Source organism: Oncorhynchus mykiss, chromosome 10, assembly GCF_057628025.1.
Source record: "Oncorhynchus mykiss isolate SJ-2025 chromosome 10, ASM5762802v1, whole genome shotgun sequence".
NCBI classification, from domain to species: Eukaryota; Metazoa; Chordata; class Actinopteri; order Salmoniformes; family Salmonidae; genus Oncorhynchus; species Oncorhynchus mykiss.
Window position 1 is genome coordinate 26,777,926 of NC_143031.1, and position 144,179 is coordinate 26,922,104.

The 144,179-nt window shown below is 43.0% G+C and overlaps 3 protein-coding genes across 16 annotated transcripts; 2 read left to right on the plus strand and 1 right to left on the minus strand.

Annotated features, from left to right (window-relative positions):
• Positions 1-351: 351 nt before the first annotated feature.
• On the plus strand, positions 352-4,310 carry LOC110533561 (ATP-sensitive inward rectifier potassium channel 15). 2 transcript variants are annotated; one of them, XM_021617898.3, is made up of 2 exons: positions 352-717; positions 1,340-4,310. In XM_021617898.3, the coding sequence occupies exon 2, from the start codon at positions 1,406-1,408 to the stop codon at positions 2,426-2,428; it is 1,023 nt and encodes a 340-aa protein (XP_021473573.1). In that variant the 5' UTR covers positions 352-717; positions 1,340-1,405; the 3' UTR covers positions 2,429-4,310. The 2 variants fall into 2 exon arrangements, with proteins under 2 accessions (XP_021473573.1, XP_021473574.1); XM_021617899.3 differs by lacking the exon at positions 352-717 and adding an exon at positions 887-1,117.
• A 279-nt stretch (positions 4,311-4,589) lies between these two features.
• Positions 4,590-81,876, minus strand: LOC110533560 (ETS transcription factor ERG). 12 transcript variants are annotated; one of them, XM_021617894.3, is made up of 12 exons: positions 81,568-81,714; positions 59,622-59,708; positions 20,117-20,334; positions 15,872-16,026; positions 10,996-11,199; positions 8,825-8,905; positions 8,296-8,370; positions 7,726-7,788; positions 7,385-7,441; positions 7,242-7,289; positions 6,860-6,922; positions 4,590-6,693 (listed from the first exon to the last, which is right to left on the minus strand). In XM_021617894.3, the coding sequence occupies exons 2-12, from the start codon at positions 59,658-59,660 to the stop codon at positions 6,173-6,175; spliced, it is 1,524 nt and encodes a 507-aa protein (XP_021473569.3). In that variant the 5' UTR covers positions 59,661-59,708; positions 81,568-81,714; the 3' UTR covers positions 4,590-6,172. The 12 variants fall into 12 exon arrangements, with proteins under 12 accessions (XP_021473569.3, XP_021473572.3, XP_021473571.3 ...); XM_021617897.3 differs by lacking the exon at positions 8,825-8,905 and having other exon boundaries at positions 81,568-81,876; XM_021617896.3 differs by lacking the exon at positions 6,860-6,922 and having other exon boundaries at positions 81,568-81,738.
• Positions 81,877-90,719: 8,843 nt separating this feature from the next.
• On the plus strand, positions 90,720-100,302 carry LOC110533562 (protein C-ets-2). 2 transcript variants are annotated; one of them, XM_021617900.3, is made up of 10 exons: positions 90,720-91,159; positions 92,026-92,095; positions 93,486-93,606; positions 94,843-94,962; positions 96,002-96,202; positions 96,412-96,486; positions 96,927-97,130; positions 97,309-97,578; positions 97,758-97,876; positions 98,568-100,302. In XM_021617900.3, the coding sequence occupies exons 2-10, from the start codon at positions 92,033-92,035 to the stop codon at positions 98,781-98,783; spliced, it is 1,389 nt and encodes a 462-aa protein (XP_021473575.3). In that variant the 5' UTR covers positions 90,720-91,159; positions 92,026-92,032; the 3' UTR covers positions 98,784-100,302. The 2 variants fall into 2 exon arrangements, with proteins under 2 accessions (XP_021473575.3, XP_090042378.1); XM_090186252.1 differs by lacking the exon at positions 92,026-92,095 and having other exon boundaries at positions 90,944-91,159.
• The last annotated feature ends 43,877 nt before the right edge of the window (positions 100,303-144,179 follow it).

Genomic DNA, 144,179 nt, shown 5'->3' on the forward strand with positions numbered 1-144,179 from the left:
CACTTCTTGTGTTTTCCAATTACACAGATTCCTCATTGGCTAGACATGGGTTATGGGTCCCCACTCCCTATTTCCCTACATACATGCGCTTTGCAAAACAATTGCTGTATTTTTTATGTGATGATTTTAGACATGGTGTGATTGTGACTTGACTTGCCATTTTATTAATTAAATAAATGTCATTATATTTAACACAATTCCGTTGACAATTTTCCATTTGTCTTTAGCAACAACATCATACAGTATCTTCCCTTTCATTTTCTGGTCAATGATTTAGAATGTCTGACAGTACATAATTAGTCATTGGAGATAGTAAATCAGGGTGTGTGTATAAAGCAACAACAATCATATATGGAACTACAAAACAAACCATGAGGTCAGAGAAGGAAAAAAATGTGACAAGGAGCACTTGTTGCCATACCTACCCCTGGTTTGGTGGGGTAGATAGGTGGAGTTTGTCCTACACCTGAAATATAAGCTGACCTACAGGTAGCCAAGAACTCATTGAAGGAGTTTTCTTCCTTCTCTCTCCTTTTTGTTCTCACAAACTGTCCTAAATATAATTATGCCAAAGTTCAATGTGCATAAGCAAGGGCAATAGAGGAGTGGGGACATTGTGGAACTCTCCAGGAAGGGTATTACAGCAGGTTCATGTTGCAGATTATAACTACTGAGAACAAGTGAAGCCACACACCTGAGAAGGCAATAACACTAAATGTGAGTATACACCTTCCTTGTATTTTTAAGATCTAGAGGGGTAAAAGTAATTTAATGACATAAGACATTCTACAACAAGTGTTGTTGCCTGCTGAGTTAATTTACAACTTCACATAATTGCTTATTAACCCTGGAAAACAATAAGGAAAATAATATTCCTAAACTTTCCGTCACAAGGAGCTCTATTTTTGTACTTGCGGTGTCATGCCAACTGGCAAATAAAGAATCTTAGATTTACAACAATGTAATAGTTTTGCATATAATATTAAAGAGACCCTGTTTGAATGTACAGTGGGGAATACATACAGTATTACACAATATTTAGACATTTGAGGAAATGTTTTTGGCTCAGTGATGTACTATACATATGTCAACATCAGATGGAGGACATATCTAAAAGGTTAGTCACATATGCTCGTTGTGAAATTAGGTGTGTGGAGATATTTTATCAATCTCCTAATTCCTGGATTAAACCAACTAACTACCGTAGCTCCAGTGAGAATGTTCTTGTTACTGACATTTGTCCAAATGCCAGTTAATGCTTGAACTATTCCTGAACTGTGTTACCTACTGTGTCCTAGTTTGTTGCCATTGACTAACATTGTTACTTCTTCTTTTTCAGCCTCACTCCTTGCTATGCAAATAGGGTGACAAACTACCAACCAAAGAGAACACACTTAAGACCAAGATGACCACCAAGAAGGCAGATTTCCAGCGGAGGATTGTCTCCAAGGATGGACACAACCAAGTGCGCATTGACAATGTGGAGGGCATGGTAAAGCTCTATCTCCACGACATCTGGACCACGGTGGTGGACATGAAGTGGCGCTACAAGCTCACACTGTTCTCCTCCACCTTCGTCATGACCTGGTTCCTCTTTGGCGTAATCTTCTACTTCATCGGCATGGGCAACGGTGACTTCAAGGGTGAGCTGCTGTCCAACCACACACCGTGCATCATGAATGTTGAGACCCTTACCGGCGCCTTCCTCTTCTCCCTGGAGTCGCAGACCACCATTGGCTACGGTTTCCGCTACATTACCGACGAGTGTCCGCTGGCCATCTTCGTCCTGGTGGTCCAGCTTGTCACCACGGGCCTGGCTGAGATCTTTGTGACCGGGGCCTTCCTGGCCAAGCTGGCACGACCCAAGAAGCGGGCCGAGACTATCAAGTTCAGCCAGTCGGCGGTGATCTGCCGGCACGATGGCAAGCTATGTCTGATGGTGCGTGTGGCCAACATGAGGAAAAGCCTGCTGATCCAGTGCCAGCTGATTGGCAAGCTGCTTTCGCCCAACGTGACCGAGGAGGGCGAGAAGACTCTGATCCACCAGACAGCTGTGGACTTCTACATGGACTCATGCGGGGAGTGCCCCTTCCTAATCCTGCCCCTCACATTCTATCACGTGTTGGATGAGAGCAGCCCGCTGGTGGGGCTGACCGCTGAGAGGTTGCGGACGCGCGACTTTGAGCTGCTGGTCACCCTCAACGCCACCATGGAGTCCACGGCAGCCACGTGTCAGAGCCGCACATCGTTCGTTCCCCAGGAGATCCTGTGGGGCTACGAGTTCAAGCCCGTGCTCTTCAGCACCCCCAGTGGCCGGTATGTGGCCGACTTTAACTTCTTTGACAAGGTGCAGTTAAGCAGCGACCCGACACTCCTCAGCAACAACACAGAGAAGCTGAAACTGGAGGAGGTGTACAAGAAGGAATAATGGAGGACACTAAAACATGTTGGACACACTGGTAAAGAACATGATACACTTTAATGGTTGTTTTACCATAGTTACTGTCTAGAAACAATTTGGAAATACACCCAGCTAGCAAATTTGGTTCCTTGGAAGTTGTGGGAACGTATGTTTTTGGTTTCACATTGGTTATGGGAACGAAGCCATATGTTTCCATAAGTTTAAAGTTTTACCTGTTTTGGGAACATTTATTTTTAGGTTGCAGGAGGTTTTATTAAACCTAAAACCTAGCTTATTTTGTGTTAATGTTTTTGAACTCCAAGCATTTCCTAAAGCATTAATCATGTGAACACATGCATTTTTCATTATGGCACAGCATCAGTGGGATTTGAACCTTCGATCTTCTGTTCTCTATCTATGGAATTAGTCCACTGCGCCATCAAGAAGGAGCTAACATGGCATATGGCATTTTACACATACAAAGCTGTTAATTCTAGTATGCTCATACAGACCTAATTTCAAAGGAAACGAGAACTCATTAAGATCAGACGTGGCCAATTAGTGGCCGCAGCCAACACACCTGAACACACTTAACAAGATACAGGCTAGAGAGAGTTTTGTAGATGCTGAGAACAGAATGTATATGTTTTTAAATATCAATCTTAGAACATTCTCTAAACGTTACAAAAGTTTACTTGAGGATTTGGATAGAATGTATTCTTAACATTCTCTGGACATTTTAAGAACATGACTTTAAATATAACCATGAGGAAGCCTGTAGGAAACATTATACTGAAGTCCTGAAATTCTCACAGAATAACATTGTTTCTTAATGTTCCTGGAACAATTCGATAATGTGACTTTGAACATGACCATGACCACACATTGACTCTGTACCGGTACCCCTGTATATAGTCTCGCTATTGTTATTTTACTGCTGCTCTTTAATTACTTGTTCCTTTTATTTCTTATTGTTATTAATATTTTTTTTAACTGCATTGTTGTTTAGGGGTTTGTAAGTAAGCATTTCACTTTAAGGTCTACACCTGTTGTATTCGGTGCATCTGACTAATACAATTTGATTTGATTTGAGGAACTGTAATGCTGAAATACTGAAATTCCCACAGAAGAACGTTGTTTCTTAACATTCTCTGAACTATTTGAGAACATTCCCAATGTCAAACCAGTTGGAGAACATTTCTAGAACATTACCACCATTAAAATGAAATGTAACCATGTTTGAACTTTTAGGAAACGTTCTGTTAAAGTAATGAAATACCAAGAAAATAAGTTCCTTAAATGTGCTGAGAATGTTCCAAAGAAACTATCTTGCATCAATCCCAGAAAGTTGTGGGAAGGTTGTTTCTAAAATAACCATAGGACAACCACACTCTCAACAAGCTCTAATAACCATATGGTTCTCTGAACGTTATGTGCTAGCTGGGCATAGTACAGAAATATATATGTTTGTATAACTCATAAACCTAATGAGTGAATGCTGACAAATGTACGCAAACATAAATAATGTACCTGATCAGTGTGCATCTGGTCAGAGTACATTCATGTGCTGTGTACCGTATATTTGGCATATTGTTTGTATTTACAAGCTTTATAATAGGAGTATGTGGACATGCATTCAGAATAAGGACTGCGTCTCAGGTGCTGGTGTTTGTGTAATTGAATTTGTGGCAGTAACTGTTGCTGTATTAGAAACAAATTATGGAGGATTCCAGGAAAACAGAACAAGATGTTGTTACTTTTTATCACGCAAGTTGTATATTTTAATGAATTATACATATTTCACTCAAAAGGTAGATGGGGATATAACAAAACTAGTTTGAGATAATGGCTGTGTAATGCTTAAAAGCTGTGTTCCATCTGTATCTCTGAATAAACCATTGGCTTTCAAGAATATATGATCCATACACCATAATGAGATTGAAGGGATGTTTTATCTATAAACAAGCTCTATAAGATTCCATTACCCCCTATCCCACACTGCTCTACTCCTCATCTCTGTTGTTGTGGCAACACTCAGGGTAGCGCCAAAGGAGGTTTGTCGTTTGGTTGTTGGAACACATCGAATGTGTTGGGTCAAAATAATGGGGGCAATTCCTCTTTATACTGTATGCAGACAGGGCACAATAACACACAATCTGTCACCTTCTGAGACAAGAGAGGACAGCACTTTGGTTGAAGATACTTTATTAGAAATGACACAGTAGAAAATCTATCAAAGTATATCATTTTTATGGTCCCTTTAGTAAACAATCTCAGTATCTCAGTCCTGTTTCTCAGCTTACAAGGCTGGCAGCTTATAAGTGTTCTACCCAAGCCTGCATCCCATAAAATAATACTGAACAGGTCTGAAATGACTTGCCTGGCCGACACAATCAGTTTTATATTAGTATATATAGTTTATGTTGTAAACTGTTTACAGAGCATAAAGTTCAAAGGCCACAACTGCCTTCTTTAGTCTATTTCAATGACTTTTTTGTCACTATATCTATTATAAAAACATTGTCTGTGTCTTTGGCTGGCTGAGATCAACTCGTAGTGTATATATTGCATAAGTTATAAATGTATCATATAAAAAGAAATATAACACTGACTTGTATACTTCAATCTAACAAACGCACAGCGTTCGCGACTCAGAAAAACAATAATACAAAATTGGAACTTTGTAAAATCTCTTCAGCTGAACTGGGAGTTTCTGTGGTAAGTCACTGTGGTCAAGAAAACTCCTCATCCCTTATAAAAAGATTTGAGGTCACACACAACATTTTACGAATCGTGCTTAATTCCAGTTTTTCAAAATTTCCAAAACACAGATGAATTGATTTCAAGGCACTCTCTTTAAGAATAACAGTCAAGTAAAACAATCTTCCCTTTACGTTCAATAATGCCATATGCACTACTATGTAGTATAATAATACTGATAAGACATAAGGCAGTTTATATCCAAAGGAATAATACTTCATTTTTCACATGTTTCAGTGTCTTTCATGATCCGCCGTCCTCTCTGATGTTGCCCCACCTTTGTTCACAAACAGTCTGTGAGTACATGCATGGTCATGTGACATGACCATCTAGCACACATCTACCCAAGGTGTTTCCTGCTGGTGCTTGTTTCACAGTTTACTAAAGCCAAGTTTAGTACTTCTCCCTACTTCCTCTGAAGTACACACTCATCTGCCACACCACACCCCTCTCCACACTTACATCTTACTTATCTTGCCTCATCTTTACAGTCTTTGATATGTTTACTTCATTAAATAAGGTAGTTTAATAGTTTTAAAACATATATAATAAGTAACTGTTCATGCAGCTATTGTATTTTTTGGGGTATATTTAGCGACCTTTATAAAAAGGACATGATCATGTTATATAGTCCACTGATAACTCCCTTTTAATTCTACTCAAAGACTTATCTTTCACTGTTCTCAGAAGCTACATGTCACACAATGCCCTTGCTCATAGTAACGTCCACTATTGCCCTTTTTACATTTACAGTTTTCCCTCCTATATCATCTTATAGCGACATGTCTGTAGCCCTCCTCTTAATCCTTTACAGAACCTTGAGTTCCCTCACCTGCTCATGCCCTAGACTTACACCAGTTACCCTACCTCTACCAAATTTCTTCATTATTGACCCTGCCCCTGTTTTTGTTTGGTTCTGACACTATCCAAACAGAAACCCTTTGTGTTTTCCCGTTTTTCCCGTTTCGTCCTCCAGTTTTAGCATAGCAAGATGCCCTTCCCTTGGCAGGTCTAATAGTACGTGCCCAGGTGGGAGGGCATGTGAGCGCCTGGGTGCCGGGTGTTGGGGTAGATACCTCCAGTGGGAGAGTTCCAGTAGGGGTTGGGGCCAGCAAAGAAGCTGGAGGAGTTGACGGGTAGCGCTTGGGGGTGGGGCGTGACGAAGTTGACCTTCTGCTGGTGTGTATGGTAGGTGCTCATGTAGGACAGATCGGAAGGGTACTTGTACATGGAGGACTCTGGCGGGTGGGGCTGCAGGGCCTGGGCGATGCCGTGGAAGTCAAACTTGTAGGCGTAGCGCTTGCCGTGCACCTTGGTCATGATGTTCTTGTCGTAGTAGTAGCGCAAGGCACGGCTCAGCTTGTCGTAGTTCATGTTGGGCTTGCTCTTCCTCTCGCCCCAGCGCCTCGCCACCTCGTCAGGGTCGGTCATCTTGAACTCGCCATTGGTGCCCTCCCAGGTGATGCAGCCAGAGTTGGTGCTGTCTGACAGGAGCTCCAGCAGGAACTGCCACAACTGTATCTGTCCCGAGCCTGCAGGCAGAAAAGGTGTCAACACAGTTAAAATGACTAATACAGGCCGGGATTCAAACCGCACTACGTCGACGTCGCACTGCACTTCACTTTCAAAGGCAATTCCTTGATGTTCACGATCGCATTCAGGGTAAACGCTGCGGATGTCAGCTCAAGCGTAAATTACCTTTAAAGCTCAAGAGTAGTGCGATGTCGGCGGATTGCGGTTTGTTTGAGTCCCGGCCAACGTCTGGACAGAGACAGGAAGTCAACAGGTGTAACAGTTACTTATACAGTCGGGACAGAGTCAGGGAGTCAATATTGTAACAATTATAATACAGTCTGGACAGAGAAAAGGAATCAGCACGTAATTATGTATAATACAGTCTGGAGAGAGACAGGTGGTCATCACCATAACAACTACATACAGACATGTTACAGTCAAGACCACAACAACAACTTATTGCAACAGTCACCATCATATAAATGGTTCCTTTGTTAATGTATTTCTAAAATCGTACATTTTATCTAATGAAGTGATAATCACTCACACCATCCATAAAACTCACCGGGGTTTGCCAGCCTGCTGCTCGTGGGCCCCAGGATCTGGTAAGGATCTAAGAAAGGAAAAACATTCACATTAGTAGGAGAAAATATTTTATTCAGCTCAATCACCATCTATTTCAGAGTACTGTTCAAGCTAATATCTTACCTAGCTGAGGCCTCTGCTCCTCTGTTTTGGTGACAATGACTGGGGAGGGCTGGGAACCTTGAGGGATAAAGTTCCCAAAATATTAACAGAGGGTTGGTTTCCTTGAGGGCAATGTTCCAAGTGTATACAGTGGAGAAATATATTATTATCTTGAGGTATACAATTTCCTGTTCTCTGATTCTGCCCAGCCTGTTTTGTTTGCGTCTAGTCCACAGGCTTGTAAAGATGTACCCTCTTAAATTAATTGTGATGTACGTTGACACATTTCCCAATAGATTAAAAGCAAAGAGAGTGCCATCTTTTGACAAACGACTGATGTACAGGACATTGTGACTCCTTACCTTTGGAGGAAGACACAGCTTGTGTAGGCCATCCAGCTCTTCTGGCTGCTTCATATGCCAGGTCTGTAAAATAACAGTAATGACAAGTCAACCTGCTGCCTGCAGTTATGAACCTTACCCCTAGATGGCCCTATGATAAAAACAAAAACATGATGTGGAAAAGGTGTGTTGACACCTTTTCTGCCTGCAGGCTTGGGACAGATACAGTGCATTTCAGTGGGTCACCTCATCAGTCGGAGGTGAGAGTGGTTGATTGCCAGAAACGTTCCACAATACAAGGGGCCTAAACACATAGGCACAACTACTGCAGCCTGGAGGATTATTTTAAAGGCAGAGGATGCTTGTGTTCAATATAAACAAAATATTATTTTGACGAATGTCTTCTAAACATACCTTTGTATATGAGTATTTTTGTACAATAATCAAAATGTAGTACTTTGTCTGCAAGGTATGTGGTTCCTTGTTTCTCCTTTACCCATGCACCTTGCTCCTCTAAGTGTAATTGGATGTGCTCACAGTAAGCTCTTATGCCTCATCTACATAAACTTGTAGGAGTGATGAATCACCCACCTGGCCTAGTGGAGACTCTGGGGGAGTTGTCAGTGGGATAAACGGGAGTGTTGGGGAAAATAAAACTTGCACCTCCTGTGGAGAGTGAAAGAGAGGATAATTAATGAATTACGTAAATTATTATGTACCCGTAATGTCACAACTTTTCATGACACATTGACTGAACGTTCCATATCCATGTGGGGAGGGATTTCGTGCAGCACATGGGTAATTACAGCACTATGCATCAACGTTAGACTTTAGCACATGCCTTCATCTACGCTCTACAGCCACAATGCATTACTGCACCAGCATACAGTAACTTCTGCACCACATAACAAAAACACATTAGAAATAATAACAACCAGTATCAGATTAGATGACTTGATGCATAATCTGATAATCATAAGAATACAAAAAAAGCAGTGTGCATGTACAGTATATAAAAAGTGCACTGTATATACATAGGTGGGCACTGTGTGAGTGTGAGGATACTGTGGTGGCGGGAGCAAAGCCAGAGGTAGAGAAGGGGGGGCAGGGGTCTCCTTACCTGTGTTGCGAGCATGCATTAACCGCGGGGAGTTTTGTAAGGCTTTGTCAACATCATCGGAAGTCAAGTGAGGAAGTGGAGCTGAGAAATAAAACATTCTTTTGAAAAAGAGATGAACCAAAAAAAGAAAACAGCTCAAAACAACCTATGATGTGCAGGGAGTGATGCGTTGGGGGGCGTCAGCCATGATAAACACAGACCTTTAGCGATGCACTAAGGTAAGGGCTGCTCTCAGAACTGCCATAGAGGCAACATTCAACAGGCAAGGAGCAGTACAGGGAGATAGTGGGTAAGGAGAGGGGAAATGGAGTGGGAAAGAGAGAGCGAGAAAGAGAGAGAGCATGTAAGTGTGGAACACATCGCCATAGCGAGAGGGGAGACAGGGAGGGAGGACCAACCCAAATAAACAGTTAATCACTCGTGCCCACATTCGTCTGTGAGAATCCATCGCTTTTCCCAATTTTCCCTCCTCCAGAGTAAATTCGGCGAGCGTGTGTACACACAAGGGGGAAAGAGGAGCAGAAACCATTACCAAAAACAAAAGGAGGAGAGGGCATTCTTCCTTTCCCTCCCATCACTAGTGTTTTTTCCAGTCGAAGAGACCTCAAATTCAAAGCCAGCCACCGTCAGGGTCTGTGAATAGTGTAGGTGTGCCTACCCACTCCCTTCAGACCATTTTACATCTAAAGCCAAACGAAAATAAGTAGGCCTATTGGCAAATCTCTCATCTCAATTTCAAACTGCCCACAGTATTTAAATGAGGGGGTGGGAACTGTTGATTGCACTAAAAGGAATGTATAAGAAAAGGTCATTCAAAAGATTTTGATGAGATGTGTTTCAAGAGAGTTTCAAGCACAGGATTGTGGAATAACACAAACAACAGCCCAGTTCAGAACGTGGTGGTACGCAAATCTAAACTCTGGACTCCTCCAGCTATCTGTCTGTCTGTGTGGTCTGTGTGTCTGGCTATCTTTCTGTTTTGTTCCTCTCTTTCTCCCATCACTTACCTCATCTGTACATCTGTGGCTAAACCCTACCAAAACCAACACTGATATCAAACAAACAAAACCATTAGCAGTCATCATGAGAAGAGTAATGGTTCATTGGAAAGTTGTCTGCACGATCAAATGGAACTTGGACTACCCTATTCTTAGAGAGCAGAGAGAGACAGACTATCAAAGATACACATAATCTCAAGAGTCTGACAAACCTTCTCCAATGACTATAAACAGATACTTATCTTAAGATGGGTGTCAATTAGGACTTTGATGTAGTATATCTACTCCTCTTCAAAAACATCTTAATGATTTTATTATTGTTACACTACTGCCACCATTAATCCTACTACTACTACCCAACTACTACTACTGTCACATCTACTGTTAACAATTTAAAAACGGTGTGTGTGTGTGTGTGTGTGTGTGTGTGTGTGTGTGTGTGTGTGTGTGTGTGTGTGTGTGTGTGTGTGTGTGTGTGTGTGTGTGTGTGTGTGTGCGCAAGTGAACGAGCATGTGGATGACATGCACAAAAAACGTGTGTGTGTAGAGGGGAGGTGAGGTGCAGTGGACAGGAAAGCAGGCCTTGGAGCAGTGAGTCATTCAGCCAAAGCAGCAGAAGCAACAGCAACAGGGACTCCTTCACCAGGTTGCATTCTAATCTGTAGTCAAGCAAAATAGCTAAGGCCCTCTGGAGTACGTCAGTGAGAGCTAAGTTTGATTCACACAACACACAGACAGGACTACTGAGGCTCGCTACTGGAAGGCTGCAGGATCTGCCCTTTCCCCTAACTTTAACAAGCAGACACTTTGTTAATGGAACAAGTGTATCATGTATCTCACATTCCCTTTCTCCTTAATAATCTAGGCAAGTCTGGTTTTAGAGAGCCAGAGTGTGTACAGGCTTTGGTTTCAGGTCAAAATTTAAAGCACCTTATGCCTGCTTACCTTATAACCCCCCAGGACAAGTTTCCTACCTTACCCCTGGTATAGAGGTAAAGAATGGACCACCAGACTACAGCAGCCCTTCAGTAGTAGCCCTTTGTAGCATTTCTCTTTACCACCTGCCAACGCATTGTGTTGGTCAGCTGGGGAAAAAGGACAGAAGGCGGGAGCACGGAGAGGGAGGAGAGGAGAGAGGGATCATGAGGAGGAGAAGGAAGATACTAGACTCACTCTCTCTGAGGTAGTGCAGGTGGGAGAGCAGGATGTCTGCGTTGTAGCTGAGCGTGAGCCTCTGAAAGTCCTCCTTGCTCATCTTGCACAGGTCCTTGCCGTCCATGTTGTGGAAGAGAGCCACGTCCACGTCCAGCAAGCCATACTCCTTAACTGCCCACTCCAGCCACTGGCGCACATGCTCCGTGGACCAGAGTGTGGGATCTGCAAGGCCATGGACACAACATAGGAAGCGGGATGTGTTAACACTATAGAAGGGGTAAGATGCAGTGAGTAGCAATATTTAACTGGAGCAACTTATCCCACCACAGAGAAAAGAGAATGGAAACTCTCATAGTAAACTCTCACGTTTATACTTACTTATTTTCTTACAGTTCATACTTACTCTCATTCTTTATATGATAATAGTTGAGAATACATTTGCAATGAAACTGGTTTTAACAACCAACATTTTATAAATAAATGTTAATTTGTGCAAATACAGTCCAATTACATGAGTACTGTATTTAGAACGATGACATTCTCTTTTCCAGAGATAAGACCACTGTTACCAAACACACACACACCTAACAAACTTAACAGGATCCAAAAAACAGCTGACAGGTACAGAAACAAACCACACTGTCGTCTGGTCCTCCGTTCCAGCAATATTTAACAGTACCTGTAACTCTGTGTCTGTGTCCCAAATGGCACCCTATTCCCTACATAGTGCACTACTTATGAGCAGAGCCTTATGTGCTCTGGTCAAAAGTAGTGCATCGTATATGGGATAGAGTGCTATTTAGAACGCAGATGTAACCCTAGCTCTCTGAGAACGAGACTACGAGCCTCTAAATATTTTTTTTGGGGGGGCCTGGAAGCCAGAGTACTTACACAGGCTCAGAGAGCAAGGGGCAACGGTAACTCATCCCGCGCTACAGAGACACGAGGCAATGATCAGTTGGGCGAAGGGGAGGCTGGCCAGCACTCGCTCTCCTCAGCCCTCAGGTCTGTCTCAGTGCAATATTGGAGGACTTAACCATCCAAACAATATAGTGGATGTGGCATTAGGCAGTGAATGCACTGTAATGCAGATGGAATTCAGATGGGACAGAAACTATAGAGGGGTGGACCCAAGTACTACATATTATAAACCGGGTGGTTAGAGCCCTGAATGCTGATTGGCTGACATCCGTGGTATATCAGACCATATACCACGGGTATGACAAAATATTTATTTTTACTGCTCTAATTACGTTGATAACCAGTTTATAATAGCAATAAGGCACCTCAGAGGTTTGTGGTATATGGCCAATATACCACGGCTAAGGGCTGTGTCCAGGCACTCCGCGATGCATTGTGCCTAAGAACAGCCCTTAGCTGTGGTATATTGGTCATACAGTATACCACACCCCCCAATCAGCATTCAGGGCTCTAACCACCCGTGCCTCATTGCTTAATTATATCATAGGCAATACACTTTTGCATAACGTTTCTGTATTCTCTCCAACAATATATTATCCTATATGGCAGAGATGTTGGGTGGGGCTCTAGGGCCTCTTAAAATGCACTAAGGGGTGCATTGCGCATCATATAGGAACAGATCTGTATGTATTTGAAGTTGAAATGCCCTCCCCAAGTCCCTATACCAAAACATCAGGAATGTGTTTCCTATACGTAGAGCAGAGAAGCCAGTTTAATATTGACCTCCCATTACATTCCGTGGAGCAGTGTGTGGCTATTGTCTCTAAATTAACAGCAAAAACAGGATGTTCTTAACATGTCGCGTCATTGTCCTTGTCAGCTTCAGTTGGAGAGGAAGTTGCACTATGCCAGAAAAACTGTGTTGCACAACCTCCAGATAGAGAGTACAGTGCCCCGGGCAGTCAATGGACAGGTTTGTCTTTGGGAAAATGACTCTAAACTAAGTTTCTCTATGGTTATTTTCCATTGGATACATTACTGTGGGGTGGCATGAATCCTAGTGGTTAGAGAGTTGGGCCAGTAATCGAAAGGTTTCTGGATCAAATCCCAAAGCTGACAAGGAAAAAAATCTGTTGTTCTGCCACTGAACAAGGCAGTTAACCCACTGTTCCCCGGTTCGCCGTCATTGTAAATAAGAATTTGTTCTTAACTGACTTGCCTAGTTAAATAAAGGTTACACTGTGACAAAGGCTAAGATAGTATCAAGTGTGACCTTTGGTTTGAGCTTCATGTACACTATGGGTCAAATGTTTAAGAATATTCAAGGGTTTTTCTTTATTTTTACTATTTTCTATTTTCATCAAAACTATGAAATAACACATATGGAATCATGTAATGAACAGAAAGATTTGAGATTCTTCAAATAGCCACCCTTTGCCTTGATGACAGCCTTGCATACTCTTGCATTTTCTCAACCAGCTTCATGAGGTAGTCAGTCACCTGGAATGCATTTCAATTAACAGGTGTTAATCTTAAAAGTTAATTTGTGGAATTGATTTACTTCTAATGCGTTTGAGCCAATCAGTAGTGGTGTGACAAGGTAGGGGGGTATATAGAAGATAGCCCTATTTGGTAAAAGACCAAGTCCATATTATGGCAAGAACAGCTAAAATAAGCAAAGATAAAAGACAGTCCATCATTACTTTAAGACATGAAGATCAGTCAAACGGAAGATTTCAAGAACTTTGAAAGTTTCTACAAGTGCAGTTGCAAAAACCATCAAGCGCTATGATGAAACTGGCTCTAATGAGGACCGCCACAGGAATGGAAGACTCAGAGTTACCTGTGCTGGAGAGGATAAGTTCATTATAGTTACCAGCTTCAGAAATTGCAGCCCAAATAAATGCTTCACAGAGTTCAAGTAACAGACACATCTCAACATCAACTGTTCAGAAGAGACTGTGTGAATCAGGCCTTCATGGTCGAATTGCTGCAAAGTAACAACTACTTAAGGATACCAATAAGAAGAAGAGACTTGCTTGGGCCAAGCAACACAAGCAATGGACATTAGACAGGTGGAAATGTGTCCTTTGGTCTGGAGTTCAAATTGGACATTTTTGGTTCCAACCGCTGTGTCTTTGTGAGACGTGGAGTAGGTGAACGGATGATCTCTGCATGTGTATTTCCCACCGTAAAGCATGGATGAGGAGATGTTATGGTGTGGGGGGTCTTTGCTGGTGACACTCTCTGAGATTTATTTAGAATTCAAGGCACACTTAACCAACATGGCTACCACAGCATTCTGCAGCGATACGCCATCCTATCTGGTTTGGGCTTAGTGGGACTATCATTTGTTTTTCAACAGGACAACGACCCAACACACCTCCAGGCTGTGTAAGGGATATTTTACCAAGAAGGAGAGCGATAGAGTGCTGCATCAGATGACCTGGCCTCCACAATCCCCCGACCTCAACCAAATTTAAATGGTTTGGGATGAATCGGACCGGAGAGTGAAGGAAAAGCAGCTAACATACGCTCAGCATATGTGGGAACTCCTTCAACACTGTTAGAAAAGCATTCCAGGTGAAGTTGGTTAATAGAATGCCAAGAGTGTGCAAAGCTGTCATCAAGGAAAAGGGTGGCTATTTGAAGAATCTCAAATATAAAATATATTTTGATTTGTTTAACACTTTTTTGGTTACTACATGATTCCATATCTGTTATTTCATAGTTTTGATGTCTTCACTATTATTCTACAATGTAGAAAATAGTAAAAATAAAGAAAAACCCTTGGATGAGTTGGTGTTCTAAAACTTTTGACCGGTAGTGTAGTTCACAAAAAGTGTAGTCATTAAAACCCCTATGCACGGCCTCTTGGGATACGCAGTGGTTAAGGGCGCTATACTTCAGCTGCACCACCAGAGACTCTGGGTTTGCGCCCAGGCTCTGTCGTAACCGGCCGCGACCAGGAAGTCCGTGGGGCGACGCATAATTGGCCTAACGTCGTCCGGGTTAGGGAGGGTTTGGCCGGTAGGGAATCCTTGTCCTTGCATGACTTTCAACCTTCGTCTCTCCCGAGCCCGTACGGGAGTTGTAGCGATGAGACAAGATAGTAGCTACTAAACAATTGGATACCATGAAATTGGGGAGAAAAAGGGGTAAAATTCACACAAAAAAAGAAAGAAAACCTATGCACATAGGCCAGGATTTTATTTATTTTTGATGCATCAAGAAGTGACTATATAATGCAGATCTATGACTTTATATCAAAGAAAAATATGAAATATTTACTGAAATATTTATGAAGTTAGCACCTAATTTCAAAGGTGCTTTATTTTGGCTATTCTGATACCTCTTTTTACCCAAAAGACACAGCACAGCCTCATGGATGTTCTAGTCAGGATTCAGTGCTGTATTCTAGGTGTGTGTCTTTGAATGGGGAACTGATAAGAATACTTTTCTCCCATTTGGCAGGGACTCACATCCCCCCTCTACCCTGCTCCTTACTCCACCCAGTTGGACCGACACCATAGGAAACCGTCTAGACAAGGAAAAGCACACTCTGCCACAAAACGCTGGGGCTTCTGTGCTGCAGATAACAGGAAGTCTCCCCTTGTGACAGATGAATGTATGTGAGAGACATGAGGTCCCCTAATCGAAAGCAGTGAGTGACTCACATGACTGATTGGGACTGGTATTGAAGGCTCCTTTAACCGCAGAGGACCACGCCCTGCTTCTCATTCTAAAGCAGGTCCTCTTTAGCTATGTTTACATGTGTACATAGGACACATGAGCTCGTGAGCTAGTTCACATCAGACGAGATATCCATTTTTATTATCATCTCAAATGAAGACAGGTGAGTCGACCCAAGGTAATTGAGAAGATCTAACTAAGAGCTTCAGCTGTCTAAAGAAAAGTGTTCTGGTGTTCAAATCACTGTGGTGTCATTTGATGTGTTAAGGTGCTCTGTTACCTGCGGGAACAATGACGCGGCGCTCATTGGTGGTCATGTTGGGGGGAGCGATGTGCTTGTCCTCCAGGTAACTGCTGTAAGTGACAGGGGTGCTGCCCTCTCCTCCACTGGACAGCTTCCCGTTCTTCCCCACGCTGCATTCGTCAGGAGAGTTTCTGTCAGGACAAAACACAGAGGGGAGGAGTTGGGTCAGTCACAGGGAGGCGCAGTCATCCACATATGGGCGGAGTCAACCACACCTACAATGCTCATCAAGACTATTGGTTTACCTAACTGGTAACACTACACTGGAACATCTGTTAAAATACTGTTTATAAACCATTAGTAATTTGTTTGTAAACCGTTAGTAAAATGTTGGTTGATGATTATCTATCTGAATCTATGTATTATCCCATGCATTCATGTTGACCCAAAAATCTCCCCATAACATTGCTAGTGTGTGCCTTGATGCTCAAACAGAGGAGACCGTGTAATTGTGATGTCAACTCTCCTCCCACCATAGATTGCGAAACAAAGTATTCTCAGATTTTTCATATCTACCATTCCAATCCATTATTCTTTCAAATATCCCAGCTATGGCTGCAACCTGTGCCCCACAGCTCTCCTGAAGCCACATTAAAAGACGAATCTCCACTAAAATAAAGTGGAGGGAGGGAGGCGTGCCAGGGGCCCTGGGCCCCATAAGTGACCCCATTCCAAATGACTCTTCTGCCATTATCATAGCTTCTGATTCCCCTGGGGCGCGGCCACCAGATGGGATGGATTACCCATGGAATGTCATATAAATTCATATCAACCTGTTGTGGCCAAGATATGAACCATTTTGGAACCATTTCTTGGAATCTAAGTCATGTGTCAACCAACTGTTGGCCTCTCCTGACCCAGCCTTGATGGAGAATATGTCCTTGCCACGGGTACAGCCCCCAGATGCATGTGATTTGGGAATAGCTGTTTCAAAGTAAAAACACATACAAGTGATTTATTCTCAGATCTGCTGGAGGAGGGATTTTTTAATCCAGTCGTATTTCAATAATCTTAGTCCCAAAGATTACAGTAACTATTTTATGGCACTTTCATAAAGAGACATTTTATACTTCTTCTGTGAATTAATTGCCTATACTGCTGTTAGTCTCAGACTGTCCATTGACAAAATGTTGATGGCCAATTTATTTTTCCTACAGGATTATTCTTATAACCGGAATGATCCAGTTTCCAGATTGTAATGTTAACATGAGACTTTGAACTGAAATTACCACATTGCTGCAAAGTGGACCACCTTAAATACCTTGTTTTTCACTTGGCAGAAGTTCTGCCTCCCAAAGCGGGTCTCACTTGTGTCCATAAATGTTAGCAATTTGACTGCAGAAACTAGAGACCCCATTCAATGGGGTTCAGAAGGTCAACATAAAAAATCAGGTGAAAGCTTCACTACAAATATTTCCCGTGGAAGACAATAGCCGCTTTCAGCCAAACAGCATAACCTGAGTGATTGCCTTCCTCTTCCCAGAAGATGGAACTCTCATCATTAGGGAATCCATCATTAAGCCATAAAGATATGGTATCTGGATCTACGAGTTGAGCAAGGGGTGAGAGATGTCCAAGGTGTGACTTGTACTGAAAAGTCCCTCGGAATTTGTCTGATTGAAAAACATTCTGGCAGTTTGAGTTTGACAAAACAAATTGAAAAGAACGTCTGGTACTAAGCCAAAATAAAACGTTAAATATGAACAGGAAATTGGGGGGAATCAATGGTCTTATTTACTATCGCGACCCTGTTTTAAGGATCAAAACAAGCCTAGACCAATTAGTTTTATAGACCATTTGCTCATGCACAAATCATACTTTACATGCATTCCCAAAATGTAATGCACAATGCCCATACTTCTACAGTTTTTATCATATTTCATTTCAATCAATACAGAGAGAGCGAGAGAGAGAGAGAAAATAAGCAACAGAATTCATCTTTGCTAATTCAAAATGCATGCTTTTTTCTTGCGTCCCAGTTTCAGAAGAAAAACCAAGTATCTTTTGCAACTGGAGAGGGAGACAACGAGATTTCTTTTATGTAAACAATTTAAGCATGATTGAGGTTAACAGTTTGGGCAGAAGATCATACTACTGCACCCTTCCAAAATGTTATTGTGAAAGTATCTGATGTTCATTTGACTATGGAGAGCTGCCATGTCACCACATGTGCTGTTCGAAAAATATCACAAGAACTGGGGATGTTATCTATTATTGTGAAATGAATTGAGATTGTATTCAAAGGGCGGCGACTGTGGTAAATTTGAGCTAATTAGCCAAAACAAATTAACTATGTTGGGTTAGAATGTCTGACTGAAGATTAACGCAATGGGATCGATGGAAAACTAGTATATCTGTGTTTCTACTGTGGAAGTCTCAGTGTCTGTGTGTAGACACATGCATTTGTATGTGATGCAGCGAAGTGTGCTGCAGTTCAGCCCTGATTAGTGTGTGTGTGTGTGTGTGTGTGTGTGTGTGTGTGTGTGTGTGTGTGTGTGTGTGTGTGTGTGTGTGTGTGTGTGTGTGTGTGTGTGTGTGTGTCCGTGTCCGAGCCCATTGGACACAAGTTCACTTACTCTATTGTCTCCCACCCAGTATGAGTCACCATCAGAGGCTTACGGAGGCCAAGCAACTGTAAACTGCTCTCCACTGGGCCCAGACACATGCTAAAACACATTCAACCCTCTATCACTGTAGAGAGAAAGAAAGAGACAGATACAGAGAGGCAAAGACTAGAGACAGATATCAAGATAAGAATGAGCGAGAGAGAGAGAGACATAGCGAGGTAGACAGAAAGAACAAACAATCCAAGGGAATCCTAGCGTAGAGGAGTGCAGGCGTCTCGTCGACCTTGTCTTGAAGCTAACTTGTTCATTGTTCTCCAGGTTTGGGTCAGCTAATTAATCTGCCAAGAGGTTGGGCTCCCGGGCCCACTTCACTTCCCATAAACCCTGCTGCTGCTCACTGAGGGTACTGGGTGGGTGGGGAGGGGGGGGGGGGGGGTGGAGAGGGGCATGGGAGGGGAGGTCCACAAACCCATTAAATCCAGATAATGAGGGTAGCCTCAGGACCCCTGCTAGCCCCCATGTCAACATTCCCCGTAATAATTTCCATCGCTGAGGCTATCTGTCACCCAGCTGTACCCTTACGCAACCTCCCTTTTCTAAAGCTTCAGCCATAAAACCCCCATTGCCATGCCATGTAACACAATCTTTAAGATTATCAACTCTGGAAACTAGGACCAAACTCCTGGGATGTTGGAGTGCTTTGGAACACTCTGGGTTGAGCTTTGGGTCCCCAGATGCTAGCATACACATGGTGTGCGCACACACAGACACACACACACACACACACACCTGTCTTCCCCCCTCCAAACACACACATACATTTATGTGGCAGTACAGTAGGCCTCCCTCTAGTAGCCTAGTGAATGGAGGGGAGGATGGTGGTGTGTGCAGGAGCAGCAGTGTTGTCTGTGTTGATCTCCGCTGTAAATCTTCCTCTGCTCCCTGACTCGTCACTAATTGGAACAATCTTTCCCATGTCTCACAGCCAGATAAATAAGGCCCTCTGCCGGGCTGTCTGTGGGGAGGCCTGCTCCAAAGATGGAGATGGCTGTGTGGTGATTGGAGGGTGGCTAGATGGATGGAGGGGGGGTTCTTGCGCGTGTGAGATGTGTTAGAAATATGAATGCAGTGGCGGTCCTTCTATATTTTTTTGTGGTACAGCTGTTTTGAGTTTGGGTTTCCAACAGCAGCAACTCTGTCTTGGATTGGGTCTCAGGCAGCTTTGCCAGTTTTTTTTCACCCACTGAAAACCTCAGTCAAGTTCCTTGTCTGTTTGGCAAGTAGCTTGGCTGCTGGCTGTTACTGTGTAAGCCAGGCGAGACTCTTTACTATTGATGGGCGTAAACAGCAGACGTCCCTTTAACTGACTCTATACCACCGCATTGAATTTTCTGACCCCGTAATTCAAAATATTTACATTATGACGTTCGATTTCAGGCCGCATCGACCCACTTGTTTAAAGTACATTAATAGAAATGCAGACAATAGACAGGAAATCAGGTCCACAGGCAGCCTGGCTGCAGCCCAGTGCACAGTGGACCCCAGGGTGTAAAGCACTGTGTCACTTCGCCCCTTCTAATGCTAGCACTCTCCAGAGCTCACACGATATGGGCCAGACATATGTAAAAGTGAAGCTAAAAGTGGACTGCTGTACCTGTTGCCGTTGACTTGTCCACTGTTGCACTCCATCTTGATGGTGACGCGGGCGGGCGGCTGGGACAGCCAGTCCTGCTGGTGCACCCTGGGGCTCATCTTGGCCGTCTGGCCGTACTCGCTGGCCGCCGCCGCCGCCATCTCAGCCTTGGCGTGGTGGGGCGTTCCGTAGGTGCACTCGAACAGCGACTGGTCCTCACTCACCACCGACAACGCTTCCTGTACGCAGAAAGAAAGCGCAAAGACATATCCCTCTTAGATTTCTATTACAATCAAAGCTCCATTCACTTGGTTTACAATCAACTGGTTCAGATTCATTAAGTGTGGATTTTGGCATGAACCGAGTATGATTGATTTGTGATCCTAGGGGCTCTGCTCAAATTGCAGGTAATTTGGGACCGGTCTGTGATTTAAACCCTAAGCTCTATGCACATATGTGGTGGATATAACATTAGATTGCAGTCTGATGAATACCTCCTTGTGAGCTCATTGTTTTGTGGGTAAAATGGCAGACAGAATGACCCCTGGAAAACTCACCTGAAAACCAGGCCCCCTCATTATAGAGGGATTACCATGGCCAGTAAAAGTGCTCCAGTTTCATTCACTTCTACCTGGGTTGAATTAGAGCACAGAAGTATACGCTATGATTAAACCAGCTGGGTGTCTACCAGGCTCTATATGATCGACAACATGGGCAAAGAGTACCAATATTAACCAACCTGACCCTCTAAACTACCACATGCTAACCCTCTTGATCATTAACGTTTCACAGGCATTTTGTCCAACTTTTTGTCTTCCTCACAGGACAATTGCTACATCCTGGCATCACAGGTCTGAGGTAAGTTCACCCGGTGCCATCTAGATGGGATAGGCCTCCTAAAGAGTCTGGGTTACTTCCTGTAATTTTTTGGGATGTTTTCCCCTCTATTTATACAGGTTATTCATATTGAAATTAAATATATTTTACATGAGAAATCTGTTAGGTTCCCCTGCTAGCCACTGTCGCCCAAAGCCTGCTTTAAGGGGTTTACACTTTTGATTTCTAATTAAATATTCTGTGCCAATGGCATAAAAAAGTTCAAAATCAACAAACATTTTATTAAGACCCCCAATTTAGCTGTAGAAAGACCTGAGAGTTAAAAAAAAAAATCCAGGTATTCTTTAGGTTATTGGGTTAGGTCAAGGCATTCTAAGCATATTCAGCCATTCTTGGGGGAAATGTAATTTGAGACTCTACTTCAACTTTCATTCCAACATCCATTTGTTGTGATGTCAGGAGACCACAGTGCAGACCACACTCATGATTATCTCATCACTGGGTATACTCCCTGTAACCACAAGGCCTCAGTCAGGTCCCCATGTGTCCTTCATCCAAGAAAGATGGAATCATATGCAATTCAAAACGCTTTTAGGATTTGTACATTTAAAGATTAAAAGCATGTTCTAGCCAAGGAGTTAATTAAATCTTGATTAATCTAGTGTTTATCCTTCATTTATTTCAAAGCCATTCCTGTCTCCTCCCATCAACCTCAAATGAATGGGATCCAACAGTAAAAATCCATTCAACACCAATGACTAACACAAACACATATTTTCCCACAAATGCCATGACATGGCAACCTGTCTCTAATTTTCCCAGTATTGTTCATAAAATCTCTTAGCCAAATCCTGTATTGCTACATATACCTCAGAGGGCTTCCATCTGAGTCTAACACCAACCCTTCTCTTCTCTTTTTCCTCTGAGCTCGTCAGCCCTTCTCAACCTGCCCTCCTCTCTCTCTCTCGTGGAAGGAGTGCCCCTCCAACATCTCGGTGTAAGTGACCCACCCTGATCTCAAATCACTTAGGAGGAAAAGGAAGCTGTGTCGGAAAGCAGATTAATCTAGTGGGGACTGGTCCTCCCTGATATGTCAGCTGCAAACCACATTACAGAGCAGGCTCGGCTCATTGACCGTCATCTGAGAGCGGGTCCAGGGGTTAGAGATAGAGGAGAGCAGAGCATAATATACACGAGGTGACCCCAGCCAGCATGAATAAGGGGCACACACACACAGCTTTTGTTCACCCAATGCAAACAAAACAAAACCACATCCATTCACAGCTAATGTTCAGCCACACAGCTCCATACTTCCTGAGCTTTGATCCTATGGAAAAGACCATAAAGCCAGGAACTGACCAAAAAACAACCAAATGATAGGCCACAAAGAGATCCATCATCAATCACAGCTGGGATTTCTGATAGATGTGTAGCCATCGAGTGCCATTTTAATGTAACGCTGTTTACATTGTGTCCGGGAACAATTTAGAGATTTAAGATTTAGATGTGATCACCCTGTTGCAGGAGAACTTGCCTGAAATGTAGAAAATGCTAAACTTGTACTGTATTTGAGGTTTAAAAAGGCTTCAGAAGTTTGTCATTTCCACTATGAAAATTCAGAGTTGATTTACCCTTATGAAAAATGTATCAACCCCTACAAAAATGCCCACTAATTATAATCCACATAATGATTCACATTTCTTGTTGCTGTAGGACTATTATTTTCCTGCTGTAGCAAACTGGATCAATTTAAGATCCTACAACTGTAAACACTGGAAACCAGTTATAAAATATTTGGCCATCCTGAAGCCAACAGAAATATGTGACAAAATAACATGACACTAAATACTAGATTTGGCGATCACAACATAGAGAAGATTCAGATATTCCATAAACACCAAGACAAAATGAAGCAAACATAATTTGCCTTTAGATTTAAACTAAACTAGCTTAGATCACAACAACACAAGAGTCTGGCCAGGTCTCCATCTTGCCCCAACTCAGTACAGTACATTCCTCTAAGGTCCATTATTCCTCTTCTACGGAAAGTGAGAGATAGTTTCACAACCTTAGTGTCATGGTCAAAGAAAATGGGAAGAATGAGGCTGTGCTGAGCCCAGTTTTCCTACCGAACAGTGTCCACCATAGAATAAGTCATATACAGTGCCTTGCGAAAGTATTCGGCCCCCTTGAACTTTGCGACCTTTTGCCACATTTCAGGCTTCAAACATAAATATATAAAACTGTATTTTTTTGTGAAGAATCAACAACAAGTGGGACACAATCATGAAGTGGAACAACATCTATTGGATATTTCAAACTTTTTTAACAAATCAAAAACTGAAAAATTGGGCGTGCAAAATTATTCAGCCCCCTTAAGTTAATACTTTGTAGCGCCACCTTTTGCTGCGATTACAGCTGTAAGTCGCTTGGGGTATGTCTCTATCAGTTTTGCACATCGAGAGACTGAAATTCTTTCCCATTCCTCCTTGCAAAACAGCTCGAACCTCAGTGAGGTTGGATGGAGAGCATTTGTGAACAGCAGTTTTCAGTTCTTTCCACAGATTCTCGATTGGATTCAGGTCCGGACTTTGACTTGGCCATTCTAACACCTGGATATGTTTATTTTTGAACCATTCCATTGTAGATTTTGCTTTATGTTTTGGATCATTGTCTTGTTGGAAGACAAATCTCCGTCCCAGTCTCAGGTCTTTTGCAGACTCCATCAGGTTTTCTTCCAGAATGGTCCTGTATTTGGCTCCATCCATCTTCCCATCAATTTTAACCATCTTCCCTGTCCCTGCTGAAGAAAAGCAGGCCCAAACCATGATGCTGCCACCACCATGTTTGACAGTGGGAATGGTGCGTTCAGGGTGATGAGCTGTGTTGCTTTTACGCCAAACATAACGTTTTGCATTGTTGCCAAAAAGTTCAAAAAGCTCAATTTTGGTTTCATCTGACCAGAGCACCTTCTTCCACATGTTTGGTGTGTCTCCCAGGTGGCTTATGGCAAACTTTAAACAACACTTTTTATGGATATCTTTAAGAAATGGCTTTCTTCTTGCCACTCTTCCATAAAGGCCAGATTTGTGCAATATATGACTGATTGTTGTCCTATGGACAGAGTCTCCCACCTCAGCTGTAGATCTCTGCAGTTCATCCAGAGTGATCATGGGCCTCTTGGCTGCATCTCTGATCAGTCTTCTCCTTGTATGAGCTGAAAGTTTAGAGGGACGGCCAGGTCTTGGTAGATTTGCAGTGGTCTGATACTCCTTCCATTTCAATATTATCGCTTGCACGGTGCTCCTTGGGATGTTTAAAGCTTGGGAAATCTTTTTGTATCCAAATCCGGCTTTAAACTTCTTCACAACAGTATCTCGGACCTGCCTGGTGTGTTCCTTGTTCTTCATGATGCTCTCTGCGCTTTTAACGGACCTCTGAGACTATCACAGTGCAGGTGCATTTATACGGAGACTTGATTACACACAGGTGGATTGTATTTATCATCATTAGTCATTTAGGTCAACATTGGATCATTCAGAGATCCTCACTGAACTTCTGGAGAGAGTTTGCTGCACTGAAAGTAAAGGGGCTGAATCATTTTGCACGCCCAATTTTTCAGTTTTTGATTTGTTAAATAAATATCCAATAAATGTCGTTCCACTTCATGATTGTGTCCCACTTGTTGTTGATTCTTCACAAAAAAATACAGTTTTATATCTTTATGTTTGAAGCCTGAAATGTGGCAAAGGGTCGCAAAGTTCAAGGGGGCCGAATACTTTCGCAAGCCACTGTAATGTACACATTCAGGGAGGTCCTCTATGGGAGCGTGTAGTGGAGTTCCAGGGGCTGCAGCATGGCCGTCTGGGTAGGGAAATTAACTGCTGACCAGAGGGCAGCTGGTTCAAATCAGAACTTGAGCCCCTCTGAGGCAGTATAGTAAATTACCCTCCATAAATATTGTGCTTTATAAGTGGAAATTGGTATAGTAAACTTAATTTCACCTCATATAATGTTGTGTATATCACATTTAACAACAGTCAAAATCATGTTAGCCTGAGCTGGTTTACAGTACTTTATGGTGGACATTTTGTCCTAAAAGAATTCTTCCTAAACATGCTCCAGTGTCTCCAGGGTGATTCTGACCTTATAAAGTGACATAGAGAGCCATATTCACAGTGTATGAGTAGCTCTAGTCCTGTACTCCCTCTCAATGGAGCCATTGGACCCATTCATGGAGAATGTCCCAGGCAGCTTTCCCAATGAGACATGGTGTGGTGTGGCTGAAGACAGGAAGCTCCCCTTCTCCCAGCATTTCCTGTGTTTAAAGTTCCTTTTAGGGGGAGGGATATCGGGAGGTGGGGAGCGCATAACAGGAAGTGCTCATCGTTGGCATTTTGATTGTGGCTGAGATTTGGAACACTAATGGAGTTGATGGCCGGATGAAGAGAGGGAGAAATAGAAAGAGGGAGTGGGAGGGAGTTCGCCCTGCAATTTCTACACAGCAGGCCATTGGGCAGTTCACCGCAGGTTGGCGTTTATTTTAGTCTTGTCCTGGAGGCAGAACTGAGCAATTTCCCCTTAGATAGGCCAGCTGCAACATTGGCAATTGTAATAATTCGCTTTTTGGTCTAAAGGGTTAGGGTTAAGGTTAGGTTTGAAATCAGATGTCATGGCTTTGTGGTATGAGAGCTAGTGACCACTTTGCAGGGCTGCCTCCAGAACAAGATGCAGTAACATCAGTAGTGCAGGTTATGGCCTTCAATCGGGGGCAGCCATTCTGGATGTTGTTTTAGCAGCTCCCTCCCTGATTCCACCAATTAAGACCACCTTAATTTTCATTTGGTCAGACAGGCAATATTGGGGTGTCCTACTATGAATTGACAGAGACAAAACTTCCCAGTCCAAAACACAAGATCTGTTATTTTTCAAACAGGAAGAACACCTGTGTTACGTTTCCACGAAAGCCGTTTTGTTAGCATTGAAAAGCAGTCTGATGTGTACATGACTGCTGGAAAACATGTTTTGTTTCGCAATAGGATACCACATAGAGAATGTTTTTGCCTAGTAGAGATCCTATGATGAATAACTTCCAGGGGCCTTGATTTGGCAGTAACACGTGTTATGGAGAAAGAGACGGAGCTTATGTGTGAAACTATAGTACAGGATGAAACTTGGAACGTAAAAAGCCTGGAGAGTTTCAATTTGAAAAATGATGGGTATTTTTATTTCCATAGGTCAGTGACAAAGGTTGGCCAGAGCCTCAGACCTCACAAAGACACAGAGGTTGGTTGGCCACAACTTCCTGGATCCCCCTCTGGTATGTGTATTACACACACATATACACACTATCTGCATTGTTTGCCTCAGTTCTGTCCATAGGCGGGCATGATAAACTGTTTTGTTTGTGTCCTGATATCCTGATGTGGTTGACTCAATGAACTGAATGCTACACTCTTCATTGTGTAATTAATTGTACATTGTATTACGTGTATTTCTATTTTTTTTTAAACACATTTAGGATTAAAGAAGTGGCTATGGACCAGCAAAGTTAACAGGTTGGTCTACCAAGAACATTTATGATTGGTAAGGGATGAGAACTGTTCTCTGATTTTTTTCTCACTTATGTTCTGTGAACATTGCTTTCTAGGTGTGTACTATATACTAGAGGACCCAACTCACTGACCCCAGGTGAACTGTCTAAGATTATAGACTGTCCTCTGGTGCCATAACGTGTCTTCAAGCTGAGAATAGTGTGACTAGTGTGACACTATCAAAACAACATGACGCAGCTTTTCAGTTGGTTGCGTTATGCTCATTTCAGCAAAACTATTCCCCAATCGTCTTGTGCTATTGTGACAGAGACTATCTATGTCAGTTGTTCAGAATACTGTTATAGTCATCCATAATAATCTCAATCAGTTGCAATGAAGTTTACCACCACCAAAGCTGTTCCACAAAAAGCCAGCCAGTGCATCGAGAAGGCGTTTATAAACAGTAGTCACTCTCCTCTCTGCCTGGGACTTCAACTCAACCACGGTCCCAGTGCCACAATATCACGGGTCACAAAGGAGCAAGCTCCCTCGCCAAACATTTGGGTTCTACTTCCAAACTGTACCTGTTTGCATTGAATACCAGCAAGACAGCTGATTATGTAATTATGGCTTCCCTGCTTTTGTTTTATTGCTCACACTGTGATTTGGCTGTAAACATCTTGTGCTGCCACTGGCAGACACAGAGGGTGGACATATTAGACGCCATGTTGAATTAGGTTTGCAGGTGACTGACTCCCTAGCAGGACTCTAAATTAAAACATGTAATGCGTAGCACTGGAGCTCCCAACTTTAAAGTTAGGAGCACAACATAAAATGTAGGAGCACCAGAAAAAATATTTTTGTTATATTGATTGAGATATAGCCTATGAGTTCCAGCTACTTATGAAGCATGTTGTGCCCTAGATTATTTGATTATTATAAAAAGCAAAAAATGCTTTTGTCCTCTGTCCATTGTCTAATTGGTGTTGTTACAGTAACTACACAGGGGTAATTACTTGATAGACTAACACTAGGATAGCCATGTCAAAGTATTAACTATTTACTACTACTAGTTACCATTCATTTTGATTATGATGTTAACATAGGCATTAATGCAACAATAACAGTAGCATGATAAAATGTCTTCAGAGAATTTAAACCTCCCATTATTTCAGTTCCTTCAGCACAGGATTGCATTTTTCATTTCAAAGTATAATTTTCGCAGATGGTTCTTTGACAAGACAAATACCTATGATTCAACCCCCCCCCCCCCCCCACCCCAAAAAGACCAATACATAAGAATTTCAATTTATTTTTCTTATTCTTATTCTATTATGTTTCAAAAACATAATAGACGTTAAAATTGGTGCCTCTCCATAATGGATCAAATGTTCAAGAAATGTAAATTCCTGTTTGTTTCATTTGTTTGTAAGACAAGCCAGGTCAAATCAATTCAGCGTCCGAAAGTACGAAATCTCAGATTTTGTCATTAACCCAAAGATTTTTGAAACCGTACAACCCATCCGCATAGGAAAAAGGAAATTTGCAAGGAAATCTTGTCGCACCTCTATGGCAGAAGGGTGTTACCCTTCGCCTGCCTGGTCAGTGTTTCTTTAAAGTGCCACGAAAACTAAAACAATGCCCAAGCACTACAGAAAATAACCAATAAAAAGCCAAAACTTTGGCGAAAAAAAAAACATTTTTTACTTACCTTAATGGTGCTGGCCATATTTGTTCAGGACCTCTCAGTCCTGGTAAAATACACTGGTATAAATTCTAATATAATTTTTTTCTGGACAGCAAGCTAGTTGAGGTTCCACTAAGCGGTGTTTGGAGCGGATGAGATTGTGCTAACGTTGGGAAGTGAAGTCAGCCAATAGCAGGAAGAGGTTTCTATTGGTTCTGGCCACCGCAACTCGAAGAAACAGGATATTTGGGAGAGAGGAGATAAGAAGGGCTAAAAACAATGTTGTTATTCTTGATGATGTGTGTTAGTAGTTTTTATTTTTAAGTAAGGAGGGGTAAGGTTGTAGAGGGGAGACTAACTAAAGGCTGATCTAAGAGTAGGTTCTCTACTGAGGCAGGCAGATGTGAAGTGTGTGTGTGTGTGTGTGTCACACACATAAACCGGTGACAGGATGCAAATGTCTGATCATACGATCCATACTTGATACGCTTGCCTGCCATGTGCCTCTATAGATGGCTACAGTGAGTACAGCACCAACCTCTCTTGCACAGAGCACTCAACACTGTTAAGATAATTTCACCACTTTAGAAAAAGGGGCATTTCAACATTACTACACTTAAACCATTTTTTAAATCAGGTTTAAGTATATTCCAGTAGAAATTAACCTTTATAAACTCACTTAAATAACAGGTTACATGTATGCGTCAATTTAGTAGGCTACCTGCATAATAAACAGAAAAACTGAATGTCCACACAATGAATGAATATTAATTGAATGGAGAATGAGATGTGAGCAGCCCGGCCCTCCTTTCTTCAGGGGGGTCTGGTTGGGTCTGGATACTAGAGGTGAGAAAGCAGCAAACCTGAGCAGGCCTGATAAGGAGGTGAAGTCAAGGAGAAAGTCAAAGAGAAAGTAAGAGAGGAAATCAGAGCACAGCCTGACATCCTGCTGCCGACCTCTGTCAAAACACACCCGTGACTGACCACCCCTGGTCCTGTACGTTGATTACACGCACACATACAAAAAACACACACACAAACAGGCAGGGGCAGACCCACTGCACTGTGACCTCTGACTTGTGACCACTCTCAGGTGTACAGTTGAACCACAGTTCAGAACAGAAAGCCCTCGAGGTAGTACTCCATTCAACTGACCACTGTGAGGCCCAGGGCCATAGCCAGGGTCAAAAATTCTGTGTCCTTATATGTAGCTAAAGCCGTGAGGTTCACAGTGTTTGTAAACCGATCGTGGCGTGGCATCATATCATTTACACAGAGGAATTATTTTCCAAGATGGCGTAATAGTAGGACGTGTGTGTTTGTCTTTGTCTTATCCAGTGTAAATAGCCGGTCTTTTTCGTATATATCTTCATCTCACTTTCTATCTACGAACTAAATATACTTTCCTGCAACCCGCCTCACCCAATGTGGTACGGATCAGCCTCACCCAGAGCATATCAGACTGCTTCTCTCTACCACATCACCGGATTCCTGCCGCCCTGGATCATTACACCGGATTATCACAGCTAGCTAGCTGCAAACGAGTGACTACTGTTAGCTAACGCCTCTGTCCCGAAGCAAGCACCAGCTAGCCTTAATTTATTTATTTTTATTTCACCTTTACTTAACCAGGTAGGCAAGTCGAGAACAAGTTCTCATTTACAATTGCGACCTGGCCAAGATAACGCAAAGCAGTTTGACACATACAACACAGAGTTACACATGGAGTAAAACAAACAGTCAATAATACAGTAGAAAAATAAGTCTATATACAATGTGAGCAAATGAGGTGAGATAAGGGAGGTAAAGGCAAAAAAGGCCATGGTGGCGAAGTAAATACAATATAGCAAGTAAAACACTGGAATGGTAGATTTGCAGTGGAAGAATGTGCAAAGTAGAGATAGACATAATGGGGTGCAAAGGAGCTAAATAAATAAATACAGTAGGGGGAGAGGTAGTTGTTTGGGCTAAATTATAGATGGGCTATGTACAGGTGCAGTAATCTGTGAGCTGCTCTGTCAGCTGGTGCTTAAAGCTAGTGAGGGAGATAAGTGTTTCCAGTTTCAGAGATTTTTGTAGTTCGTTCCAGTCATTGGCAGCAGAGAACTGGAAGGAGAGGCGGCCAAAGGAAGAATTGGTGTTGGGGGTGATCAGAGAAATATACCTGCTGGAGTGCGTGCTACAGGTGGGTGCTGCTATGGTGACCAGCAAGCTGAGATAAGGGGGGACTTGTAGATGACCTGGAGCCAGTGGGTTTGGCGACCAGTATGAAGCGAGGGCCAGCCAACGAGAGCGTAGAGGTCGCAGTGGTGGGTAGTATATGGGGCTTTGGTGACAAAACAGATGGCACTGTGATAAACTGCATCCAATTTATTGAGTAGAGTATTGGAGGCTATTTTGTAAATGACATCGCTGAAGTCGAGGATCGGTAGGATGGTCAGTTTTACAGCATGAGTGAAGGATGCTTTGTTTTGCGAAATAGGAAGCCAATTCTAGAAATAACTTTGGATTGGAGATGTTTGATGCGAGTCTGGAAGGAGAGTTTACAGTCTAACCAGACACCTAGGTATTTGTAGTTGTCCACATATTCTAAGTCAGAACCATCCAGAGTAGTGATGTTGGATGGGCGGGCAGGTGCAGGCAGCGATTGGTTGAAGAGCATGCATTTAGTTTTACTTGTATTTAAGAGCAATTGGAGGCCACGAGAGTTGTATGGCATTGAAGCTCATCTGGAGGGTTGATAAGTGTCCAAAGGGACAGAAGTATACAGAATGGGTTTGTCTGCGTAGAGGTGGATCAGAGACTCACCAGCAGCAAGAGCGATATCATTGATGTATACAGAGAAAAGAGTCGGTCCAAGAATTGAACCCTGTGGCACCCCCATAGAGACTGCCAGAGGCCCGGACAACAGGCCCTCCGATTTGACACACTGAACTCTCAGAGAAGTAGTTGGTGAACCAGGTACTACGCACGCCTGTGAAGAGGGAACGCAACAAACACCCTACTACAACTCAACTCCCCGTGAAGTGAAAGAGGTATGGGACTGTAGGTGCGAGTAAAGATGACAAAGGCAGAGAGGAAGGAATTTATTCTGTCACACGGTAATAGGGGGAAAAGGGGCTGGACGGAACCAAAGCAAAGAAAGTAAATCTCAAAGCCCTTTCTCCTACCTTACCTGCCTACCCACTATTTACCTAATTTAGCACCACCTGGTGCCCTTACTAAAATACATAGGGTGGTCCGCCCAGGTCTTACCTAGTGTGCCTAGACAGTGAATATACTACAGGTATATGTATATTTCCGCGGGCCTCTTGCCTAAGCACTCCCTAGTTACCTTCCCCTTCCCCCCTGGGAACAAATTAAACAGAATTTTACAAACAATTTCACAATCAAAAACAGTCCTTTTGTCATAGACATACCTTAGTAGGATCGGCTACAAAATACTGGCAACAAATTATACCACTGCGCAACAACGAAAACAGGACATACTAATCATCTCCCTCTGAGAACAACCAACACATTATATAACCCACAGCCATCAGCCTCCTCTCTCAGCAATCATCTCTCTATAGCACAATCAAACTCTCTCCTGAGCAACAGAACACTTGCTTATATAGCTTCAGAAGGAATTGATAATTGGAGACAGCTGCGTCCTGACGAGGGGGCGGGGTAAGCTCTCCAATCAATGGGGGCCAACCAATCAGCTGCTTGGGGAGAATTCAGGAAGCCTAGGGAAGGTAACATCAGGAGAGGCAATCATTTGAGAAAACAAGGCTATCGAGTCTGCCGATGAGGATGTGGTGATTGACAGAGTCGAAAGCCTTGGCCAGGTCAATGAATACGGATGCACAGTATTGTTTCTTATCGATGGCGGTTAAGATATTGTTTAGGACCTTGAGCATAGCTGAGGTGCACAAATGACCAGCTCTGAAAACCAGATTGCATAGCAGAGAAGGTATGGTGGGATTCGAAATGGTCGGTAATCTGTTTGTTGACTTGGCTTTCGAAGACCTTAGAAAGGCAGGGTAGGATAGATATAGGTCTGTAGCAGTTTGGGTCAGGAGTGACCGCAGCTGCTTTCCAATCTTTGGGAATCTCAGACGACACGAGAGAGAGTTTGAACAGGCTAATAGGGGTTGCAACAATTTCGGCAGATCATTTTAGAAAGAAAGGGTCCAGATTGTCTAGCCCGGCGGATTTGTAGGGGTCCAGATTTTGCAGCTCTTTCAGAACATCAGCTGACTGGATTTGGGAGAAGGAAAAATGGGGAAGGCTTGGGCGAGTTGCTGTGGGGGGTGCAGTGCTGTTGACCGGGGTAGGGGTAGCCAGGTGGAAAGCATGGCCAGCCGTAGAAAAATGCTTATTTAAATTCTCAATTACAGTGGATTTATCGGTGGTGACAGTATTTCCTATCCTCAGTGCAGTGGGCAGCTGGGAGGAGGTGTTTTTATTCTCCATGGACTTTACAGTGTCCCAGAACCTTTTTGAGTTTGTGTTGCAGGGAGCAAATTTCTGCTTGAAAAAGCTAGCCTTGGCTTTTCTAAATGCCTGTGTATATTGGTTCCTAGCTTCCCTGAAAAGTTGCATATCATGGGGGCTGTTCGATGCTAATGCAGAACGCCATAGGATGGTTTTGTGTTGGTTAAGGGCAGTCAGGTCTGGAGAGAACCAAGGGCTATATCTATTGCTGGTTCTAAATTTCTTGAATGGGGCATGCTTATTTAAGATGGTGAGGAAGGCATTTTTTTTAAATAACCAGGCATCCTCTACTGACGGGATGAGATCAATATCCTTCCAGGATACCCCAGCCAGGCCTTGAGCTAGCCTCGAGCTAGGCCCATATACCAGCTAATTCTTGGGCTACAATACCTTCTTTGCCAATTGGCCTGGACCCTTTATTGTCGACACGGAACCCCACAGATCCATCACGACTGGACTGCCGACGTGATCGGCCGATGTGGTCTTAACAGGCTATTCTGTTACGATGTTGCCGAAAAACCATCTACTATCCCCGGCCCGCTAGCTTTTCTGAGCGCTGTGTCTCCTGCTTGCATAGTGTAGTAGTGACTACTGAACGGCACCCTGACTCACCTATTGCTGCTCTTTTGACCCTATGATCACTCGGCTACACAGCTGATGCCCCCTGGACTGTTTCAATAACACGGTACCTCATTTTGTTTACCTGTCGGCCCCAGCCTCAAACTCAGGTCCTGTATGTACCTAACTGACCCGCTCTGCCCATTCATCGCCATTTACCCATTGTTGTCTTAGCTCTCCTGATCAACACCTGTTATTGCTTTATGTCTCTCTCTAATGTCAATATGTCTAGTCTACTGCTGTCTTGGCTAGTTCTTATTGTTTTATTTCACTGTAGAGCCCTCAGTCCCGCTCAAAATGCCTTAGATGGCTCTTTTGTCCCAACCCACACACATGCGGAGACCTCACCTGGCTTAACTGGTGCCTCTAGAGACGAAATCTCTCTCATCATCACTCAACGCCTAGGTTTACCTCCACTCTACTCACATCCTACCATACCATTGTCTGTACATTATGCCCTGAATCTATTCTACAACGCCCAGAAATCTGCTCCTTTTATTCTCTGTCCCCAACGCACTAGACGACCAGTCCTTATCCTACTCCTCCTCTGTTCCTCTTGTGATGTAGAGGTTAACCCAGGCCCTGTAGCCCCCAGTTCCACTCCTATTCCCCAGGCGCTATCATTTGTTGACTTCTGTAACCGTAAAAGCCTTGGTTTCATGCATGTTAACATCAGAAGCCTCCTCCCTAAGTTTGTTCTATTCACTGCTTTAGCACACTCCGCCAACCCTGATGTCCTTGCCATGTCTGAATCCTGGCTTAGGAAGGCCACCTGTAGAGAGAGCCTGCAGAGTTATGTCATGCTATTCAGGTCTGTGCCCAAATAGTTTGAGCTTCTACTTTTAAAAATCCACCTTTCCAGAAATCAGTCTCTCACTGTTGCAGCTTGTTATAGTTATAGACCCTCAGCACCCCAGCTGTGCACTGGACACCATATGTGAATTAATTGCCCCCCTTTATCTTCAGAGTTTGTACTGTTAGGTGACCTAAACTGGGATATGCTTATCACCCCAGCAGTCCTACAATCTAAGCTAGATGCCCTCAATCTCACCCAAATTATCAAGGAACCTACCAGGTACAACTCTAAATCCGTAAACACGGGCACCCTCATAGATATCATCCTGACCAACCTGCCCTCTAAATACAACTCTGCTGTCTTCAACTAGGATCTCAGCGATCACTGCCTCATTGCCTGAGTCCGTAATGGGTCCCCGGTCAAATGACCAGAGGATCACTGTCAAACGCTCCCTAAAAGAAAAGCAGGCCTTTCTAATCGACCTGGCCCGAGTATCCTGGAAGGATATTGACCTCATTCTGTGAGTAGAGGATGCCTGGTTGTTCTTTAAAAGTGCTTTCCTCACCATCTTAAATAAGCATGCCCCATTCTAAAATGTGAATTAAGAACAGATATAGCCCTTGTTTCACTCCAGACTTGACTGCCCTTGACCAGCACAAAGACATCCTGTGGCGTACTGCATTATCAGTGAATAGCTCCCGGGATATGCAACTTTTCAGGGAAGTCAGGAACCAACATACACAGGCAGTTAGGAAAGCAAAGGCTAGCTTTTTCAAACAAATTAGCATCCTGTAGCACAAACTCCAAAAAGTTATGGGACACTGTAAAGTCCATGGAGAATAAGAGCACCTCCTCCCAGATGCCCACTGCACTGAGGCTAGGAAACACTATCACCACCGATTAATCTACAATAATCGAGAATTTCAATAAGCATTTTCCTACGACTGGCCATGCTTTCCACCTGGCTACGGTCTTCCACCCGCCCGCTCGTCTAGCATTACTCTGGACAGTCCTGACTTAGAATATGTGGACAACTACAAATACCTAGGTGTCTGGTTAGACTGTAAACTCTCCCTCCAACATCTCCAATCCAAAATTAAATCTAGAATTGGCTTCCTATTTCGCAACAAAGCATCCTTCACTCACGCTGCCAAACATACCCTCGTAAAACTGACTATCCTACCGATCCTTGACTTCAGCGATGTAATTTACAAAATAGCCTCCAACACTCTACTCAGCAAATTGGATGTAGTCTATCACAGTTCCATCCGTTTTGTCACCAAAGTCCCATATACTACCCACCACTGCGACCTGTATGCTCTCGTTGGCTGGCCCTTGCTTCATATTCGTTGCCAAACCCACTGGCTCCAGGTGACCTATAAGGCAGGGCTTTACCTAGCTTTTCCTTCCAGTTCTCGCTGCCAATGACTGGAACAAATTGCAAAAATCACTGTAGCTGGAGTCTTATATCTCCCTCACTAACTTTAAGCATCAGCTGCCAGAGCAGCTTACACAGCCCATCTGTAAATAGCCCATCCAACTACCTCATCCCCATGTTGTTGTTCTTTTCTCCTTTGCACCCCAGTATCTCTACTTGCATATTCATCTTCTGCACATCTACCACTCCAGTGTTTCATTGATAAATTGTAATTATTTCGCTACTATGGCCTATTTATTGCCTCACCTCCTAATCTTACTACATTTGCACACACTGTATATAGATTTTTCTATTGTGTTATTGACTGTACGTTTGTTAATCCCATGTGTAACTCTGTGTTGTTTGTGTCATACTGCTTTGCTTTATCTTGGCCAGGTCGCAGTTGTAGTATTTTGTACCAAAACCAACAAACATATGATAGCACTTTTAACTTGTGTTACAAGTATTATTGGTGGGTGTGCATTTTTGGAAATGTCTTTTTTACGGTCTATGGGTGTACATTTTGTAAGACTGAAATGTTGCAATTATTTTGCGTATTGTCTTTCAACAGATGATCACAAGATGTACCCAAATAGCATTAAGAAAAACAGGAGGATGTTGTGTTGCTCAAATTGTGCTGGTTTTCACAAGTTTCTGCTGTTTGTTGTTGCATCACCAAATGAAGAAATACTATGAAGTGTGTGAGAATCTCCAACAGCCAAATTAGGCCTACATCTATAGTCTTTCATTTTATTTCAGTTTTCAGTCTCTTTCTCTCTCTTTCTCCCTCCTCCCCCATCCATATCTCCTGTTGTCTGACTGGTTTTATGGCCTCCTGCAGGAAGTCAGTAGGATGTGACCCCTGTTCTCCTCTCACACTAAATCTAGGCCACCCAACAATGCTGACACACACACACATGTACACACGCACACACACACACCTCAACCATCCCAACCCTCCACCTCACCAAATCCCACCCATCCTACCTTTAGTACCCGTCACCCAATACCACCATACCCCCTCACTCCCCTCTTCCATATACATCTCCACCTTATCTCCCTCACCCCATCTCCAGCCTACTCTCCATCCACCCCATTTTTGGCATACCCCCAGTCACCTCCCTGCTCTTGTACCCTCCACCCCATCACCAGCAGTCATGACCTGGAAGTGTTAACTCCACAGGGGGCTGGGAAGCCATGCTTCTCCCTCTCATAAGAATTTCCTGTACTATATGCTCACAGACACAAACACCTTTCTCTGGGACCATCTATAAATACAGCAGCCTCCGACGGTGCTGGGATTCACCCCCTCTAGCCCTGCTCCCCACAACACATCCTCTACTTCAGAAGATCCGGAGGAGGAAGCTCCAGTATAGACTTGTGTGCGTAAAGAGACAGATTGATGGTCTTGGAAAAATGCTTGATGTCACAATTGAATGTCTTGTTGTATGGGGGTTAGTGTGGTGGCAGCTGAACAATAGAGGAAGAGTGTGAGGTGCTTGGTCACATGCTGGGTATTTGTGGATTATGGAGCACTTGGGTACAGGGCTAATACATAATCCCCTATTAACGGCTCCATCTACAGGCAGCTTGGCGAAACAGCACCCAGTACACAGGCAGCGTTCCTAAGATGTCTCAATCACAGGAGGTTGGTGGCACCTTAATTGGGGAGGACGGGCTCATGGTAATGACTGGAGCAGAATCAGTGGAATAGTATCAAGCACATGGTTTCTATGTGTTGCTCTGTTTCAGCCATTATTATCAGCCGTGCTCCCCTCAGCAGCCTTCACAAGTCTCAATGGTATGCGTCTCTGAAAAGTCGTCCATGTAAGTAGGTGAGGTAAAAGTGTAGCCTGAGAGAATCATATTTACATTTCAGGCCGTGTTAAGGCTCTAACGATCTACCTTTCTCTCTTTCTCCCTCTATCAATGAATGATTCCCACTCTGAATCAAACTACATAACTTATTCTCTGTTTACCTCCTACTGGAGCTTAATAGGGCTTCTCCTTTGAACGTCATCTGATGTAAACTACTGTAAACAGTGGAAGGTTGCTCTCTAACGTTCAACCTAATGGCCAGGTATGTGTGCCTCTTTTGGCACAGGGATCATAAACTCCATTAACAGTTGGCTGGCTCCTAGAGCGCCACCATCACTGTCTGGGAGCGAAGGGTTGAACAGATCTCAGTCTGTGTGCTGGTAGTCTGCCTGGTGGTCTAGCTGTAATAGCCCTGTGGGGAGGCAGGTTGGTCACGAGAGCGAGAGCAGGAAACCAGCACCCTCCGACGTACACTACATGCCGGCGGCCACCGGCTTTTATGGAGATACCTACAGCATGGGTAGTAGTACACCTATTGTGATGCTTTATAAGCGTGTTTATGACCTGTCGTTAACATTAGTAAGGCTCCTAAGTGGCGTAACAAATTGTGCATAAACAATGTGCAGGTTAGATTACAGTTCATGCCAAGTATTATAATTCTGGAATGGACGACAGAGTTAATGGCTATATCATGCTAGTCTGCATTGGTTTTCCTATTTACTGCAGTATTACTTCAGCAGCAATCACAATAAAAAGTAAAGACATGCCCTCCCGGGTGGCGCAGTGGTTAAGGGCGCTATACTGCAGCGCCAGCTGTGCCACCAGAGACTCTGGGTTCGCGCCCAGGCTCTGTTGTAACCGGCAGCGACCGGGAGGTCCGTGGGGCGATGCACAATTGGCCTAGCGTCGTCCGGGTTAGGGAGGGCTTGGCCGGTAGGGATATCCTTGTCTCATCGCGCACCAGCGACTCCTGTGGCGGGCCGGGCACAGTGCACGCTAACTACAGTGTGCGGCTGGCTTCCGGGTTGGATGCGAGCTGTGTTAAGAAGCAGTGCCGCTTGGTTGGGTTGTGTAGGACGCATGACTTTCAACCTTTGTCTCTCCCGAGCCTGTACAGGAGTTGTAGCGATGAGACAAGATAGTAGCTACTAACAATTGGATCCCACAAAATTGGGGAGAAAAAGGGGTAAAAAAAAAATCACACAAAAAAAAAAACTTTAAGAGCAGCTTTTTGAGCTTTGAGCTCAATGCATGATCTGCACTATTATTGCACTAATTATCTGCACTAATAAAGTTATCAATATGATTTGCTATTAATATATAAAACAAAACCGATGGGCTATGTATCATTTCATTTCCATATACACAATAAAATATGATGACAAATGAATTCTAACCATTGCACTGTTTCCCTCAGGCCAGCTCTTTCTCGGTTCTTAACCTCAGTAAAACGCTGACTGAGCACGGTCATCCCGCCAGCCCAGAAGTGTTCCTTTTGAAGCTGAAGGAGTGAAAGGGGACATTTAAGGATCACTTACATCTAAACACAGCCTAGCAGTATCCTGCAGCAGCACTGCACAGATGCTCATTTAGCATTCCACAGCCTCCTGTAGCATTGCCTTCATACAGGGGGAGGGAGGGAGAGAGAGAGAGGAGAAAACACCATATGATTTGAATTAATCACCGTGGCCAGACAGTTATATTAAAAATAACATTTTTTCCCCCTGCTTTCGGTCACAATGGTTAGTCTGTTGCTTGACAAAACACTGGCCTGAAGCTGACGGTATAATGGGCTATGGGCGCTTTCTGTTTTTTTTCTGGCAACTCACACAACCGTCATGCGTTTTCTATTTGACAGGATTGGACGACACAGGGAACCAGTCACAGCACAGGCTGTATGGACCCTGCCCCTGAAGTGATAGGATAAGGTTTTAGACACAATACCTTGCAACTCATTCCTAATACAAACAAGGTTTTGTATACAGTAGGTTTGATCGACTGATAATACAACCTTGCGCGTGTCCTTCCACCTACATTGATTTAATAGGAGATATTAAGCCATGGCTATTTCAAAGCTGTCCACTCAAGCTGTACACTCAACGAAAAGCCTGCAACCTGGTTCAGGTTATCAGTCAACCTACAAGGGTATTTACAAACAGAACATGAACTAAAATCATCCACTTGTATTGACTACATCTTTACTAATGCTGCAGAAATCTGCTCTAAAGCAGTATCCACACCCATCGGATGTAGTGATCAAAATATAATAGCCATATCTAGGAAAAACAAAGTTCCAAAGACTGGAACTAAAAGAGTGTATAAGCGATCATAGAAGTGGTTTTGCAATTATTCCTATGTTGTGAAGATGTGAAAAATATTTGTTGGTCTGATGTGTGTAATGAGGAACATCCTGACGCTGCACTAGAAGCATTTATGAAATTTCTTCTTCCGGTTACTGACAGGCATGCGCCCATAAAGAAACTGACTGTTAAAATGGCCAAATCTCCATGGATAGATGATGAATTGAAAAATGTAATGACTGAGAGGGATGAGGCTAAGGGAATGGCAAATAAGTCTGGCAACACAGCAGATTGGCAAACATACTGTACAGTAAATTGATAAATCACGTAAGTAAACAAAAAGAAGAAGAAACTATACTATGGAGCAAAGATATATGACATAAAAAATGATAGTAAAAAGCTCTGGCATACCTTAAATAACTCAGCTTCATCGAGGCTGTTGGCTCATTCATAACAAAGCCCTTTGATATTGTCAACTACTTTAATAACTTTTTTGTTGACAAGATTAAAAAAACTTAGGCATGAAATGCAGACAACAAATGCTGAGCCCTCATGTTCATGCATAACGGACCAAAAAATGACAGACAAGCATTTGAATTATGCAAAGTTAGTGTGGAAGAGGTGAAAAAATTGCTATCTATAAATAAGGACAAACCACCTGGAACCGACAACCTGAATGGTAAATTACTGAGGTTGGTAGCGGAATACTTTGCGACTCCTATTTGCCACATCTTCAATTCAAGCCTAGAAGACGAAGTATGCCCTCAGGCCTGGACGGAGGCAAAGGTCATTCCGCTGAACAAAAATAGCAAAGCACCCTTTAACGCAACAAACGTCATCAAAGTGCACAACAGAACAGTGTACTGTCTACACTCGGTTAGTTGTTTTTATGAAATAGGTTTCATTAAATCGTGTTTATTCATAGTTAAAGTTTGTATTGCTATGGGTTCAGCGATGCGGTCACGACTGGGACCGCAAGTTTGTGTCCCAGATTCCTGTTAAGTAACAGTCAGCTGCTGCCATCATGGAAACGGAGCAGGCTAACGCTAGCAGTGCTAGCCCAACCGTGTTTATATCCACGGCTGGGAACAAATGCTTCAGGTGTGAGATGATTTCCACACAATAAAAAGATGAAGATAAGGTGGAACTGGAAAATGGACAGGGATTTGTCTGCCCTAAATCAGCTTGCATCACCATCAAGCAGCTTAGGGAAGAGATCCTCCGGCTGTTAGCTAGGCTGGGAGAAAAGGATAAACTGCTTTCTAAATACACCGACCATGCTGTAACCCAGGCAAACCGAATCTCAGTTTTAAATGTCTTCTATAGCAAAGCTGTCGATCTGTTCCAATCCAACGGACCGATGTTAAGATCAACGCTGCGGCTCATGGGAGACTGGACACTCGCAAGGTATAGGAGATCAGAGAGGAAGTCTGGCCACCCATCATCTATCCAAGAAGATCCAATTCAGCTATCAAACAGTTTTGCCCCGCTTGAGACGGTCCTACCAGCCACGGGAGTCAGCATGGATCATGGGTGTATACAGTCCCTTCGGAAAGTGTTCAGACCCCTTGACTCTTTCCACATTTTGTTTTGTTACAGCCTTATTCTAAAATGGATTAAATAAATACAAAATCTTCATCAATCTACACACAATACCCCATACATTTTTGCAAATGTACTAAATATAAAAAACAAAAATACCTTTACATAAGTATTCAGACCCTTTGCTATGAGACTCGAAATTGAGCTCAGGTGCATCCTGTTTCAATTGATCATCCTTGAGATTTTTCTACAACTTGACTGGAGTCCACCTGTGGTAAAATAAATACATTGGACATGATTTGGAAAGGCACACACCTGTCTATTTTTAATTTTTATTTCACCTTTATTTAACAAGGTAGGCTAGTTGAGAACAAGTTCTCATTTGCGACCTAGCCATGATAAAGCAAAGCGGGTCGACATATACAACAACACATGGAATAAACAAACATACAGTCAATAATACAGTAGAAAAAGTCCATAAACAGTATGTGCAAATGAGGTATGATAAGGGAGGTAAGGCAATAAATAGGCCATGGTGGCGAAGTAATTGCAATATAGCAATTAAACACTGGAATGTTAGATGTGCAGAATATATATATATATATATATATATATATATATATGTATATATATATATGTGTGTGTATATATATATACAGTGGGGCATGTTCTCCCACTTAAAAAGATGAGAGAGGCCTATAATTGTCATCATAGGTACACTTCAACTGTGACAGACAAAATGAGAAAAAAAAATCCAGAAAATCACATTGTAGGATTTTCTATGAATTTATTTGCAAATTATGGTGGAAAATAAGCAAAGAGCTGTCAAAGGACACCAGAAACAAAATTGTAGACCTGCACCAGGCTGGGAAGACTGAATCTGCAATAGGTAAGCAGCTTGGTTTGAAGAAATCAACTGTGGGAGCAATTATTAGGAAATGGAAGACATACAAGACCACTGATAATCTCCCTCGATCTGGGGCTCCACGCAAGATCTCACCCAGTGGGGTCAAAATGATCACAAGAATGGTGAGCAAAAATCCCAGAACCACACGGGGGGACCTAGTGAATGACCTGCAGAGAGCTGGGACCAAAGTAACAAAGCCTACCATCAGTAACAGACTACGCCGCCAGGGACTCGAATCATGCAGTTCCAGACGTGTTCCCCTGCTTAAGCCAGTACATGTCCAGGCCCGTCTGAAGTTTGCTAGAGAGCATTTGGATGATCCAGAAGAAAATTGGGAGAATGTCATATGGTCAGATGAAACCAAAATATTACTTTTTGGTGTAAACTCAACTCGTCCTGTTTGGAGGACAAAGAATGCTGAGTTGCATCCAAAGAACACCATACCTACTGTAAAGCACGGGGGTGGAAACATCATGCTTTGGGGCTGTTTTTCTGCAAAGGGACCAGGACGACTGATCCGAGTAAAGGAAAGAATGAATGGGGCCATGTATCGTGAGATTTTGAGTGAAAACTTCCTTCCATCAGCAAGGGCATTGATGATGAAACGTGGCTGGATCTTTCAGCATGACAATGATCCCAAACACACCGCCCGGGCAACGAAGGAGTGGCTTCGTAAGAAGCATTTCAAGGTCCTGGAGTAGCCTAGCCAGTCTCCAGATCTCAACCCCATAGAAAATCTTTGGAGGGAGTTGAACGTCCGTGTTGCCCAGCAACAGCCCCAAAACATCACTGCTCTAGAGGAGATCTGCATGGAGGAATGGGCCAAAATACCAGCAACAGTGTGTGAAAACCTTGTGAAGACTTACAGAAAACGTTTGACCTCTGTCATTGCCAACAAAGGGTATATAACAAAGTATTGAGAAACTTTTGTTATTGACCAAATACTTATTTTCCACCATAATTTGCAAATAAATTCATTAAAAATCCTACAATGTGATTTTCTGGAGAAAAACATTTATCATTTTGTCTGTCATAGTTGAAGTGTACCTATGATGAAAATTACAGGCCTCTCTCATCTTTTTAAGTGGGAGACCTTGCGCAACTGGTGGCTGACTAAATACCTTTTTGCCCCACTGTATATATATATATATATATATATATATATATATATATATATATATATATATATATATGGAGACTCAGGCTGTAACATAACAAAATGTGGAAAAGGGGAAAGGGTCTGAATACTTTCCGAATGCACTGTACCAACAGCCGGCGGCCGCCCAGTGGCACCCTCCCCCACGGCCACCGCAGTTCAGCAGGTAGCTTCCTCATCAGATTCATGACCACCATCATTGTGGGCAACTGGTGAGAGATTTTGGCCTGCCTATGATCTGTGGACCAACCAAGGTCCACTGTCAACCAGGAGCCCGTGTCCATGACATCAACTCTCTCCTGCCCACGGTTCTGGCCAACTACTCCAATATTGACCTTCGTTTTAGGCAATCTGAGGAACTGAGGGACAACTACAAAAATGTTTTAAACACCCTCGCTAGCACAGGAAAGAGAATAATTTTCTCTGGCCTCCTCCCGTGCTACCGAAGGGGTTCAGAACGTTTTATCAGACTCTTTGCCCCGAACGAGTACCTGAAGAAATGACAGGAATGTCTCTTTTTGTGACAACTTTGATTTGCTGTGGGAGCAACCAGCACTTTTTAAAAGAGACGGGAACACCCTAATCACAGGGGTTCCAGGATTATTCCAGCCACATCGCAAACTGTTTTCGAGACTGACAGACAGGGTCTGGTAGTGCTAGTCTAGTTCTCCCTGTCAGAAAAAGCAACAGAAGACTTGGAAAGCATATCAACTCCTGTAGAAATGGCACTACGGTCATCTCCTACCATTCCGTTAGATTGGAGACATGAAAACATGGCTGTAACATTAATAATTTGGTTGTTATTCCATTGGTTACCTCGAGGCAGATGCCCCAGGGGAATAGTGGCCACACTCATTGAATATGCCGCTTTTAAATGTTAGCGCAATCACTAGTAAAACTGTTCTCATGAAAGACCTCATTACTGAGGTCTTGCATGTTTCTCACTGAAACATGGCTGTCATCAGACTGTAGTGCCACTCTTATTGAAGCCTCCTCCCGGACTACAGCTTTTCATACTAACTGAGAGCATTTTTACTAATGCTCTCAACTGTAAGGAGATTTCGTTTGGCGACAATGGGTCTTTTGAGCATCATGCTATTCTGTTTAAATGTCAGGCACCAGTGCTGGCCATAACCCTGTATAGGCCACCAAAGCACTGCCCCACTTTTTTTTACTGATTTATCTTAACTATTGTCTATTATCCTTGAGAACTATGATAAAATCATTGTGTTGGGCGATTTTAATATTCATGTTGACAAAGAGACTGACTCCAAGGCCATTGAATTTATGAATCTTTTGAGCTCTATAGACTCTATCCAACACGTTACTGGGCCCACCCATAACCGCGGCCATTCTCTGGACCTGGTTATTACCAAGGGATTTTCTAGTGACATATCCTTTATTGTTGGTGTAGCTTTTTCTGATCACCACTGTCTATTTTTTACTACCTTGCTACCCATAGCACAGGGTAATACTGCATTATTAAGAAATGCTATCTTACCTCTGAAGTTGCTACAGAATTCATTGAGTGTATGAACAATACTCCACCACCTATTCTGCCTTCCTCTTGTATTGATTTATTTGATAACTTTAATAGCAAATTACGGTCAACCATTGATGCCATAGCTCCAGTAAAGTTGTAAAAGGCCACATCCAAATGGAGGATGAGTGAGGAAACTAATCAATTAAAAATAAATTGCAGATAGGCAGAGTGAAAGTGTAGAAAGTCAAAGTTCCAGGTCCATTGTGATATTCTGAGAGAGCAACTTGGCATATATAACAAGACAATTAGAAATGCCAGACAGGCTCATTTTTCTAACTTGATCACTACTAATCAGAATAATGAGAGAGTGCTCTTCTTGACCATTGATGGCCTGATAAATCCTACCCCCTCAAACCTATGTGAACTTTCCTCCACATCTAAATGTGATGAGTTTGTGGCATATTTCAGAGATAAGATATCCAACCAATTCGGCTGGGTATGAGTCAAGGAAGACCTGATGAAAAGTTTGATGATATGTGCCCTAGTCCACCACGCAAATGCACTATGGATTTATTTTCCCTGTTTCACCATAGCAGTTTTAGTGCAGCTTGCACTTCTTCAGAAGTTAGGAAGAAGGTGGTGGGGATATGATGGAGAAGGCAGGTAGAAGGTTTAAGTTGTGATATCACTTTCCTGAGCAAAGTATTAAATAGAGCCATGACTAAATGGAACTAAATGGAACTGATAAAAGAACATCTTACAGCACATTTTATATTGTATTTTGCATTGTATTATGTATTGCATTATGTATCCAAAATGTGGTTGGATACGACTGTGATATTATGTGGTTGTCTCGCAAAGATGAATGTATTAGCTGTGGGTTGCTCTGGATGGGAGCACCTGCTGAATGGCTAAATTGTAATGTAAATGTAGTGCTATTTGTTTTGTTTGTAATGTAAATGTAGTGCTATTTGATTTGTTGTGTTGTTTCCTGTTTTGACCCCAGGAAGAGTAGCCGCTGCCTTGGCAGTAGCTAATTGGGGATCCTAATAAATACTAAAATACTAAAGCGATTTTTAATATTTTTTTTATGCCCTACATGCTTCAGCACTCGAGGGGTCCCATTCTGTGAGTATGTGTGGCCTACCACTTTGCAGCTAAGCCGTTGTTGCTCCTAGACATTTGCACTTTACAATAACAGTACTTACAGTTGACCGGGGCAGCTCTAGCAAGACAGAAATTTGATGAACTGACTTGTTGGAAAGGTGGAATTCTATGATGGTGCAACGTTGAAAGTCACTGAGCTCTTCAATACGGGCCAATCTACTGCCAATGTGGCACTGTGCTTGATTTTATTCACCGGGTGTGGCCGAAATCGCCAAATCCACTAATTTGAAGGGGTGTCCACATACTTTTGTAGTGTCGATTCTTGAAAGGGAAACATTCTTCTCTACTGGCCAGTCTGGAGTAGATACCTATAAGTCTACCTGTGTTATCACAAGGGCAGAGACCCAGGCAGACTGCCTGCCACGCTGTGATAGATTTCATTTGGCCACGCCCAGACCACTGGCACGCTAGCCCTCCATGAGTCACGCCACAAGACTTTCGGGGTCAAGCCACAGAGCAGGAAATCACCGCCAGAAAGAATGTCCATGGCCAGGAGGGGAGAGGGACAGGATTCCTGCCTTCTCGCGTCACTGTGCCAATTTATACTACATACTCAGCCAGGACCAAGTCAACAATAAACAACGGATTTAGTCCTATATTGCGCTGAGCAGGTCATGAAGTATGATATTATAAATATGGTATGATGATGAAAGCATCAATGGTCCATTGTCATGTGTCCATAGATACTTTTATATTCGGTGGCAACCTACGCATAAGCCAAATGTGCAAACAGACAATCAAGTCAAGAATACCAAAAGGTTCAATACATTTGAGGGCATGTCATGTCATGTATTTCTTTATAATTGTGATTTATTATTTTAAGAAATACAATTCCTAAAGACTATACATGTTTATTAATTACTTAGAACACCTTTATAAACCCAATATAGACCATACCTGAACAGTAAATGTAACCAAGACATAAGTATTGAGGGAATGATTTGACATTGAAGATCACACTGTAAAAAGCTCCAACATAGGGTGGTGAGCCCTCAAACAAACAATCCTTGCTAGAAGACAAGCAGCAACATAGTGTATCGGCCACAACAAAAAGCCCTTCTTCCCAACCCCAACCAAACCCAACCAGTGGGATTTCCCAGAACCTCCAGTCCAGTCTATCCCTCTAGCTATCTGCTGGGACACTACCAGACACTCCAATAGTAATTTGGCGTGCTGCAACAAGTGGTGCCTTTGAGTGCAACCTGCTGCAGGCTGGCTTCCAGACAGGGCCTCTGCCTTGGTCCATCGCGCCATGCCAGGAATGAAGCACTTAATGGTTTTTAGCTGATTGGGGCCGGCGGGGCCCTGAGACACTACACACAGTGTGCTGAGCACTTGGAACCCTAAGTGGGACAGCATCAGTCATCCTGATTGTGGAAATAAACAATCATTCCTGACTGCTGCTGTTGTTGCTTCTGGTCCTAACAGACTGGCCCAGCCTGTGCTTGTGCCTGTGCCTGAGCCTGGACCCAGAGCCTGCACACTGACCCTAGAGAGACTCGGAGGTTTAATTATGCTCTTCGCATCCATGAAACCAGAAGTTTGTGCTGCCAATTAGGTAGAAAATGACTGGGAAATACTATTGTATGGAGGATGGAATAGCTACATCTAGTTGTTAACGTATAGGATTGCAGTTTATGGTCTAGTTATTCCACTGTGATTGGACAGGACTACGTAATAAATTGAGAATCCTAACTTGAGGCTCACAACTCTCCCATTGACATCATTGAATGATATCCACAAAATGTGAGTTACTCAAGCATATCTGACACTAGGATCTATCCCTGTCTACATTTATTATCATGATAACTTTTTCCATCCATTGACACAAAAACATTCACAGCTACACTGCCTATGCATGCATGGCAGTACAGGCTACATGATAGGATCTATTTCAGAGAAAAAATAATTAGCTCACTGAAGAACCGTGGCATTAATTTGAGACCTTTTATATAGGTGACTGAAAATAGCACAGGAAGCCAGAGATCTGTCTAACAGACCAGAGACTACCTTCCAGGTCTCCCTCTGTCTCACACAGGAACAGATAAAGCAACCTGTGTTCTCTAACCCAGTGCCTTACACAGGACACACAGACTGAGAACCTTCCATGCTTGTATTGATAATGGAGAAGCAAAAGAGTGAGAGAAACAGACAGGGTGAGAGACAAAATATGAGAGAAGAATAAGAAGAGAGATCAGAGAGGAGAAACTGGAAAGCAACTGGGAAGAGGACATGAGGAACAGGACAAGACATGAGAGAAGAAGAAGGAAAAGACATGAGAGAGCAAATAATGAAAGAGTGGGAACAACAAAGTAAACAGGGGAGATTAGTCGAGAGAGCAGAGAAGAGATAAAAAACAGAATCTAAGAGAGGAGGAGTGTGGGATCGGTTACCTCTGTGCGCTGCAAAGCCCTGTCTGTTTCTCTCTCTGTCTCCAGCTGCCAAGCTGAGCAGCACATCTGGCCTGGCTGCCTTGCTGCCTGCAGCCGGGGCTGTGCACACATGTGAGTGCGTGTGTCAGCGCCTCGGTCACAACTTGGCAACCACTCCGGCCCCGCGCCGAGGCTGCCGGGTAACAAATGACTGAAATATCTACCCAGCTTTGCTCCACATGCCTGGCCTGCACAGAATTTAAACGAACGTGACCAGACCACAAGTTTGCTTCTACCCTATACTCCCCCTCCACAGACTTAAAAAACACACACGACCGAAAAATCCAAATACAGAAAAAAAGAGAGAGAGAGAAAGAGAAAAGGGCTATGGTCGGATCTTCGCACAAATACAATTCTTGAATGCCAGATTTCTTGGAACGGCTGGTGTGGCTTCTGGCCCGCTCCTCTTTGTCGGAGTGTCTGAGTCCCCGCAAAACACAGGATCAACCTTGTAGAAAAAGCCCATGGAGTTGGTGGAATAATCCTTTAATTCATGGCCACTTACTCAGCTGGGCCAGGGGCCCTTTAATTAGGTCAGGTGGAAATGTCCGACAGATCTCATCCCCATAAAAGGAGGAAAACGCCATCGCCCGATCTCGCTGCTTTCTCTTCCTTAACTCCGTCTGCTCCAGAAGTTCTCGAAATTGAGCCTAATACAGTGGCCTGAAACGCATAGTTTACAGGGCACATCAGGCCTGCAAGTCACATTATGCTGGCTTGCAAAGTCATGTGTAATTCCTATTGGATTTCAACAAGAGTGGGGATACCCAGCCATTAGAAATTGTATTCACTCACAACCTTAATTCAGAATGACTGCCAGGGTTGGGAAGACTTAAGATATCAAATTGAATCAAAGGGTATTGGTCACATACAGTTTACCAGCTGTTATAGCGGTGCAGCGAAATGATTTGTTACTAGCGCCTAACAATGCAGTCAAATGTCAAACAATAACAATTTTAAGAAAAATACAACACAGAGGCAAGAAATCAATGACGGAGGGACTAATCCAAGTAACAACCCAAATAACACTGTAGCAGTATCAAAATGCAATCAATACAGTGCCTTGCGAAAGTATTCGGCCCCCTTGAACTTTGCGACCTTTTGCCACATTTCAGGCTTCAAACATAAAGATATAAAACTGTATTTTTTTGTGAAGAATCAACAACAAGTGGGACACAATCATGAAGTGGAACGACATTTATTGGATATTTAAAACTTTTTTAACAAATCAAAAACTGAAAAATTGGGCGTGCAAAATTATTCAGCCCCCTTAAGTTAATACTTTGTAGCGCCACCTTTTGCTGCGATTACAGCTGTAAGTCGCTTGGGGTATGTCTCTATCAGTTTTGCACATCGAGAGACTGAATTTTTTTCCCATTCCTCCTTGCAAAACAGCTCGAGCTCAGTGAGGTTGGATGGAGAGCATTTGTGAACAGCAGTTTTCAGTTCTTTCCACAGATTCTTGATTGGATTCAGGTCTGGACTTTGACTTGGCCATTCTAACACCTGGATATGTTTATTTTTTAACCATTCCATTGTAGATTTTGCTATATGTTTTGGATCATTGTCTTGTTGGAAGACAAATCTCCGTCCCAGTCTCAGGTCTTTTGCAGACTCCATCAGGTTTTCTTCCAGAATGGTCCTGTATTTGGCTCCATCCATCTTCCCATCAATTTTAACCATCTTCCCTGTCCCTGCTAAAGAAAAGCAGGCCCAAACCATGATGCTGCCACCACCATGTTTGACAGTGGGGATGGTGTGTTCAGCTGTGTTGCTTTTACGCTAAACATAACGTTTTGCATTGTTGCCAAAAAGTTCAATTTTGGTTTCATCTGACCAGAGCACCTTCTTCCACATGTTTGGTGTGTCTCCCAGGTGGCTTGTGGCAAACTTTAAACGACACTTTTTATGGATATCTTTAAGAAGTGGCTTTCTTCTTGCCACTCTTCCATAAAGGCCAGATTTGTGCAATATACGACTGATTGTTGTCCTATGGACAGAGTCTCCCACCTCAGCTGTAGATCTCTGCAGTTCATCCAGAGTGATCATGGGCCTCTTGGCTGCATCTCTGATCAGTCTTCTCCTTGTATGAGCTGAAAGTTTAGAGGGACGGCCAGGTCTTGGTAGATTTGCAGTGGTCTGATACTCCTTCCATTTCAATATTATCGCTTGCACAGTGCTCCTTGGGATGTTTAAAGCTTGGGAAATCTTTTTGTATCCAAATCCGGCTTTAAACTTCTTCACAACAGTATCTCGGTGCCTGGTGTGTTCCTTGTTCTTCATGATGCTCTCTGCGCTTTTAACGGACCTCTGAGACTATCACAGTGCAGGTGCATTTATACGGAGACTTGATTACACACAGGTGGATTGTATTTATCATCATTAGTCATTTAGGTCAACATTGGATCATTCAGAGATCCTCACTGAACTTCTGGAGAGAGTTTGCTGCACTGAAAGTAAAGGGGCTGAATAATTTTGCACGCCCAATTTTTCAGTTTTTGATTTGTTAAAAAAGTTTGAAATATCCAATAAATGTCGTTCTACTTCATGATTGTGTACCACTTGTTGTTGATTCTTCACCAAAAAATACAGTTTTATATCTTTATGTTTGAAGCCTGAAATGTGGCAAAAGGTCGCAAAGTTCAGGGGGCCGAATACTTTCGCATGGCACTGTACATACAGTACCAGTCAAAAGTTTGGACACCTACTCACTCAAGGGTTTTTCTTTATTTTTACTATTTTCTACATTGTAGAATAATAGTTAAGACATCAAAACTATGAAATAACACATATGGAATAATGTAGTAACCAAAAAAGTATATTTTAGATTTTTCAAAGTAGTCACTTTGCACGCTCTTGGCATTCTCTCAACCAGCTTCACCTGGAATGCTTTTCCATCAGCCTTGAAGGAGTTCCCACATACGCTGAGCACTTGTTGGCTGCTTTTCCTTTACTCTGCACTTCAACTCATCCCAAACCATCTCAATTAGCTTGAGGTCGGGTGATTGTGGAGGCCAGGTCATCTGATGCAGCACTCTCCTTCATGGTAAAATAGCCCTTACAAAGCCTTGAGGTGTGTTAGGTCATGTCCTGTTGAAAAACAAATGATAGTCCCACTAAGCGCAAACCAGATGGGATGGCCTATCACTGCAGAATACTGTGATAGCCATGCTGGTTAAGTGTGAATTGAATTGAAGCACCCCCACACCACCTTCTCCATGCTTCACGGTGGGAATCACACATGCGGAGATCATCTGTTCACCTACTCTGCATCTTACAAAGACACGGCGGTTGGACAGGCTGACCAAAGGACAGATTTCCACCGGTCTAATGTCCATTGCTCATGTTTCTTGGCCCAAGCAAGTGTCTTCTTCTTGATGTCCTTTAGTAGTGGTTTCTTTGCAGCAATTCAACCATGATTCACTGAGGCCTGATTAACACAGTCTCCTCTGAACAGTTGATATTGAGAAGTGTCTATTACTTGAACTCTGTGAAGCATTGATTTGGGCTGCAATTTCTGAAACTGGTAACTAACTTATCCTCTGCAGAGGTAACACTGGGTCTTCCTTTCCTTTGGCAGTCCTCATGAGACAGTTTCATCATAGCGCTTGATGGTTTTAGCGACTGCACATGAAGAAACTTTCAAAGTTCTTGAAATTTTCCAGATTGACTAACCTTCATGTCTTAAAGTAATGGAATGTAATTTCTCTTTGCTTATTTGTGCTGTTCTTGCCATGATATGGACTTGGTCTTTTACTAAATAGGACCATCTTCTGTATACCAACCCTACCTTGTCACAACACAACTGATTGGCTCAAATGCATTGAGGAAAGAAATTCCACAAACTAACTTTTAACAAGGCACACCTGTTAATTTAAATGCATTCCAGGTGACTACCTCATGAAGCTGGTTGAGAGAATGCCAACAGTGTGCAAAGCTGTCAAGGCAATGGGTGGCTACTTTGAAGAATCTCATATTTGGATTTGTTTAACACTTTTTTAGCTACTACTGTACGTGATTCCATATGTGTTATTTCATTGTTATGTCTTCACTATTATTCTACAATGCAGAAAATAGTAAAAGAAAATCCCTGGAATGAGTTGGTGTGTCCAAACTTTTAGTAGATACAGTGCCTACAGAAAGTTTTCACTCCTTAACTTTTGCCCCATTTTGTTGTTACACAGCCTGAATTTAAAATGGATTAAATTGATATTTTTGTTGTCACTGGCCTACACACAATACCCCATAATGTCAAAGTGGAATAATGTTTTTTGAAATGTTCAAATTAATTAAAAATTCTAAGCTGGCTTGAGTCAATAAGTATTCAACACCTTTGTTATGACAAGCATAAATAAGTTCAGGAGTAAACATTTGCTTAACAAGTCACATAATAAGTTAATATAATAAATAATGTATTCACTCTGTGTGCAATAATAGTGTTTAACATGATTTTTGAATGACTACCTCATCTCTGTACCCCACACATACAATTATCTGTGATATGTAAGGTTGGACCCAGGTGCAGAGATGAGACCAGACGAAGATAAACATAATAATTTACTGAGATACAGTAGCCGCAGGATCACAGAACACTTTTAAAAAATTAAATAAACACTAAATCTCAGCCAGTCAGCCAGTCAGTCAGCCAGCCAGCCAGCCAGCCAGCCAGCCAGCCAGCCAGCCAGTCAGCCACCACACAGTAAATAATTCAAGCTTCTGCAAAGGACAACAGAAAACACACCTTTTTTAACAGGGAAATCATAATGAGTAAATTGGACACACCTGAGTGTCGTTAATGTCTCTAGGACGGTCTCTGCCGCCCTCTGGTGACAGGTGGAACCATGACATAATCTGTAAGATCCCTCAGTCGAGCAGTGCATTTCAAACACATTCAACCAAAAACACCAGGAGGTTTTGCAATGCCTCACAAAGAAGGACACCTATTGGTAGATGGGTAAAAATAAAAAAGCAGACATTGAATACCCCTTTGAGCATGGTAAAGTTATTAATTACACTTTGGATGGCGTCCTTACTAACTCAGTCGCAGGACAGGAAGGAAACCGCTCATGGATTTCACCATGAGGCCAATGGTGACTTTAAACCAGTTACAGAGTTTAATGGTTGTGATAGGAGAAAACTGAGGATTAATCAACAACATTGCAGTTACTAATTGACAGAGATGGCTGCCTCGCTTCGCGTTCCTAGGCAACAATGCAGTATTTTTTTTTTTATGTGTTATTTCTTACATTGTTACCGCAGGAAATCTTAGATTTTATTACAAACAGTCGGGAGGAACTATTGGATATAAGAGCAACGTCAACTCACCAACATTACATCCAGGAAAGACTTTCCCGAAGTGGATCCTCTGTTTGGTCCACCACCCAGGACAATAGATCGAAGCGGATCCTCTGTTTGGTCCACCACCCAGGACAATAGATCGAAGCGGATCCTCTGTTTGGTCCACCATCCAGGACAATAGATCGAAGCGGATCCTCTGTTTGGTCCACCACCCAGGACAATAGATCGGATCCCAGCCGGCGACATAAAACAACGGTGCCGCAGAAGGGTCAGGCTTCTGGTCAGGCTCCATAGAAGGGCACATCGCGCACCGCTCGCGAGCATACTACTCGCCAATGTCCAGTCTCTTGACAACAAGGTAGACGAAATCTGAGCACGGGTTGCCTTCCAGTCAGACATCAGAGACTGTAACGTTCTTTGTTTCACGGAAATGGCTCACTCGAGACACACTATCGGAGTCAGTACAGCCACCTGGTTTCTTCACGCATCGCGCCGACAGAAACAAGCATCTCTCTGGTAAGAAGAAGGCCGGGGGTGTATGCCTTATGATTAACGAGACGTGGTGTGATCATGACAACATACAGGAACTCAAGTCGTTTTGTTCACCTGATTTAGAAATCCTCACAATCAAATGCTGACCGCATTATCTACCAAGGGAATTCTCTTCGATCATAGTCACAGTCATGTATATTCCCCCCCAAGCAGACACATCGATGGCCCTGAACGAACTTCATTTGACTCTATGTAAACTGGAAACTACATATCCTGAGGCTGTATTTATTGTAGCTGGGAATTGTAACAAGGCTAATCTGAAAACAAGGCTCCCTAAATTTTATCAGCTTAACGATTGCGTGACCCTGGCTGGCAAAACCCTGGATCATTGTTATTCTAACTTCCGCGACGCATATAAGGCCCTCCCCCGCCCTCCTTTCGGAAAAGCTGACCACAGCTCCATTTTGTTGCTCCCAGCCTATAGACAGAAACTAAAACAGGAAGCACCCGTGCTCAGGTCTGTTCAACGCTGGTCCGACCAATCGGATTCAACATTTCAAGATTGCTTCGATCACGTGGACTGGGATATGTTCCGCGTCGAACAACAACATTGATGCATACGCTGATTCGGTGAGCGAGTTTATTAGCAAGTGCATCGGTGATGTTGTACAAACAGAGTCTATTAAAACATTCCCCAACCAGAAACCGTGGATTGATGGCAGCATTCGCGCAAAACTGAAAGCGCGAACCACTGCGTTTAATCAGGGCAAGGTGACCGGAAACATGACCAAATACAAACAGTGTAGCTATTCCCTCCGCAAGGCAATCAAACAAGCTAAGCGTCAGTATACAGACAAAGTAGAGTCACAATTCAAGGGCTCAGACATGAGAGGTATGTGGCAGGGTCTACAGTCAATCACGTACTACAAACGAAAAACTAGCCACATTGCGAACCACGATGTCTTACTCCCAGACAAACTAAACAACTTCTTTGCTCGCTTTGAGGACAATACAGTGCCATTGACACGGCCCGCTACCAAAACCTGCGGGCTCTCCTTCACTGCAGCCAAAGTGAGTAAAACGTTTAAATGTGTTAACCCTCGCAAGGCTGCAGGCCCAGACAGCATCCCAGCCGCGCCCTCAGAGCATGTGCAGACCAGCTGGCTGGTGTGTTTAAGGACATATTCAATATATCCTTATCCCAGTCTGCTGTCCCACATGCTTCAAGAGGGACACCATTGTTCCTGTTCCCAAGAAAGCTAGGGTAACTGAGCTCACTTACGTCATCACACTCACTTCCGTTATCATGAAGTGCTTTGAGAGACCAGTCAAGGACCATATCACCTCCACCCTACCTGACACCCAAGACCCACTCCAATTTGCTTACCGCCCCAACAGGTCCACAGACGATGCACTCGCAATCACACTGCACACTGCCCTAACCCATCTGGACAAGAGGAATACCTATTTAAGAATGCTGTTCATCGACTACAGCTCAGCATTTAACACGATAGTACCCTCCAAACTCGTCATTAAGCTCAAGACCCTGGGTCTCAACCCCGCCCTGTGCAACTGGGTCCTGGACTTCCTGACGGGCCGCCCCCCAGGTGGTGAGGGTAGGTAACAACATCTCGACCCGGCTGATCCTCAACACTGGGGCCCCACAAGGGTGCGTTCTGAGCCCTCTCCTGTACTCCCTGTTCACCCATGACTGCGTGGCCATGCACGCCTCCAACTCAAATATCAAGTTTGCAGATGACACTGCAGTGGTAGGCTTGATTACCAACAACGACGAGACGGCCTACAGGGAGGTGAGGGACCTCGGAGTGTGGTGTCAGGAAAATAACCTCACACTCAATGTCAACAAAAAAAAGGAGATGATCGTGGACTTCAGGAAACAGCAGAGGGAGCAGCCCCCTATCCACATCGATGGGACAGTAGTGGAGAGGGTGGAAAGTTTTAAGCTCCTTGGCGTACACATCACAGACAAACTGAAATGGTCCACCCACACAGACAGTGTGGTGAAGAAGGCGCAGCAGCGCCTCTTCAACCTCAGGAGGCTGAAGAAATTTGGCTTGTCACCAAAAACACTCACAAACTTCTACAGATGCACAATCGAGAGCATCCTGTCGGCAACTGCTCCGCCCACAACCGTAAGGCCCAGAGGTAAGTGAGGTCTGCACAACTCATCACCGGGGGCAAACTACCTGCCCTCCTGGACACCTACACCACCCGATGTCACAGGAAGGCCAAAAAGATCATCCAGGACAACAACCACCCGAGCCACTGGCTGTTCACCCCGCTATCATGCAGAAGGCGAGGTCAGTACAGGTGCATCAAAGCGGGGACCGAGAGATTGAAAAACAGCTTCTATCTCAAGGCCATTAGACTGTTAAACAGCCATCACTAACATTGAGTGGCTGCTGACAACATACTGACTCAACTCTAGCCACTTTAATAATGGAAAAATTGATGTAATAAATGTATCACTAGCCACTTTAAACAATGCCACTTTATATAATGTTTACATACCCTACATTACTCATCTCATATGTATATACTGTACTCTATACCATCTACTGCATCTTGCCTATGCCGTTTGGCCATCGCTCATCCATGTATTTTTATGTACATATTCTTATTCATTCCTTTACACTTGTGTGTGTATAAGGTAGTTGTTGTGGAATTCTTAGGTTAGATTACTTGTTAGATATTACTGCATGTTGGGAACTAGAAGCACAAGCATTTCGCAACACTCGCATTAACATCTGCTAACCATGTGTATGTGACAAATACAATTTGATTTGAAAAGAAGGAAGCCTGTAAAGAAAAAAAAATATTCCAAAACATGCATCCTGTATGCAACAAGGCAAAACATGTGTCAAAGCAATTCACTTTTTGTCCTGAATACAAAGTGTTAATGTTGGGGCAAATTCAATCCAAAACATAACGAGTTACAGTTTTGACTTAAATCTACTTTAAATCTCCTGACCCCTCCTGTCTCAGCCTCCAGTATTTATGCTGCAGTAGTTTATGTGTCAGGGGGCTAGGGTCAGTTTGTTATATCTGGAGTACTTATCCTGTCCTATCCGGTGTCCTGTGTGAATTTAAGTATGCTCTCTCTAATTCTCTCTTTCTCTCTTTCTTTCTCTCTCTCGGAGGACCTGAGCCCTAGGACCATGCCTCAGGACTACCTGACATGATGACTCCTTGCTGTCCCCAGTCCACCTGGCCGTGCTGCTGCTCCAGTTTCAACTGTTCTGCCTGTGATTATTATTATTTGACCATGCTGGTCATTTATGAACATTTGAACATCTTGGCCATGTTCTGTTATAATCTCCACCCAGCACAGCCAGAAGAGGACTGGCCACCCCACATAGCCTGGTTCCTCTCTAGGTTTCTTCCTAGGTTTTGGCCTTTCTAGGGAGTTTTTACTAGCCACCGTGCTTCTACACCTGCATTGCTTGCTGTTTGGGGTTTTAGGCTGGGTTTCTGTACAGCACTTTGAGATATCAGCTGATGTACGAAGGGCTTTATAAATAAATTTGATTTAATGATTTGATTTACCACTCTCCATATTTTCAAGAACAGTCGTGACTACATCATGTTATAGGTACAGTATGCCTGTAATCGTTAAGGACTGGGGAGTTTTTCAGGATAATAAAGAAACGGAATGGAGCTAAGCACAGGCAAAATCCTAGAGGAAAACTTGGTTCAATCTGCTTTCCACCAGACACTGAGAAATGAATCACCATTCAGCAGGACAATAACCTAAAACACAAAGCCAAATCTACACTGGAGATGCTTACCAAGAAGACAATGAATGTTCCTGAGTAAACGAGTTACAGTTTTGACTTAAATCTACTTGAAAATCTATGGTAAGACCTGATAATGGTTGTGTAACAATTATCAACAACAAATTTGACAGAGCTTGAAAAGAATGATGGGCAAACGTTGCACAATCCAGGTGTGGAAAGCTCGTAGAGACTTACCCAGAAAGACTCACAGCTCTAATCGTTACCAAAGGTTCTTAACAAAGTATTGACCCAGGGGTGTGAAGACTTAAGTAAATTAGATATTTCTGTATTTTATTTTCAAGAAATTAGCAAAAAAAAAGTTTTTACATGTTTTCACTTTGTCATTATGGGATATTTTGGGTCAATGGGTGAGAAAAATAATATTGATTTAATCCATGGCATTGCTGTAACACAACAAAATGTGGAATAAGTCAAGGGGTATGAATACTTTCTGATTTCACTGCATACCTGCATACCTGGGGTCCTGGGTGGTGCAGCAATAGAAATGTTACACTGAAATGGAGACATCTGCAGGTTTCCATACATTTCAATAAACTTTTAGAATTCTGAAGAAGTGTAGATGCCACATCAAGAAGCCCACATTTATTGGATAAGATACTTTATTGGGCATGAATTCTTCCAGGAACCTTAAGAGATAAGGAATAACCATTTAATAACCTTCATTTATTTCAGTGTACTGTCATTCAGCACCATAATGAGGCACAGACCTATGGAGGACATCAAATCACACTTAACTTATACTTATTCATGTCTTCATGTCATTAAGTTGTTACTTGTTATGACCAAATCCTAGGTCATGCATGACAGACTTGTCAAGAGTGTATCTGTGAGGTACAATACATGTAGACAACGCCGTAGACTGCAATCTGCAGACTCAACAGTCCAAACAAACCAAACAGATGAAATTCTGCTCTAGACCTTTATTACAATGAATAAGTACTCCACCCCCGGGACCACCCTCATAATCACACTGGCGCAATCCACAATGGCCCTATTGCTTCCCCTAAAGACATCTCCTTGTCATCCACTGCTGCACCCTTTATGGATAGCATAATATTGACTCAACGCAATGCATTCACAGATCTAACCTAAAACGGCAAAAGGTGTTGAAATACCTCTACAATAACGTTACAATAGCGTTACACACAGGTGCGAGGGTAATAGGGAGCCCACACCTGCAGACTTTACCACAAAATAAATGTTAACCTCAGGCTTCATTGTCTAATACTGGACCATGAAAAGCTATAATTCTGGACTATTTCCTTTTGGAGCAGTACTCTCTAGGCTGATATGAAACCCTATCCTGTGAAAAAGATCCTTGGGAGACCCCCATCTGGCAGTCCTCTATATTATTGAGGAGAGAAGAGGAATTTAAGGAGATAAAAAAGCGTCTCTGCAGCCAGCTACCACGTAGCAGTAAAATTAACGCCCAGCAGTCACACAGTACACTGTCATGGCTTTACCAGAAGCAGACATAACACTGGTGGAGACAGTTGGCCCACTCTAATCCACTGGTATGGAGAGAGAGGAGGATGATTGGAAAAGCAGTCCAGGTCAATTATTCCCAGAAGAGGCCATGGAGTTACTCACTCACACACATACTGTACATGCATGCACACACACACACAGTGTAGGTACTGCTTACACACTCTACTTCTCTGCTTTGATATTTTCATGGTACAGCTGATCCAATGCAGTATGGCCATGGTTTAGTGTAGAGATGTTGTCTGGACTAATGGACTTACTTTGGTGGGGCCTGCAGGGTCTGTTCCAGTCTGAATCATGACCCCCGGCTGACATCAGAGACACGAGCAGCACACACAGCCTTCTACCTGAGAGAGGGAGAGGTGGGAGAGTGAGAAAGAGATGGGTATATTGTCATTCATTACACATATCTTTGTGTATGTACTGTATTATTGTGTATTATAGGGACTCTTCTAATCATGATGGTAATGGCTTGCATCCCCTAGCTACTGGGGGACAGAACACCCATCGGTTAAAAAGGGTGTCTAGCCTTGGCAGGACCCTCATAGTCGACACACTGCTGAGACCCTGCATGAACGCTAACCCGGGCTTGGGGAAACGACTCTCGACAGAGACCTCCATTTAGAGCGATTTGGCGATCCCCACAGTTCCAGAAATTAACAGCTTGTACGGTCACGACTGACTGTCGCTATGAATGTCAGGCCTGTAAAGGCCTATTGTGTCATAATATGTGGCCCATTAGGGTTAAGCAGTAGGGCTGGAGAGATAGGCACGTCTCCCACTCTCTATGGGCTCTCCTCACCTCTCCTCCGTCCTACAGGACACATCTGGGAGCCATCAGGGAACAGACAGCGAGTGGCCCCGTGGCCACTGGGAGCTGAGCTGGTTGTAATTACTTATTAATCATAGGCTGTGTGTGTGTGTGTGTGTGTGTGTGTGTGTGTGTGTGTGTGTGTGTGTGCGTGTGTGTGTGTGTGTGTGTGTGTGTGTGTGTGTGTGTGCGTGTGCGCGCGTGTGTGTAGGAGAAGGAGGTAGGCAGGCTAAGCAGCTTCTGGACAGCTCACACACAATTAATCAAATTCACATAACAATTGCAATATTCACATGTGTAATATTCATATCGCAAGAGATCCATACTGTATCGCATGTAATATTTTGAAACGACACTGCGTGTAACATCCATTTTTATGGATTACTCTGTTTATCGTCTCTCTCGGCATGTACACAACTGGACCGATTTCCTTTTCACTCAGTATTTCCCCGCTATGTTTAATTCAAGAAAGGAGAAGCATACTGTTTCAGGTGATAATTAAACATGTTTTATTTTAGTTGTATTTTAGTATCTTTTACTATCTCTTACTTTCTAGCAAGTCAAGCTAGCTTACACAGAGCAGCTAACCTTAGCACTAGCTAGCTAAAAGCTAGGCTAAGTTGAAGATACTGTTGCTATTATTCAACATTATTATTAAAATGGTAATAATTTCTAGTACCTCATACTATGGTTTGGTAACTCACTGTTCTATTTTCGGACTGAAGACCAAGCAGAGTTTGAAAAAATTCAAAGTATACGCCATCTATTTCCTATGGAGCCTCGGACACAAGGGGGCACTGAGATGCCACTCTGTTGCGGACAGACCCCATTGAAACTAATGACATCCAGAGCAACACAACGAACTGCAAATTTGAGATGTGTAAGGGCGTCCCACTCTCCTCTTGCGGCTGCTCACCCCATACACCAAGCCCTGCCCCCGTAAATCAAGCAGTTCAGTTCCTACTCCACGCTGTTAGATTCACTTTATGTTTGCATGCTGTTCTGTTAGGTCAAATGCAGTCAACAGATTGTTCCAAACAAGAACAATGTTGCTTTGTTCTTTGCTTCTTAATATAAATAATTATATTTGAATGATTTCAACAGTTCACCCAAGTTTTTTGATCTACAATGAGTGTAAAAATCATTAGGAACACCTTCCTAAACACCTTCCTTTTACCCTCAGAACAGCCTCAATTCCTTGGGGTACGGACTCTACAAGATGTCTAAAGCTTTCCACAGGGATGGTGGCCCATGTTGACTCCAATGTTTCCCACAAGCTGGCTGGAGGTCCTTTGGGTGGTGGACCATGCTTGATACACATGGGAAACTTTTGAGCATGAAAAACACTGCAGCGTTGCAGTACTTGACACACTCAAGAACTAGTGGGGATAAACAACTCACGTCCTGTTGTAAATCAACGGAGAAGATCCAGGCTTTCCCTCTCCAAATTCACCAATGGAATGTCTTTGTCTCAACAGACCTTTTTCCCGCTGAAACCCGCTAACACTTTAAAAGCTAATACTGGAGAAATATTTTGAACTTAGAACGTGGGGAATGGTCTGAGGTGATCTATAGAACACTAATGTAATTGTGTTTGTTATTTTGTGATGTCATTAAAAATGTTATAAAGGAAATACTGTAACTTGGAAAGTATACCCACTACATATATACAGTTTCCATATTATATGTTGTGCATGTAATATGGAAAATTAGTAAAGTGTTTTTTTAAGAGAGGGATGTGATGTGAGAAGCTATAAGAGATAATTTTTTTCAATAACTTTTCACAGTAAGTAGTCACCGCCCCGGAGTGAGATCAGGGAGCGTGCCAGCCTGCCGGAACCAACCCTTTCAAGCAAAAGGTATAAAGGATGGGTTAAGAAAAAACACATTTGACCAGAAAAATGTGAAGTTATAGCTGCACGTTTATAATGGTTGGAACATTGAATCTCAACATGAGGTGGAGAAGATAAACACACCTCATGGACAATCACTGGTACGGCTGATTAGCTGTCCTAAGTAAAGTATCTTCAAAAGCAAATTTAGGACCATCCTGTTATTCTGCTCAAACCACCGTATTACGCTACATTCATCACCCCACTGGGGAACCATCGATACGGCTGGCTAGCCTATCTTCAAAGAAGCATCTTCAAGAGCAAATGGACAATCAACTCCACGACAAGTCACCGAATACCAGCCCTCTCTCTTTCCCTCTCCATCTCTTCTTTAAAACCTGTTTGGGATAGGGGGCAGCATTGGGAAGTTTGGATGAAAAGCATGCCCAGAGTAAACTGCCTGTTACTCAAGCCCAGAAGCTAGGATATGCATATACAGTGGGGCAAAAAGTATTTAGTCAGCCACCAATTGTGCAAGTTCTCCCACTTAAAAAGATGAGAGAGGCCTGTAATTTTCATCATAGGTACACTTCAACTATGACAGACAAAATGAGGGAAAAAAAAATCAGAAAATCACATTGTAGGATTTTTTATGAATTTATTTGCAAATTATGGTGGAAAATAAGTATTTGGTCACCTACAAACAAGCAAGATTTCTGGCTCTCACAGACCTGTAACTTCTTCTTTAAGAGGCTCCTCTGTCCTCCACTTGTTACCCGTATTAATGGCACCTGTTTGAACTTGTTATCAGTATAAAAGACACCTGTCCACAACCTCAAAAAGTCACACTCCAAACTCCACTATGGCCAAGACCAAAGAGCTGTCAAAGGACACCAGAAACAAAATTGTAGACCTGCACCAGGCTGGGAAGACTGAATCTGCAATAGGTAAGCAGCTTGGTTTGAAGAAATCAACTGCACTTCCTAAGGCAGATTGCACTTCCTAAGGCTTCCAGTAGATGTCAACAGTCTTTAGAAGTTGTTTCAGGCTTCTATTGTGAAAGGGAAGAGAATAAGACCACTCAGAGTAAGTGGCTCAGCTGAAAGCCATGAGTTGTTTATCGAGCGTGGCCATGAGCGAGCCGTTGGTTATCTTTCTTTTCTATTGTCAACGCTGTTGTCCGATTGAAATAATATTAAATATTTATGATATAAACATCCTAAGGATTAATTATAGACATCGTTTGACATGTTTCTACGAACTTTAATGGAACTTTTTAGACTTTTCGTCTGGATGTTGTGCAAGCGCTTTGTGCATAGGGATTTCTTAACTAAACGTGCGAACAAAAAGGAGGTTTTTGGACATAAAGATGAACTTTATCGAACAAAACAAACGTTTATTGTGCAACATGGAGTCCTGTGAGTGCCACAAGATGAAGATCATCAAAGAGTGATTAATTTTAACGCTATTTCTGACTTTGTGACGCCTCTCCTTGCCTGGAAAATGTCTGTATGGTTTTGTGGCTAGGCGCTGTCCTAACATAATCGCATGGTGTGCTTTTGCCATAAAGCCTTTTTGAAATCTAACACAGCGGCTGGATTAACAAGAAGTTAATCATTAAGCCTATGTATAACACTTGTATCTATCATCAATGTTTATGATGAGTATTTCTGTAATTTGATTTGGCTCTCTGCAATTTCACCGGATTTTTGTTTGAGACAATGCATTACTGAACGTAACGTGCCAATTTAAACGGGGAGTTTTGGACATAAAGATTAACTTTATCGAACAAAACAAACATTTATTGTGTAACATGGAGTCCTGGGAGTGCTACCAGATGAGATCATCAAAGGTTAGTGATTCATTTTAACACTATTTCTGACTTTTGTGACACCTCTCCTTAGCTGGAAAATGTCTGTATGGTTTTTGTGGCTAGGCGCTGTCCTAACATAATCGCATGGAGTGCTTTCGCCGTAAAGCCTTTTTGAAATCGGACACTGTGGTTGGATTAACAAGAAGTTTATCTTTAAAATGAGGAATTTTAATTCTGAGATTTCTGTTGTTTGAATTTGGCGCCCTGCAATTTCACTGGCTGTAAGCCACGTGTTCCGCTAGGGCTAGCACCGTTCCCAGAAAGGTTAACAAGAAGCCACGTTGTTGTCATTCTGCTAGGGACCTGTTTTTAGAGTATTACATCTCCAATCAATAAATAGTGCAGAGTGTGTATGTTTATCCTTAGTTCCCATTTAATTAGCTAGTAAATAAATAATTAAACCAATTTGTGTAGTACTGACTCATAAGTAAGGCGCGGGTTTTTGCAGATGCAAGGAGGTTACAACTGTTCAGAATGGTGATATGATACGAGGTTATGATTAATAAATTGACTGTGATAGGTAAAGACCTTTTAGAGTTTAATTCGGGAGATGGTAACTCTTTCAGATCTGTTCTCGTGGTGCCACAGATCCTAATGAGTTAATTGTTACTTGATTAATTGAGTTGGGTAACAATTAAACATAGTTAGTTAATTAGATATATAATTCTTCAAATAAATGTTAAAATCAAGTCACGACAGTGTTCAAAGACACTTAAATATTTTGTCTTGCCCCTCTTTTATCTTGCCCCTCACCCTATGAATGGCACACGTCTTAATTGTCTCAAGGCTTAAAAATCCTTCTTTAACCTGTCTCTGATTGAAGTAGATTTAACAAGTGACATCAATAAGGGATCATAGCTTTCATCTGGATTCACCTGGTCAGTCTATGTCATAGAAAGAGCAGGTTTTCCCAATGTTTTATACACTCAGTGTATATCACAAGTCAAATCGCAATCGCAGCATATTGTGCTACCCTAATGCCACTTACCTCCAACAATTACACTACATGTAGATTATTTCTAGAAAAAAACATCTCGCCCCAAGAGTGAGTGTGTGTGTTTGTGTGGGTGGGGGGGGGGTGGGGGGGCAGGCAGTTTAAGCAGCTCCTAGGTTATTATTTATATAAAAAAACATCTTACCCAAAGAATGTGTGCATCTTTATTTTTCTTTTTCTGAGGCACACTGGGACAGGCACCAGTGGAGCTTGGATTAAAGGTAGGTGTTGCTACGACGATGGCCTAGAGGCCTGGTGACATCATACCCATTTCGTCCGACCATAGTGGCCTCCCACTCACTCTGTTGCCCTACTGTCTGTAGTACTTTGATACCCTGTGGGGAACCAAAGGCAACCGGAGTGCCGATTTATCATCACACACATATATGCCAAAGCACACACACTTATCATAACAGCACACACTGAGCATGGAGCCACGGCACACAGAGAACACAGAGAACACTCCAACACATTCCAGAACACCCACGAGGACAGCCACCACAGCAAACGTAGCACACACATACACATACACACACACTTACACAATTATATAGTTGGTGATGGCCTATAAGAAACATGATATTGGTATCAGCCAATAATCTCTTTCATAGCAAGTTTTCTGGGCAGAAACTGTAAAGACCTAGTGTTACATTCGACCCAACATTATCTGTCTCTAGTATCGCCCAGAACCGTGCTTAATGATATATTAGCAATGACCATTCAGCCATCATTACAATAGACTCTCACAGTTTTCCTCAAATCTTTCACAGTTTCTCATCTGGACATCTAGGTATTTTGCTCATGATTAGGACGTCTCAATAGACCATGGCACTAAGATTAAAACACATAGTGCCTCTCATTGACTGAGCCTCTAACCCCTTACCCCTCTCATTCTGGTGATGTTTCTAGTGGGGACCCCCAACCGAGAGACACACACACACACACACTCCCCCCCAGCACATGTGGCCCTAGGTTTAGTGAGTGACAGGCAGACCCTGGGGAAAAGTAGTGCTGTGCTGCTACTGCAGCAAGTGGCATGTCATTTCAGCCAGAGCACTTATAATTATCCCGTTTTCTTTGACCAAAATAAAACTTTCCAGAGATTTAAAAACGCCCCAGGCGAGGAAAAGAGTGGCGAGTGACATCACGGCCGAGTAATGGATTTTAAAGTGGCTCAGGTTTAGATTTCTGAGTAAGCACTAAATTGAAAAGGTATGGGGGTAAGAAACGTAACAAGCGGGGGACTGCTTGGTCAACAAATTGACTTGGTTGGTATGGCCTATTTTCCTTAATTTAATACAAATTAAAGGCCGGCCTGACTCTTTAACCAATATATTATCGCTGCTATCTAAATCCATATCAATGTCCACAAAAAGTATGACAACAGCTTTGATAGCTCATTTGTCCTTGATGTCGACGGACATGATAAATCAGCAATGTGGATTAAAAATTCCCAAATTCCCTGAAATGGAGTACCTTATAATATAATTGGTGTATATTTTGATTAGCTGTGGTGCTGCTGATGACACTGTGTGTTGTAAATACAACCTCAGAATCAGCCTGTTATATTAACAACCAAAGCTAAAGGACATGGAGTGCTGGCCATACTGACATCATCTGTCCCAATCCATCTCAGTGGTGCCATCATTAGGTTACAGAGACCACAAACTCCACCATTTAATGTCACATCAGTTGGAAAACAACAGAATGTGCCCGATCACCTCTCCCAGACTCCCACGCAACCTATCTTTGGCTATTTTAAAACCCATTTAAAGGCATTTAGTGAGGAACCCACCCACACTCACATAAAATGCAATTTGCACAACCTAAATAATTTATACTTCCTCTGAAAGAAAGGGAAAAAAGCACAGATCTGGATCAGCGACCTCAAGCATTTTCAGTCATCTGTATCTAATTAATATTTTATCTCATCATACTTCTCTATAATGGCCACAACACCTCAGTGTGTGGCTGTGCTGCATGGCTAACTGACTGTGTTGGTTTGCAGTTAAACAAAACAAAATAATGAATTTCAAACAATGAGATATTGGAGAGTGTGTTGTGAACTACAGTGCCTTGCGAAAGTATTCGGCCCCCTTGAACTTTGCGACCTTTTGCCACATTTCAGGCTTCAAACATAAAGATATAAAACTGTATTTTTTTGTGAAGAATCAACAACAAGTGGGACACAATCATGAAGTGGAACGGAATTTATTGGATATTTCAAACTTTTTTAACAAATCAAAAACTGAAAAATTGGGTGTGCAAAATTATTCAGCCGCTTTACTTTCAGTGCAGCAAACTCTCTCCAGAAGTTTAGTGAGGATCTCTGAATGATCCAATGTTGACCTAAATGACTAATGATGATAAATACAATCCACCTGTGTGTAATCAAGTCTCCGTATAAATGCACCTGCACTGTGATAGTCTTAGAGGTCCCTCTAAACTTTCAGCTCATACAAGGAGAAGACTGATCAGAGATGCAGCCAAGAGGCCCATGATCACTCTGGATGAACTGTAGAGATCTACAGCTGAGGTGGGAGACTCTGTCCATAGGACAACAATCAGTCGTATATTGCACAAATCTGGCCTTTATGGAAGAGTGGCAAGAAGAAAACCATTTCTTAAAGATATCCATAAAAAGTGTTGTTTAAAGTTTGCCACAAGCCACCTGGGAGACACACCAAACATGTGGAAGAAGGTGCTCTGGTCAGATGAAACCAAAATTTAACTTTTTGGCAACAATGCAAAACGTTATGTTTGGCGTATAAGCAACACAGCTCATCACCCTGAACACACCATACCCACTGTCAAACATGGTGGTGGCAGCATCATGGTTTGGGCCTGCTTTTCTTCAGCAGGGACAGGGAAGATGGTTAAAATTGATGGGAAGATGGATGGAGCCAAATACAGGACCATTCTGGAAGAAAACCTGATGGAGTCTGCAAAAGACATGAGACTGGGACGGAGATTTGTCTTCCAACAAGACAATGATCCAAAACATAAAGCAAAATCTACAATGGAATGGTTCAAAAATAAACATATCCAGGTGTTAGAATGGCCAAGTCAAAGTCCAGACCTGAATCCAATCGAGAATCTGTGGAAAGAACTGAAAACTGCTGTTCACAAATGCTCTCCATCCAACCTCACTGAGCTCGAGCTGTTTTGCAAGGAGGAATGGGAAAAAATGTCAGTCTCTCGATGTGAAAAACTGATAGAGACATACCCCAAGCGACTTACAGCTGTAATCGCAGCAAAAGGTGGCGCTACAAAGTATTAACTTAAGGGGCTGAATAATTTTGCACGCCCAATTTTTCAGTTTTTGATTTGTTAAAAAAGTTTGAAATATCCAATAAATGTCGTTCCACTTCATGATTGTGTCCCACTTGTTGACGATTTTTCACAAAAAAATACAGTTTTATATCTTTATGTTTGAAGCCTGAAATGTGGCAAAAGGTCACAAAGTTCAAGGGGGCCGAATACTTTCGCAAGGCACTGTATGTCTTTGTGAGGTGAACTGTGTCTTTGCATTGAGTACTGCAATAAAACAATACTTATTGAAGGAATACTGTTTCAGCATACTCCAGCACTGCAGGGTAAAGCCACCCAAAGCAGTAGAGTGGGTGGTCTTATCAGCCTTGCTCTAATAGTCCTTAAAGAATTACACTACTTAGCATATTTTCAGCAAATTAGGCACATATGGTTGTGGAGAAAGGTTGGCTCGCACACACAGAGACACAGACAGACACAGACGCAGACACACACACACACACAGACACACTTTGGTCTAGCGATTTGCCTGTCAGAAATGTTGCCTCATTGCTCACTGTTGTGCTGTTGTTTTTACCACATGATGAAGGTGCAAAGCTATAAGTGCAAGGCATCAACATAACTTACTTACAAGCGCTATATGAGCACTGTCTAGGAAAAGACACCACCCTAAATGTTTGCTGACAAACTACTACTACAATATTCTTTCGAAAGATACTAGGGCTGGGAATTGCCAGGGACCTCACGATACGATATTATTATGATACTTAGATGCCAATACGATATGCATTGCGATTCAATACTGGGATTTATTGCAATTAAATGTTCTGAACATATTGCTCACCATATGTCTGCTGCAGAGGGACAAGAGAGAGCATGAGAAAACAAGTTTTGATCAGTCATGGAAATAAAAGTTCTGCAATAAAATTTGCTCCCTATTTGAAAAGAAGATGGAGAACAAGTTATGAAAGAAAAATACTGGAGTTTTATTGCAAGTACAGCCAACTACCGCAAAAATAATAATGCGATAGTCAAAACGGTAAGATACATCGTAAAAAAATAATATCCCCATATGTAACTTTAGCGATATTTTTATGTCACTAAAAGATACAGTATATTATTATATAGTATGCCTGTTGATGTCTATATCTGCAGATATAGTCCATGTCATCTATCTCACTTTCCTCAAGGATGGTCTGTCTCCACTTCTATGCTTAGAATAGCACAGGCCTATCTGGTGAACACAACATCTAAACAAATGTATAATGAGCACCAATAACTTTGGGTTCTTTTAGCTTTTCACAGTGCATGGTGAGCGTCATCTCATCTGGCTGCCTGGAGCCATAAAGCATAGCATTCTAACCCCATACATGCCTGTGGCCCTCATGGTCTCTGTGGTACTCTCCACATATAGGCTAAAAACAGAAGGGTAATCCAGTCTTCTCACTCCCTGTGGACCGCTAACACTACGATAAGTTTCACTTAACAAACTAATTCTCTCTTTCAACTATAGGAAAACGACTGCTTGGTAGAACATTTTCAATGATTGGCTTCGTATACATTTCTAATAGAGCTCACCATAAATCCATCCATGCATCCATCCAACCATCTGGCTAGCTTGCTGGCTCTTTGTCTTTGTGTCTGTGTGTTTGTCTGTCATCCTCTGTCTGTCTGTCAGGCTGGCTGTCTGCCTCTGTGTGCATAGCTTCACATAAATTAAACCAATACACAGACAATCTGGTCATGTACAGAGAATCTGTATCAATTCTATGAGTATAGCTGGGATGGTGGAATTTAAGCCTGGGGTAAAATAACTGCATTCAAGGCTTCATGTAAAGCTGTAACAATATCATTGCTTTGAGTCCACCTATGCATGCGCTGGATATTTCTAGATCAGTGCGGCAAATTATTCAGCCTTCCCAACTAACCACAAACCTCTTTCATTTTAAATGTAACAGTGTCAGTATGCTGCTGAGAGGGAGAAACAAGAAAACAGCATGAATACTTAATACCACTAAAGAGGTATTAAGGTATTATATGTCACATGAAGAAAAGCGTGAACACTGTGACACTTTACATTGAAAAATGGGCTTTGGGAAAACTAATGCAATGTGAATGAATGGCTGATTGAAAATAAGTGCACACACAAATCCACATGCTTTTTGCCATCACATGTCAAATCAAATCTGTGTTTTGAATACAAGAGTCAAGGTGCCTTATGCAGAGTAAAATTCTGCCAAATAAATATACACACATAACCCCAATACAATGACTCATATTGAAGTAAGTTTTAGAACATAAACGCTAGGGCTTGGCATTACCAGGGACCTCACGATACAATATCATCACAATACTTAGGTGCCAATTCTATATGTATTGCCACTCAATTCCAAACATATTGCTCACCATATGTCTGCTGCAAAGGGACAAGAGAGAGCCAGGGAAAAATAGTTTTAATCAGTCATAGAAATAAAAGTGCTGAAAAAATTGTTATGATGGAAAAATACTATAGTTTTGGTGCAGGTACAACCAAATAGTGCAAAAATAATATTGTGCTTTTGTCAAAACGACACGATTGATATATCGTCAAAAATACTTTCCCGATATGTAACGGTATCGATTTGTCCCCTCATTACTAATAAACACATGTTTATTAGTATGCATGTATGCATGTGTATATTTATATATTTATTTCTATGGGACAATCAAAAAATGGTACAGGTAAAGGACCACCCTAGTTACGGCTACAATATAATATGGGATATTCTCTGGTATCATTCCCCTTAAGAAACGTGGTTCTCGGGTAGTAGCAGGCGGCTTGATGACAGGCGGCATGTCTTTGTACTTCCCTACCGATCCAATAGAACATGTCCACTACAGAGGAGGGAGAGAGAGAAAGAGAGAGAGACCCTGCTGTGAAAGGAGGTGATTACTTGCAGGTGGGGTGAGCTCTCCTCCTCTCTCTCTCACTCACTCACTCACTCACTCACTCACTCAGTATATTCCAGCAAAGTAGATTATTCATATCTGACTGAACTTTCACTTCTACAGTAAATCAGCTCTGTACATTTCCATGTACTACATTCTCTTCGCTGCCAAATTGTATTTTCCATATGAGTGGAAACCAACTTAATCTCTATGTTGTGATATACCGTACAGTATATGAACTTGTCTGAATAGCCCTGAGTAGGCTGGATAGTCTACATCATTGCAAGCCATTCATCGTTTTTTCTGTGGTCCCAACATTGATTTATTTTACTTGTTTGTCTAGTGGAGACTATTTATACTTCCACTATGAGAATGGTGATGATTATGCTAACAAAGTGTTTCAAATCACAAACTCAAATCACCATCTACACCATACCACTGCTGAAAAACAGGGCCAAAGTAACAATACCTTTACGGAAACTCATTCAAGATGAGTCAATTGGTTGGTTTTGGGGTCTAAACTATTGACATCAACCGCTCATTAAAATGACAGTCAGTGCTGTCATTAAGGTGACCCTCTTGTTTTGCTCCTGCTTTGCAAAACCACAGCTCTGTTCACAGTGGGAAAACGTCACACTTCCGCGTTGTCGTGCGGCTGTGCTGTTTGTTGCAACTTGGCTACCTGCCAAACTTTTTGTTTTTTACTTTTAATAATCATGAGTTTTTTTCCTCGCTCAACTTCTTTCATTCAACTTTTTCACCCCGGACGCTTTAGTACCTGAATAACCAGAGCTCAATTCATACAACGCTCTTTATAAAACTACTAAAGGAAAGTGCTTATTTCCAGCGTGTGAGTGTGACTCCAGTTGTTGGCCAGTACATGATGTAACTGTATGTTTTGTATCCCCCACGACTACAGACACCGGGGACATGCCCGACACAACTCTGAGAGGCTGTGTCAAGCACAGCCGGGCCCGGTGTGTAGCTAGGAACGCTAACACGCAGACGGGCCAGTGCGTAGCTAGGAACAGCCGGCGACCTGCCACGGACAACCGACCCAGCCATCACCCGCCCCCCTGCACTTCTCTCTCGCGCTTCACATTCAATGAGAGACAGACAACAACACAGTTGTAGAGGCGCTGGTAAGGGCAATAAAAAATGGTAAGGGCAATAAAATGCAAATTAATTACTTAAAAATCTATGTGATTTTCTGGATTTTTGTTTTAGATTCCGTCTCTCACAGTTGAAGTGTACCTATGATAAAAATTACAGACCTCTAAATGCTTTGTATGTAGGAAAACCTGCTAAATCGGCAGTGTATCAAATACTTGTTCTCCCCACTGTATCTGTACCTGGGGCAAACACTTTTTGTTTTCCTGGGGCAAAAGTTCAGGATATCACCAAGTTGCTCTCCGGGGCTGTGAGTCAGTCACCGGGGGCTGATACTGTTATGGTTCATGTGGGGTTGAATGACATTATGAACGGCAGCTCAGAACATCTGAAGATGGATTTTAAATAAATTATTGGGTCACTACTTGACACCAACAAACGCCCCATAATATCTGGCCCCCCTCTGCCCTCGTGGCATTGAACGGTTCAGCAGACTTTTTATCCCTCTATAACTGGCTATGAGACTATTGCAGCTCTGTGGGTGTAACATTTATTGACAATTTTGATACCTTCTGGAAACAAAGCTTGTATTATAAGGAGGTTGGGACCCACCCAAATCTTGTAAGGCTGTGTTGAGACAATGACTATTTAATGACCCAAGCCCAGCTCATTTAATCGCTACCATTGTGTCGCTGAGTTGTAAGAATGCTTCAGCAAATGTACATTATCCCAGGGGTGTTGGAAGACACCATGTAAGTAACCTAATTGATGTCCCTCTTACTGCCTCTGCTGATCCTACACCTATTGTATGCAGTAATCATATGCCTATTAACCAAGGTTATACTGTTAGAACTGAGGTGGTGTGCCCTAGCAGGAAGTTCACTGTGTGCATAAATAACCCGAGCATGTCTACCTCTGCTAAGCTTCCCTGTAAAGAAAGAAAAACAATCAAGCATCCCAGAAAAGTGTTAAAAATAGCCCACATTAACATTTGTTGCTTAAGAAACAAGGTTCATGAAATCAATAATTTGCTAGTAACAGATGACATTCATATTCTGACAATCTCTGAAACTCACTTTGATCTACAGAAATGACCGAAATGCCAAAGGTGGAGGTGTAGCTGTTTAAATTACTGATGATTGGCTGAGAGAAATTGATGATAAAATGATTGTGGGGAGTGTTTTGTTAGACTTCAGTGCTGCTGTTGACATTATCGATCTGTTGCTGGAAAAACACATGTGTTATGGCTTTTTCACCCCCTGCTATATTGTGGATAAAGAGTTACTTGTCTAACAGAACACAGAGAGTGTTGTTTAATGGAAATCCAGGTAGAATCAGGAATTCCCCAGGGCAGCTGTCTAGGCCCCTTACTTTTTAAATATTTACTAACGACGTGCCAGTAAAGCGTCTATGTGTCTATGTATGCGGATGACTCAACACTATACACATCAGCTACCACAGCGACTGAAACGACTGCAACACTTAACAAAGAGCTGCAGTAAGTTTCAGAATGGGTGGCAAGGAATAAGTTAGTCCTAAATATTTCAAAAACTAAAAGCATTGTATTTGAGACAAATCATTCACTAAAGCATAAACCTCAACTAAATATTGTAATATATAATGTAGAAATTGAGCTGTTGAGATGAAGATACTGCTTGGAGTAACCCTGGATTGTAAACTGTCATGGTCAAAAGATGTTGATACAACAGTAGCTAAGATTGGCTGAAGTATGTCCATTATAAAGCGATGCTCTGCCTTTTTATCAACAAGGCAGGTCCTACAGGCCCTAGTTTTGTCGCACCTGGACTGCTGTTCAGTCATGTGATCAGGTGCCACAAAGAGGGACTTAGGAAAATTGCAATTGGCTCAGAACAGGGAAGCACGGCTGGCATTTGGATGTACACAGAGAGCTAACATTAATAATATGCATGTTAATCTCTCCTGGCTCAAAGTGGAGGAGAGATTGACTTCATCACTACTCGTATTTGTGAGAGGTATTAACATGCTGAATGCACCGAGCTGTCTGTTTAGACTACATGGGAGTTTTTCCTAGCCACCGTGCTTCTGCACCTGCATTGCTTGCTGTTTGGGGTTTTAGGCTGGGTTTCTGTACAGCGCTTTGAGATATCAGCTGATGTACGAAGGGCTATATAAATCAATTTGATTTGATTTGGTTTGACTACTAGCACACAGCTAGGACACCCATGTATACCCCACAAGACATGCTACCAGAGGTCTCTTCACAGTCCCCAAGTCCAGAACAGACTATGGGAGGCGCACAGTACTAGATAGAGCCATGACTACATGGAACTCTATTCCACATCAAGTAACTCATGCAAGTAGTAAAATTAGATTTAAAAAACAGATACAAATATGGAACAGCAGGGACTGTGAAGCAACACAAACATAAACACAGACACATGCATGCAAACACACAATACAATACACACTATACACACATGTACACATGGATTTTGTGTTGTCGATATGTGGTAGTAGAGTAGGGGCCTGAGGGCACACACTTAATATGTTGTGAAATCTGTTGTGAATTTATTGTATTGTTGTAAAAAATGTGTAACTGCCTTTATTTTGCTGGACCCCAGGAAGAGTAGCTGCTGCCTTGGCATAATAAATAAAAACACAAATACATATTAAGATGACCATCAGTCCTGTGGTTACTGAGTTGACCGGTAAGCTCAGTGTACACTCGTGTGGTCCAGCAAGTTTACCACGTGATAAAAGGTTTTTAACGGGCGAGGGGCAGCCCATAAAGCACCTCTTTACCATGGTTTACCATGGCCCCCGAGCACGTCACACCCTCGGCACAGCCACTGCCCTCGTAATGGCTCGGGCCCCCTCTTGCAAGTATGCTAGCAATTAGCCACGACGATGTGCTGAGCAGGATATCTAAAATTAGGTTTTACTAACTATAATGGAAGATTTGCGGGATGGTTTCATTTGCAGTCTCTGGGTGAAGAAATTGCAGCTTGCTGAACAAAAACAAAAGCACTGGCCCTGGTTCATGTGGATGGTGAAGCTGGGGTAGAGGGGTACAGGGTAAGGGACGTTGGTGTTGCAAAACAACTGGTGAACATATCGCCATGAGCACAGACAGACTCATACTTGTGCGATGTCTCGCTCACACTTATGCACATACAGGATCACACTGCACTCACACTCAATCATACACACACACGTCACACACACACACGTTTTCAATTAGCCAACCATGCCTGTGCTGTGTCTGTGCAGGGGCAAGTCATTCCTTCCTAGTGGTTCAGCCAGGCCTGGCCTTTATGGCCGTGTACAGAGTCATTCCTCCGCTTTTATACTGTAGCTGCCTGCAATGTGTCACAGTGGCCGGCTGCGACACTGCTGCTCTTCATTTCACACATAAATATACGTGCATGTTCACATTCAAACAGCTACACTGACACACATACATATATTCACATTGTACTACTGTATGGCTGTGACTCTGAAGATTCTACTGCTCTTTTTCTGTAACATAGCCGTACCTTAATTCACTCTCTTTTGCACACACACACACACACACACACACACACACACACACACACACACACACACACACACACACACATACACATACACACACACACACACACACACACACACACACACACACTTGCATGCATGCACACACACAGTACAGGATGTGGTGTCAGTGAGGACTAGAAGGCCTTAGACTGCCTTTACTCTGCTCAGCACAAAGATGTGGCGAAGACCCAGCCCACATCACTTCAGCAGAAGAGGACACTTCAAGCTATAATTGTAAGAAATACCGTTTCCATATTCCTATTCTGACAAAAAAAAACAATAATTCACGTAAGAAACATTTAACATCAACAAGTTTGGCTCCTTCTTTAGCCCAATGAAAACGGCCATTACAGTATTTGTTCTGATCTTCGTAATTTAACATTGGCTGCTAAGCCCTGTCTATTCTATTAACCAATTGTTAATCTATACCAGTGATAGAGGACGATATCATCTCCTCTGTATAATGATAGAAAGTGGGTCTCTCTTTCTCTCCCGCTTCTCTCTTTCTCTCTCGCTCTCCCTGTGACATTGAACCAACAACCCTGACAGTAAATGCATTCCCATAACCAGACAGACTCAATCCTTTTATACACACTATCATTACTGTATTTCTAATGTATGAGGACCATCCTGGGCCCCTCTCATGTCCTCTGCACCCTTCCTTTCCACTACTGTGCCACAGCTTGTGGGTGACCAGACAGGCCTGTGGCTGAGGTGAGGAAAGAGCTAGGCTAGACTAAATGATAGAGGGTGTGTTGGGGGGCCAATATGAGTCAAAGCAGCCCCACAGGCAACGAGGACTAAATATCACCACAGCCACACCACACCTCTCAACACTCGCATCACACCTTCCTCACCATCACCAGCCCAACCACTCACTCATATGTTACTCAATATCGAGGTTGGGGCGGCTGGAGCATAACAGGGGTTAGATTGGTTAAGCTGTCTGCCAGGTGCCCTGACAGTGGTGAGTGCTTGGAGTGATTTTTACCTAATTCCACCCCTGGATGGTACACATACATGTAGTATTATGTGTGAAGCTTAAATCACTAATAACCATTGACTGGCTATAACAATTTACATAAACATTTATACAATTTTTAAAAATGCATCGATATGACATTAACCGCAAATTATGATGTCTTTTGTGAATGCTGATGGCTCTGCTTCAATGGATTTTCCATTTGAAGTGGAGGAAATATTTTGGCAGATAAAAGATATCAACACCTCTCACAATGAGTTATTTTAATGGCAGGTAAGAAAAGTAACATATTTGGAATTAGGTGTAAATGAAAAAACGACATTGAATATTTTCCCAACATGTGCACTTTGTTGGATTATTGGATCAGTTCTTTCACACAAAAACAAAGACTATGCTGGGTAAATGTTCAGCCAAAATCGAACTCAGAAGATGTGACAAATGGGCTGGAAAAGACCTGGCAACCCAATGTTAAATGTTGCCTTTGGAATGGTGATCTAAATTTTGATACGATAGAGGAGCAAACCAGATGTTGCAAAAATGATCCCCACCACATAAATCACCAAGACATAAGCTTACAAAACAGCAGTAAATGATTTAATTATGCATAATGGTCAGGAGTGTGTGTGTGTGCGTGCGTGCGTGCGTGTGTGTGTTGTCAAATGGGCTTGAAAGAGCGGCTGATTCCGCATGTGTTTTTCTGCTTCTCATTATGTAAAAATGTATTTGAGTCTTGGGGGTGTGGTTCAATGTGGGTGTGTTATGTTCGCTTTATCGTATCCTGGCAGTTACTGTTGTTTGTCCCTCTTGAGTCGCGGTAGCAACAACATAGCCACTACCACTTCCTCAAAATAGTCCAAATTAATCTAAGATAAATCAAGAAATCTGTAATGAATTTTGCCGAGGAGGTCTTAGTCTCACAATTTTACATCTAGCTGAGGTGTTTGGTGCAGTTTTCTGAAGTAAAAAAATGTGCATGAAAAAGTCAGTGCACTGCAGACAGTATCAAGTCAACAGTATCAAGTCAACTGCTGCTGGCTGCGCTCAGGACTGATTTCTAAAAACGTCTAAAACGTAATCATCAGCAAGCTGTCAAACTTTCGTAAATGAGGCACAAGCTGCTACACACTGTTTATCAGTGCCCAAAATCACTAGCTAGCTGTTCCATCTCTGTGTTTGTCAATGAAGCTATCTACTACTAGCTAGCATGCACATTGAGCAGGCAGGCCGGCCACATTAGCTAAATCATCTTATCAAGTCACTGGCAAGTGGTCACTTGTGCTTCGGTGACATTTTGTTGTTACAACTTTCTCATTATCTATTACCAGAGTGTGTGTCTGTCTGGCAGTGTTTCATAGGGAATCATGTTACAAAACAGGTCGTGGCGGGTCACAAGATGCTCGCGAATGGTTTTTGAAATTTGGAATATTGACAAGGCATCAGCAAAGAGACCTAGTTCGTCTCTGTCATCAGTTAGACAGCCAAGATCATAGATCGTAAAAAACTGAAAGTGTGTCTTCAAATGTTTTGGGCAGATAAAACCATGATTTGGTCAAACAGTAAAGTGCAATATCCTCCTGTAATGAAGGTGTCTGCTCTGCCCCTGATCCTGTGCCCTTGCTGGGACCTGCTGCTGTGATGAGCTTTGGAAGCTTCATCCCTTGTCCCTGCCGATGAGAGGAGGGTCTCGGCTTTCTGTGGGTATAATTTATATTTCTTAACTCTCAATATTCAGTTCAATAGCAACTATTTTACAACCAAGTAATTTGATATTTGAGATATGGAGCGGCACGTGTGAGGGTATAGGCCTATAGGTCTCGTGGGTAGTAGCCTGCAACTAAAAAAAAATGTTTTTATGACATTACGTTTACTGTTGGATGAATACTTGGCTACGCGCAGTGGGTTTTATATTTAGAGTTAGCTGTCTATTTAAAGTGTTTTGAGTTGTTAAAACCAAAATGAATAAGCCTATGATATTAGTTAGTGCGCATAAAGATGTATGTAATTCATCTATATTGAACAAAACAAAACATTCTGGAAATTCTGGAGTTCTATTTTGACAGTAAAATATAGCAACTATAGTCTAATTGTCAACCTAAAATTCATGACAATCCCTGGATTAGGTTGCACATCAAAATAATAATAATAATTTATTCCTGCTTGGACGTATTAGATGAAACAACTTATTTCTTGAATACCTCAGCAGTCAATTTATTATACTTATAATACTTAAGAAAGACTGTGAATGACTTTATAAGATGATTAGTCATAATTTGGGATCCGTCCATGATTACTCCTGATTTGGGGGGGGGGGGTGAGTTGGCGGAGCGCACAGTGGGCTGGTGTGAATAAAATGTCTGAGGTGGAATTATTCAGCATAAAATGCTGAATTCTTGTCCGCCCCTTGTTCTTTCAACATAACAGTAGGCTATAGGGCCCCTCGGCCGCTAGGGGGCCTGACCTAAAAAAGAAACTCAGTCAGGGGTCTCAACTTACTGTTGAGAGTTATAAAAGTAGAATAGCCAAGGTGCAATTTTTTTGATAGCTAGGTAAGGTAATCTAGCATTGACCACCAGGGGGCCCCATTGATTTTGTTAGTCACTCGCTCAGATATCATATGAACATGGCATAAGTCATGGTAAAATGTGTAGAATTGCAGGAAATTTGTTTTAAACTGGAAAAGTTTCTCACCGCGCCAAGGCAAAATGTGTAGAACTGCAGGAAATTAGCTTTAAACCTGAAACTATTTATCCTCCTCATGACAAAATGTGTAGAATTGTAGGAAATTATCTTTACCATTGCAAAACAAATGATACACTGCCAAGAGGGGGGGGGGCACTAAAATGTTTTGCCTGAGAGGTGGGGGAGCCTCCCAACCAAATCTTGCTTAGTGCACCCTAAAGCCTATGGGCTCCCTGGCGATATGTTGTCTTATGTAAACAAGTCAGAGTCAGAGGTGCTGCGTATTGGGCAGGTCTGTCTCACTGTCTGGAGGTTCGCTGATATGATTGGATAGAGCGCAATCCTCGCAGCTGTACAATGCCGTGTTATTGGGCAAGTGAGCATGATTGTAATTCAAGCCCAACCCTCATGTAAGTCATGACAACATCAGTCAGAACTCTGTTTTGGAATATACTGACTTTATTACCAAAATTATCCTACTTATACTGTTTAGTCAATTTTGGCACTGGAATAAATGTTTCTGACAAATATCAATGTTTTCAACCAGAGAAGTTGCTTTTTGGGTCGTTCCATGAAAAGAGTGCCTTTTGCGTCCCTTTGATATTGTGGAAATTGTGTACCAATATTGCATTTGAAAAGCCTGTTATATTAAATGAAGTGCCATTTACTATAGACCACATGGAGAATTCAATAAATCAGATTTTTTTTCTATGAATAAAGACTTGCTTAGGTGCTAAAATTCAGCATTTTGACATGTCCTTCTGTGCACCCTCTGTGACTTCTAGGAAGATTCACTTAACCCAAAATGTTTAACCCACTTAACCCCAAAATCACCATCATTGTAAAGCCCTAGTTATTTTGTTGCTTTGACAAAGTAATTTCAGAAGATTATTACTTATATTAATTTTTTTACATTTGTCCCTCATTTTAAGGTCCACCCTCTTACGTGACCTGAACTCTAATTTTAATACGGTGAAACTATTCCTTTTTAAATATGTTTTGCAAAAGAACATTGAACATGTAGTAGTCAAATCATAGAGTAAAAGCAGGTGAGCTAGTTCTACCCTTTTGGTGGTTTATAAGCGGTTGATAACATTTTTAAATCACTGTGTAGATTTAATTCTAAATTGATTTAATTATTTGTGATTCGGCAATGAAAGCTTAATTACAAAAGGTGTGTCAATACTATATTGTGTTCATTATAAAAGTAGCTGATTAACTGAACTCATTATTGAACAGGTAAATTAAAGATGTAATTGTCTTAATGTGTAATGTCTATGGTTGGAGCATGGTTGGATCAAGCCCATTCCAAGATTAAGCAAGGCCCTTTCCTTCAATCCAGGAGAAATATAGATCAATTAACAGAGAGCATGAGACTAATATTTAAGAGTCTCAGACTAACACTAAAGAAAAGTATTATTATTCATTTATCCTGGTAGATTATTGAGAACATTGTCTTTTACAATAATGACCTGGCCAAGAGTGTGCAGTGATATACTGAATCAATGTCAATAGCGACAGTGGTTTAAGTCGCTTTGGAGAAAAGTGTCAGCAAAATGACAATAGTTTCTGTATAGTAGGCCACAGGATACTTATAAAGTCAGCAGAAAACAATAGTAGAAAATTATACAAAATAGAAGTAAAAAAGATAGGGCCTACACATGTAAACACAGAGGTAAGAAGGCAAAACAACAAAAAGGACGGCTGTGGGATAAAACAGTAAGTGGTGAACAATCATTCATATTGTTGATAAAAAATTATACACTATTAGCTCACAATTACCATAACCACAACACAACAACTTTTGTCAGTATTGCATCACCCATTTCTATAATTTCTTTCCTTCTTTCCTGTGCTTTGTAATGGTTTGATTAAAAGGTCTGCCATAAATGTAGCCTTCTCATCCGGGAGTGACCAAAATATCCTACCTGTCAACTGTCACTCACGGACCATCACTTCAGAGCATCATGCATCATCATTGAGAATACTCAATGCAACCCCTTCCTTAAGTTCACAAAAACTTTTTCATAAAAAATTTGTGATAGCAAACATAATAATTTAATCATTGATATTAAACAGCTAGCTTCCAGCTCAGCTTCGGCGCAAAGCGACATGTCCTAATACATCAACTTTCTTTGTAAAAGCTTTCATAATAACGCTTGGACTTACGGTTTGGTCGTGAAACGTCGAATCGTTGTCAGTGAGAAAAACTAAAGCTGCCACGATGTTTCAATGAACTGCTCTTCAATGCAACCAAACTGCATCTACTACTAAGTATTGGAGAATGGAGGCAAGTCACACACAAAATACAACTGCGCACGAGAGAGAAAGAGAGAGAGCGAGAGAGAGAGAAAGAGACAGAGAGAGAGATTGGATGGATGGATGGGGGAGGGAGAGAGTTGGTCGGCAGCTAGAGTCGTAACTGAGGAGTAAAATACATGTGACAGAGCTAATTGACTTTAATGATAAAGGAATTGTGTCAAATTGCTAACTCTCCAGGCTTAAAGAATCCCCCTCACGATGTGAGGTCAAGCATCAGGTTCCTGGTGAGAGGTCTCCTTTATTAAAACAGTAGTGTCTCTTAGAGCAGAGATGTGGTAGAAATGATAATCAGCAGTAATAAGCAAGATACATTCAAAGGCCCAATGATAAGACATGACCACAAAATTATTTGTAATAATTTATGTAAATGTCAGTGACTTACATATAAAAAAAAACATTTTAATGCATTTTTGCATACTGACATGCATGGCTTTTGTCATTGAAATAACCACAATTATTGATAGGCCTACAAATAATGATTTGTCAAACATTGAAAAACATGGTAATAATGGTAATAATCACAAATCTTACATTATGCAAGAACACACTGTAATAATAATAATTTTTGTAATATCCACTTCAGCGCTCTGTTTTCAAGGTTTAAGGTTTCAAAGGGAAAATACTTTTGTGTTTTTATTTGCAAAACAATACCATTCTGCAGAACAAACTGGCCTTTGGTGACAGTTTTGGACAGGGTCTAGCACACAGAAGTCTGCTTGTGACAGAGGGGTGTTTTCAATGAAAGCTAAGTTATTTTAGCTCCAGACATGTTTACATTTCTGTGGTTTAGTCTCTAACTTTCCCTCTTTCCCTCTTTTTTCCCTCTCTCATTTCAGAATGGTGCACCACGAGTGAAGGCTCAATCCCCTCTGCACCCAGACATTCCTTCAGTCTGCCAGAAAATGAAGAGGAGGAGGGAAAAAAAGGTAGAATATGAAAGAAACACACACACACACACACGCACGCACGCACACACACACACACACACACACACACACACACGCACACACGCACACACACACATGGACCCCCAGGTCTGGGTCAGGGGAGATGCAATGGGCACTAAGGGCCCCGTCCTCCCCCTCTTCCCCTCACCCCACCTCTGTTTGAACACCCTGAATCATTCTGATCCCTATACTTGTTGCTTGTGCAAAAACAACTTATGGCAATTGTCTATATTTTCTTAGATGCTCTATAATCATTTGCATTATCAAAATGGGAGACACCAGAGGAATCTAATGGTCATCTAAAGAGCACTTTTACTCCGAAAAGATCCACCCACCAATAATGTACCAGGATAGTTCAATATTGAATAATGTAGTACACATAGTGTACAAAACATTAGGAACATATTGCTAATATTGAGTTGCACCCCCATTTGCCCTCAGAACAGCCTCCATTTGTCAGGGCATGGACTCTACAAGGTATAGAAAGCGTTCCACAGGGGTGCTTGCCCATGTTGACTCCAATGCTTCCCACAGTTGTGTCAAGATGGCTGGATGTCCACCGTTGGGTGGTGGACCATTCTTGATACACATGGGAATCTGTTGAGCGTGAAAAACCCAGCCTCATTGCAGTTCTTAGTACACTCAAAACAGTGCGGCTGGCACCTACTACCATACCTCGTTCAAAGGCACTTAAATATTTTGTCTTGCCCATTCACCCTCTAAATGGCACACATTCACAATCCATGTCTCAATTGTCTCAAGGCTTAAAAATCCTTCTTATTGAAGTGGAGAGGTGACATCAATAAGGGATCATAGCTTTCACCTGGATTCACTTGGTCAGTCTACAAAATATAATGGAAAGAACATGTTTTGTACACTCAGTGTATATTGTAATCTGATATTAGGGCATGACTGCACATTATTTAAATACAGTACTTTCAATTACTTGTGGTGCATTTGTTTGAGCTTGACCGGCAGACAAGATGGTCAAAGGCGGAATTAATACTTTTGGGACTATTCTATTGGTTCCATTGTGCTGAGAAAGCTAAATCAAGTGCACCTGACATATTTAAAAGCATTTTACATCAATTTGCCCCAGGCCTGCAATGCATCCAGGTAAGGTGTGCTTGATACACTTATGTGCCCTTCCTTCAAGTATCTATTGTCCCAGTAAGTCAGTAAACATAATATTGGCAGACTGAGCCAGGATTTACTTTCTTGTGACAGCCAAGCAGAGGTCGTTCCACTTTAGTCAATTCATGGAAACAAACATCAATTCTTATGTACAGTACACAAAGAATGCAGACATAGAATTCTTCCCTCTAAACAAACAAAATTGAAATATTTAGGGAATTAAAATCCTCCCCTAGATAGCTTGAGGCACACAGAGCACAGTGGTGCAGAATTGACAACTACCAGATGGCAAAATGAACACTGGCTATCTGAAAAAGTACCCAGATGGCTCAATGGCACTTTGCTGTCTGAGATAGTTTTGCTGTACCTGTGTAGAAAAGTTAGTTCACAGAGCTAGCCTACTGTGATGTGTATTATTGCCTGCAACTTATAGGCTTTAGCTCAGAGAGCTAACAGTACTGATTGACAATGACAACCCATGTACAATGTCTTATTGGATAAACCAGCAGGACCCTTGGTCTGAGCTCTTTTGGGTTGAATGAAGACAATCAAATGATCTGATGAATGAGAAAAAAAACAGTTGATCTGTTTTCATTCATCACCATATCTGCTTCATCCCCCCATTAAACATCTATGCTCAATGGAATATTAACCATTGTCTTGTCATCAGGAAAAGTTCAAATAAACCAAGCATGAATGTTGCTGACATTATTGCACTTTCTGTCATTTTTCAGTAGCTATGTCATCTGTAGATACTTTGAGGTTGTAGAGCCTAATGGTCCAGTGGTTAGTGTTGAGTGATAGGGACCTGGGCTAGACTGTCCCGTGTAAAAGGGGGTCTGTGTGACCCCGCCATGGCACCCAAGACACGCCACTCTCGCCGCTCCTAGATGACACGTGTGGTGTGTGAGGAGAGAGCGACAACACTGCCACATCTGGCCTGCCACAATGTGTTTCACATCCCTCTCTCCCCCCAAATAGGGAGAGGGAGAGGGCGAGAGAAGGAGTGGGGGGCAGAGAACCGAACCTCCCGGCTTCTTGGTGTTTTGTGTAGAGTCCGTTCTGTGTAGAATCTGTTTTCAAGAGGGAGGGAGGGAGGGAGGGAGGGAGGGAGGGAGGGAGGGAGGGAGGGAGGCAGGGAGGGAGGAAGGGAGGGGAGAAAAAGAGCAACGTTGAGTCTAGACAGTGGAGGTTGGGATTGAAATCTGGAAGCCATTGACTCCAGCTCGGTGCTCGGGGTTGCCTCTCTCTCTCTGCAGAAAGGGATCGCATTTCACTGCCTAATTACACATGAAAAATGGTCACATCATTTTTTCACTTTGCTTCTTGTTTTTTTTACACACAAAACTGGGTGGGGGAGGCTGGCTCTGAATAAGCTGTTGTGCCCAGATCATGTTTTGGGATATCAGTATTACTATAGTTAGAGGCTGAATTGTGTGTCCATTGTCAATAGCATTTTTTAAAATAACTGTTTATGCTGTATGGATATATTGTTATCTCTGGATACATTTAATGTAAATGTTTAATGTACACTCCAGTGTGTCAAATCATACAAGCCCCTAGACAAAGCCATCTAAACTGTAATGTGGTATTTTTGCAATTGAAGACTAGTTCAGTATTATGATTTTAGCAAATTTTAATCAAATGATTGCATAAATAAGTATGAATAAATGTGTGAACCGGTATGTACATTTCAGCCATAAAATTAAGCGGAGTAATTGGACTGAAAACCTCAGCTCATTTCAATTTTTTTCTGGTATACATTTGCAAAGTCTATTTTTAGTTGATTTCGACCAACAGAGGGAGGTATAGCCAAGCAAATAAACCCCAGCCAATAAAAACAAATGGGTGCAAGTACTTTTCACAGAACTGCCAATCGAATGGAGATGTAGAAATGGGTCACTCTATCACAGACTGATGATGTCAGTAATAACAAAAGTTTTATATGGACAGATGACCAGGTTGATTTAGTGTCAAGATTCAAATGTATTTGGTACTCTACCTTTTACAATGCCCATTAGGCTTACATTCATTCCACAGATTGAGCCTTGGGCTCAGGTGAGTCTCTGTGTTTCTGTGGACCAGTGGATCTTAAAGAGAACTAGGCTAGTGCTCGTCAGGGGAGATATTTAGTAAGGAGAGGAACATTTGATTCCAACATACAGTAGCTAAATCATGACCACATGTACTACACAATGGTTTTAATGGTACACAGTGGCACCAATCCTTCCAGGAGTCGATATGGTAACAGTGACTGCCTCTTAAGTGTGAAACGCTTCAGTAAAACTTCAAAAAAAGAGGAAACGTTACTATACAATGAGTATCAGCTTCAACATGTGCCATTCTCTATGGAAAAGCCATCATGCACTCAGGACTGAAAAAAGACTCCAGTGAAAATACAATAATGCAAACTCCTATTTTGTTATGCCGCGCAGTCATCTGCTGAGAGGCTCTCTGTCGGTGAGTGGCAGTGTTCTGAGCGAAGCAGCAGATCGACTATGGGAGATGATTTTATGGAGGAATTTCTCATGGTGGGTTCACTCCAGGGGGGCCTGACGGTGGGGCAGGGATCTGTCCATCCAGATGCCTGAGCACATTTCACTGCTGTGTGTGCACTGTACTCAGCTTTTATTTCTGTTGAACTTGGACGCTCAATCGTTCAGGCTTTGCGAATACTCCAAGAAAAGAAAAGAAGAAAACTTGATGAGTCATGCAAAATAAAATGGTGAGGCCAAAACAAAGACGTGAAAAAGAAAAACACTGAAAAGAAAGTAGCATCACTCAGGGTGTGATGTGTTGGTCATGTTAGAACGTGTCATGATTTTGTAGGATAAGCTTATCTGGGAAACACATAGAATGTCTTATGGGGAGTAGTTTGAGAGGTCTTCTGTGTAGGCGCCATTAAATACATTGCCCTCTTGTTAGACATTATGTGAACCAAACAATGAAGATGAGTGATGGGTCGTGATGGTTGGTCGTGAGTATGAGAAACCTTTCATTGCCACTGTTTTTGTAGTCTTTCCCAACATCCATAACTGACCAGGGCGGAGGCCAGCGTTCACAAGATAATTTGATTCACGGTTCCAAGATAACTGTTTCCACATGCTGTTCTTTATATCAATCAGTGATAGGCTCCAGATCTGCAGTAGATTAATTGGCAGCCAGGTATCAACATCCTTAAACAAACTATTTTCAAAGCAGGTCTATGTCCTGTCAGCAGTCAGCACACACCCATCCCTAGTTCTTTCTCCATCTCATTTCCCTCCTCTCTCTCTCCTCCATACCTTTCTCTCCTTCATCTCTCTTTCCCCCTTATCTCTATCTCCCTCATCGCTCTCTCTTTCATCTCTCTCCCTCTCTTTTCACATTTAGCACTGAAACAGACAGAGAAGGAGTTGGGAGTTGCTTAGCAACAGTAGATGCAATGAGTGCAATCATGTTTTGCAGACCCGGGCAACTTGCCCTGCGACCCAACAATGTTTTCAATAGGGCAGATTAATATTTTCATTGGTTGAACGATGTTACATAAAAATGAGTGCTTTACATAATTTCTCATTGTCATCTGACCTCTCATGGCTGTTTCAATACAGGGCTGCTGTCCATTGAAATTAAGCAATAGTCATTGGGATCATCATCTTCATCATACTGTATGTATGAATTAACAGGTTGATTTCAATACAAGAGAAAAGGGGAAACGGAGCATGGCGTCCTTCAGTGAGGTTTTATGTCTATAATATAAGCAGTGGCAAGTAGTCTAGTGGTTAAGAGTATTGGACCAGTAACCGAAAGGTTGCTGGTTTGAATCCCAAACTGACTAGGTGAAAGGTCTGTCGTTCTGCCCTTGAACAAGGCAGTTAACCCCCAACAACTGCGCTGTGGATGTTGATTAAGGCAGCCCCAATGCATTTTTCAGATGGGTTGGGTTAAATGCGGTAGACACATTTTGGATACATACATTCAGTTGTGCAACTGGTATCCTCTTTCCCTAATTGCTCTAGATAAGAGTGTCTGCTAAATGGCGTAAATGTTATATCAAGGTAGACATTCTAAGGGTTAGTACTGTGCTCCACAACCTTTGTAGATCAGCAATTAATTTCAAGGCTGTGCCAGCATTCTGAAATGATTTCCTTTTATTCTTTCCTGGTTTTTTATGTAAGTGTGATTTTTAAAGGTGGTCACTGCAGGCTTACAGACCTCATAATAAGAAGAAATACCTCAATCTCACTAAGACACAAATGGCAACACTTTATTTGAGCCCTCTGTTATGTTCAATGAAGGCTACCAAAGTCTGGCCCTCTACTATTCTACTACCTGAAACTTGGGTACAATTCCAAAGATGAACCCCATCCTCCAAATGGATTGAAAAATGTCAAAGCATTCCACACATAGAGGTAGAACTGACTAAACACCTGATATACTTTATGTTGATGAAAATGGTCCATGGCCTGTAGAACCATGCTAGATACTGCATGTGTCCAACAGACTGGCATGTACAAATACTACATGATTCAAAATAATTACAGCAAATGTTGAGGTTAATTGTTACAAATCAAAACACAACCTTCTCAACCAAGCTTGGACATTGAAACTTTACTAATCTAAAGCTTCTCTCCCAAGGGTTTCATTTAAAGACGTCCTCCAGCGATTTTTAAACGTTTATTGTTGAAAAGCGATATCCCAAGTATAAATACAGTAAATTACACACACTAAAGGGTAAAAAAAACATGTTATCATCAAAAAACTTCAAGGTGAAGGGCATTCAAAGAGTTGGTCTGATGGGAATTTCTGATGTCATCGGTCTCCCCTTTGCTTGAGGAACAATAGAGGAGCAATAGAGAACATAAGAGCAAAGCCCCACCAATCACAACGAGGTTTACTAAATTCCACACCTCCGGAAGAGTTCTCAACTACATTTGACTGAAAGTAGTGGGGAGGGCACTTTTTACAATACGGATACACCCTATTCACTGATTCACTTGTAACAGGGGGTCTATACCTACCGTCTTTCTCGTGGTCGGGGTGAGAATAAAGGGTGACACTTCATCACACACTGTACATCTCTCTATTCTCCAGGCATTGTCCCCCACAGTTGTGTGTCTGGGAGGATGTCAATATCATTTACACTGTATCATTTAGGGATGGAGGTATCCACTCATGCAGACATGATGGGAAATGCTGTGATATACAGATGTTAAAACTTCTTATGGCTGCAAGGGGCAGTATTGAATAGCTTGGATGAAAGGTGCCCAAAGTAAACTGCCTGCTCCTCAGTCCCATTTGCTAATATATGCATAGTATTGTTAGTATTGGATTTTAAACACTCTGAAGTTTCTAAAACTGTTTCAATGATGTCTGTGAGTATAACAGAACTCACATGGCAGGCAAAAACCTGAGAAGAAATCCAAACAGGAAGTGGGAAATCTGAGGTTGGTCGAGTTTCAACCCAGCCCCTATTGAATACACAGTGGGATATGGATAAGGGCTTCCTAGGGCTTCCACTAGATGTCAACCGTCTTTAGAAACTTGAATGAGGCTTCTACTGTGTTGTGGAGCCGGATGGGAGCTCTTTGAGTCAGTGGTCTGGCAGAGAGCCAGGTCCTGGTCATGCGCATTTGACATGATAGCGACCTGCGTTCCATGGCTTCTCTACAGACATAGGAATTCTCCGGTTGGAACTTTATTGAAGATTTATGATAACAACATCCTAAAGATTGATTCTATACTTAGTTTAACAAGTTTCTTCGACCTGTAATATAACTTTTTGAAGTTTTCGTCCGACGTTCAGATGGACATACATGAGCGTTTGGATTTGTGTACTAAACGTGCTAACAAAAGTAGCTACTTGGACATAAATAATGGACATTATCGAACAAATCAAGCATTTATTGTGGAACTAGGATTCCTGGGAGTGCATTCTGATGAAGATCGTCAAAGGTAAGGGAATATTTATAATGTGATTTCTGATTTCTGTTGACTCCAACATGGCGGATAATTTTATTTATTTTCTGAGCGCCGTCTCAGATTATTGCATGGTTTGATTTTTCCGTAAAGTTTTTTTTTAAATCTGACACAGCGGTTGCATTAAGGAGAGGTATATGTATATTTCCATGTCTAACAATTGTATTTATCGACATTTATAATGAGTATTTCTGTCAAATTATGTGGCTCTCTGCAATATCACCGGATGTTTTTGGAACTAGTGAACGTAACGCGCCAATGTATACTGAGATTTTTTTTTATATAAATATGAACTTTATCAAACAAAACATACATGTATTTTGTAACATGAAGTCCTATGAGTGTCATCTGATGAAGATCATCAGAGGTTAGTGATTAATTTTATCTCTATTTGTGCTTTTTGTGACTCCTCTCTTTGGCTGGAAAAATGGCTGTGCTTTTCTGTGAGTTGGTGGTCACCTAACATAATCATTTGTGGTGCTTTCGCTGTAAAGCCTATTTGAAATCGGACACTGTAGTGGGATTAACAACAATATTACCTTTAAAAGGGTATAAGATGTATGTTTGAGGAATTTTAATTATGAGATTTCTGTTGTTTTGAATTTGGCGCCCTGCACTTTCACTGACTATTGTCATATCGATCCTGTTAACGGGATTGCAGCCCTAGGAAGTTTTAAATAGACCAACACAAAATAATCAGGCCATACTTAATGTTCTTGTTCTATAACTTCCTGATCTTTCTTTGGCCCATGTTTTGGATCTAGGCTGAAACACATCAGTGAACAAAAATATTGCTGTTGATTAATTGATTGATTGATATCCTTGAGGAAACTTTTCTCATCTTTTTTATTTATTCTCAAGTGGCACTGCCTTTGAAACCTCAAAGTATAAGATTGACAGGGCCATTCCACAATTGGCTAATATGAATTACTGAGCTGAGTGTGTTTTCGATCAGCATTCATCCCTGACAATATTTCTGGATAAGTGCGTCAGAGTTGCTTGGCTTCTGCACGTTTTCAGCGTTAATAAATGTTTTATTTTGACAGAACTGCAACACTGTTTACATCCGGTAAAGCGCGTTGAATATGTTCCACTATGATAATTTTCCATTGCTTACTACACGCTCCTCCCACTGAGCTACATAGCGCGCTATGAAAACAGCAAAAAAAAAGCTGCACTTCCTCATTGCCTAGATACACTCGTCAAGCACACACGAAGAAACAAGGCTGTGCATTGTTTTGATTTTATACTGGTCAGTGTATCTGGGAGGTACAAAACTCAAATACAGCATAGGCTTGCGCACATACAACACTGAATAGGATAAATATTCAATATCGAAAAGGAATACAATTTAACGTTACACTGTTGCTGTTTTGAAGAACAGCCGATCAATTCAACAGGTAGGTCCCTGATTTGTGTCTCTTCTCTCGTTCTTTGATCTATTCCCAGACAATGTGCCATTTGACTCTGTACTGCTTTCCTGAATAGTTTGTTTCTGTTCTACATGACATTTGCGATAATTGTTTCTGGTGGAATAATAACCAACGGTAAATCCCATTCCATGCCTTGTGGTCTATGCGACATATTATTTAAATTAGGGTAATGATTAATTTATCACTGATATTAAATATATCTTTACGAATTATTCAACATGGCTGTGTCAATAGAATCACTATTGAATGTGTGGCCGCTAATCTAATATGAAGGACCCCCCCACCCCCCACCACCATGAGGGGCCTTGAGTCATTTCGGGACCGATTAAACTTGTGACCAATGAGAGAATTATGCAATATTTCTGTCTCAGACATTCGTGATGTCATAATGATAGTGTGTGTGTGTAATTGTTGGCCTAATGTAAAACATATATATTTTTAACATGTTTAAGTAATTCCACAAACTAGCCAAATCAATAGCCTATTTATTCAATTGTGTTCAGGTTGCTTTGGAAAGTGTGCCAATGCATTAGGATATTGAATTCAATGTGCAGGTTTTATTTATATAATGTACTAACACAATTTAGGACTATGTGCTCGGTATAAAATAAGACATTGTAATATACTCATATTTATACATTGCATATTTTGTTGTTGCTATTTAGGAGAACAGTTGATCTATAGGTTGCATGTGAATTCATTGTCATTGTAGAGAAACGTATTACAACCCTCAGAGACAGATACAGTATCATACAAATTTCCATTCAGTTTGATGTCATTACTGATGTGTATTAGTGTTGCTCATAAAGTTTCTCTCTGTAATTTACCTGAAGATTACTGATGTGTGACCTCAGCATGGACAAAGTGGCCCCCTTGTCCACTGGCTATCGCTCCAGCCTCAAGGTGAGACTTCACAAGGCTGTGCCACTAATGTAGTAGATAAGTAGGAAAATCACATACATCGTAGTGCTGGAGATGGAGTTGTGTATAGTAGATATAGGACCACTGTATCACAACTGATTCTGCAAGGCTGGATCAAAATCCTGCACACCCAATAGCTCTCCAGGACTGGAATTGGAGCACCATTCACTCAAGGCTATTGGGGAGTTAAGAAAGCACGGATTCCAAACATCAAATATCAGCAGAGATGTATTTTTAAATCCTGTGTGTTGCAGCACACTTGAGTCTGCTATTCTTCTCCCCATAACTTTAACCATAAAATAATAAATGAAAAGAAAGAGGACAAAGCCAGGCATATTAAATGTGAAGATAATTGGGAAGCTGATGGAGGAGAGGCTCCCAGTCTTTCCACCTTCTCTACGGCCACTAACTCAATTGGTCCCCTTGGTAACTAGCAAGAAAAAAGGCTCTCGAGACATTGAGGGACCTGTTTGTACAAGCCTATTAAACAGTTTATGGATAAAAAAGGATGATGTTTTGTGGGGAGTTATTTGAATAAAAAATCATTGTGCCTTACAGTATTAGACAGGCGCACAAATGGCACTTTAGCATACATCTTTACTATAGATGTCCTAATCATTTGTTAAGGTTTCATGTGCGGCTTGGTTGTATAACGTCATAAGAAGTCTCATCAGCATCTGTAAAATGCTGAGATGGGTACAGTGCAGATTCAAGCAGAGCTCATCTTAAAAGGGCTTGTTTTTACCTAATAGAATTGTGAAGAAGAGCCTGGTTTGTCTAACCTGATTTGAAGAGGGGGAACGAGAGAGAGTGAAAAGGGAGAGAGAAGGATAGGGGGAGGAGGGGGTAGAGTTTTTTTCTCTCAAAAAGCAAAAGCCTACGCTGTGTTATAAACCCTCAGAGCTGAACTGCTGCCAGCTGCATCAAGGGGAGTTTCTAGTTCTGCTACGGAACAGGAAGGCTATGTATGGTCATCCTCTCCCAGCGGTTCAGGGCCAGGCTTAGCTTGGAGAATGAGAAAGGCCTGATGTGTTTGACTAATGATGACAGATTGGCTCTACTGAAAGGGAGTGCCCACATACAGAGTTGTTTCTGTCAATACTTTTGCCTGCTCTGTTATCTTTTGTCTTTTATCTCACTTTTTGACTCTGTCTAAAGAAGTGAATAAGGTATTTCCTAAATGATTCATAGTATCTGTGAGTGATCGGGTGTTGGTCATCCGTTCAGGACGATGCTTGTCTCACCTAATATATCCAATTATGTAGACATACAGTAGAATGGGGCTTTCTCAAATCATCAGGCAAAATACATGTTTTGTGTCTTTTAATTTAAACTAACAGTATGTTGTTTTTTATGTGTTGGTCCTCCACAGCGGCAGGTAGCGTTTGACCTTTTTGAAGATCCCATGTCTCTGTTCTCGGGATACTTCCTCCCCTCAGACGATGAGCAGTCTTTTCAGGAGGTGCCCTCTGGCCTCAACTGTGTCTCACATGGTACGCCACCACCACAACCTACCAATGAGTGCCACATCACTCTAGCCCTCTACTTTACACCAAAACACTTTCATAACACCAATACCAACTAATCACCCCAGGCCAAAGTTAGACCAAACTCTATTAGGAAGATTATTTGCGAGACATGAGGTGACAAAGTTAACAATGTAGTGATTGCTGGCATACAAACTGTTTTAATTAATGATTAACAGAAAAACAGGTGTTTATTTGTGGTTAACAATTATCCATAACCCAAACTTTGTTAATCAATCTCATCCGGTTGCATGGCAGCTTAAATTGTCTGAACCCTAATTTAGATTTTTTTTGAAGGCCCAATGCAGCTGGGGTTTTTTTCAATCTCAATATTAAATCATTACTGGGTAACAATGAGGTACCTTACTGTAATTGTTTTGAATTAAAATGAAACAAAAATAGCTTCTTTGCAAAGAGCAATTTCTCAAGCAAGAATTTAGCTGGGAGTGGTCTGAGTGGGGAGGGGAAACTGAAAACTAGCTTTTATTGGCAGAGTGGTTTGGACCTCTTTCTTATTGGTCTATTAACTAATTAAACACCTGGTGATGTCACCAGGCATGCCAAAACTACATCCTACCTAAACAGACTGACATTTTAGGCGATCTTTTCAAACAGCTCTTGCACTAAAAGGGCATCGTCATAATTTTCAAAATTTCACAGTATTATTCTAACCTCATAGTGTGTAAATGTATACAAAACACAGGGAAATCATAGTTTTGGCTGCACTGGGCCTTTAAATTGAACTTTATTTCTGAGTTTGTATATGTATGAGTAGTGTTTTAAGGCTGTTGTTACTGTGCACAAAACAGAGTAGTGTACAGCCAATTCGGAGCTGAATCAACTATGAACAGTATTAGAATGTGACATACTGTACATTGTTCATTCTTGTTTGCATTGACAGACCTGCCTATTGTGTTGAGATCACACCAACTTGTGGTTTGTGTTGCGCAATGGAGGTTATTATACAGATCACTATGCTGAGAGCTTTGCCATTTCTAAAAGGCCATTGTTCTTATAGCATTGACAGTAAACCCTGCTCATATATGTGTAATCACATACGCAGGCACAAAGGATATGCGCGTTTTTTACTGATTTGGGTCTTTAAACAATTATCACACTGTTAAAGCAATGTTATTACATAAGAAAGGTCTAGAAAGGTTGATTAATAGAGTAATCAAACATTTGTTTTTGTAAACTCTCCAGACATGGGCCCTTGCTCTGTTCCACTTTTGACCCCGTGCAGTAAGGCAGTGATGAGTCAGGCCTTGAAGGACAGCTTCAGTGGCTTCTCCAAGGTCCAACGCTGCTGTGGCATCTCCAACAGTGAGTCACTTTCTACACCTGCTCAGTCTCATTGTCCTCCCTTTTTCTTCATTTCTATTGAAATGTTTTCTACAAGGATGACAATTTGCTAATTTCCTAGCTAATTTTGAACTGGTTTGGAAGTCAGTCATTTTTGGGCTCATTTCGAAAGCTTTGCACTCACTCCAGCTTCCACAATAGATTAACTCCTGATTCTTACTCGTTAACACCATGTTTGTATGACATTTTCCCACTTATTGAGTGTTTAAGTATTTTTCTTTTCTTCGCCTCTTTAAAGGACAGGTTCACCTTTTTTAACCAAATCTCTATTTTTGATGTAAATAGCATGTTATAGAAGTATCCAGACACTTTCTTTGCGATTTCACTTGGTTTGGAGAAAGAGACCTCCCCACCAGCAATAGACTTCCTCATTGCTCATTCTGCAATATGGGGGCCACAGATAAACATGAACAAAGGCTCCAAAAACACCCAAATATCGACTTTTAGAAATGGCAAAGCTCTCAGCATAGTGATGCAGGTCTTTAGATGTTATACACATGAAATTGTGTAATTCCGAACTTTATACACAACTTTATATTCCATTTTATTGGACTCAGGCGATACTTTTCCATGTGCGAGCATGCACATGCTTTCTCATTTCTCGTGTCACCACAATGGGAACCAAAAAATACATAAATGCACGCACACAGAAAAGTATCGCCCGTTTCGAAAATGACTTATTTGTTCATGTTTATCCATACTGCAGAACAAGCAATAATGAAGTATATTGCTGGTGGGGTAAGTTTCTCAAAACCAAGTGAAATCGGAAAAAAAAAACTGTGTCTGGACTATTCTATAACATGCCATTTACATCAAAAATTGAGATTTGGTAAAACATTTTGCCTGTCCCTTAATCATTCAAAAGTAAGCCTAGTTAAGTAAAATCAAGTCAAAGACTGGTGGATTTTGGTGACGTTTCCATGGAATTGTGAATGAACTTTTTAGTCATTTAAAATGGCTGTATATTAAGCCATATCTTTTTTCTTTCTCGCTTTCACAGACCCCCATAAGTGGACCAAGCAGCACGTGATGCAGTGGCTCCACTGGGCAGCCAGTGAGTTCAGCCTGGCCAACGTCCACTTCTTTAAGTTTGACATGAACGGCCAGGAGCTGTGTGACCTGGGCAAGGAGAGCTTCCTGGACCTGGCCCCAGACTTTGTGGGCGACATCCTGTGGGAGCACCTGGACCAGATGATGAAAGGTAACAGTGGAATTTTTTAGTCAGATGGTATTTGTGTGGAAGGAAGATGGGGGAAAGAATAGGTGGAGTCGTCAGTTTTTTTTGTATTCAGGTGGAAAGGGTTTCTTTATTCTGTAGAATTACTGTACCCTTTGGCTAAATGATACACTCTAAAAATCAAATAACAATATTTCTGACGGTTCCTGACTTTATCCTCCGTTTTCTTCCAGAATGTCAAGAGAGAGAAGAATCCAAAAGCCTCAGCAGTGTTGTGCCCTCAGTAACCAACTGGATGAGCTCTGTCGGTGAGTGTCCATTAGAAAAACATACTGAGCACCAGAGGGTTCAAATCCAAGTAAACATCAGATAGACAAAACAGTTTGACTTCAGCTTCATTTGAACAGAAGCCTTAAAGGCCCAATTCAGCCATTTAAAAAAATATCAAATAATTTCTGGCTAACAATTAAGTACTTTACTGTGATTGTTTTAAATTAAAATGGTCAAAAGGAAACTGTCTGGGAGTGGTCTGATTTGGGAGGGGAAAGAGAGAGAGGTTAGAAACGTTCTTATTAGCCTATTAACTAATTTACTGTCTAGTGATATCACTATTCCAACCTCAGTGTGGAAATATATATAAAACATAGAAAAATCACGCTTTTGACCGCACTGGGCCTTTAAGCTGTCCAAAGAGGTCTCTGAGGTCTCTGATGAGATGAGCTAAGTGGGCATATGTTCTTCTTTACAGGCTTCAGTCTGGAGGAGACCCAGTGTGCCCTGCAGGTGCCTGACAACAGCGGTAGTCTGCTGAGAGAACTGTTTGAGACTGCGGACAAGACTACCCTGCTGACCCGAGATCAGGAGTTCTCCATGTTCTCTAAGCCCCAACTGAGAACGGTCAATGTCAGCTACATCAGGAGCAACCCAGACGCAGGGCAACTCTGCAAAGCCTGTGAGTAGGCCAACTCACTGTTGTCTAGAAGCTATTAATCAATGTTAATTCATTAGTGTTCATTTTCCAAGGGAACACATGTAAGCGATTCCCAACAGATATTTGAATTCAGTGATATTTCCTTAACTTGATTCAGTTTCAGTTGAACTAACCATCTCTGTGCTTTGTTTATCTACAGTCTCGTCCCAGGACCAGAGTTTGTGTTCATTGGAGAGCATGGACAGCTTTGAGGGGCCAGAGTCCATGCTGCAATCCTGGGGTAGCCAGTCTTCCCTGGCGGACAACCAGAGGGTGCCGTCCCACGACAGCTTTGAGGACGAGTGCAACAGCAGCACCCTGAGCCTGGGGAATCAGGGCCTATCCTTCAAGGACTACGTCCAGGAGAGGAACGAGCCTGTGGAACTGGGAAAGCCTGTCATACCTGCTGCCGTGCTGGCTGGCTTCACTGGTGAGTTTATGAACCCGCTGACACAGTCAAACCCAGCTCATCTTGAATGAAATACTATCTATCTCTCTGTCAACCCCAGTTTCAATTCCAGTTCAAAACAGTACACTACAGTTGTGTATACACAAACTATGCCTTTTGATCGCCGTCTGACTCCTATGCCTTTTTTTTCCTCTCAACAGGAAGCGGTCCTATCCAGCTGTGGCAGTTCTTGCTGGAGCTCCTGACTGATAAGAGTTGTCAGGCCATCATCAGCTGGACCGGAGACGGCTGGGAGTTCAAACTCACTGACCCAGATGAGGTGAGTGTCAATTGGCCTCATACAAAATGTGTATTGTTGTTGTGTTGTGGAGGAGATAGCCACAATGGTTTACAGTAGGTGTGTACCGAGTACTCTGACAAAAAGAGTATCGCAACGGATATGGAGAATTTTCGGAATGCGATTATGACAAGTATTTTTTGTAATTAAAATAGTAATTGTCAGCTGCCAGCACGCATCTCTCTGTCCCTCAAAAAGTGTGAAGCCCTTTATGCTCTAAATAACTATTGGCTAGTTCTTCCATCTGTAAGAAACAAGCAGGGTATCGTTTGAGCCTGCTGCAACGATTGGATTAGAAAAAGCCGTTCTCCCTCTGCACTTATTTCCCCAGACAGACATACGGAGCGCTCCGTCTCTCTCACTCATCTCAGGGCACATTACACCACTTCTACAAACATTGTGTGTGAATCAGAATTGCTAGTGATTGTTGTTCTAGCTATCAATCTAGTTATATTAGTTATACTTTGCTGAGGACATATGTTTGTTTTTGTTTGTGTACTTACTGAGTAGCTTAAATAAATATGAATACAAATACGAGTATGACGAGATTGGCAACACCGCTAGTTTACAGGACTAAAAAAGTCTTCAACATAAGAGCCATCAGAAGACATCAAGATGTAGTGTAAGACTCTGTTGTCCATTGGTGTTTATCATTCTCTCCTTCCTCTTCCAGGTGGCTCGACGCTGGGGCCGCAGGAAGAACAAGCCCAAGATGAACTACGAGAAGCTGAGCCGTGGCCTGCGATACTACTACGACAAGAACATCATCCACAAGACCTCGGGCAAGCGATACGTCTACCGCTTCGTCTGTGACCTGCAGAATCTTCTGGGCTACTCGGCCGAAGAGCTCCACATCATGCTAGGGGTCCAGCCTGACACTGAGGATTGAACCAACTGGTGTTTTATCGAAAGGGAAGGGGTTGGCGATGTAGCCAGTGGGGCTTCACTACCCCAACTTAGCAAAAGTTGCTAATGTTACAGGCCATCTGAAAGTAATTTCTGGTCATTGAACAGGTGGTTGATGTCCACTGATAGTGGCTACACTGGTGGGCAGACAGTGAGCATCTCTAATTTGGAGAGGCAGCTCATGTCTCGGCGCTTGCGCCATCAATGTGCATCGTTGTGCAAGCTTTGGTTGAGAGGGGTGCCAGTATTTAAATCAAGCATTCCCTCTGGGTGAAAGTGTTATTGTGCAAGTTGTAATGGATCAGCTCTGTATCCATCTGCAAAGTGGAGAGCTGTTAATTGCACAGATGACAATGGTGATCAATGTAACATAGCTGATTTTTTCATTCTTGCTTTATACTCAGCAAGTATGGTGTTTACGGAGTCTGAGCAGTGGACATTTAGACTTACTGTGAAAGATCTTGAGGTTACCAAACAAGAATGCTTTTGAGGTGGCGGATCCAGCGCCTGAAATAGGAGTTTTGATGGAGAATGTATTCAAGATTTTATGGAGTAGCTAAGATTGCCTTTACTGTTGTGCTTTTACTAATGCATTGTCCTGCTGACAAGCTTGCAGCGCAACTGGAATACCAGTCATTGTGGCTATTGCATTTCTCCTCTATCAAAAAGGAAATAATTTAATTATTGTTCTATAAATATGAATATTTTGTCATGTTTGGCGAGTTATACACAATTCACATGTGAATATGGCTTTAAAGGTTGAATGTAACGGTGTAGCAGCTATCAGAATGTATTTTTGTAGCAGGTTTATCAGGGATACATTTGTGAATTGATTGTTTATTTATTTTTATGTGACCAAAGCGACATGTGGATGTATATGGTTTATTCTAAACTATAGTTGCATTTTGTTGTATGTTTTTATGTTCTGCACCAAAGTCCCTGTGTATATATTATATTGGTACTACTGTACCTGTTATAAATACGATGAATATTCACTGTGTATTTTACTGAAGAAGATAAAGCAGCCTTTTTGAAGTTGTTGTACAGATGACAGACACACAAAAAATGGCATCATTTTGGCATGGGTACGATCTTATTCCTTCCTAGCCCATGTGTGTTTATGCTGTTCTCTTAATCATTTTAGTCGTCTTCTATTAATTGATATTGTATAACACAATGAAAAGTAAGATCATCTTAAGAATTCTGTTGTTGAAATCTTAATAAAATAGAACATTTTGAACTGACATGTGAAGCAACAGGGTTATTGTATATTGTTTGATAATAGAATGTTGGTCTTGCTACAACATCTAAGCTCTGAATATATCATTGGCAGCGCGACATGTTGTGCTGTTTGCTGTAACTAAAGATGTGCATGTCATCGGCATGCCAAAGACCTGTGTAACTTATTCATCAGAATGACTTTACTTAAATGACTTTGTCAGCATTTCAGTGGTTTTTAAATGGAAAATGGCTTTGACATTTTAATAAAAGCTTTATTTTTATATGGTATTGTTTCTTTTATTGACTTTTGGTAGCTTAATATAAGGAGGGGTAGCTAATTAAAGAGCCATGGTTTTTAAAGAACACTTAGTTGAGTACCAAAATGTGTGGGAGTTTCTTAAGCCCTTAGGATAAAAATCTGTCACACCAAGAATTAAGAAGTGATTTTTTTAAGTTGCCAAAGTACTGGGTTTTTTCTTTGTTTCAATGGGTTAAATATATTGTCAATCCACAGCTAGTCTCAATGCACATTAGACCATTGAACATTTTATCTTACCGGATACAACTTCCATCTCCAGCACCTTTGCCATTTACAAAAATGCCATGCAATGTACGGTATGAATTTCTCACCAGTGCATAGTCTTATGAAATACATTGCCTCATAGTGTATGTGTGCAGGATTTTTTAATTGTTTAAATTTATTTAACGTTTCTTTAACTAGGCAAGTCAGTTAAGAACAAATGATAGTTTACAATGACGGCCTACACCGGCCAAACCCAGACAACGCTGAGTCAATTGCGCGCCACGATATGGGACTCCCAATCACGTCCGGTTGTGATACAGCCTGGATTCAAACCAGGGTGTCTGTAGTGACGCCTCTAGCACTGAGATGCAGTGCCTTAGACCACTGTGCCACTCAGGAGCCCAACAATGATCAAACACCTACTGTATGTAAGCCCATGGATAAGCTTAGGAAGGTTAGACTTTTCATTGTGAAGCTCGCAATATTCAAGGCTGGGGAATGACACACTTTATTATATTTATGCACTATAATCATGTTGTCTTTTGTATATCATTATCAGTCATTTATAGCTAATGATCAATAGGTGACCGTATAACCGTGCAACCAACGGTTATGGATGAAGACCATCATAAATAACCGCCATAACCGTTTTAAAATTATAGAAGAAGAAACGTGTGGAACTGTTGACTGAAGACGGGATGATATTTGTGAATTTGAGTCCGTTTCTGCCGTAACATGGACTCTTAATAATTCCTGAAACAAGCAAAGGAATCTTCAGTTGCCTAAGCAACGCACCCCACAATGCAGCAGCAGCTCACTATTTATATGGCATCAATAGCTGCAGGAATGAAGGAGGAGAAAATGTGCACTAAAAAAAACAGAATTTGAACAGTTATTAGTACGGTGACCGTGGTCATTTGGCTGGCCAATTACCGTCATCCAAAAATCCTTAATCATCACAGCGCTATGCGTTGATTGACCCAGGAAAAAACACCCACGTAAAAGGATACATTCCAAAGAGAAGGTGCATAACGATGGAGGAATTCAGATATGACGTCATTGTTTTAAGTACTACCCACAGAGTTCTTAAACTACGGTGTGTGACATGTTCAATGTGCCAGTAAATCATCAATGTTCCAGTAAATCATCAATGTTCCAGTAAATCATCAATGTTCCAGTAAATCAACACAATCTCCTTTTTTGGTTTTTCAAATTGCTGCGTCTTGGAGCTAGAATTTGGATCATGTATAGAGAGCAATGTACAACACGGCGAACTTAGCAAACGATGCCTTTTTTGGTAAGTACATGGGGGCCGACATCTTTATGCACTTTCGGCGTAGTTGAGGCTGTCGAGGAGAGAACGGCTCATAATAATGGCTGGAACATAATAATATCATGATTATTAATCGAAATATGAAATAGTCACGTGAAGCTCTAGCTACATGAGACGTGCTGCCTCTTTCCTTTTGAGAGCATGTGGAGTGAGATCTCTCACATATCTGATATGTCCAGACAGCTCCCCAGTCCCGGCTCTGTACACAACTGTACACAACACACTCTCCACACACAGCCCAGCGAGTCTCCGACAGCTGTGTCAACATGGCCTCCACTGGGCCCTGTCGTAGTCCAAGGTATTCACCTACATGACTCAAAGACTAGCTGTCAACATCTGTCTCCGCAATAAAGTGTGTGTGTCTGTGCCTGCGTGCGTGATTACACATATATGAGTAGGGTTTACTGTCAATGCTATAAGAACAATGAGCTCTATCTGTTTAATAACCTCTATTGAGCAACACAAACCACAAGTTGGTGTGATCGCAACACAATAGGCAGGTCTGTCAATGCAAACAAGAATGAACTATGCCACTGCCCTATACTGTTCATAGTTGATCCAGCTCCAAATTGTTTGTAGACTACTCTGTTTTGTGCACACTAACAACAGCATTAAAACACTTCTCATACATATTCAAACTCAGAAACAAAATTTAATTTAAAGGCCCGGTGCAGCCAAAACTGTGATTTCCCTGTGTTTTATATATATTTCCACACTGAGGTTGGAATAATACTGTGAAATGATAATAATTCCCTTTTAGTGTAAGAGCTGTTTGAAAAGATCGCCTGATAGTTCAGCCTGTTTTGGTGGGATGGAATTTTGGCTTTCCAGGTGACATTAGACAGTCGTAGATAGTCATAGCAAAATTCTTGCTTGAGAAATTGCTTTTTGTTAAGAAGCTATTTTGGTTTCTTTTTTACACAGTAAGGTACTAAATTGTAACCCAGAAATGTTTTGGTATTGAGATATAAACGGCTGCAATGGAGTGTTGCAAAATAAGTGTTGCAAAATAAATTGAGAAATCTATGTTATTCAATTATTGCACCCACACTGCTTGCGCGCGCCAACGAGCGTCTGCAACACCAAGGGCTAAAATATTTCTGACGCAGATCGCGCTGCATTCCTGCCTCCCCCATCTCCTCATTGGTTTATAGAAGCAGGTACACACGTGCCATCTCCTCATTGGTTATACCCATGTGGGTGACTGAAAGACTAACGAGGTCAGTGCAGTAATGCACCTCATTTATGAAAGTTGCCAATCGCAATATAAAGTCAAGAGAAGAAAAAGCCTGGATGGAAGAGAGATGACTAGAAACGATTCGGTTGACCGTTTTATGTGTGGATTAATTGGCGGAGTAGAGGACCTTGTGCATTTCAGGTAAAATAACAACTCAATGTTTATATCCCAGGACAAATTAGCTAGCAACGGGAAGCTAGCTAAATAGGACAAATTAGCTAGCAAGTGCAAGCTAACTAGCTAAATTGCCATAAATGTTTAATGCTTTCCTGTCCCCAAATTAATGTAATTGGTTCAGAGTTTGTTTTGATATTTTAACCTGCATGTTGTGATCGCGTTTGGTGTGGGGGCACAATTTTAATTTATGCACGATGGCACAAGATGCTGCAAGTGCGCAGCCATTTGGGTTCCGTGTTTAAGAACAGTAACTAAAGGATTGTAACTAAACGTACAGTTGCTTGACTGATCATACCTCTTAGGATTTTTATGTTGAGTTAACAAAATACATGCCATAAGAATTACAATACTATATTTCTGATCATTTCCACAAACTCTCCCACATCTTATAGTCTTACAAATAATATTGGTAAAAGATAGTGAGATAATACTGCTAAGGAAATGAAAAATGAACATAGTGTTTACTGGAAGCAGTAACCTCCATATGACAGACTCAACTCAAGTGCTGCTACAGTAGCAGCACCCACACACAACCTTAACCTAACATGCTGCAGCTATTGTGTTGATCCTGCAGTCTAAGATGAACACATGACTTTCTCTCTGCAGTGTGTGCCTGACATAACATATAATACACACTCATCTTTTGTGGAACATGGTGTTCTACAGTGAAGGGCAACAGAAGTGTACAGAACATGGTTCCTAAGGAATGAGTGGAGGAAGCAGAGTATGTGAGTGCAGTTGAGAGTTTAGAAAATCCTGCTCATCGCTCACAGCGGGCGCTCCATGTCCTTTCCAACCGCTCTGGTAAAAACGGCTCCTCACTGCTCCATGATGACAACGGTATAGGGAGGAGGTCAGAGACCTGACAGTGTGGTGCCAGGAAAACAACCCCTTCATCAAGACAAAGGTGATCGTGGCCTACAGGAAAAGGAGGGCCAAGAACGCCCCCATTCACAATGACAGGGCTATAGTGGAGCAGGTCGAGAGCTTCAAGTTCGTTGGTGTCCACATCACCAAACAAACTATCATGTTCCAAACTAGAGGTCCACCGATTAATCGGAATGCCCGATTATTTGGGGCCGATTTAAAGTTTTCATAGCAATCATAAATCTGTATTTTTGGGCGCCAATTTGCCGATTTTAAAAAACAAACAATGTTATACCTTCATTTAACTCGGCAAGTCAGTTAAGAACACATTCTTATTTTCAATGACGGCCTAGGAACGGTGGGTTAACTGCCTTGTTCAGAGGCAGAATGACCTTGTCAGCTCGGGGGATCCAATCTTGCAGCCTTACAGTGAACTAGTCCAACGCAATAACGACCTGCCTCTCTCTCGTTGCACTCCACAAGGAGACTGCCTGTTACGCGAATGCAGTAAGCCAAGGTAAGTTGCTAGCTAGCATTACACTTATCTTATAAAAAAACAATCATAATCATAATCACTAGCGTGTCCTGCGTTGCATATAATCTGACTGAGCATACAAGTATCTAAGTATCTGACTGAGTGGTGGTAGGCAGAAGCAGGCGTGTAAACATTCATTCAAACAGCACTTTTGTGCGTTTTGCCAGCAGCTCTTCCTTGTGCGTCAAGCATTGGGCTGTTTATGACTTCAAGCCTACCAACTCCCGAGATGAGGCTCGTGTAACCGAAGTGAAATGGCTAGCTAGTTAGCACGCACTAATTGTCGTTGTGTTGCTGGTTCGAGCCCAGGGAGGAGCGAGGAGAGGGACAGAAGCTATACTGTTACACTGGCAATACTAAAGTGCCTATAAGAACATCCAATAGTCAAAGGTTAATGAAATACAAATGGTATAGAAGGAAATAGTCCTATAATTCATATAATAACTACAACCTAAAACTTCTTACCTGGTGTCACACCCTGGTCAAAGTATTTTGTGTTTATCTTTATTTATTTGGTCAGGCCAGGGTGTGGCATGGGGTTTTTGTATGTGGTGTGTATGTACGGGGATTGTAGCTAGCTACAGGGTGTTCTAGCTAAGTCTATGGCTGTCTGAAGTGGTTCTCAATCAGAGGCAGGTGTTTATCGTTGTCTCTGATTGGGAACCATATTTAGGCAGCCATATTCTTTGAGTTTGTGGTGGGTGATTGTCCTTAGTGTCCTTAGTGTCCTGATGTCATTGTTCTTTGTTAGGTTACACAAGTATAGGCTGTTTCGGTTTTCGTTAAGTTTATTGTTTTGGTAGTGTTTGTGTTTAGTGTGTTTTCTTCATTAAACATGGATTGCAATAGACACGCTGCATTTTGGTCCGACTCTCCTTCTCATCAAGAAAACCGTTACAGAATCACCCACCACAAAGGGACCAAGCAGCGTGTCAACAGGCAGGAACAGCCCAAAGTGGAGTACAGTATGGACTATACTTCTTGGGAGGAGATAGACAGGTGGGCGGTCGACCCAGGGAGAGTGCCGGAGCCCGCCTGGGATTCGATGGAGCAGTGCGCGGAAGGATATAGGAGAATGGAGTTTGCGAAGCAAGCAAGGCGGCGCGGACGGAGGCCCCATATTCAGCCCCAAAAATTTCTTGGGGGGGGGGCTCAGGGAGAGTGTGGCAGAGTCAGGAGCCAGACCTGAGCCAACTCTCCCTGTTTATCGTGAGGAGCCAAGGAGGAGACCAGAACCAGAGCCGGTGTTGGAGGTGAGCGAAACAGAGACTGTGAAGGAGTTAATGGGGAAATTGGAGGAGAGAGAAATGAGGGAGTTGCTGTGTTGGTGTTTTAAACATGGAATTTGCCCGACGGAGCGTGTCGGGGATTTGATGGCACCTGGGTCAGCGCTCCATACTCGTCCTGAGGTGCGTGTTAGTCGGCTGGTGAAGATGGTGCCAGTCTCACGTACCAGGCCTCCTGTGCACCTCCCTAGCCTTGCACGTCCTGTGCCAGCACCGCTCTCAAGATCTCCAGTACGCCTTCACGGTCTAACCCATCCTGTGCCACCTCCACACCCCAGCCCTCCGGTAGCAGCTCCCCGCACCAGGCTTCCTGTGCGTGTCCTCGGCCCAGTACCACCAGTGCCAGCACCACGCATCAGGCCTACAGTGCGCCTCGCCTGTCCAGCGCTGTCGGAGCCCTCCTCCTCTCCAGCGCTGTCGGAGTCTCCCGCCTGTTTAGCGCTGTTAGAGCCTTCCTTCTCTACAGCGCTGCCGGAGTCTCCCGCCTGTTCAGAACTGCCAGTTAGCATAGAGCTGCCAGTTAGCATAGAGCTGCCAGTTAGCATAGAGCTGCCAGTTAGCATAGAGCTGCCAGTTAGCATAGAGCTGCCAGTCTGCAAGGAGCTGCCAGTCTGCAAGGAGCTGCCAGTCTGCAAGGAGCTGCCAGTCTGCAAGGAGCTGCCAGTCTGCAAGGAGCTGCCAGAGCTGCCAGTCTGCAAGGAGCCGCCAGAGCTGCCAGTCTGCAAGGAGCCGCCAGAGCTGCCAGTCTGCAAGGAGCCGCCAGAGCTGCCAGTTAGCATGGAGCAGCCAGGGCCGCCAGTCAGTATGGAGCAGCCAGGGCCGCCAGTCGGCATGGAGCAGCCAGTCAGCATGGAGCAGCCAGTCAGCATGGAGCAGCCAGAACAGCCAGTCAGCATGGAGCAGCCAGAGCAGCCAGTCAGCATGGAGCAGCCAGAGCTGCCAGTCAGCATGGAGCTGCCAGTTAGCATGGAGCAGCCAGGGCCGCCAGTCAGCATGGAGCAGCCAGGGCCGCCAGTCGGCATGGAGCAGCCAGGGCCGCCAGTCAGCATGGAGCAGCCAGGGCCGCCAGTCAGCATGGAGCAGCCAGAGCTGCCAGTCATCAGGGAGCAGCCAGTCAGCATGGAGCAGCCAGAGCTGCCAGTCGACCAGACTCTCCCAGATCTGCCAGTCGACCAGACTCTCCCAGATCTGCCAGTCGACCAGACTCTCCCAGATCTGCCAGTCGACCAGACTCTCCCAGATCTGCCAGTCGACCAGACTCTCCCAGATCTGCCAGTCGACCAGACTCTTCCAGATCTGCCAGTCGACCAGACTCTTCCAGATCTGCCAGTCGACCAGACTCTTCCAGATCTGCCAGTCGACCAGACTCTTCCAGATCTGCCAGTCGACCAGACTCTTCCAGATCTGCCAGTCGACCAGACTCTTCCAGATCTGCCAGTCGACCAGACTCTTCCAGATCTGCCAGTCGACCAGACTCTTCCAGATCTGCCAGTCAGCCAGGATCTGCTGAAACCGCCAGCCAGCCAGGATCTGGTAGAGTCATCAACCTGCCTGAGCTTTCTCTCACTCCTGAGCTTTCTCTCACTCCTGAGCTTTCTCTCACTCCTGAGCTTCCTCCCACTCCTGAGCTTCCTCTCACTCCTGAGCTTCCCCTCAGTTCCGAGCTGCCTCAGTCCCGAGCTGCCCCTCAGTCCCGATCTGCTCCTCAGTCCAGTGGGGTTCTGGGTGAGGACTACTAGGCCATGGTCGGCGGCGAGGGTGGACTATCCAGGGACGCGAGGAGAAGGGACTAAGACATTGATTGAGTGGGGTCCACGTCCCGCGCCGGAGCCGCCACCATGGACAGACGCCCACCCGGACCCTCCCTATTGTTTTGAGGTGCGTTCGGGAGTCCGCACCTTAGGGGGGGGGGTTCTGTCACACCCTGGTCAAAGTATTTTGTGTTTATCTTTATTTATTTGGTCAGGCCAGGGTGTGGCATGGGGTTTTTGTATGTGGTGTGTATGTACGGGGATTGTAGCTAGTGGGGTGTTCTAGCTAAGTCTATGGCTGTCTGAAGTGGTTCTCAATCAGAGGCAGGTGTTTATCGTTGTCTCTGATTGGGAACCATATTTAGGCAGCCATATTCTTTGAGTTTGTGGTGGGTGATTGTCCTTAGTGTCCTTAGTGTCCTGATGTCATTGTTCTTTGTTAGGTTACACAAGTATAGGCTGTTTCGGTTTTCGTTAAGTTTATTGTTTTGGTAGTGTTTGTGTTTAGTGTGTTTTCTTCATTAAACATGGATTGCAATAGACACGCTGCATTTTGGTCCGACTCTCCTTCTCATCAAGAAAACCGTTACACCTGGGAATATTGAAGACTCATGTTAACAGGAACCACCAGCTTTCATATGTTCTCATGTTCTGAGCAAGGAACTGAAACATTAGCTTTCTTACATAGCACATATTGCACTTTTACTTTCTTCTCCAACACTTTGTTTTTACATTATTTAAACCAAATTTAACATGTTTCATTGTTTACTTGAGGCTTAATTGATTTTATTGATGTATTATATTAAGTGAAAATAAGTGTTCATTCAGTATTGTTATAATTGTCATTATTACAAATATATATTTTTTAAATTGGCAGATTAATTGGTATCGGCTTTTTTTGTCCTCCAATAATCGGTATCTGTATTGGCGTTGAAAAATCATAATCGGTCGACCTCTAGTCCAAACATACCAAGACAGTTGTGAAGAGGGCACAACAATACCTATTCCCCCTCAGGAGACTGAAAATATTTGGCATTGGTCCTCAGATCCTCAAGTTCTACAGCTGCACCATCAAGAGCACTGACTGGTTGCATCACCGCCTGGTATGGCAACTGCTCAGCATCTGACCGCAAGGCGCTACAGAGGGAACGGCCTAGCGTACGGCCCAGTACATCACTGGGGCCAAGCTTCCTGCCATCCAGGACCTCTATACCTGGCGGTGTCAGAGGAAGGCCCTAAAAATTGTAAAATAATCTTAGGGGCCTTCCTCGGGAGCCTATAGCAGTACACAAGTATACTACAATTGCATGCTGGGCCGGGCATGCCATGAGCTCGTGACTTGGAACGCTACTGGAGCGAAATTGGATCAAGCGAGAAGGCTGACATTCCAGCATTTAGGAAACTCGCTCTGAGCTCCAGTGAAATCGGACATGGTCCATTCCTAGTTCCGCTCCAGCTCTGCTCACATACTCTGGAAGGAAGTAGTAGCATATATGGTTTGAAGGAGTACAGGTCTGTCATCTACAAGCAGTTATTACTGAAGCAACTGCTGCTTCACCTTCTGTAATGTGATTCATGCTCATGTTCAGATAGTGAACTGTCAATTGAAATTGGCTGATGCCTGCAGCTCTGAGTATGTCCTCAAGTAAGTAACCTATAGTAACCTATACAGTGCATTCGGGATAGTATTCAGACCCCTTGAATTCCACGCCCCTTGAATTTTCGACATTTTGTTATGTTACAGCCTTCTTCTGAAATGGATTAAATAGTTTTTCCCCTCCTCAATCTACACACCATACCCCACAATGACAAAGCAAAAACAGGTTAAGAAATTTTTGCAGATTTGTTAAAAATAAGTAACTGAAATATCACATTTACATAAGTATTCAGACCATTTATTCAGTACTTAGTTGAAGCACCTTTGGCAGCGATTACTGCCTCGAGTCTTCTTGGGTATGACGCTACAAGCTTGGTACCCCTGTATTTGGGGAGTTTATCCCATTATTCTCTGCAGATCCAGATTCTCTGCTTCACGTGACGTGACGCTTGGTATTCAGGCCAAATACTTCAATCTTGGTTTCATCAGACCTTAGAATCTTGTTTCTCATGGTCTGAGTGTCTTTAGGTGCCTTTTGGCAAACTCCAAGCTGGCTGTCATGTGCCTTTTACTGAGGAGTGGCTTCCGTCTGGCCACCCTACCATAAAGGCCTGATTGGTGGAGTGCTGCAGAGATGGTTGTCCTTCTAGAAGGTTCTCAAATCTCCATAGAGGAACTCTGGAGCTTTGTCAGAGGGACCATCGGGTTCTTGGTCACCTCCCTGACCAAGTCCCTTCTCCCTTCGCCCTTCTCCCCCGATTGCTGTTATTATATAACAGTGTTAGTTAACATTTGACAAATGCTCGGACAGTATGCTTTTTAAAAAGGGGTGTTTTTGAGTTTCTACCTCATGTCTCAATTGCTCTACAAAGATGAATGGAACCAGCATGCCTGTTTCTACCACATGGCAAATTCAAACAAGCCACCGGAGGATTCCACTGCGTACTCCAATAACACTGTAATAGCCTTTTTCTGGAAATCCTTTTCATATCTGGACTGTTACCATCAATGGGCAGCACAATTGATTATTCATGGACTGTGACAATAGGCTTTACAACACACCAGATAGCACAATCTTAAATATCCCTTTATTACCCTCTACTATCTTTGATAACGGAATCTTAGGAAACATTGACACAATGAGTAAGCCTACCTACAATGAGCATATGGAATTGTCAGACGTTTACTCACGGACTATGTTTTTGCCTCAGGGAGAGATGACAGACAGATAATACAACACACACATACCATGTAAAGAAAGGTGCGTTACTGTACCCTACAGTAGGACACTTCATCACCTTCATTACGCACAGCTACAATTCTCATGCAAAACATGTTATGGCATGGCAGACATGCTACAACATAATATGCTAGTTAGACAAAGAAAAATGCTCACAAACACAGTAAAAACTCCCTCTGATCAAACAGTGCTGTGTACTGTACTAAACTGTGTGCTGTGTTGTTTTCAGGGCACCCGGCGGCTGTTCAGTTCCAGGAACAGAGTTATGGGAGGCTCAGCTAGCCAGTTGCATCTGCAAGTCATTTCCTGAGAAACTGCCCCTGGCACTGCCATGGACGTCACACCCTAAATGAGAATAAGGCAATGTGCTGCTGGCCTCCAATCAATAGAGGTTGGAGCAGATCCCCAGCCACACACCACCCGCTTGCACTTGTTCACTCATGTACACTCAGAGACAATCTCCCCACCTCAAACATTCAAAGATTTACATACAGAAAAAATACTCTGTCCCACTCCAATGCACACTTTGGTACTAAAAAACACAGAGAAATATATACACATACATCAGGGTTTCCTAATCTTTTTTGGCCCACGACCCCATTTTAATATCTGAAAATTTGTGCGGACCCAACCATGTAAACATAAAATGGTGTAATTAACAGCCAATGTTTCGTTTTTTTCGTTGGGGCTATGGCAGTCAATTGCAAAACATTCTAACAGAATTTCTGATTGTATTCTCAACTCACCATCATCTGACATCATTTATTTTATCTCACAACCACTAATGAGATGGGTGTGCTTGATGCATGTTGAAGTTACCTGCTGCACATCTCAAAGTTCTGCTCTCAGCTCTTTTGCTACCAGTTGTTCTCGGTGTATCAAATCAAATCAAACTTTATTTGTCACATGCGCCGAATACAGCAAGTGTAGACCTTACTGTGAAATGCGTACTTACAAGCCCTTAACCAACAGTGCAGTTCAAGGAGAGTTATGAAAATATTTACCAAATAAACTAAAGTATAAGATAATAAAAAGTAACACAATAGCATAACAATAACGAGGCTAAATACAGGGGGTACCTGTACCGAGTCAGTGTGCGGAGGTACAGGTTAGTTGAGGTAATTTGTACATGTAGGTAGGGGTGAAGTGACTATGCATAGATAATAAACAGCGAGTAACAGCAGTGTCCAAAACAAATGGAAACAAATGGTATCCATTATAGCTCAGTACGTTCATACAATGTGTTCATCTGGCAGAGGGAGATACATTCATAACTAGAGTGCAGAGGCCGGCCTGCCGTCCTGTGATAGATGGAGCCCCATCTGTGCAAAAGGCCACCATTCGATCCCATGGAATCTGTTTATCGTCAATATAGCCACGCAGCGCACTGAACATCCCCTGTGCCGATTCATGCTCGGGAATCGTGAGACTGAACAATATGTCTTTGTGAATTGCATTCCCCGACATGTAACAAACAAAAGTCAATGCATCTCTCGGGCCTCACAACTAACGTCCATTTGGAGAGCATAAGGTAGGGAGTTTTTGAGTTGTTCGGTCAGTTTCCTCTTGATACCTAGCTAAAGCATCAATTCTTAGTTTGGCAGTTTATCTGACAAAGGTATTTCAAGTTTCAAGCTTTAATGTCACATGCACAAGTACAGTGAAATGCCTTTCTCGCAAACTCAAAACCCAACAGTAGCAATGTATTACTGGAAAAAAACACACGAGAAATAAGATGAGAAAATATGAAATGCTGTAGTGATGGAGGTAGATACTGTATGTACTAGAGGTTGTCCGATTAATCGTAATGGCCGATTAATTAGGGCCGATTTCAAGTTTTCATAACAATTGGAAATCGGTATTTTTGGGTGCCGATTTGCCAATTTTATACCTTCATTTAACTCGGCAAGTCAGTTAAGAACACATTCTTATTTTCAATACGGCCTAGGAACGGTGGATTAACTGCCTTGTTCAGGGGTGTCAGCTCGGGGGAGCCAATCTTGCAGCCTTACAGTTAACTAGTCCAACGCAATAACGACCTGCCTCTCTCTCGTTGCACTCCACAAGGAGACTGCCTGTTACGCAAATGCAGTAAGCCAAGGTAAGTTGCTAGCTAGCATTAAACTTATCTAATAAAAAACAATGAATCATAATCACTAGTTAACTACACATGGTTGATGATATTACTAGATATTATCTAGCGTGTCCTGCGTTGCATATAATCTGACTGAGCATACAAGTATCTAAGTATCTGACTGAGCGGTGGTAGGCAGAAGCAGGCTCGTAAACATTCATTCAAACAGCACTTTCGTGGATTTTGCCAGCAGCTCTTCGTTGTGCGTCAATCATTGTGCTGTTTATGACTTCAAGCCTATCAACTCCCGAGATGAGGCTGGTGTAACCGAAGTGAAATGGCTAGCTAGTTAGTGCGTGCTAATAGCGTTTCAAACGTCACTCGCTCTGAGCCTTGCAGTGGTTGTTTCCTTTGCTCTGCATGGGTAATGTTGCTTCGATGGTTGCTGTTGTCGTTGTGTTGCTGGTTCGAGCCCAGGGAGGAGCGAGGAGAGGGACGGAAGCTATACTGTTACACTGGCAATACTAAAGTGCCTATAAGAACATCCAATAGTCAAAGGTTAATGAAATAGAAATGGTATAGAGGAAAATAGTCCTATAATTCCTATAATAACTACAACCTAAAACTTCTTACCTGGGAATATTGAAGACTCATGTTAAAAGGAACCACCAGCTTTCATGTGGTCTCATGTCTCACTGAAACAATAGCTTTCTTACATAGCACATATTGCACTTTTACTTTCTTCTCCAACACTTTGTTTTTGCATTATTTAAACCAAATTGAACATGTTTCATTATTTACTTGAGGCTAAATTGATTTTATTGATGTATTATATTAAGTTAAAATAAGTGTTCATTCAGTATTGTTGTAATCAGCCGATTAATCGGTATCGGCTTTTAAGGTTCTCCAATAATCGGTATCGGCTTTGAAAAATCTAAATCGGTCGACTTCTAGTATGTACACACTGGCACTAGAGGTATGAGGAAGTGCCATATACTGTAGTTGTAGATTACGTTCAGACCACAACTTCCACAAAGCAAAACCCACTGCTTTCAGTTGTTTACGTTGTTATGGAGTGGGCTGGCATGTCGGTTGGGTAGGTGTGCTTTATCTTAGAATATGGAATGCAAGCAGTAACTGAGGATATCTGGAAGACATTACATAAGTCAGCACTGTCTTTACAGAGAGCTACACATTATGGGGGAAAACGGCACTACATTGCAGCCTGAGTCAGAGGTACTTTTACACAAGTGCTTTCCCTGGAGTGGAGCTCTCTGGAGGCTGGTTGGAGGAGCTATAGGAGGATGGGATTGTTGTAATGGATGGAATGGAATAAACAGAACGGTGTCAAATATGTGGTTTCCATACGTTTGATACTGTTCCATTTATTCCATTCTATCCATTACAATGATCCTGTCCTCCTATAGCTCCTCCCACCAGCCTCTTCTGATGCAGACATTTACAAAAATGAAAAAGGATGTATTATTTATGTGGACTTCAACAGAAGGTCTCCCAGTGTCACCCTTTAGGCCATCCTTACCACGTATCAGCATTGAAGGAAATATGAAAATGTCCAATTTAGTGCTCAGAAAAATTAGTTGCTTGAAAGTGGTTTCTTAAAAACTTGACAAGAAACATATACCCTAATATTTACAAAATGTATAATTTTCTTGGATCTTAAAATGTCTCTTCATGTCCATTCAAGTTTAAGTTGGCTGTAGAAGTAAACCTTGCATTGCTCTGGTATTTTTCCTATTTACAGTTACAGATTTCCTCCATTAGTTCCAGACAGTGACACATAATAGCTAGCTTATGCAAGAGTTTCCTTGGTCCTTAGCTCTCTGGTAGCTTTGACTCCTTTATCATGGTTTCCTTAGTCCTTAGCTCTCTGGTAGCTTTGACTCCTTTATCATGGTGTCCTTAGAACTTCAGATTGAACCAATAGAATTCCTGATGCACTTTTATATTTGTTGGTTAATAGACAGTGTCCTCACACCTACAGTGTATATTACACATTGTAAGGAAACATTATTTTATCACACATTCACTTTAGTTACACAAATAGATCACCAAAAATATAGTTTCATAGCAGCAATGTGCATCAACCCCTGCAATTTCCATATGAATGTAACATTTTATCTACATATTATTTTGGTGTTCCTTTTTGTCTGTGCTTAAAATCATTGTGACACTACATCGTAGCCTACACAGTAGCTCTAACCAAAACACTATGAGTAGTCAGGTTGTCAGAAACCAAAAACCTCTCCCTATCATCAGACTGGGCTGTGACATCTGGCTTCTATGGTAACCATCCCCAGTGTTAATTTAGAGGTTCATTAAAATGCTCAAGGGAATCATTACAACATGGTTTTATTACACAGGCAAAGCATGGCCTACAAACAAGAGGAAATTGGCTTTAGGCTTACCCTGGGAAACATACTATACCTTTCATAGACTCATCAGTCACCATACTCATTATCATATCTCTCTCATTAGTTGAATAGTATGATAGTAGAGCATTAGGTGATGGCACGTTTACACAGTGCCTGTCAAACATACCATGCTGTCAGTTTCATGTGTTCTTACAGATTTATGTGGTCATTAGAGAATGACGGGTAGTCATTGTAGCTGTCACGGTCAGCCTCATGTCACTCTTACAATGAAGGCACTGTAAAGGAGTTGATATGGAAGCACACAGCACACTTCAAACTGAATGATAAATACATATCACATGTTGCGTTCCACAAGGTTCGATTTTGGGTCCGGTTCTGTCCAGTTTATATACAGCATGTTACCCCGTGGCAGCGTTATTAGAAAGCACACCATTAATTTCCACTGCTACGCAGACAATACACAACTTTTAATTTGTGTCACCAGAGGATTTCAGCTCCACTGATAAATTATTAGACTGTATTAGTGATTTAAATACTTGGATTGCACATAACTTCCTCCAGCTTAATAAGACAAGACCGAGGTACTTGTTGGAGCCAAAGCACAGGGAGAGAATCTGGCCGCACATATTAATTCACGGGCAATAAAGATAAAACACCAGGAAAAAAACCTAGGTGTTATTTTAAATTATGAACTCAATTTGGCATTACACACTAGGAATGTGACCAAAATAGCTTTATACCACCAGAGGAACATTGCCAAGGTGCGGCCGTTTCTCTCTCAGGCTGATACAGAGAGACTCATCCATGCTTTTATTACTATCAGGCTTGCCTAATGCGCTCCTGTCTGGCCTACCCAAGAAAGCCATTGGTCAACTGCAAAACATACAGAATGCTGCAGCACAAGTACTGGCTAGCACCCCCCTCGGGTTCATGCCGTGGGGGAGATCTTTGTGGGCTATACTCAGCCTTGTCTCAGGGTAGTAAGTTGGTGGTTTGAAGATATCCCTCTAGTGGTGTGGGGGCTGTGCTTTGGCAAAGTGGGTGGGGTTGTATCCTGCCTGGTTGGCCCTGTCCGGGGGTATCATTGGACAGGGCCACAGTATCTCCCACCCCCTACTGTCTCAGCCTCCAGTATATATTCTGCAATAGTTTATGTGTCGGGGGGCTAGGGTCAGTCTGCTATATCTGGAGTATTTATCCTGTCTTATCCAGTGTCCTGTGTGAATTTAAGTATGCTCCCTCTAATTCTCTCCCTCCCCTCCCGGAGGACCTCTCTCCCCTCTAGGACTTCCTGGCCCGATGACACCTTGCTGTCCCCAATCCACCTGGTCGTGCTGCTGCTCCAGTTTCAACTGTTCTGCCTGCAGCTATGGAACCCTGACCTGTTCACCGGACGAGCTACATTGTCCCGGGCCTGCTGTTTTTGACTCTCTCTCTACTGCACCTGCAGTCACTAACTCTGAATGCTCGGCTATGAAAAGCCAATTGACATTTACTCCTGAGGTGCTGACCTGTTGCACCCACTACAACCACTGTGATTATTATTATTATTTGACCATGCTGGTCATCTATGAACGTTTGAACATCTTGGCCATGTACTGTTATAATCTCAACCCGGCACAGCCAGAAGAGGACTGACCGCCCCTCAGAGCCTGGTTCCTCTCTAGGTTTCTTCCTAGGTTCCTGCCTTTCTCTGGAGTTTTTCCTAGCCACCGTGCTTCTACACCTGCATTGCTTGGTGTTTGGTGTTTTAGGCTGGGTTTCTGTATAGCACTTTGTGATAACAGCTGATGTAAAAAGGGCTTTATAAATACATTTGATTGGTGGTAGTAGAGGGAAGGGGACAGAGGAGAGTGGAAGATGGTAGAGGGACGGGACAGAGGAGAGTGGAAGATGGTAGAGGGAAGGGACAGAGGAGAGTGGAATATGGTAGAGGGAAGGGACAGAGGAGCAAGGGAGATGGAGGGAAAGGGACAGAGGAGAGTGGGAGGTGGTAGAGGGAAGGGGACAGAGGAGAGTGGGAGGTGGTAGAGGGAAGGGGACAGAGGAGAGTGGGAGGTGGTAGACAGAGGGAAGGGTACAGAGGAGAGTGGGAGGTGGTAGACAGAGGGAAGGGGACAGAGAAGAGTGGGAGGTGGTAGAGGGAAGGGGACAGAGGAGAGTGGGAGGTGGTAGACAGAGGGAAGGGGACAGAGGAGAGTGGGAGGTGGTAGACAGAGGGAAGGGGACAGAGGAGAGTGGGAGGTGGTAGACAGAGGGAAGGGGACAGAGGAGAGTGGGAGGTGGTAGACAGAGGGAAGGGGACAGAGGAGAGTGGGAGGTGGTAGACAGAGGGAAGGGGACAGAGGAGAGGGAAGTGGTAGAGGGATGGGGACAGAGGAGAGTGGGAGATGGTAGAGGGAAGGGGACAGAGGAGAGTGGGAGGTGGTAGAGAGAGGGAAGGGGACAGAGGAGAGTGGGAGATGGTAGACAGAGGGAAGGGGACAGAGGAGAGTGGGAGATGGTAGAGGGAAGGGGACAGAGGAGAGGGAAGTGGTAGAGGGATGGGGACATTGGAGAGTGGGAGGTGGTAGACAGAGGGATGGGGACAGAGGAGAGTGGGAGATGGTAGACAGAGGGAAGGGGACAGAGGAGAGTGGGAGATGGTATAGGGAAGGGGACAGAGGAGAGTGGGAGGTGGTAGACAGAGGGAAGGGGACAGAGGAGAGTGGGAGATGGTAGACAGAGGGAAGGGGACAGAGGAGAGTGGGAGGTGGTAGAGGGAAGGGGACAGAGGAGAGTGGGAGGTGGTAGAGGGAAGGGGACAGAGGAGAGTGGGAGGTGGTAGAGGGATGGGGACAGAGGAGAGTGGGAGATGGTAGAGGGATGGGGACAGAGGAGAGTGGGAGATGGTAGAGGGAAGGGGACAGAGGAGAGTGGGATGTGGTAGAGGGAAGGGGACAGAGGAGAGTGGGAGGTGGTAGAGGGATGGGGACAGAGGAGAGTGGGAGGTGGTAGAGGGAAGGGGACAGAGGAGAGTGGGAGGTGGTAGAGGGAAGGGGACAGAGGAGAGTGGGATATGGTAGAGGGATGGGGACAGAGGAGAGTGGGAGATGGTAGAGGGAAGGGGACAGAGGAGAGTGGGAGGTGGTAGACAGAGGGAAGGGGACAGAGGAAAGTGGGAGGTGGTAGAGGGAAGGGGACAGAGGAGAGTGGGAGGTGGTAGAGGGATGGGGACAGAGGAGAGTGGGAGATGGTAGAGGGAAGGGGACAGAGGAGAGTGGGAGATGGTATAGGGAAGGGGACAGAGGAGAGTGGGAGATGGTAGAGGGATGGGGACAGAGGAGAGTGGGAGATGGTAGAGGGATGGGGACAGAGGAGAGTGGGAGGTGGTAGAGGGATGGGGACAGAGGAGAGTGGGAGATGGTAGATGGAAGGGGACAGAGGAGAGTGGGAGATGGTATAGGGAAGGGGACAGAGGAGAGTGGGAGATGGTAGAGGGATGGGGACAGAGGAGAGTGGGAGATGGTATAGGGAAGGGGACAGAGGAGAGTGGGAGGTAGTAGAGGGAAGGTGGACAGAGGAGATTGGGAGATGGTAGAGGGAAGGGGACAGAGGAGAGTGGGAGATGGTAGAGGGATGGGGACAGAGGAGAGTGGGAGGTGGTAGAGGGAAGGGGACAGAGGAGAGTGGGAGGTGGTAGAGGGATGGGGACAGGGGAGAGTGGGAGGTGGTAGAGGGAAGGGGACAGAGGAGAGTGGGAGGTAGTAGAGGGAAGGTGGACAGAGGAGAGGGAGGTGGTAGATAGAGGGAAGGAGACAGAGGCGAGGGGTTGGTTTGGTGGAACCGCATTAGAGCTGTCAAATCCACAAGCTGCTCCTGGCATTACACTTAAAGCAGACACTGCCATTGGCTATATGGAGTCGCGTAAAAGAGAAATCCCATGCAGCCTTTTTTATAAGTTTGAACACTGGAATGTGAGATGTAATCTTCACCTCTATTAGGCTGATATAAATGCTCATTATTAAGTTTAATTGTTTTTTATTTGAGTGTCATTATTTCTATTTATAAACTGGGTGTTTTGAGGCCTGAATGCTGATTGGTGGTTTGAGGCCTGACGCTGATTGGCTGACAGCCATGGTATATCAAACCGTTTCCACGGGTATGACAAAACAGCCATTTTTTCTGCTCTAATTACATTGGTAAACAGTTTATAATAGCAATAAGGCACCTCGGGGGTTGTGATATATGGCCAGTATACCACAGCTAAGGGGAGTGTCCAGGCACTCCGTGTTGCGTCGTGCATAAGAACAGCCCTTAGCCATGGTACATTGGCCATATACCACACCCCCTCTGGCCATATTGCATAGCCTACATTTTCTTGTTCTATACTTCTAACTCGACTGAGACCAATGTGACTTCGTGGCAATGATCAAGAGCAGCTGCTCAACTATTTGACAGCTCCAACGCAGTTACACCTCCTACAGTGGAAAAACATCAGCTATGCAGATTTCGGCTGTCGGCGGTTAGCACTTGATCTGATTGAATCTATGCCTTAGTCAAAGTGAAAGGAGAGAGGCCCTAAATTTCTTAGGTATTTGGAACCTTGGGCATGCTGCCCCCACACTGACGCCTCCGCCAGTGCTAACTTGTGGGAGGTTTATCGCCCCATATCTGATCAGAGCAAATTAGGCTTGGCTGTTTGTTTAAAGTGGCAGCCTGCCAGCTGTCTTTGACAGTAGAGGCCAAGACAAAACAGTAATGCAAAGGCTTCTCTGTGTCAAGGTAGGTCTGTGCCTGGAAGTGGGAAGTATTCCACCCACTTCCACTTCCGGTAAGTGAGCCCTCCACCCTAAGGCTGGAGGCGGAGTCTGCATCAACACTCCAATCACACTGCAGGCTCTCAAACACAATGTATTCAGGGGGCTCAAACAGAGAGGGTGCAGGTTTATTCCATAACATGTTAACTCCAACATTTCACCAACTTGCTTTTCTCTAATTCAAGGCATCTGTAATGACCCTTGACACTGTGGAATGTTTGTTTCTACATTAACCACACAGGAGTGGTAAAATTCAGGCAAGCTGAATCATGGACTCATGATGAGGATACGAGAGCAGACGTGCTTTTCAGATGATGAAAAGAGCTTAATGATCTGGGTAAATATATTAACGGGATGTGGCGACACTTCTGGTAGGGGGACTTCACACCTTCTGAAACAGGCAGACCTACACCCTTGTTGTCATCCACAACCCATAGCATTTGAGGGAACGGACTGAGGAGATTTTCTCACTCCTCAGCACTCTGGAAAAGAGGGGGCAGTAGGTTGCCAGCTTGATGGCTTGGTTGATGTGAAGGGGTGATAAAACCTTAGGCAAAAAAGCTGGAATGGGTCATAAGGTCACACCTAGGTCGTCTGTCTCTATGAGTCCTGTAGGCAGACAGGACTCATAGACAGTGTGTGGAGATCACTTACACATTTCGCTGACGAAAGAGCTAAGAGGAAAGCTGTTTTCAAAGACACCCATTTTATGTCCGGCTCTTCCGTATGCTTGTATAAGCCGCCAACACTAGTGGCAGATCCTAGGATGTCGTGCCCTGAGGGGATGCAGCCGCTGGATACCTTGTAAGAATTGGCAGATGAGGTAGTAGGCCCCTGACGATTTACAATCGATGTGGAAATGGTTTGCCGATATGGCTGAGGCATACACCTGTCTAATAGTGACTGAAGGAAGCTCAGTATGACAGGCATTGAGAAAGACAAAGGGTCTTCTGCCCTGGTAAAGCACCATTCAGTAAACACTTTCCAGTGATCCGCATACATCATCCTGGTTGATGGGGTCTGGCGTTCAGTAACGTCTCGATAATAGCATGATCGCATCACAGCCGACCGGTAAAGGGTCTGGCTCTTCAGAGGCCACACCCATAGCCGTAGTTGGTCTGGACTCGGATGCCATATCCTGCCGTCCAACTGTGAGAGCAGGTCCTATCTGTGAGGGAGCTGCCATGGTTCTCCCTCCAGAAGACTGAGGAGGGTTGGAAACCAGGGTCTTGCTGGCCATCTGGGGGCTACAAGCAGCAGCCTGTGCTGAGCCTGAGCGACACTGTGCAGCGTTGCTAAGATAAGGGCGGTTGGGAGGTAAGCATATAGTAGGCCCCCTGGCCATGTGTGGGCTAAGGCATCCATGCCCAGGGGGCTGTTTGTCTCTGCCAGAGAGAACCAGAGGGAGCAGTGGGATGTTTGCTGAGGCAAACAGGTCCACATGTGCTGTTCCAAACCGCTGCTATATCAAGAAATCTGCTACCTCGTTCCCCTTGCCTAGGCGATGAATGGCTCTTAGGGAGGCCAGATGTGGTAGGGCCCATGTCAGAAGTAATTGGGCCACCTGTAGGGACCGTAAAGACCTCATTCCCCCTTGATGGTTGATGTAGAACACTGTCAATTTATTGTCTGATTGTATTTGTACGTGTTTGTTTGAGAACAGGCAGAAAGTGTTTCAGGGCTAGGTAAACTGTCTGAAATTCTAGCAGGTTGACGTGCTCATTCCTCCAGCTGGGGCACCACTCTCCACATACAGTCCTGTATTGTCACACTGCTCTTCAGCCTGTTAGTGAAACATTGTTCGTCACTACTTCCTGCCTTGACAGACAGCAAGGACACTTGTAGTCAGATAGGTTCTCTTCCTCCACGGTTGCAGTGTCACGACTTCCGCCAAAGTCGGTTCCTCTCCTTGTTCGGGTGGCGGTCGACGTCACCGGCTATCTAGCCATCGCCGATCCACCTTTCATTTTTCCATTTGTTTTCCTACACACCTGGTTTCAATTCCCTCGGTATTAGACGTGTATATAACCCTCTGTTCCCCCCCATGTCTGTGTGTGGAATTGTTTGTTGTTTCGTGTATGTGCACGCTAGACTGGTTTGCGCTGGGTTATGTCAACCCATATTGTGTTTAATGTTCTTAGTGCTGTGTGTTTTTGTTCGCAGAAATAAAAGGCTCCTTTGGCTACCCAACTTCGGCTCTCCTGCGCCTGACTCCCTTACAGCCTGTTACGCATACATAACAGAATTCCACACCCGACCCTGGAGTCAGCAGGAGCAGGTACCCCAGTTAAAGGAGTCGAGGAGCCGCGATGGACCGCGTCGTTCAGACCATGGATCCCTGGGAGAGACAGAGAGTCCATCCAGCGCCTCCACCAGCACAACAGGGGTAACCACTACTCGTCCATCCTGTACCCGGTCCCAGTGGGATGCGTCTCGCCCTTCCCAGGGAGTATGATGGGACGGCGGCACGGTGCCAAAGTTTCCTGCTACAGCTGGACATAAACCTGGGTACCGTTTACTCGGCTCCCTCAGGAAGGGAAGGGGGTCACGAGGAGAGAATCAGTCTCTTCCTCATTGACTCTCCTGCAATTCCCGTGGTACTAGGCCTTCCCTGGTTAGCTCGTCATGACCCCACCATTTCATGGCAACAGAGGGCTCTCACAGGGTGGTCACGAGAGTGCTCAGGGAGGTGTTTAGGGGTTTCCATTGGTGCTACTACGGTGGAAGGTCCTGACCAGGTCTCATTCCCCCTGAATATGCCGATTTGGCTCTCGCCTACTCCAAAAAGAAGGCGACTCAATTACCAACCCATCGACGGGGAGATTGTGCGATAAATCTCCTGGTAGACGCCGCACTTCCCAGGAGTCACATGTATCCCCTTTCACAGGCGGAGACTGCGGCTATGGAAACATATGTCTCCAAATCCCTGTGTCAGGGGTGAATTCGGTCCTCCGCTTCACCCGCCTGCTCGAGTTTATTTTTTGTGAAGAAGAAGGAGGGAGGTCTGCACCCGTGTATTGACTATAGAGTTCTAAATCAGATCACGGTGAGGTACAGTTACCTCTTATCGACACTGCGATTGAGTCAATGCACAGGGGGCGCTTCTTCACCAAACTAGATCTCAGTAGCGCTTACAACCTGGTGCGTATCCGGGAGGGAGACGAGTGGAAGACGGCGTTCAGTACAACCTCAGGGCATTATGAGTCGTACGGGTTGATGAATGCTCCATCAGTCTTCCAAGCCTTTTGTAGACGAGATTTTCAGGGACCTGCACGGGCAGGGTGTAGTGGGGTTGATGACATTCTGATATACTCCGCTACACGCGCATGTGTCCCTGGTGCGCAGGGTGCTTGGTCGACTGTTGGAGCATGACCTGTACGTCAAGGCTGAGAAATGACTGTTCTTCCAACAGTCCGCCTCCTTCCTAGGGTACCGCATTTCCACCTCGGGGGTGGAGATGGAGAGTGACCGCATTTCAGCCATACGTAATTTGCCGACTCCTACCATGGTAAAGGAGGTGCAGCGGTTGCTAGGGTTTGCCAATTACTACCGGAGGGTTATCCAGGGTTTTGGTCAGGTAGCAGCTCCCATTACCTCACTGCTGAAGGGGGGACTGGTGCGTTTGCAGTGGTCGGCTGAGGCGGACAGGGCTTTTGGTCACCTGAGGGCTCTATTTACATCGGCTCCCGGGCTGGCCCATCCTGATCCTTCTTTGGCGTTCATAGTGGAGGTGGACGCGTCCGAGGCTGGGATAGGAGCCGTGCTCTCTCAGTGCTCGGGTACGCCACCGAAGCTCTGCCCCTGTGCCTTCTTCTCGAGGACGCTCAGCCCGGCAGAGCGAAACTATGACTTGGGGACTGGGAGCTGTTGCCTGTCATCAGTGCTCTGAAGGAGTGGAGATATTGGAAAGAGGGGGCTAAACAGGTTCCCAGAACATGAAGGCAGACGCACTGTTCTGGCTGTATGACACAGAGGAGCGGCCCATGGATCCCACCCCCATACTCCCGGCCTCCTGCTTGGTGGCACCGGTAGTGTGGGAGCTGGATGTGGACATTGAGCAGGCGTTACGTGCAGAGCCCGCTCCCCTCCAGTGTCCCGCTGGGCGTCTGTACGTTCCGTCTGCTGTCCGTGACCGGCTGATCTACTGGGCCCACACGTCACCTTCCTCTGGTTATCCAGGCATCGGTCGGACGGTGCGCTGTCTAAGTGGGAAGTACTGGTGTCCCACTTTGGCTAAGGATGTGAGGGTTTATGTTTCCTCTTGCTCGGTTTGCGCACAGAGTAAGGCTCCTAGGCACCTGCCCAGAGGTAAGTTACACCCCTTACCCGTTCCACAACGGCCATGGTCGCACCTGTCGATCGATTTCCTGACCGATCTCCCACATCACATGGAAACACCACGATCCTGGTTGTTGTGGATCATTTCTCTATGTCCTGCCGTCTCCTTCCTCTGCCCGGTCTCCCTACGGCCCTACAGACTACAGATGCCTTGTTTACGCACGTCTTCCGGCACTACGGGGTGCCTGAGAACATAGAGTCTGATTGGGGGCCCCAGTTCACTTCGAGCGTCTGGAGGGCATTCATGGAACATCTGGGGGTCTTGATCAGCCTTACCTCGGGTTTTCACCCTGAGAGTGACGTGCAGGTGGAGAGAGTTAATCAGGATGTGGGTAGATTTCTGCGGTCTTATTACCATGACCGGGGAGTGGGCAGCGTTTGTGCCCTGGCAGCAATGGCCAGGAACTCGCTTCCCCACTCCTCCACTAAACCCTCCCCCTTCCAGTGTATACTGGGGTACCAGCCGGTTCTGGCTCCTTGGCATCAGAGTCAGACCGAAGCTCCTGCGGTGGACGACTGTCGGTTCCTCTCCTTGTTCGGGCGTCATTCGGCGGTCGACGTCACCGGCTATCTAGCCATCGCCGATCCACCTTTCATTTTTCCAGTTGTCTTGTCTTGTTTTCCTACACACCTGGTTTCAATTCCCTCGGTATTAGACGTGTATATAACCCTCTGTTCCCCCCCATGTTTGCGTGTGGAATTGTTTGTTGTTTCGTGTATGTGCACGCTAGACTGGTTTGCGCTGGGTTATGTCAACCCATATTGTGTTTAATGTTCTTAGTGCTGTGTGTTTTTGTTCGCAGAAATAAAAGGCTCCTTTGGCTACCCAACTTCGGCTCTCCTGCGCCTGACTCCCTTACAGCCTGTTACGCATACATAACATGCAGAGTAGAGTAGCACGCCCTTGTCACTCGAATGGTGGTGTTTCTGGATCCTGCTTGGCGTCCAAGTGGAGGATGTTGAACCACACCTGTAGTGGTCTTAAAGACAGCAGGCCTAACGCAGGTCGCTGCGAGCATGCCCATCCGTTGTTGGAATGTTTGTACCTTCACCAACGCGTTCAACTGGAATTGTTGCAGGAGAAGAAGAATGCTGTCCACGCACTGAGGGGTTAAACACACTCTCATCGTGCGGGAGTAAAGAGTCATGCCAATAAAGGTGACCTTTTGGCTTGGTGTGAAGGTCCTCTTTTTGTTGTTTACGGTAAGACCTAGCGCGATGACGTAGGTGAGCCAGGGTGGAGCAGATTAGCCAGTCATCGAGGTAAGGAAGGATCTTGATCCCTGTAAGTGAAGGAAGCTCAGGGCTGCACCTGCACACATCTTGTGAAGACACAAAGTGCCAGAGAGAGGGCGAAGGGTAATACCGCAAACTGCTATTCCTGGCCTTGGAAGGTGAACGACGACCATCCGCAACTTGTGAAAGGGGAGAACTTTTAGGAAAACATTGAACCATTTTAAATCCAGAACTGGGCAGAAGCTTCCATCTTTGCCTCCTTCTTTCCTCATAACCAATAAATAGGTTGAGTAATAGCCATCTTGCTGTTCTGATGCTTTTACTCAAGGGATCACGCCCTTCTCCAGGAGAGACATAATCTCCTTTCGGAGGGTGCAATCTTTCAGTGGTTCTGTGACAGAGTTCATTCTGACCCTTGAGAATGGTGGGGGTTGGCGTCGGAAATGCAGCCTGTACCCTTGTGAGAGGGTCATCACCACCCATGGATCTGAGGAGTGAGATGCCCAGTAGGTCAGGTGCTGACTCAAGTTGTTTTCTACATACGATGGCCCACAGCTAGCGGTCCGGGTACCGCTGGGAGCTTTTTCAGCATCTCTCTAGAATCATCAGACATGGGACTTGAGCGGGCCAGACCTGGCAACGAGTCACAACTCTGCCCGTTACCTTAGTTAATCAGTGGCCCGGCACTGAGGTCTGGGGCAGCGGGCATCATCCTTCAGGGTTTCATCTGGGGAGAGCATCATCTCTGCTATGCATCCATCCACCTTAAGCATATGTTCCACCCTGGGTTTCCATTAGTCGGCAATTGACGTCTTTTGGACTATACATTTATTTTAAAGCCGATAAATAAAACTGTTGCCGGCCAAAATGACTGGTAGAAATTTTCTTGCATAATTTAGAGGGATTAAATTGGCTTGTGTGTATTTTTGTTAGTCATCATCTATCTTATTTATCCAACACAACTACACTGAACAAAAATATAAACACAACATGCAACAATTTAACAGATTTTACAGTTAATATATAGAAATCAGTCAATTGAAATAAATGAATTAGGCCCTAATCTATAGATTTCACATCACTGGGAATACAGATATGAATCGGTTGGTCACAGATACCTTAAAAACAGGTTAGGGTATGGATCAGAAAACCAGTCAGTGTCTGGTGTGACCACTATTTGCCTCATGCAGCGTGACACATCTCCTTGGCATAGAGTTGATCAGGCTGTGTATTGTGGCCTGTTGTCCCAGTCCTCTTCAATGGCTGTGCAAAGTTGCTGGATATTAGCGACAACTGGAACACGCTTTCGTACACGTCGATACAGAGCATCCCAAACAATCTCAATGGGTGACATGTCTGTTGAATATGCAGGCCATGGTAGAACTGGGACATTTTCAGCTTCCAGGAATTGTGTACAGATCCTTGTGACATGGGGCCATGCATTATCATGCTGAAACACGAGGTGAGGGTGGCAGATGAATGGCACGACAATGGGCCTCAGGATCTCATCACGATATCTCTGTGCATTCAAATTACCATCGATAAATTGTGTTTGTTGTCCGTAGCTTATGCCTGCCCATGTCATAACCCCACCTCCACCATGGAGCACTCTGTTCACAACCTTGACATCAGCAAACTGCTCACCCACATGATACAGTCAGGTCAAGACCCCAGTGAGGACGACGAGCACGCAGATGAGCTTCCCTGAGATGGTTTATGACAGTCTGTGCAGAAATTATTTGGTTTGCAAACCCACAGTTTCATCTGCTATCCGGGTGGCTCGTGTCAGACGATCCCGCAGGTGAAGTAGCCGGATGTGGAAGTCCTGGGCTGGCATGGTTACACGTGGTTTGGGTTGTGAGGCCGGTTGGACATACTGCCAAATTCTCTAAAACAACGTTGGAGGTGGCTTATGGTAGAGAAATTAACATTCAATTCTCTGGTGTACATTCCCGCAGTCAGCATGCGAATTGAACGCTCCCTCAAAACTTGAGACATCTATGGCATTGTGTTGTGTGAGAAAACTGCACATATTAGTGGCCTTTTATTGTCACCAGCACAAGGTGCACCTGTGTAATGATCATGCTGTTTAATTGGCTTCTTGATATGCCCCGGATTATCTTGGCAAATGAGAAATGCTCAAGAACAGGGATGTAAACACATTTGTGCACAACATTTGAGAGAAATAAGCTTTTTGTGCGTATGGAAAATTTCTGGGACCTTTTATTTCAGCTCATGAAACATGGGACCAACCCTTTACATGTTGCGTTTATATTTTTGTTCAGTACAGTACATCATACATACACAGCATACAGAGCCTATTTTGAGCGGGATTTATTCTGCAGCTCCTCAGCTGGTTGCTGCTGGAGCAAAACATGCTTTTATAAGCCCATTCATTGCGCAACAATTATAAATGCAATCCGTGTTAAAAATAGTTTTGGTGCACAGTTAAAATTAGCTACTATTTCTATTTCTCAACTGGTAATTGAAGCGCCTCCCATTTGGTATTTGGTATTTTATTAGGATCCCCATCAGCTGTTGCAAAAGCAGTAGCTACTCTTCCTGGGGTCCACATGAAACATGAAACATGACATAATACAGAACCTTGATAGACAAGAACAAAACTACATCAATAAATAAGTAAATAAAAGGCACACGTAGCCTATACATCAATACCGATACATACACACAAACTATCTAGGTCAAATAGGGGAGAGGCGTTGTGCCGTGAGGTATTGCTTCATCTGTTTTTATTTATTCCGGTTTGCTGTTTATTTGAGCAATATGAGATGGAACGGAGTTCCATGCAATAATGGCTCTATGTAATACTGTACGTTTTCTTGAATTTGTTTTGAATTTGGGGACTGTAAAAAGACCCCTGGTGGCATGTCTGGTAGGGTAAGTGTGTGTGTCAGAGCTGTGTGTAAGTTGACGATGCAAACAACTTGGGATGTTCAACAAATGAATGTTTCGTATAAAAATAAGAAGTGATGCAGTCAGTCTCTCCTCAACTCTTAGCCAAGAGAGACTGGCATGCATAGTATTTATATCAGTCCTCTGATTACAATGAAGAGCAAGATGTGCCGCTCTGTTCTGGGCCAGCTGCAGCTTAACTAGGTCTTTCCTTGCAGCACTTGACCACATGACTGGACAATCAAAATAAGACAAAATTAGAGCCTGCAGGACTTGCTTTTAAGAATGTGGTGTCAAAAAAGCAGAGCATCTCTTTATTACGGACAGACCTCTCCCCATCTTTAGAACCATTGAATCTATATGTTTCGACCATGACAGTTTACAATCCAAGTTAACACCAAGTAATTTCGTCTCCTCAACTTGTTCAACAGCCACACCATTCATTACTAGATTCAGCTGATGTCTAGAACTTTGAGAATTATTTGTGCCAAATACAATGCTCCTTAGTTTTAGAGATGTTCAGGACCACTCTTTGTTAAGTGTTTCAGTGACTTCATTAGCTGTGGTTGTAGATGCGTATATGGTTGAATCATCAGCATACATGGACACACAAGCTTTGTTTAGTGCCAGTGGTCATTGGTAAAAATAGAAAAGAGTAGAGGGCCTAGAGAGCTACCCTGTGGAACCACCACACTTTACATGTTTGACATTGGGGAAGCTTCCATTAAAGAAAACCCTTTGAGTCCTATTAGATAGATAGCTCTGAATCCATGATATGGCAGAGGTTGAAAAGCCATAACACATACAGTACCAGTCAGAAGTTTGGACACACCTACTCATTCAAGCGTTTTTTCTTTATTTTGACTATTTTCTACATTGTAGAGTAATAGTGAAGACATCAAAACTATGAAATAACACATGGAATAATGTAGTAACTAAAAAAGTGTTAAACAAATCAAAATATATTTTATTTTTGAGATTCTTCAAAGTAGCCACCCTTTGCCTTGATGACAGCTTTGCACACACTTGGCATTCTCTCAACCAGCTTCATGAGGTAGTCACCTGGAATGCATTTAAATTAACAGGTGTGCCTTTTTTTAAAGTTCATTTGTGGAATTTCTTTCCTTCTTAATGCGTTTGAGCCAATCAGTTGTGTTGTTACAAGATAGGGGTGGTATTCAGAAGATAGCCTTATTTGGTAAAAGACCAAGTCCATATTATGGCAAGAACAGCTCAAATGAGCAAAGAGAAACAACAGTCCATCATTACTGCAGTCGCAAAAACCATCAAGGGCTATGATAAAACTAGCTCTCATGAGGACCGCCACAGGAAAGGAAGTTACCAGAGTTACCTCTGCTGCAGAGTTCATTAGAATTAACTGCACCTCAGATTGCAGCCCAAATAAATTCTTCACAGAGTTCAAGTAACAGACTCATCTCAACATCAACTGTTCAGAGGAGACTGAGTGAATCAGGCCTTCATTTAAAATATATTTTTTTTACCATAATTTTATCAGGTAAGTTGACTGAGAACACGTTCTCATTTACAGCAACAACCTGGAAATAGTTACAGGGGAGAGGAGGGGGATGAATGAGCCAATTGTAAACTGGGGATTATTAGGTGACCGTGATGGTTTTGAGGGCCAGATTGGGAATTTAGCCAAGACACCGGGGATAACACCCATAGTCTTACGATAAGTGCCATGGGATCTTTTAATGACCTCAGACAGCACCCTACACAGGGCAGTGTCCCCAATCACTGCCCTGGGGCATTGGGATATTTGTTTTAGACCAGAGGAAAGAGTGCCTCCTACTGGCCCTCCAACATATGAGTATTTATGTGAAATGCCCACGAATGGCCATCGTTTGGTAAGCCAAGCTGACGACACATAGTGGCAGCTTGGTTGAGTTGGTAAGCTAGCTAGCTTGTAGCGTTCTAGTAATACCAGGGGAGAGGGATGCCTGGGTGAGGCAGTCCGAATCTCACATGGTATAGCTGGCTAGGCTAACAATCTTCCTAGACGGCGTGCGTGCTGAGACACTGTTATCTAGGGAAAGTGACCTGTTTGAGTTTTAAATGGTCGAAGGATGACTAGTGCCCGGTGGCCTCGATAATGGCAGTGGAGGATATCTTGACATTGTTAGCACCAGAGTATGGTGGCCAACACACACACTACCTGGTGGACTAATCCTGGACCTATATACAGTGCCTTGCGAAAGTATTCGGCCCCCTTGAACTTTGCGACCTTTTGCCACATTTCAGGCTTCAAACATAAAGATATAAAACTGTATTTTTTGTGAAGAATCAACAACAAGTGGGACACAATCATGAAGTGGAACGACATTTATTGGATATTTCAAACTTTTTTAACAAATCAAAAACTGAAAAATTGGGCGTGCAAAATTATTCAGCCCCTTTACTTTCAGTGCAGCAAACTCTCTCCAGAAGTTCAGTGAGGATCTCTGAATGATCCAATGTTGACCTAAATGACTAATGAGGATAAATACAATCCACCTGTGTGTAATCAAGTCTTTGTATAAATGCACCTGCACTGTGATAGTCTCAGAGGTCCGTTAAAAGCACAGAGAGCATCATGAAGAACAAGGAACACACCAGGCAGGTCCGAGATACTGTTGTGAAGAAGTTTAAAGCCGGATTTGGATACAAAAAGATTTCCCAAGCTTTAAACATCCCAAGGAGCACTGTGCAAGCGATAATAATGAAATGGAAGGAGTATCAGACCACTGCAAATCTACCAAGACCTGGCCGTCCCTCTAAACTTTCAGCTCATACAAGGAGAAGACTGATCAGAGATGCAGCCAAGAGGCCCATGATCACTCTGGATGAACTGCAGAGATCTACAGCTGAGGTGGGAGACTCTGTCCATAGGACAACAATCAGTCATATATTGCACAAATCTGGCCTTTATGGAAGAGTGGCAAGAAGAAAACCATTTCTTAAAGATATCCATAAAAAGTGTTGTTTAAAGTTTGCCACAAGCCACCTGGGAGACACACCAAACATGTGGAAGAAGGTGCTCTGGTCAGATTAAACCAAAATTGAACTTTTTGGCAACAATGCAAAACGTTATGTTTGGCGTAAAAGCAACACAGCTGAACACACCATCCCCACTGTCAAACATGGTGGTGGCAGCATCATGGTTTGGGCCTGCTTTTCTTCAGCAGGGACAGGGAAGATGGTTAAAATTGATGGGAAGATGGATGGAGCCAAATACAGAACCATTCTGGAAGAAAACCTGATGGAGTCTGCAAAAGACCTGAGACTGGGACAGAGATTTGTCTTCCAACAAGACAATGATCCAAAACATAAAGCAAAATCTACAATGGAATGGTTCAAAAATAAACATATCCAGGTGTTAGAATGGCCAAGTCAAAGTCCAGACCTGAATCCAATCGAGAATCTGTGGAAAGAACTGAAAACTGCTGTTCACAAATGCTCTCCATCCAACCTCACTGAGCTCGAGCTGTTTTGCAAGGAGGAATGGGAAAAAATGTCAGTCTCTCGATGTGCAAAACTGATAGAGACATACCCCAAGCGACTTACAGCTGTAATCGCAGCAAAAGGTGGCGCTACAAAGTATTAACTTAAGGGGGCTGAATAATTTTGCACGCCCAATTTTTCAGTTTTTGATTTGTTAAAAAAGTTTGAAATATCCAATAAATGTCGTTCCACTTCATGATTGTGTCCCACTTGTGGTTGATTCTTCACAAAAAAATACAGTTTTATATCTTTATGTTTGAAGCCTGAAATGTGGCAAAAGGTCGCAAAGTTCAAGGGGGCCGAATACTTTCGCAAGGCACTGTACTAGGCGGTGTCAGACGAAGGCCCCAAAATTGACAAAGACTCCAGTCACCCAAGTCATAGACTGTTCTCTCTGCTACCACACAGAAAGCAGTACCGGAATGTCAAGTCTAGGTCCAAAAGGCTCCTTAACAGCTTCTAACCCCAAGCCATAAATAATCAAACAATTAATCAAATAGTCACCTGGACTATCCCCCCCCCCCCCCCCCTTTGTATTTACACTGCTGCTACTAGCTGTTTATTAACAAAGGCATAGTCACTTTACCCTTACCTACATGTACAAATTACCTCAACTAACCTGTACCCCAGCACATTGACTCGGTACCTTACCACCTGTATATAGCCTCATTGTTGTTGTACTGTGTTATTAGTTTTTATTTATTTTTTACTTTCGTTTATTTAGTCAAATTTCTTAACTCTATTTTCTTAAAACTGCATTATTGGTTAAGGGCTTGTAAGTAAGTATTTCACTGTAAGGTCTACTACACCTGCTGTATTCGGCGCATATGACAAATAACATTTGATTTGATTCAAATCAGCACAAGACAAGGAAGCCCAATATCCTCCGATATAAAAGGGATAGGTAGGAGAGAGCTGTCACAGCCTTGGAGGGCGAATTTCACACTCCGACCCAAAGGTCACAGGCTGTTGGTTACAGACTGACAGTATACACAATAGCTTTAGATTACCCAACCGGTACCTGGGAAGACCAATCAGAAAAACAGGAGCCGCAGAGCAATCGGCCAAGCTAACTTTGCGAGAAGAAATAGGAGACAGTGCATGGTTTTACATGAACCGTGGGGCACGTCCTAGCACGCTGTCACGTCCCCGGTGTGACTTTGTTGTTATTATTACTCGACCTGCGCAGAGGGATATAATCCATACTTTCAACTGTACTGACAATTATATTTTGGGTTCTGATGGGGTATGACAGTTGAGCTAAGCTCATGAGGCATTTCTAAGTTAAATTCTTCAAGAATTACTGGGTATACATTACATAATTCATTTAAAAGTCAAAAATATATATCTAGCAATCACAGATTGCTCCTTTAAAGACCAAACTCCCACAATGAAAACAAGTGATAAGCAAAATTTGAACAGATTTGTCAACTCCATATTTAATTTATTACGTCAAGTCATTTTGACGGCTTGAGCATTTCATAGTATCCATTTGTAAAACCCAGCAAAAACAACAAGGTGAAAAATGTGTAATGTTTAAGAATTACGCATTATCAAAAGTTTCTGTGGTTGCCATGAGTGAAACACAGTAACAGTGATGATACAGACCGTCTCACACATAATGTACCACTATCAGCATGAAACACCCGGGGAGTGCACGTGTCATCTTCTGATTGCTTCACCATTTCAAAATGTTCTCACTTGCACTTGTTGGCGTTGCCAAATTTCAACGACTCCCACTTATTCGCAACATTATCAACATCACCATTCGCAACATCAACAACCTCACCATAAAGAGGAAATGGCTACTGTATGATGGATTAGGCAGCCCCATTATTGCATTACAACTGGTAAGCCCTTGTCCCATTAAGAAATAACTGTGTGTTCTTATGAGTTTTCTGTAGCTAATATACAGAGCAGGATATAACAAACATTTGCTTGATGAACATTGTGCTGCTGGGGCCAGTTGACTCACCCGGAAGTGGAGATGTGCACATTTCAGATTAAATGAAAAATTTGCAGATATACCTAGACAAGATTCCCTTGAACACAGCTCAAGCCAAATCTCAAAGCTCTGATTCATATGTACACATTCTCTGTACTTCTCTCTTTGTGTTGGAAGATGTGCTGAGTGTGCACATTGAACTGAACGATTTGTACATTGTGGTTTACAGGGAAGCTTATATGACGCATGGCGGCAGCATACCATCAATGATTCAAAGTGAAACCGCAGCACAAAAGGAGGCGCATATTTTGACGTCATATAGCAATATAGATATGAAAGAAACCAAGTCATCACAGTCTCATTCAGCAAGGACACAGCTAATGTTTGACCTGTAGGGTGGGGGTCTGTTAATGTGTCAGAGTGACTCAGTGCAGTCTGTACCTGTGTCAACATAGACACTGCCACACCTTTATAGTTTTATGACACCAAACGTTGATAGTCTATCAGCTTGTATACGACCCAGAGGAACAGTAAAACAGATCCTCACCTGGAACATCAACTGTCCTCAAACAAAATCAGGCTTTTATGGAACGCTTTTTAAAGCGGTTAACGTCATCACATCCTAACCTTGAAAGGAAAGGCATATGAAACTCTCCAGGTTCAAATCAGATAACCTTTTAACAACAGATTATGCTGGGGACTGGCATAACGAGTATGTGCACAGACGTTAAAAACAAGTAACATATAAATTGTAACTATCATTCACTTAATCAGAACTGTGTTATGAATGTCATCGAATCATCACAGTTCACATGTGAACTCAAGACAGCCTGTCCTGCATCAAATCTGGAATTCCTCCTTTATTTAAAAAATAGCACCAGTACAGACACAGAGTGATTACCATGTAAGGCTGGCTGGTAAGAGGCAGGAGGCTGGTGTGTGTGTGTGTGTGTGTGCGTGCATAACGGGATGTATTGCATTACACCAGGGATTTCCCCTGTACTTGCAGAGGGAACATGGTGGACGCTTTAGTTGACGCAGGCTTTTGAGTTGACTCTCTGTTAGTGTGGGCTATGATAATCACACCAAGCTTCCCTATAGCAACAAGCTAGCATGGGTCCAGTTCAGTTACATCTTCAGAAGAAAATGCAGGGCTTCATTCAGATGGATGCTTAGTTGTAAAAACTCCTACTCCATCTCAACATTATCATTAAGTTTTTACTCAATGAAGTGTGTAGCATGAAACAAACTGAATGTTTAGATTTTAGGGTGGACAATATGAATGAAAGGATAGATTGTTATGATTAACACATTACAAAACAAAACAAAAAATCAACTGACACTTGACATGCCACTGAAAGAAGAAATGCCCAAAATGGTTTCTTTAACATACTTTTACATTTTTCTTCCCACTTAGTAGTGACACGTCAGGAAATACCTTTGAATCTGTCAAGGGAAATGCCCACAGACTCAAGCCCATATTGTATCCAGTGCCCTTGAAGCAACCAACAGGGTGGCATGATGCATCCTATCAGCACATTCACACAAACACACACATGACCGATTACTCAGTGCAACTCCCTGCTCCCTAATGGTAGGTAGGATAGTAGTCTGACAAATAGCTGCAATTTCATACTTCTATTCATGATTAACACTGCAGTGTAAGTGACAACAGAATCAGTGCCCCATCTAACATTCCAAACCTTCAGCTCTTCCCAAGAATTGTGATGCTTTGGAAACTTTGATAATACCTCGAATCATTTAATCGTTACAGTCTAATCTATGGACGTAGGGTACTTTAGGCAACTACAGTGCCTTCAAAAAGTATTTATACCCCTTGACTTATTACACCTTTTGTTACAGCCTGAATTCATTATTCATTCACTACACACAATATCCCATAATGACAAAGTGAAAACATGTTTTCAGAATTCTTTGCAAATGTATTGAAAACAGAGATATCTCATTTAGATAAGTGTTCACACCCCTGAGTCAATACATGTTAGAATGACCTTTGGCAGCAAATACAGCTGTGAGTCTTTCTGGGTAAGTGTTCCGTTCCCCAGTTTCTGTGTTGAAGTTTGTGTATTTGCATGTGTGTATTTCAGGAAATGGCTTCCTGAAATCCCTCAAGCAGCTGATTGGTTGACTCTATGGCTAATTGGAGCTGACCCCGCCCCCTCGTCAAGTTACAGCTGTATCCCATTAGACTCCTTCTCCAGTTATAAAAGCCAGTGTTCTGTTGTTCAGGAGAAAGATTAATTGTGATATAGAGAATTAAATTGCTGAGAGCTGTGTTGGTTGTTTTTCAGGGAGCTGAGGGTTATATAGTGTTGGTTGTTTCTCAGAAAGCGATTTGGTATGTACTATGTTAGTTGTTGCTGAGGGAGCTGATTGGGTATGTCTATGTGTCAATAGGACGCACTGTTTTAATTACTGAAATTGTTTGTGTTATTCTGTTTCATTTGTTCCCAGGGGGGAAGGCACCTAGGGAGTGCTTAGGCAAGAGGCCCGCGGGCATATATATATATATACCTGTAGTGTATTCACTGTCTAGGCACACTAGGTAAGACCTGGGTGGACTACTCCCTGTATTTTGGTTAAGGCACCAGGTGGTGCTAAATTAGGTAAGTAGTGGGTAGGCAGGTAAGATAGGAGAGGGGGCTTTGATATTTAGTTTATTTGCTTTGGTTCCATCCAGCCCCTTTTCCCCATATTACCATGTGAAGGAATAAATTCCTAGTAAACGCTAAATTCTCTGCCTTGTCATCCTTACTCGCACCTACAGTCCATACTACTATCACTTCACGGAGAGTTGAGTTGTAGTAGGGTGTTGCGTTCCCTCTTCATAGAGGCATGCGTAACATAATGGGAGCTCATCCGGGATCATTCCATTAAACCCAAAGAGCTCGATGAGCTTTACATACCTGGATTGTACAATATTTGCCCATTATTCTTTTCAAAATTATTCAAACTCTGTCAAGTTGGATGTTGATCATAAATAGAACAACATTTAAGTCTTGACATATTTTCAAGCAGATTCTAAACTCTGACTAGGCCACTCAGGAACATTCACTGTTTTAGGTTATTGTCCTGCAGAAAGGTCCATTCCTCTCCCTGTGTCTGGTGGAAAGCAGACTGAACTGGTTTTCCTCTAAGATTTTGCCTCCATTCCATTTACTTTTATCCTAAAAAACTCAAGTCCTTAATGATTACAACCATACCCATAACATAATGAAGCCACCACTGCTTAAAAATATGGAGTGGTACTCCGTAATGTATTGGATTTGCCCCAAACATAACACTTTGTATTCAGAACAAAAAGTGAATTGCTTTGCCACATTTTTTGCAGTATAGCATGTGCCTTATTGCAAACAGGATGCATCTGTTAAAATGTTTTTATTCTGTACAGGCTTCTTTTCACTGTCAATTAGGTTCGTATTGTGGAGTAACTACAATGTTACTGATCCATCCTCAGTTTTCTATCACAGCCATTAAACTGTTTTAAAAGTCACTATTGGTCCCATGGTGACATCCCTGATCGGTTTCCATCCTCTCCAGCAACTGTGTTAGGAAGGAAGCCTGTATCTTTGTAGTGACTTCATCTACCAATAGGTGCCCTTTGCGAGTCATTGGAAAACTTCCCTGGCTTTGTGGTTGAATCTGTTTGAAATTCACTGCTCGACTGAGGGACCTGAGATCATTGTATGTGTGCGGAACAGAGCTGAGGTAGTCATAATTTTATTTATTTTTTTACCTATTATTGCGCACAGAGTGAGTCCATGTAACTTGTTAAGCACATATTTACTATTTTATTAACAAAAAGGTTGAATACTTATTAACTCAAGACATTTCAGCTTTTCATTTTTAATTCATTTGTAAAACTTTCAAAAACATAATTCCACTTTGACATTATGGGGTATTGTGTGTGTAGGACAGTGAAAGAAATCTATATTTATTCCATTTTAAATTCAGGCTGTAACACAACAAAATGTGGAAAAAGTCAAGGGGTGTGAATACTTTCTGAAGGCACTGTATGTCACTGGAAAGTGATGTTTAACAGCAGAATAGACTATATTCGTAGTATAATTTTCCATCATTGTTCATTACTGAATATATGTTTTAAAGATGTCATCTCGGGAATTCCAAATTATACTGACAGGGTCATCAGTGATGTAATGTGGTTTCTTGTGTAAACCCCAATCTTTCCATATTTTCTGCAGTGCTCAACACCATAAACATCTATAGACAACTCAGTAAGAAAGAAACATGACATACAGTGCATTTGGAAAGTACTCAGACTTATATATGTTACATCCTTATTCTAAAACAGTGACATTTTTGCAAATGTATTTAAAAACTGAAATCTCACATTTACGTAAGTATTCAAACCTTTTACTCAGTGAGTTTTTAAAGCACCTTTGGCAGCGATTACAGACAAGTCTTAAGTGTGACGCTACAAGCTTGGCACACCTATATTTGGAGTGTTTCTCCCATTCTTCTCTACAGATCCTCTCAAGCTCTGTCAGGTTAGATGGGGAGCATTGATGCACAGCTATTTTCAGGTCACTCCAGAGATGTTCGTTCGGGTTCAAGTCTGGGCCAGTCAAGGACGTTGAGACTTGTCCCAAAGCCACTCCTGCGTTGTCTTGGCCGTGTGCTTAGGGTCGTTGTCTTGTTGGAAGGCGAACCTTGGCCCCAGTCTGAGTGCTCTGGAGCAGGTTCATTAAGGATCTCTGTACATCTTCCCCTCAATCCTGACTAGTCTTCATGTCCCTACCACTGAAAAACATACCCACAGCTTGATGCTGCCACCACAATGCTTCACCGTAGAGATGGTGCCAGGTTTCCTCCAGACGAGACGCATTGCATTCAGGCCAAATGGGTATCAGACCAGAGAATCTTGTTTCTCGTGGTCAGAGTCTTTAGGTGCTTTTTGCAATGAGGGGGTCCTTGGAGATGTTGAGCCCGGACCTGACACAGACCAGAAACAGCTTTGCCGCCCTGGATCCAGAAGTTCCCGCGCCTTCCTTGTGGGCTTCCCATTCAAGATCGGCTCCGGAGGTTCCTGCGTCTTCTTCCTCTGTTCTGTCTTCCTCTCCGGTGGCTTCTACCTTGGGTTCAGAACCGGGCAGCAAGGATGGCTCTTAAAAGTACACAAAGAGCTAACATTAATGACATGCATGTCAATCTCTCATGGCTCAAAGTGGAAGAGAGATTGACTTCCTCATTCCTTGTTTTTGTAAGAGGTGTTGATAAGCTGAAGGTACCGAGCTGTCTATTTAAAATACTAGCACACAGCTCGGACACCCATGCATACCCCACAAGACATGCCACCAGAGGTCTCTTCACAGTCCCCAAGTCCAGAACAGACTATGAGAGGTGCGAAGTACTACATAGAGCCATGACTACATAGAACTCTATTTCACATCAGGTAACTGATGCAAGCAGTAGAATCAGATTCAAAAAGCAGGTAAAAATAGACCTTATGGAACAGCGGGACTGTGAAGTAACACAAACATAGGCACAGACACATGCATACACACACATAACATACACACACGTATATATGGTTTTTGCGTTGGACATGTGTGGTAGAGGAGTATGGGCCTGAGGGAACACAGTGTGTTGTGAATTCTGTAATGAATGTTTTGTAATGTTTTTTAAATTGTATAACTGCCTTAGTTTTGCCTTGTCAGCAGCTAATGGGGATCCATAATAAATACAACAGCAAATAATGCTTGAGGAATCTTAACTAAAGTGTCTGTGAATAACACTAGAACGCTGTGTTCCATGCTATACAAAACCCCCTCAGGGACAAGAGTAACTCATAAAGGCAATAGCAGAAGCAGAATATCAGTGGAGAGTCTTGAGCACTAACACATCACCCATCCAAAAGGCACAGGCTGGCAACTGGGCAACGAGCCACCATGTTGGCTCAATGATGAGTAATGATCACATACAGTATGTCAGGGGGAGGGAGCGATCATTAGCACCCCAACACTCTGGCTGTGGAAGGATGGAGGGAGTGTGAGTACAAAGAGTTCTTTGAAAACCACAGATGAGCACCAGAACCAGGCTAAAGCAAAAACAGTGAACTTCTCAATGTGAAGTGATCACTGAAGACTTGTAAAGAAAATCTTTACTCATTGCAGCAAAGTGTTGATTTCTATCATGCTAACTCTACGGACCATCACACTTCAACAAATCTCCATGTAAACCAAATTAATTGCATGCCCATATTAAGCTATCTGGCATGTAATCATATTCATTGGGACTGTCATTTTTCTCCTTTTCACATTACAGGATGTATGCAAAACATTTATCAGAATTCTGTAGACCTCAAGATTAAAAGATTAATTCAATTCCGGATAACATGGCTGGTCATAATCTTTCTGCAAGGTTTGTTCACCAAGATGCAATGTAAGATGCCTTACTCGTATGTATTATAAAATAGATTACTTGCATACAAATTAGAGCTGCTTAGAACTATTGATGTTTCATTGCAGTACAAATGTAAATTTTTCAGACTAAACATTACCAGTCCTCTATCACTTTTCCCTTATTAGTACAAACCACCAGTGCCAAACTATGAAGAATGAATGAAATAATAATGAAAGAGAAAAAAATGAATACATTGAGGGTGTGACAAAGGTGTTGCAGTCTAGTCACACAGAGGGCTGACTTTGCTTAATGAAAGTATGGTGACCTGCTCCATCTTGTGGACAAATATAATATTGCAAATTTGAAAATAAAAATGGCAAATTCAGAGAAATAGGCACAATCAAAGAAAGAAAAAAACCCACCCCCGCTCAGGTTAATTTATCAGTTAAAGAGAAGACTACTTACTAATGGTTTATATAAACTACATAACCAAAAGTATGTGGACACATGCTCGTCGTACAACTCATTCCAAAATCATGGGCATTAATATGAAGTTGGTCCCCCCTTTGCTGCTATAACAGCCTCCACTCTTCTGGGAAGGCTTTCCACTAGATGTTGGAATATTACTTGCTTCCAGTCAGCCAAAAGAGCATTAGTGAGGTTGGGCATGGATGTTGGGCGATTATGCCTGGCTCGTAGTCGGCGTTCCAATTCATCCCAAAGGTGTTTGATGAGGTCAGGGCTCTGTGCAGGCCAGTCAAGTTCTTCCACACAGATCTCGACAAGCCATTTCTGTATGGACCTCGATTTGTGCACGGGGGCCTTTCCCAAACTTGCACAGAATCGTCTAGAATGTCATTGTATGCTGTAGAGTTAAGAATTCCCTTCACAGGAACTAAGGGGCCTAGTCCGAACCATGAAAAAACAACCCCAAACTTTACTGTTGGTGCTATGCATTGGGGCAGGTAGCGTACCATTGTTCCTGTTCCCAAGAAATCTAAGGTAACTGAGCTAAATGACTTCCGTCATCATGAAGTGCTTTGAGAGACTAGTCAAGGACCACATCACCTCCACCCTACCTGACACCCTAGACCCACTCCAATTTGCTTACCGCCCAAATAGGTCCACAGACGATGCAATCTCAACCACACTGCACACTGCCCTAACCCATCTGGACAAGAGGAATACCTATGTGAGAATGCTGTTCATCGACTACAGCTCGGCATTTAACACCATAGTGCCCTCCAAGCTCGTCATCAAGCTCGAGACCCTGGGTCTCGACCCCGCCCTGTGCAACTGGGTACTGGACTTCCTGACGGGCCGCCCCCAGGTGGTGAGGGTAGGCAACAACATTTCCACCCTGCTGATCCTCAACACTGGGGCCCCACAAGGGTGCGTTCTGAGCCCTCTCCTGTACTCCCTGTTCACCCACGACTGCGTGGCCACGCACGCCTCCAACTAAATCATCAAGTTTGCGGACGACACAACAGTGGTAGGCTTGATTACCAACAACGAAGAGACGGCCTACAGGGAGGAGGTGAGGGCCCTCGGAGTGTGGTGTCAGGAAAATAACCTCACACTCAACGTCAACAAAACTAAGGAGATGATTGTGGACTTCAGGAAACAGCAGAGGGAACACACCCCTATCCACATCGATGGAACAGTAGTGGAGAGGGTAGTAAGTTTTAAGTTCCTCGGCGTACACATCACAGACAAACTGAATTGGTCCACCCACACAGACAGCATCGTGAAGAAGGCGCAGCAGCGCCTCTTCAACCTCAGGAGGCTGAAGAAATTTGGCTTGTCACCAAAAGCACTCACAAACTTCTACAGATGCACAATCGAGAGCATCCTGTCGGGCTGTATCACCGCCTGGTACGGCAACTGCTCCGCCCACAACCGTAAGGCTCTCCAGAGGGTAGTGAGGTCTGCACAACGCATCACCGGGGGCAAACTACCTGTCCTCCAGGACACCTACACCACCCGATGTCACAGGAAGGCCATAAAGATCATCAAGGACAACAACCGCCCGAGCCACTGCCTGTTCACCCCGCTATCATCCAGAAGGCGAGGTCAGTACAGGTGCATCAAAGCTGGGACCGAGAGACTGAAAAACAGCTTCTATCTCAAGGCCATCAGACTGTTAAACAGCCACCACTAACATTGAGTGGCTGCTGCCAACACACTGACTCAACTCCAGCCACCACTTAATAATGGGAATTGATGGGAAATGAGGTAAAATATATCACTAGCCACTTTAAACAATGCTACCTAATATAATTTTTACATACCCTACATTATTCATCTCATATGTATATGTATATACTGTACTCTATATCATCTACTGCATCTTTATGTAATACATGCATCACTAGCCACTTTAACTATGCCACTTTGTTTACATACTCATCTCATATGTATATACTACACTCAATACCATCTACTGTATCTTGCCTATGCCGCTCTGTACCATCACTCATTCATATATCTTTATGTACATATTCTTTATCCCCTTACACTTGTGTCTATAAGGTAGTAGTTTTGGAATTGTTAGCTAGATTACTTGTTGGTTATTACGGCATTGTCGGAACTATAAGCACAAGCATTTCGCTACACTCGCATTAACATCTGCTAACCATGTGTATGTGACAAATAAAATTTGATTTGATTTTGATTTGATACTCCCGGCATCCGTCAAACCCAGATTCGGACTGCCAGATGATGAAGTGTGTCCATCAGTCCAGAGAAAACGTTTCCACTGCTCCAGAGTCCAATGGTGGCAAACTTTACACCACTCCTGTCGACACTTGGCATTGCGCACGATCTTAGGTGTGTGTGCAGCTGCTCAGCCATGGAAACCCATTTCAGGAATCACCCAACAAACAGTTATTGTGCTGACGTTGCTTCCAGAGGCAGTTTGGAACTCGGTAGTGAGTGTTGCAAACGAGGACAGGCAATTCATCAAATGCAAATACATATTTGTCACATACATGTGCTTATCATATGTTATTGCAGGTGCAGCGAAATGCTTGTGTTTCTAGCTCCAACAGTGTCGTAATATCTAACAACTAATATCTAACAGTACACACAAATATAAAATAACGGAATGGAATTAAGAATATATAAATATTTGGGGACGCGCAATGTCAGAGGTATAGACACATACAGTAGAATAGAATACAGTAGATTAGGATAGAATATAGTAGAATAGGATATAATGAGATGAGTCATGCAAAATATGTAAACATTATTAAAGCTGCCAGTGATTTCAAGTCTATGTACACTACCGGTCAAAAGTTTTAGAACACCTACACATTCAAGGGTTTTTCTTTATTTAATTTTTTTTACCATTTTCTACATTGTAGAATATTAGTACATCAAAACTATGAAATAACACGTATGGAATCATGTCGTAACCAAAAAAAAGTGCAAAATAAATAAAAATATATTTTATATTTGAGATTCTTCAAATAGCCACCCTTTGCCTTGTTGACAGCTTTGCACTCTCTTGGCATTCTCTCAACCAGCTTCATGAGGTAGTCACCTGGAATGCTGTTCAATTAACAGGTGTACCTTCTTAAAAGTTCATTTGTGGAATTTATTTCCTTCTTAATGTGTTTGAGCCAATCAGTTGAGTTGTGACAAGGTGGGGGAGGGTATACAGAAGAGCGGCTCAAATAAGCAAAGAGAAACGACAGTCTATTACTTAAGACATGAAGGTAAGTCAATACGGAACATTTCAAGAACTTCTTCAAGTGCAGTTGCAAAACCCATCAAGTGCTATGATGAAACTGGCTCTCATGAGGACCGGAACAGGAACGGAAGACCCATAGTTCTCTGCGGCAGAGGATACGTTCATTAAAGTTAACAGCACCTCCGAAATTGCGGCCCAAATAAATGCTTCACAGAGTTCAAGTAACAGACATCTCAACATCAACCGTTCAGGGGAGACTGCGAATCAGGCCTTCATGGTCGAATTGCAGCAAAGAAACCACTACTAAAGGACACCACAATAAGAAAAAACTTGTT

Excerpts from the sequence above, each read along its gene's own strand:
- LOC110533561 (XM_021617898.3), top strand. The coding sequence starts at position 1,406 with ATGACCACCAAGAAGGCAGATTTCCAGCGGAGGATTGTCTCCAAGGAT.
- LOC110533560 (XM_090186245.1), bottom strand. The coding sequence starts at position 48,295 with ATGTGCTGCTCAGCTTGGCAGCTGGAGACAGAGAGAGAAACAGACAGG. Across the intron at positions 7,290-7,384 it reads GGAGCAGAGGCCTCAGCTAG|ATCCTTACCAGATCCTGGGG; the intron begins GTAAGATATTAG and ends TTCCTTTCTTAG. Across the intron at positions 6,923-7,241 it reads CAGCAGGCTGGCAAACCCCG|ACGTTGGCCGGGACTCAAAC; the intron begins GTGAGTTTTATG and ends GTCTCTGTCCAG.
- LOC110533562 (XM_021617900.3), top strand. The coding sequence starts at position 92,033 with ATGTGTGACCTCAGCATGGACAAAGTGGCCCCCTTGTCCACTGGCTAT. Across the intron at positions 96,203-96,411 it reads CCTGGACCAGATGATGAAAG|AATGTCAAGAGAGAGAAGAA; the intron begins GTAACAGTGGAA and ends GTTTTCTTCCAG. Across the intron at positions 97,131-97,308 it reads AGGGCAACTCTGCAAAGCCT|TCTCGTCCCAGGACCAGAGT; the intron begins GTGAGTAGGCCA and ends GTTTATCTACAG.